This window comes from Orcinus orca, chromosome 4, assembly GCF_937001465.1.
Source record: "Orcinus orca chromosome 4, mOrcOrc1.1, whole genome shotgun sequence".
Taxonomy (NCBI): Eukaryota; Metazoa; Chordata; class Mammalia; order Artiodactyla; family Delphinidae; genus Orcinus; species Orcinus orca.
The window spans coordinates 91,566,536-91,710,714 of record NC_064562.1 but is presented as its reverse complement, the minus strand read 5'-3'; the positions used below and the strand labels follow the sequence as shown (position 1 = coordinate 91,710,714).

Here is a 144,179-nt window from a genome sequence, read left to right as displayed (position 1 = left end):
TCCTTCATTGTAGGGCTTAAGATCTGAAGTCCTCTCAATCTCATCCCCTTTGCAGGAAATTACCTGAGGAGTCAGGCTGATGTAGCGCCCGGTGTGCCAGGTGGCCACACATTATGCTTGTCCATCACATATTCACGGTGAGACTCTAAGGGTATTCATGTGGATGACATACTTAGTGCTGATATAATTTCCAGTGATTTGGTGAGCATGTTTTAAAAGGCACTGTAAAGCTTTTCAGACATAAATATAGCGAGTTTCTTATAGCACCTAAACTGCTAAATATTACCTTGATGATGGTAAAACAGAAGACTCAGAGGTTCCCAAATTAAAACATCCAAGTGAACACTTAATTGGTGTTAAAGGAAAAACAACCAGTTAACACCCTTGAGGCTGATAGTTGGAAATTTTGGTGATGTAGCTTCCCTGTCCTCGGGCACCCAGGTTGCTATCTACAGAAGATAAGTGACTCGGAGCCTGCGCAGTCAAGCCCTGATTCATGACTTCCCCTCAACCTCACCCCACTGCCCCCAAAAGAAAAAACTCAGAATTTCCTGGAGCAGCGGAACCCTAGCTACTCCATACCCCACTCAATCACTTAACCTTCCGGTGCATCTCCTCCATCTCTGGATGTCGTTCTACCAACTTGGGTCACTTCTGTTGTATACATTTAAAGTCAGACATACCATCCTGTGGCCCTTCTGGACTTACATCCTTATTCACGGTGTTTTGCTTAAAGACCCTTTCTGAGTTGGCACTGAAAACTTTGGGAGGGGCTGAAGTTCCATGAGACCAAGCCCCATTTTCCTACTTCTCTCCCTTGTCAACCTAGAATGATGTCTCTTTTTGCTCATTTTCAGCAATGACCTGTTTATGGGAGCTGAATGACTGTGTTACGTAATCAAGAGTCAGAGCAGGCTGACTCCATCCAGAAAGAAAAGGCACAAAGAAACCCTGTTCTGAGACCAACCTCCCTGCATGTGAGGATACTTCCCTCCCCACTCCCCTCTCTCCCCTCCCCTCCCCCAGGGATTGGCACACATCTGTTTGCTGACATCTCCATCTGATTGCCCTGATTTCCTATTTGCCCCAGGAAATCTGGCTACATGAAAATAAGGTTTACATTTTCCAAGAGACAGGTGATAAAATGATGCACTGTTTCATTTTGGGCATTTGTTTAGCAGGGGATCCCCGCCCCACCCCCGCCCCCCCCACCCCCGCCAAAACCTTGTTTTTCCACAAACACCTCATAGAATTGCTAGTTTATTATCCCACTGAGGCGAGAACAGTATGAAGAAGAGGTACTTAGATCCAGCAGATAATCAACGGCCAGATTAGATTTAATTCTGCTTAGAACTCTTTTCCTAGAGCACTTAAGAATCTAATTCTGGCTTCAGAGCAAGCCATAAAACAGGTCATTTAAACAAAGGAAAAAAAGAATAAAAACCTTAGATATATTACACACCATGTGTGTGACATGATGTGAGTAGTAAAATGTTGATCAAGCACTGGGCAGGCGAGGGTCACAATCTTCAGCAAAATCTAACATGCAGCACTTGCTCTGCCATGAAGAGCTGCCTCCGCTGCTCCCTGCTGTTCTAACAGTGAGCCAGTTAGGCCTGTAAAATGGTAACCATGACCCTAAGGCCCACCCTGAAAATGGCAGCTCATTAGCAGGTGCCGTGTTTGTGGTTCCCAAACTGCTTCACTTGGCTTCAAGTCGAGTCACCTAGTTAGAGTAATTGCGTGGACTGTAGCCAAGCCAATGAAAGCCAGGCACTTAAGGGACTGCCACCACCCAGGCCCAGCCCCAGCCCCACCTAATCAAGCTACTGATTTGTCTTCGGGGAGGGACCCACTCTGCCAAGGTGACCTTGTTAGGACTTGTCACTCCCTGGGACTCAGCTGGCCACCAGGGCTGGGGCTTGTCTCTTGAGGCTGTAAGAGTGCCATTAAATACAGCACCTATGGCTTAATGTGTCCATAAGCACCTGGTTGATCTTGATGGTAGTGACAACAATGAAAAAAATAATAACAATATATTTGAAAGGCTCAAGGATGTTTCCCCAAAGTTCAGCCAGGTGTGGTTTTTACCTGATCTTGCCAGGATCACATGAAAACCTTGCTGCTGACTGGTGTTTAAATGTTCACAATGACAGTTGATGGGTATATAATGATTGTTTCTCAGAACGATTGTGTTTCTGAGCAGTTATTTATTTAATCTTTTAAAAATCAAGCTTACAATTTCCACAACTTATAATGTCAAATACAAGTTACCTGCTTTGAACTTAATATAGTACATTAAGGTGTTTCTAAGAGTTGGGCGCATGTCTGAGGTTTTATTTAATTAATCAAATAATGTAGTGTATTTTGGACGTCCACTTACCACAGGGTTTAAGTTTTAAGATGCATAAAATAGCTGATCCATATGTAAAAACTCTAGGAAACACACACAAAAAAATTTCCTAAAGCACTGGAGAAAAGATCAAATGGATTTTGACTGACATGCAAGTCCAAAATACAGAAGGCAGAGAACTTTGAAGAAAGAAGGGAATAGCTGGAAATAGCAAAAGCAAAATTGGGAGGACCTTGAATAATTAAAAGGATGAAATACGAAAAATGACCAAGCTGTAATCAGTAAGGAAGAATACAACATAAGAAAAGTCTCTTATAAATGGGAACAAGATATTGGAGAGAAACCATAAATGTAACAAATAAAAACATTACATTTTAACATGATGGAAGTGTTTCACTCAATCCATTGTATGTCAGAGACTAGCCAGGTACCCACCAAACCCATTTTCTTCTTCTTCCTGGTGCACAGCTAGACTACATTTCCCAGACTTCCTTGCAGTTCACTGTGACCATGTGACTGAGTCCCAGTCAATAGAATATGGGTCAGCAGTGATGTTCACCATGCCAAGGCTTGGCCTGTAAGTCCTCCCATGCAATCCTTTATGATCTTTCTCTCTTTTCTCATATCCTAGCTAAATGCTGAGGATCCAGGGGCAGACTTCGGGGCTCAAGGGCTTAGTGGAGCTGCTAGATAGAAGGAACCCATCCCTACCAACCCAAGTTGGACTACAGTGTAAACAAGAAATAAACCTCTGTTGGATTAAACCACTGAGCTATGGGGCTTGTTAGATTAGCCCAACTAACACACACTGAGGAGTAATCTCTTCAGATCAATGAGTACAGGAGACATCCAAGGCAAAGTCGGTAGGCTACATGTACCAGGGAACAACTCAGCTACGATCTCTGGTGCAAGATTGCTTCACCCCTTGTATTTAGCCAGGGACAATTTTAGGTTACTCTTGTGAAGGTTTGATTATTGGGCCCTTCAACATCTTGGATTGGTGAAGAACAAGATTATTCAAGATGTTTATTTTTGTTTGCTTGTTTGTTTTTTAAATATTTATTTATTTAATTAGACTGCGCCAGGTCTTAGTTGTGGAATGCAAACTCTTTAGTTGAGGCATGTATGTGGGATCTAGTTCCCCAACCAGGGATCGAACTCTGGCCCCCTGCATTGGGTGCGTGGAGTCTTACTCACTGGACCGCCAAGGAAGTCCCATTCATGATGTTTAGAATAAAGTAAATAAACTAATAAACAAATTAAATGAATGAAGGTGTAGCTATTTTATTAATAGCAATTAGGTATACTAGATGCAGTTATAGTTTTTATTTTTTTAATCATACTACTTTTTAATCTAATACCGTAGAAGAGGGAAACACTAAATCTTATCAAATACTAAATCTTACAAACACTGAATCTTATCTTATTAGACCATCTTCTCTCAAACCTCTACACTCTCTTCTGTAGGAATTCTCTCCATCACGGTGACTAAAAACAATTATAATCTATGTGTTGGCAATACTCAGATCTCTATCTCTAGCTTAGGTTCTTCTCCTCAAGGTTCAAATCATACATACTTCCTGGAAATTTTCACTTGTTTGCCCAACATAACAGGCATTCAAATGAATGAGTCATTGAGCTACAAAGGACAAATAGAAATTACCTTTACTGGAGACTGTTGGTTATTTTCTTGGCATCAGCCCCCTCCACTCTCTTTTCCTTCCAAAGAGAGCCCAAATTTGGTTCATGTGTCTACACTTTCCCACACAGCAATGTCCTTGGGGGCAGCTGACCCCACTCTCAACTCCAGAAGTGGTCTGTTTGGGCTGAGGATAATCTAATTGGTTCAGGAGTGGGCATCTGCCAATGAGATGTAAAGAATTGTCTGCTGGGAAGTTTCTGGGAAAAGTCTCCTTACTTCTTAGACAAAACTACAAGAAAAGACAAGAAAGGAAAAAAATAAGTCACAGGGAAAAGCATATAGAGTAGAGCACAGAGATTAAGCGCACATATTCTTGTGCCAGACTGACTGGATTTCAATCTACCACTTACTAATTACGTAACATTTAACGAATTTCAATGCCTCTGCTTTCTCATCTGCAAAAAGAGTTATGGGAACCAAAAATGGATTAATGTATGTAAAATGCTGGCGTATAGTAAGCACTGTATAACTTGCTTATTATTATTTTTTTCTGGGTATTGTTTGCTTGAAACTGCTGGCACCATCTTGCTTTGAGCCTGATTAAACATACTCCAAGGATGCAAAGAGAATTTGAAGTAAATTTCTTCAGAATTCATTGAAGCAAATAAATAGAAAGAACCTGGGTCCTCAATGATGTGGTTGAACTTTGTACTCATTCAACCCTCAACTCTTCTGAACGTCCTGTTACATGAAATAATATAAACTGGCCTACTCTTCAAGCTTTATTGTTCAGATCAGATTTTGTGGTATTTGTATCCAACAGCATCCAACTTGACACATCAGCTAGTACAGGGCTTTCAGAATTTTCTGAAATCATGGAATCATTTTTTTAAAATTTAATAACATGAGTGATAATAAAATGAATTTTCCTTATTAAAAAAATGGAAGCATTTGAGATAAAATTTAAAGTCTTCTGATTAAGCACCCCCGACCCCAGTCTACTTCTTTCCCCCTCCCCAGAGGTAATCACAGTTATGTCTTTTGCATGTGTTCTTTCCTGGTTTTTTTTCTTATTTATTTATATAAAGACTTCTGTATCCAAAGTAAATACATAGCAACATTGTGTGTGTGTTAACATAGTGGTTTTTATATTGTTGTACACATGCTCCTGCAAAGTTGCTTTTTCACTCAACAATACATTTTAGAGAGCTAGCTATGTTAGTATATAGATTGACCTCATTCTTTGTAACTGTTACAATATTTCGGAGTGTTTAGCCAATCAGTTGATGGGCTTTTAGGTTCTTTTCAATTTTGTTTTAATTTATGTTTTATAACCATAGACAGTGCTACAACCTATGCTGCTACAACCTCGGCCTGTCTGCTTGTCAAAGCTACATCAACAGTTGCATAAAAGCTCATAATGCCATATATTTTAGTGAAGAGTTATTTTCCTCAACACGAAATACCTTCCTTAATCCTTGAATTTTTGGTCTGATATTGTCCTTTTCACCTTGAATTCTAGTTTGTCTGATATTCATATTGCTACAGACTCTTTTTGTCAGCATTTGCTTAGTAAGCTTTTTTCATTCCTGTGTTTTTCTTAGCTTTACGATTACCTCTTTTTCCTACAGTTTTATTGAGATATAACTGACGTACAGCACTGTACAAGTTTAAGGTATACAGCATAATGATTTGACTTACATATCATGAAGTGATTATCACAATAAGTTTAGTGAACATCTGTGATCTCAAGCAGATACAAAATTAAAGAAATAGAAAAAAAAATGTTTTCCTTGTGATGAGAACTCAGTATTTACTCACTTAACAACTTTTGTATGTCATGTACAGCCATGTTAATTAAATTTATCATGTTGTGCTTTCCATCCCTAGTAGTTATTTATCTTACAACCAGAAGTTTGTACCTTTTGCCCACCTTCATCCAATTCCCTCTACCCCTACCCACCCCCACCTCTGGTAACCACAAATCTAATCTCTTTTTCTGTGAATTTGTTTGTTTGTTTGTTTTTGAAATATAATTGACCAACAACACTATGTTAGTTCCTGTTACACAGCATAGCGATCTGATATTTCTGTACATTTCAAACTGATCACCACAGTAAGTCATTACAATCTGTCACCATACAAAGATACTACATAGTTATTGACTATATTCCCCACACTGGACATTTCATACCTGTGACTCATTTATTTTGCTACCGGAAGTTTGTACCTCTTACTCTCCCTCACTTTTTCTTCCCTCCCCCTAACCCCCTCCCCTCTGGCAACCACCTGTTTGTTCTCTGTATCTATAACTCTATTTATATTTTATGTTTCTTCATTTGTTTCTTTTATTCCACATATAAGTAAAATAATACATTATTTGTCTTTATCTGACTTATTTCACTTAGCATAATACCCTCTAGGCCCATCCATGTTGTCGCAAATGGCAAGGTTTCATTCTTTTTCATGGCAAGTAATATTCCATTGTATATATATACCACATTTTCTTTATCCATTCATCTAATGATGGGCACTTAGGTTGCTTACATACCTTGACTATTGTAAATAATGCTGCAATGAACTTAAGGGTGCTTATATCTTTTCTATAGCTTTTTGTTTTGTTCAGATAATACGTCCAGGAATGGAACTGCTGGATCATATGGTAGTTTTTTTTAATTTTTTGAAAACTCTCCATGCTCTTTTCCATAGTAGCTGCTTCATTCCTGTATTTTCAACCTTCCTCTTATTTTTCTTTATGATATTTCTTGTAAAAAACATAGCTGGGGGCTTCCCTGGTGGCACAATGGTTGAGAGTCCGCCTGCCGATCCAGGGGATGCGGGTTCGTGCCCCGGTCCAGGAAGATCCCACATGCCGCGGAGCGGCTGGGCCCGTGAGCCATGGCCGCTGAGCCTGCGCGTCCGGAGCCTGTGCTCCACAACGGGAGAGGCCACAACAGTGAGAGGCCCGCGTACCATAAAAAAAAAACATAGCTAGATTTTCAAAAAATCTAATCTGACTATACAGATCTTCCTTAATTTACGATGGGGTTACATCCCAATAAACCCATCGTAAGTCGAAAATACTGTTAAACTGAAATGCACCTAACCTACAGAACATCCTAGCTTAGCCTAATCATGCTCAGAACACTTCTTTGAGCCTACAGTTGGGCAAAATTCATCTAACACAAAACCTATTTTATAGTGAAGTGTTAAATATCTCATGTAATTTATTGAACACCATACTGAAAGTGAAAAACAGAATGGTGGTCTGGGTACAGAATATTTGTAAGTGTATCAGGTGTTTACCCTCGTGATCGCCTGGCTGACTGGGAGCTGCGGCTCTCTGTCCTGCCTGGCATCACGAGACAGGATCGTACTGCCTATCACCCAGAAAAAGATCAAAATTCAAAGTACAATTTCTACTGAACACTTTATCACTTTAACACCATAGTAAAGTCAAAAAATCATAAGTTGAATCATCGTAAATTGAGGACTGTCTGTACAATACTTGATTTTCAATGCAGTTGTGTGTCTTTTGCAATATTTTCTACCAATTACATGGCCTTGGTATGAATGGCAGGTTCTCAGTTCACCATCATGAAACTAGAAGTTGTGTCAACCATGAAGTCTTTATATATTTTTAAAATTTTATGTAAACTTTATTAATTATTAAGTCACAATAATACATGTGTATTAAAGTGGTACCAGAATGCATTTTGTCCTTTTCGTGTAGGAAGAATTCCAAAGTAAATGGATTATTCATGAAACTACTAGGATAGTAACATTAGGATGACAGTCTTGGTGGTTATAAGATGTTCTCTTTTTTGCAAAGATTTTATTTAAGACTTAATAAAGTAAACCCTTAATTTCATTGACCATTAATGAAGTAAAACTGTTGATTTCATTTGTTGGAACTTTATTTAAGCAAATGAAATAAATTTACCAAAAGATGGAAAATTTCAACCCTTGTTTTCCTTATACTTTGGTACACTTAGGACCAAATGTGCTACTAAAGAGTGTATACAAGAGTGTCATTGGACAATATACAGAAGAACAGGACTTGAGTTCAAAAATAACATCGTCTCACAAATTTGAACCAGGAAAAGAATTTGGCAATCTCACAAAACTCTCAAGGCCGAACTGCCATTTGAAATAAATCTCCAAGCACCCACAGCCTTCTGTAGAAAGTCAGGAAACCCTTCATTGGTTTTAGTTATTTTCAAACTAATTTTAACGGGGTCCTTGTGTCTCATATGGTGACCTTTGGGGCTGTCTGGGGTGTTAAGAGTTGGGAGGAGAGTAAGTGTCACTATGACCATGCCGTCACTTCAACACAAACAATGTCACTTTTCATTCATTTGTTGCATGTAAGGTTTCGCTTGAAAAAATGATTCTTCTACAAAAAAAAAGAAAAAGAGATGGTCTGGTCTAACGTTTCTATCTTCAGCATAACTAATCCTAAAGTTTTACAGGCTTATAAAATGTGTTCTCTTTATACAGCTCCAGAAAAGCGATTTTCTTTCAGGTCCCAAAGATGCCCATTTCTCAGTGGGGAATTCTTTAGTGTTTCCAGCCCAGTCCCTTTATGCTCAGCTTTTGATGGCCACACATCTTTTTCGTAATAAGCCTCATGTATTTGAAGATGATTATCCAGCTACTCCTCGGCCTTCCCTGCTTCAGGTCGTATCAATCCTATGTCATTTAATCCCTTTATACAGATCTCACTTCCCAACATTTAAATCATCCCCGTGGGGTCCTCTTCTCTCTAAAACATCTCCAAATTTCTTATCTCCCTCTCCTGTCATTGAAGTCACAACTACATACCCTAAAGCTCAGTAGGTGGAAGGGAACAGCCGTCCTTCTACTTAGCTCCTTCAGGCTCTAATTTGGTTCTTCTTTCACCCTTCAAGATCATCTTGATGACAGTGGTGGATTAAAGATGGTAACAAATTCTCTGGGGACAGCAATGCCCCATCGTCCCAGCTTTTCCAGCCATGTCAACCCAAGGCATCATGAGAGATAATAATGAATTGTTGTGCTATGCCACTAACTTTTTATGTGGCTTATTATGCAACAAGATGACCAAAATGATGGGTTTCTTTTCACCTTTGCGATTTGTTCTCCTTTCCCCTTCCCAGGTATCTTCCTGGATGCTGACACTAGGGTCCCCATATCCAAAGGGGATCATCCTAAGGGTTCCAACATGAATTAGCCCTACCTTATCTATCAACAAGAAGTGATGATTTCCCCTGCTTGTCCTCCAGTTTTCTTGCCTTATGTCTTTTAAAAATCTGTTTTTCAAGAGCACCCCAATAGACAGTCCCTAACAGTAAGAATATCTCTGTGACTATATATTCTACTGTCATAGTTCCTTAAAACAGTGTTTCTGACATCCAGTTCATAGCTTATTTTCCAAAGCTGTTTAAGTTCTATGGTATTGTGGATGAAGTTACAAGGTCCAGCACATTCCACAGTAAAACAATAGGCTTCTATTGTTGGATGTTAACAAGTATTTTTAATTCTATGAAGTAGATGTATAAGTTAGGGGGTTGTCTGGGTCACAAAGGAAATCATAGCTGGGAAATGGTGTTGTTAGTTTAAAACCCAGGCATTTTAATTAATTCTCACAGGATAGAAGATAGGACCAACAAAAGCAGGGAATTTGGGAGCTTTCTCTGAACTGAGCTCATTTAAGCCATGTACTTATATAGAAGCATTCATTTTTGTATGGAGGTATCATAATCCTTCCAATCCTACATGACTTGGAGCCAGGGGCACACGGGAGATGAAGTCATCATTCCCCACTGGGCAGTGTTGTTTTGTTTTTGTACCCCAAGAAGACCAAATAATAGAAAACAAATTTATGCTTTCAAAGTTCCCCTCAATATACATTATCTGAGAGTCCCATTTGGAGATAACATATCATAGAAATGACAATAAAAAGTTCAAAAGTGAAATATTTAACTTCCCCCACAGTCTAAGAACCAGATTGATTTGGGAGATTAGTTGTTCGGATGGAGTAGAACATAAGACCCACAGGCTAATAGATAATCTGTCACCTCACTGAGGAAGTTGTCTGTATCTGCCAGCCTGAGGAAGTTGACAAACTGCAGAAGGAAAGAGAAATGGCATGTATCATTAATGCTCAGTTGTAGTTGGCAGCGTCAAAAATGTCTATTGTAGGGCTTCCCTGGTGGCGCAGTGGTTGAGAGTCCGCCTGCCGATGCAGGGGACGCAGGTTCGTGCCCCAGTCCGGGAAGATCCCACGTGCCGCGGAGCGGCTGGGCCCGTGAGCCATGGCCGCTGAGCCTGCGCGTCCGGAGCCTGTGCTCCGCAACGGGAGGGGCCACAACGGTGAGAGGCCCGCGTACCGCAAAAAAAAAAAAAAAAAAAAAAATACCATAAACCGAATAACTTATAAACAACAGAAATGTATTTCTCACAGTTCTGGAGACTGGGAAGTCCAAGAAAAGCAAGATGCTGGCAGCTCCGGTGTGTGGTAGGATCCACTTCCTGGTTCATGGACGACGCTTTCTCACTGTGTCATCATATGGTGGAAGGGTTGAAGGAACTCTCTGAGGTCTCTTTTACAAGGGACTAATCCCAATCATGAGGACTCTACCCTCATGACCTAATCACCTTCCAAAGCCCAATCTCCTAATAGCATCACCTTGGGGGTTAGAATTTCAACTTCTGAATTTGAGGAGGATGAAAACATTTGGCCCATGACATCCTCCACAGTGGCCACTTCTCGGAGAAAGTCCATCTATAGGGTGAGTGGATGAGGCCCAGGCTTCTGAGCTGATGTTATCTGGGGCAGTAAACCCCCAGCAAGGGCCATGCTAAAAACTCCTTTATTTACAATATACATAAGTCAAATCGTTATGCTGTATGCCTTAAACTTACACAGTGCTAGTATGCCAAATATATCTCAACAGACCTGGGGGAAAAGGCCTCATTTACTTTATTAGCCAAGACAGGTGTCAATTCTGCTTTAACTTGATTGCCTTTGGCAGACATGTCTTCTCATTGGTCACAGGCCCTCCTCAGCCCCATTTTTTGGCATCTGAACATTTCTCGCTGAAGTTATCTGTCTGGCCCCTGCAGGCATCTGCTTGTGAAGCCAGTGTCCATAGAGCCTCCTTCGCAGAGAAGAAAGAGAACTTAATTAGGAAAAGCTGAGGAAGACCTCTGACATGGCTTGGGTAGCTATGGCCAGAAGGTCGGGGTCTGTTTCCAGAAGGGGGCACAGGAAAAGAAGCTGGGCAGACAAAAGCTACAGCCCCTTCAGCGACTCAGCTAACCTCTGACTTGGTCTCTACTGCTTCTGCTAACGGACCCTGCAAGTAAGTCATGAGTCCAGCTCACTCAGAGCTCTGATTGAGAAAGAGAGCCGCCAATATTCCAGATGGGCAGAGATGCGGAGAGCTTCATAAGCTATTAACCAGCCTATAGAAGGACTGTCCTCGGGTCCAGTGGTCTCCTCTGGTCCAATCTGCAGCAGACAAGGGGACATGGCTTGGAGTGCAGACGTGGCTGCACTGTCACCTGTTTCAGCTTTAACAATAGAATGTTACTTGACAATATTTGCCCATTCTGGTGTAACTTAGGTGACTCTAATGCTTAACAGCTGCCATTGGAGCTAGCATTCTTATTCAGTTCTGTGGTGTTAAGACACCTTTTGTTGTTAAAGATGTGAGCGAAGTGTGCATGTACCTTGACTGAATTCACTTTTATGCCATTTTTGTAAATACAATGGTTTTGCACAACCTCTCACAAACCTCTGTATTAATTTCACATATTAAAAAGTAGGCGATGTGCCAACCAGAAGCACAAAAGTTCCTACACAAAACTCTGTATGTCGTTAGACCTTCTGTATAGTGAGAATAGTTTACAATCTTGGCTTACAGAATACCAAACTGAAATCTTTGCTCCGTCTGCTGTAGACAAGCTTTTTAATTATTACTAATATCCATGTCATTCAGTGGCCTTGTGCAAACGTGATCTGTTGCTTAGGCATATTTTTGTCCTATGCAGAACGTTTCATTCTGACTTTTCTGAAAATTGCAATTCATGTAATTTATATAAACTTTATAAATGTAGAAACTTGTACTTCCACAGTCAACTTGGGGAACGCTAAAATAAAAGTTTTTAATACTTGGGAAAAAAATTTGCTTAAAAGCAAATGTAAGTTAATTCGCTTAACTAAGAATACATTAATACATTATAAAAAGCATGTTTGGAAGAACCACAGCCTTGCTCCAACGATCTTCTCAATCTGTCCTGGGGAAATGCAGCAGAACGCCAAAGGCAGAATTCCCACCAACCCAGGGTATCAGGTCGCATGTTTCAAAGAAGAAACAGGAAAGGCATTTTAAGTTTCTATTTCAGAATTTCCCTTTTATGACAGTACCCAACGTTGTATCCTACATACCCAAATGTTTATATTTCTTCCTGATAAGCTTTTGGACCATCATCCCTCAAAAACAAAACCAAAAAAGCCAAACCAAAACAAAACCAAAAAACCCCGTTACAGTCTCCATTCTGCATAAGGAACTTACTTAACTTCCTGAGTACTTCATAGCACTTGACAAAGAAGTGCTCAGGGGGGTCTGTGAGTACTGTAAGCATCCTCTGGCTTCCTCCAGGTAAGAACTGTAACACACACACCTGATTGATGTGTCCAGTACAGAATTTATCTGCTCAACACTGTACTAATCACTTCACACATGTTTCATTTAATTCTCTGAATAACTGAAGGCATAATTGTCCTCCTTTTTTAGGTGGTAGTGTATAGAACTGTGAAATAATTATACATTAGCACAAATACGAATGTTAAGGTATTAGGACAAGATTTGAAAATCTGGATGATATAAGATTGCACTAAGTAATGCAATCAACTCAACTCCATTAGACAGGCAGATCGTAACTCTCCAGCAACGTGCCCACTCCACCCTAAAGAAGGTCGTGGCCAACAGCAGCATAAACATCTGGCAGATTCAATGCCAAAAGCAACACTGTAAGAATGAGTATTCAAAGGGTTCCTCAGGATTTTCTGTTTTAACACCCAAACATTTGTAGAAGGAAATATGGATTCTATTTTTAGGTGGCAGATCCCCTTCATTAATTAAAAAGCTTAATGCAACAAAGAATTTGCTACCAACTCTCCCACATTTGTCTCATTAGTAAGAGTGAGGAATAATCAGTCATCTCCTCCTAGATATCCACTGTAAAACCCACAGTCCCATGACTTAGTGAAATAAGGAGTCCATTTAATTTGATAGTGTTATTTTCAAAACTAGTTTGAAAACTAGATAACTTGGGAAAGAAAGATAATTAGGAGGAGGTTCCAGGAAGCTACTATATATGGTAGAAATTGGTTATATCCTAAGGAGAACATGTAGCCACAAAGCTGCTGCCTCTGAAAACATCTCTTCAATTCTCAGAGAAGCAAGGCCAGGGAGATTCACATACAGTCTGAATTTGACAGAGGAAGTGTTCTCATCCAGAAGAGGGCTGCTGGGACCTCGAACAGCTTGGGCAGTAAAATCTAGCCTGCCTGGACGCGGTACCCATCCACGTTAGTTAGAAAGTTAGCATTGGAGTTGTTTCTCCACAGTCTATTCTGGGGAAGAATTCTGCCCAGCCAAATTCTTTTTTTAGTACACTCCCTTTTTTCATTAGGAAAATAATCCAAGTTAATATAAAATTTAGAAAATAATAGCAGAGAGAAGAATGAAAGCAATCACCTGCAGTCCCACTACTTAGATAACTACTGTTAATATTCTGGTGTATTTCTTTCCAGGCTTTCTTCTGTGTATATAAAGTTGTGTTTGGGATTAGTTTTGTTTGTTTTGTCCATTGCTGTGGTTGTCTAAAATGCTCGCTTTGCATGCTTCTTTATTTTCTCACTTAAAATCGCATCACAAGCGTTTCCCTGCATGATTATGCAGGCTTCTAAGTGTTGTTTTTAATGGCTGCCTGGATTCTTAATCCCAGGGTAGCTCCTCCTACAACCCCCGCCCCCCACCCCACCCCGGCTCCTCCCAGGGTCAGCTGCTCTGTGCTTGGAAAGGCAAGCTCATTTGATCATAAAACAGCCTTGGCTGGTAAAGGAAATCTGCTGTACCCACAACTCATGATGCATTTCATTACCTCTGGATTATTACCTCTGGTGTGGAATTATTCACATCACCGCCCTTGATTATCCACCTCCCTGCCTTCTTCATTAGCGTGGAGGGTGGAGCCCAGGCTGGGCTGTATTCTCTTCAGAGCCTCAGTCACTTCTGATTAGTGAGTGGCTTAGAAAACGGCCTCGGCTCAAGCAGGCCACTGCCAGCTAGTGCTCTGTACCGGCAAAGCACATCATTGCTAGTCCCTCTCTGGGTCAGCAGAAAGGCGATGGGATCGGGGCGGGGCGGGGGGGGCGGTCAGGGACTGGAGTAGGGAGGGACAGGCAGGTCTCAGTGGCTACACCGGCCCCTCTCACCTCTCCTCCCTTCTCTCCAGGCCCCGGAGCCCCTCTCCCACTTCATCCAGCTTCTCCTCAACAGAAGAAAGGAGTTTAGTTGTATGAGCTTGCTTGTGAGACAATAGCAACCTGCAGTCCTGTAATACTTGTCATTCCTCCACCTCCCTGGCCCTCCCCCCACCCCCCGACTCAGGATGGCCCCTAACAAAAGGCCCCAGTTTGACCCCCAAGGCAGGCAAAAGCTGATTCAAAGCAGGGATTTGAATGTATTTACGCTGCGCAGACCAAAGACCACAAACCCGCCACATTCAATTTACTAACCTCTAAGTCAGGCAGAAACACAAGTTATCTTCTTTTTTTTTAAAATAGGAGCCAAGTAAACTAGTACAATCTCAAACATATCTACGGTATTTTTAAAGGCTTGAAGCAGGATATAAACACAACCTCCAAAGTAAAACAGAACAATGACAATACTCCACCGTTTTTCAGCACGAGCTCCTGTCAGAAGCTCTTTTTTTCAGAAATGACACACCTTTGCAAACTCTCTACCACTGAAAAGGAATGCCTGGTAGATAGGCATTTTTGCTGTACTAAAAGCTAGCCTGTGAACGCTATTGCTAAGTGCTGCTTTTGAAAAGGCTGGCAACCTCATAACCTATTGGTTTGCTTCCCATCCACGGCTCAAAAATATGTATGTAAGGTCTGCTGTCCCAGGGCTGGGGCTCCTCACTCACCAGCTGGGACAGTCAGAGGCTGTTTCCTCCCCAGTCCCAAGGCGAACAGAGGCTCCTTGTCTGGAAGGAGCCAGCCAGGAAGTGCCTGCTATTCCAGGGTAAACGTGGACATTCACTTAAGAAGTCAGGCTGTCTCGAGAATGAACTCTGATCAGACAGGATGGAGCAATTAGGGCCGGGAGCTGTGACAGTGACAAATAGGAGACTGTAGGTAATATCTGAGCTGTGGGCTGGGGCTATCCTTTGCCTAAAGCTTCAGCAAGATTGTTTTGGGGGATTGAAAGAAGCGACTGATTTAGATGACAGAATGTGTGCTCTTCAGGAAAAATTCTCTTAACTTTTCTGCCTCAAACTTTTCTGATAGGAACCACTGGAAGGCTCCTCTATGTCATTTCATAGGCTACGCTTTCTTCGATCTCACGGGTAAATGCATTTTCCAATAGTCTCACTTATATATTTACATACTTGCTTATTCTATTTGTAAATTAAACTGTATTTTAGAGCAGTTTAAGGTTCACAGCAAAATTGAGGGGGAAAGCTTTCTCATATTCCCCCTGCATTCCCCCATGCACAGCGTCACCCATTATCAACACGCGCCACCAGAATGGTGCATTTGTCCCAGCTGATGAACCTACATTAACACATCACAATCACTTCAAGTCCATAGTTTACATTAGGGTTCACTCTTGGTGTTGTACATTATATGGGTTTGGACAAATGCATAATGACGTGCATCCATCATTATAGTATCATGCAGCGTATTTTTATTGCCCTAAAATTCCTCTGTGCTCTGCCCATTCATCTTTCCCCCTCTCACCCCTGGCAACCACTGATCTTGTACTGTCTCCATAGCTTTGCCTTTTCCAGAATGGAAATCATACAGTCTGTAGCCTTTTCGGATGGGCTTCTTCTACTCTGTAATATGCATTGAAGTTTCCAAGCCATGTCTTTCCATGGCTTGATAGCTCATTTCTTTTTAGCGCTGAATCATATTGCATTGTCTGAATGTACCAAGTTTATCCATTTGCCTACTGAAGGACATGTTGGTTGCTTCCAAGTTTTGGCAAGTATAAAGAAAGCGGCTACAAACATCCATGTGTAGGTGTTTGTGAGGACATAGGTTTTCAATTCCTATGAGTAAATACCAAGTAGTGCGATCAGATCATAGAGTAAAAGTATGGTTAATTTTGTAAGAAACTCATCCTGTTTTTAGCAAACATTTATTAAGTGTAAACTATGTGTTAGGCATCATGTTGAGCTGGAAATGCCTTAGAGAATACGATAAACATGAGCTCTGGTCGTGGCAGCGTGCTCTCCCTCGCTATATATCTATCTTATAGCTCTCTATATAATATCACTTATATATCTATCTTATAGCTCTCTATATAATATCTCTTATCACTTTGTCTAGCACTTACTAGGTGGCAGGCATGCTGCCCAGTACTCTACATGCATTATCTTTTTTAATCCTCATGCTAACCATATGGGATAGAAGTTGTTTTCTCCATTTTCCAGACAAGGAAATTCAGGTTCAGAGAGGTTGCATCATTTGCCCAAACCATGCAGATGACAAATCTAGAATGCAAAACAAAGTGTGACTGCTTCCCAAGTCTGTGCTTTTAACCACTGCATGATGCAGCCTCTCTGGTGCTTACTAACCATCTGGATGACCCCGTTGGTCCAAGATTAGGCTTCTGGAGATCTCACACACACCCACAAGGTACCACCGGAAAAAGTGGACACCTGAGAACAATGGGAAAAGCCAAAGATGTCGCTACAAAACTTCTTCAGAAAAATTGTATTTTTATGTCCAATTCTGGAAGGTTCAACCTGGTGAGCACCTTAGAATTTCTCTGTTCTGAACAACTTAAGATCCATCATCAGAAGGATGGCTAAATCAATGGTGTATTCATCTAACAGGACATTATACAGAATAAACCAGAGCCACTTGCATCAACATGGATTAACCTCCAAACATGGAATTAAATTTTAGAAAAGCAAACCGAAAAATGATGAGAATAGCCATCCCCTTCATTTCAAGTGTAAAAACAAGCAAAACGATGTGAGACGTTGTTTGCCATCAGGCGTAGGGTGTCAAAAATACACATGAGAAGGATAAACCCCATTAAATGGATAATGATTGTTTCTCGGGATGAAGAGAGGAGAATGGGATGAGGCCAGGGTTCAGAAGAGGCTTCAAAGGTATCTTAAGAACATATATAAAGAAGCAAATATGGCTAAGTAATAGGAGTTATTAGAGTGCGTGACAAGCACGTAAATGTTATGTTATTCTATACGAACTTCTGTTTAAAATATCTCATACAAACTTCTGTTTGAAATATCTCATAGCTTTTTTTTTTTCTCATAGCTTTTTAGACCCTCTAGTCCATCTCCCTTATTTCGTAAAGAAACCAAGGTCCAGGGAAATAAAATAACTGGCCCCAGATCACATAGCTGATGAGAGAGACAGTATTAAAACACAGGTCTCAGTGATCTGGGTTGTTTCTGTTCTGTCTTTCCATATCGAGGAGATTCCCTTGGGCTTTTGCTCAAACTCCACAGTTTAAGAATTGTGAGGCTGCCGTGTACCAAATGGACTGGCCTACCCTCTTGTCCATGTTTTATGTTTCTGGGTTCCCAGTTCTCAATCCTCATGACCTGAGAACTACAGACATTTTAATATTTGGAGACCTTGAAACTGGAAGTTCAGAGGACTTGCAAATGGATAGAATGATCGTGAACCGCAATTCTAACATGTTTGCTTAGCAGCTTCCCAGTTAATCAGAACATCACTGGAAGATTCCATTGAGAACACAGTAGAGGAGGAGGGAGGACAGATGGCTCCTAGAGGTGGAATGGTGGACAGCAACAGCAGAGAAAGAAGCCATCTAAATGGCAAATTAAAGCATTATGGATCCTGACTCTTTAGTGTAAGTGGCAATCAGTTCATAAAAAATAAGTTAAATTTAAAATGTTTGGGGGCGGTGGTTGTCAAATCTAGATGCGTGAGAGGACCATCGGAGAAGCTTTTTCGAAAACATCCACATCTGGGATCCACCCCCACCAAATTCCATTCAGTTGTGTGGGTTTGGACCCAGGTATTGGCATTTCTATAAAGATCCTCAAATGATTCTCAGATGATTGCCAAAGCTGAGAACCATCATTTTAAGGTGTTAAGTCCTAAAATTCAGCTATTGCAAAACAAATATATTTGAGGGACTCTTTACCCCAGTAGAATGTGGTATAAAGGTTGTACTGCGTGTGAGTGTGTGTGTGTGTGTGTGCGTGTGCGTGTGTGTGTGTGTTTGACTCAGCTCGGCGCTCTAGACAGCTCCCCTGCCCCGAATCTCTGACCCTGACCCTCCCATGTACAACTATCCTGCAGCGACTTTCTAAGATCTTGGGGAGTTTTCTCAGGCCTCTCTTCTCTCTCCATCCCAAACCTCCTACTTTGTCCAAAGGTTTTCCATTTATTCTATTTTCATGCATCCACAGCTCTGTTCAGCCTCATTAGAGTAATGCTTCAGGTGGGCTGTCTGCTTGTCTTGCAATCTGGCTTTACCTTTCAACTCTGACTTTTGGATTTCCTCTGCTCTCTCGCCCCTGCTCCCTGCCCCTTCAGCTCAGATCCCCAGAACTCTTGTCCAGGACTCACTTTCTGGGACCCCTCCTGCCTGGAACTAAAGTTCAGACATTGTATACTCTTTCTTTCTTTTTTTTTTTTTGTGGTACACGGGCCTCTCACTGTTGTGGCCTCTCCCGTTGCGGAGCACAGGCTCCGGACGCGCAGGCTCAGCGGCCACGGCCCACGGGCCCAGCCGCTCCGCGGCACGCGGGATCCCCCCGGACCGGGGCACGAACCCGCGCCCCCCGCATCGGCAGGCGGACCCCCAACCACTGCGCCACCCGGGAAGGCCCTGTATACTCTTTCTTATTCATTCACTCTGGCAAACGAGTACAGTATAACTTTAGCAGCTCTAAGTTTTCTTGAGCAGCAGCCTAGTTAGACATTAAGAACGACCTATTTAAGATCTGTGATGTGGGATGTGCAGAGTGGGTTGGCCAACCCTCATGTCCGTGACCCATGGGTCTGGGCGCCCCATTTCAAATCCTATGACATAAGATCTATACACATTTCAAAATCTGGAATCCCGAAGCTGAAGTTAACAGGTATGAAGATTCACTAGTCATATGGGTAAAGTAATCAAAATCTATAGAACTTCTAAAACTAGGGAAGTGGACCATGAGTTCCATACAATTTTTTCTGAGCTTTCATTATACGTAATAATGAATGTTGTCATTCATTGAGCACCTCCTATGTGTTAGCACTAAGCAGTTAAGGTTATACACATTTTGCAGATTAAAAAACTGAGGTCATCTAATTCGTCCCAAATCACTTAGGTAATAAATGCTGGAGTTAGGATTTTAACCTGTGCCTGTCTGATTCAAAAATTATGTATTTTGGGCTTCCCTGGTGGTGCAGTGGTTGAGAGTCCGCCTGCCGATGCAGGGGACACGGGTTTGTGCCCCAGTCCGGGAAGATCCCACATGCCGCGGAGCGGCTAGGCCTGTGAGCCATGGCCGCTGAGCCTGCGCGTCCGGAGCCTGTGCTCCGCAATGGGAGAGGCCACAACAGTGAGAGGCCCGCGTAACGCAAAAAAAAAAAAAAAAAAAAAATTATGTGTTTTACTTAAATTCTTTATATAGCAGCAACTCTCATTCATTCATACATGCACACACACACTCCTGTCTTTCTTTTTGACCGCCTCTTCCAGTTCACTTTTGTTTAATTTTTTTTTTTTTTTTCGTTACGCGGGCCTCTCACTGCTGTGGCCTCTCCCATTGCGGAGCACAGGCTCCGGACGCACAGGCTCAGCGGCCATGGCTCACGGGCCCAGCCGCTCCGCGGCATGTGGGATCTTCCTGGACCTAAGCACGAACCCATGTCCCCTGCATCAGCAGGCGGACTCTCAACCACTGCGCACCAAGGAAGCCCCATTTTTGTTTAATTTTAAAAAATCCCAGAAAGCATGAGATTCACTAAGATGGGAATAATATAGCAGTACCTTATATTAAAAGAAAACAAAATGTCCCTCAAAAAAAGTTAATTTCTGCAAAACAAGTCAAATTTTCCCATTTGTGATTCCAGAGCTATGTACTTACAGAATGTTTTGACCTCGAGAAAAAATATATAGGTCAAAGTTGAAATGCCCTTCATCCCTGAGCAGTGCTGTTCTACGTCAACCAGCAAGAGACTGAGCCCAGCCTACAAGAGGACTACGTGTGAGGCAACTTTAGCCTCTTTGTGCCACCTCCACGCCACACCTTTGCCCAAACCCTGCAGGGGCCTGAGCACCTAAATCTATTTCTTCCCCTAAAGTGACCACCTATGGCTCTTGCTAGTTTAATATGGAATGAAAGGGCAGATCTGTCAAGGAGGGAGGACATCTCTGATGCTTCTGGTTCTCCAGGGCATTGGGGTCACACTCTAGGCCTGATCTCCTGCGAGGGTGGTGTCTGGTTGTCCTTTGGGGACACTCAGAAGGTGGTGACGACTGTCAGGAGATCATCAGCAGAGAACCTCTCGTATGACTCACTGTTAGGGCCTTGGGAGTTCCAAAGTCAGGAACTCCTCCCACAGTGAATGAATCAGACTCATCTGTTTTTCTGTTCAAATCCTTATAAGGTGTGCCTTTGTACAGTGGGAACCTTCTCTACCAAATAGGAAACCTGTAGATATGCTTTTTGTTTTTTAACGTGGACTATTAAGAAACATATCCTTACACAAACAAAGGATATTAATTAGTTCTACAGTGTCTTCTAAACTAAGGTCCGTTACGATAAGCAGAATTTTGATTTTACAGTAAGTTGCAAAGTTGTATTTTTAAAAAACGTTCCCTGTACTTTTCCACTGACCTCACGTCAGCCCTGGAAGCATATGGTGTCTGTCTGATCATGAGTATAGAATAGCAAGTAGAATGTGCCAGGGCCATAGAAAGCTAGAACACAGTAGGTATTTAACTAGTTCTTTGCCGTAGATTTGTTGATTGATGATAGGAAGCATGTGCCCTGCCTTCCTTGATCCATCTTCTCTGTTGGGTTTATGGCATTGACAGTCTCCCACAACTGTGCCCCTCCCCAAGGCCCACTGTCTCTCTCTTTCTCAGTTACCTGGACCTTGCCAAGATAACTCTATTCTCTACTGAATGAGGTAATGAAGCAGTTAAAAAAAAAACGTTTTGGGCTTCCCTGGTGGCGCAGTGGTTGAGAGTCTGCCTGCCAATACAGGGTACACGGGTTCATGCCCCAGTCCGGGAAGATCCCACATGCCGCGGAGCAGCTGGGCCCGTGAGCCATGGCCGCTGAGCCTGCGCGTCCGGAGCCTGTGCTCCGCAATGGGAAAGGGCACAACAGTGAGAGGCCCGCGTACTGCAAAAAAAAAAAGGTCTTATTTTTGAAAAACAACAAAAGCAGCAATAACAAAAGACTCCAGGAATGCACAAGCTTTCAAAACAGTCCGTCAAGACTTGAAAAAAAAAAAAAACAGTTAGGGTCTGACTGTACTCTCTCCCACCCCCAAATCACCGCAGCTTAAGACAACAGTCACTTAGAAGGACCACAGAATTACTGACATTGAACCGCGCTGGCCTCTAGTTTTACATACCCCCTCTCCGATAAACAACATCCTCTTTGAACCAGTGAGATACCAGTGTGGGGTTACTCCTGACTCATTCTAGTGGGGAAAGTACTCCTGGTTCAGCCCTTGTGGTGACCACGAGAGAATGATTGTTTCCTCCACGCTGAGGTCCTGATGCAGCCTCAGGAAATGTCACTGACACCATCACCAGATACCTTGAGAGGAACGGTTTCTGAGGCTTAGCCATGGCCAGATTTGTTGGGAAAGACCTTCTTCCCTTTCATCAGCACGGTGAAGCCACACACCAGCCACTTGAATTCTAACCTTGACTGACCAGACCTAGGATTTCAGTTGGAGCAGCGGAACTCAACTTGGTTTCTACCCACAGGAATAAACTTTTGTACTATGAGTGACCTGAGTATATGCACTCATGTAAAAATTTAAAAAAAAAATTTTTTATTGAGGTATAGTTGATTTACAATGTCATGTTAGTTTCAGGTATACAGCACACTGATATCTATCTATATATCTATATCTATCTATCTATCTATATATATATCTTCTTTTTCAGATTCTTTTTCCCTATATGTTATTACAAAATATTGCATATAGTTCCCTGTGCTGTACAGTAGGTCCTTGTTGGTTATCTATTTTATATATAGTAGTGTGTATATGCTAATCCCAACCTCCTAATTTATCCCTGCCCCCTCCTTTCCCCTTTGGTAACCATAAGTTTGTTTTCTATATCTGTGGGTTAAATGTTTTGATGTCATTAAAATTATTAAAGTAAGAAAACTGGTAAAAAATTAATGCATCTCTATTTACATTTTGGGGGAAAACATGGAAGAATAGAATAGAGCAATGGCTGGCAAAGGATGGCCTGAAGGCTAAATCTGGCCTTTCATGTTTTGTTTGTTTGTTTGTTTTTGCAGTACGTGGGCCTCTCACTGTAGTGGCCTCTCCTGTTGCGTAGCACAGGCTCCGGATGCACAGGCTCAGCGGCCATGGCTCTCGGGCCCAGCCGCTCCGCGGCATGTGGGATCTTCCCGGACCGGGGCACGAACCCATGTCCCCTGCATCGGCAGGCAGACTCTCAAGCACTGCACCACCAGGGAAGCCCTGTCATATGTTTTTATATGAGCCACAAGCTGTGAATGGTTTTTATATTTTTAAATAGTAAGGGTAAATCAAAAGAAAAATAATATTTCATAATCTATAAAATTATATGAAATTCAAATTTCAGTGTCAATAAATAAAGTTTTATTGGAACCCAGCTATGCCCATTCATTTATGTATTGTCCACGTTGGCTTTCACACTGTAATGGCAAGGTAGAGTTGCTACAACAGAGACTGGTGGCCCACAAAGCATAAAATATTCACTACTGACCCTTTATGGAAAAGTTTGTCAACCCCTGGAACAAAAAAAAGAAAAAGAAAAAAAAAACCTAATGTTTCACTTTCCCAAAGATATGTTTTTTTATATTTTTTTTTCTGTTTTATTTCTATTGGTAAAGGAGGTCTTTCATTATTTTGTGTTTTCTTAAAATCATATTTTTCTCTTAAAAGAATATAACTTAACCACTATAGAAATGGAAAGTTGCACAAAAGAATAAAGAAGGTAAACATTCCCAGTAAATAATCTCAATATCCACAGATAACAAATGCTAACATTTCAGTACATATTCTTTCGATCTTTTCAATGTGTATTTTCCCAGTTTTTACAAAATTGAGCTCATGATATCTGGCATTTTGCTTTCTTTCACTTAAATTTAAATTATGAACATTTCCTGAAAACTTTTCAATATTAAAGTCGACTAAAATGAAATTTTTCGCCTCATTCCTTGAATAATGTCTTATGGGCTATTTTATCGCATGATAGAAAAATGGTCTTTTCCCATATATATGCTGTCTACAAGAGACCCACTTCAGACCTAGGGACACATACATACTGAAAGTGAGGGGATGGAAAAAGATATTCCATGCAAATGGAAATCAAAAGAAAGCTGGAGTAGCAATACTCATATCAGAAAAAATAGACTTTAAGATAAAGAATGTTACAGGAAACAAGGAAGGATACTACATAATGATCAAGGGATCAATTCAAGAAGAAGGTATAACAATTATAAATATATATGCACCCAACATAGGACCACCTCAATACATAATGCAACTGCTAACAGCTATAAAAGAGGAAATCGACAGTAACATAATAAACCTGGGGGACTTTAACACCTCATTTACACCAATGGACAGATCATCCAAAATGAAAATAAATAAGGAACAGAAGCTTTAAATGACACAATAGACCAAATAGATTTAATTGATATTTATAGGACATTCCATCCCAAAACAGCAGATTACACTTTCTCCTCAAGTGCGCACAGAACATTCTCCAGGATCGATCACATCTTGGGTCACAAATCAAGCCTCAGTAAATTTAAGAAAATTAAAATCATATCAAGCATCTTTTCTGACACAATGCTATGAGATTAGAAATGAATTACACGGAAAAAAACGTAAAAAACACAAACACATGGAGGCTAAACAATACATGACTAAATAACCAAGAGATCACTGAAGAAATTAAAGAGGAAATCAAAAAATACCTAGAGGGGCTTCCCTGGTGGCGCAGTGGTTGAGAGTCCGCCTGCCGATGCAGGGGACACGGGTTCGTGCCCCGGTCCGGGAAGATCCCACATGCCGCAGAGCGGCTGGGCCCGTGAGCCATGGCCGCTGAGCCTGCGCATCCGGAGCCTGTGCTCCACAACGGGAGAGACCACAACAGTGAGAGGCCCGCGTACCGCAAAAAAAAAAAAAAAAAATACCTAGAGACAAATGACAATGAAAACATGACGATCCAAAACCTATGGGATGCAGCAAAAGCAGTTCTAAGAGGGAAGTTTATAGCTATACAAGCCTACCTCAAGAAACAAGAAAAATCTCAAATAAACAATCTAAGCTTACACCTAAAGGAACTAGAGAAAGAAGAACAAACAAAACCCAAAGTTAGCAGAAGGAAAGAAATCATAAAGATCAAAGCAGAAATAAATGAAATAGAAACAAAGAAAACAATAGCAAAGATCAATAAAACTAAAAGCTGGTTCTTTGAGAAGATAAACAAAACTGATAAACCATTAGCCAGACTCATCAAGAAAAAGAGGGAGAGGATTCAAATCAATAAAATTAGAAATGAAAAAGGAGAAGTTACAACAGACACCGCAGAAATACAAAGCATCCTAAGAGACTACTACAAGCAAATCTATGCCAATGAAATGGACAACCTGGAAGAAATGGACAAATTCTTAGAAGGTATAACCTTCCAAGACTGAACCAGGAAGATATAGAAAATATGAACAGACCAATCACAACGAATGAAATTGAAACTGTGATTAAAAATCTTCCAACAAACAAAAGTCCAGGACCAGATGGCTTCAGAGGTGAATTCTATCAAACATTTAGAGAAGAGGTAACACCCATCCTTCTCAAACTCTTTCAAAAAATTGCAGAGGAAGGAACACTCCCAAACTCATTCTATGAGGCCACCATCACGCTGATACCAAAATCAGACAAAGATACTACAAAAAAACAAAATTACAGAACAATATCACTGATGAATATAGATGCAAAAATCCTCAACAAAATACTAGCAAACAGAATCCAACAGCACATTAAAAGGATCATACACAATGATCAAGTGGGATTTATCCCAGGGATGCAAGGATTCTTCAATATATGCAAATCAATCAATGTGATAAACTGTCTTAACAAATTGAAGAATAAAAACTATATGATCATCTCAATAGATGCAGAAAAAGCTTTTGACAAAATTCAACACCCATTTATGATAAAAACTCTCCAGAAAGTGGGCATAGAGGGAACTTACCTCAACATAATAAAGACCATAAATGACAAACTCACAGCAAACATCATTCTCAATGGTGAAAAACTGAAAGCATTTCCTCTAAGATCAGGAATGAGACAAGGATGTCCACTCTTACCACTATTATTCAGCATAGTTTTGGAAGTCCTAGCCACAGCAATCAGAGAAGAAAAAGAAATAAAAGGAATACAAATTGGAAAAGAAGAAGTAAAACGGTCACTGTTTGCAGATGACATGATACTATACATAGAGAATCCTGAAGATGCCACCAGAAAACTACTAGAGCTAATCAATGAATTTGGTAAAGTTGCAGGATACAAAAGTAATGCACAGAAATCTCTTGCATTCCTATACACCAATGATGAAAAATCTGAAAGAGAAATTAAGGAAATACTCCCATTTACCATTACAACAAAAAGAATAAAATACTTAGGAATAAACCTACCTAGGGAGACAAAAGACCTGTATGCAGAAAATTATAAGACACTGATGAAAGAAATTTAAGATGATACCAACAGATGGAGAAATATACCATGTTCTTGGATTGGAAGAATCAATATTGTGAAAATGACTATACTACCCAAAGCAATATACAGAGTCAATGCAACTCCTATCAAATTACCAATGGCATTTTTTACGGAACTAGAACAAAAAATCTAAAATTTGTATGGAGACACAAAAGACCCCAAATAGCCAAAGCAGTCTTGAGGGAAAAAAACGGAGCTGAAGGAATCAGACTCCCTGACTTCAGACTATACTACAAAGCTACAGTAATCAAGACAATATAGTACTGGCACAAAAACAGAAGCATAGATCAATGGAACAAGATAGAAAGCCCAGAGATAAACCCAAGCACTTATGGTCAACTAATCTATGACAAGGGAGGCAAGGATATACAATGGAGAAAAGACAGTCTCTTCAATAAGTGGTGCTGGGAAAACTGGACAGCTACATGTAAAAGAATGAAATTAGAACACTCCCTAACACCATACACAAAAATAAACTCAAAATGGATTCGAGACCTAAATGTAAGACCGGACATTATAAAACTCTTAGAGGAAAACATAGGAAGAACACTCTTTGACAAAAATCACAGCAAGATATTTTTTGATCCACCTCCTAGAGTAATGGAAATAAAAACAAAAATAAACAAATGGGACCTAATGAAACTTCAAAGCTTTTGCACAGCAAAGGAAACCATAAACAAGACAAAAAGACAACCCTCAGAATGGGAGAAAATATTTGCTAATGAATCAAAGGACAAAGGATTAATCTCCAAAATATATAAACAGCTCATGCAGCTCAATATTAAAGAAACAAACAGCCCAATCCAAAAATGGGCAGAAGACCTAAATAGACATTTCTCCAAAGAAGACATACAGATGGCCAAGAAGCACATGAAAAGCTGCTCAACATCACTAATTATTAGAGAAATGCAAATCAAAACTACAATGAGGTATCACCTCACACCAGTTAGAATGGGCATCATCAGAAAATCTACAAAGAACAAATGCTGGAGAGGGTGTGGAGAAAAGGGAACCCTCTTGCACTGTTCATGGGAATGTAAATTGATACAGCCACTATGGAGAACAGTATGGAGGTTCCTTAAAGAACTAAAAATAGAACTACCATATGACCCAGTAATCCCACTACTGGGCATATACCCAGAGAAAACCATAATTCAAAAAGAAACACGCACCCCAATGTTCATTGCAGCACTATTTACAATAGCCAGGTCATGGAAGCAACCTAAATGCCCATCGACAGACAAATGGATAAAGAAGTTGTGGTACATATATACAATGGAATATTACTCAGCCCTAAAAAGGAAAGAAATTGAGGCATTTGTTGAGACGTGGATGGATCTAGAGACTGTCATACAGAGTGAAGTAAGTCAGAAAGAGAAAAACAAATATCGTATATTAACGCATGTATGTGGAACCTAGAAAAATGGTACAGATGAACCAGTTTGCAGGGCAGAAGTTGAGACACAGATGTAGAGAACAAACGTATGGACAACAAGGGGGGAAAGCCGTGGGGGCGTGGGCATGGTGGGGTGCTGAATTGGGTGATTGGGATTGACATGTATACACTGATGTGTATAAAATTGATTACTAATAAGAACCTGCTGTATAAAATAAATAAATAAAATAAAATTCAAAAAGAAAAAAAGAAAGAAAAAGAAAATGGTCTTTTGGTCTAGAATAAAGAAGAAAGTAGTTGAACCCAATTTCTGTGACTAAAGTTACCCAGAATATTTATGCTCTGTTTTATATTTCTTTGAAGAAATAAGACCTTTTTCTTTAATAAGCAAACAATTAAAAATACAGAATGCCTTTTTCTAGGCTTTTGTTTTTGACTCTAACAGGAGAATGAGAATCTTTCCAAATGGGGTTTTATTGGTTTCTATGTTGTTAAGGGTGTATTTCTGCATGTCTATAAGATCCTCCCTGTATCTATGTACAAATACTAATATGAAACATAACTATACTTGCAGAATTATGCCAATTCCTTTGTGAGAGTGATTGTTGAAAAGCATTACTAATTACTAGAAGGGTCATGTTACTTTATTATCAAGGGACATATATTGAAAAATAAAAGTTGTCTTGAAACCACACCTAGCAACAGGTTATGGTGATGCATACCTATTATCTTTAAGCCAAGTTATTTCCTTAGGTCTAAGTGGCAAAGAATCAACATAAAAAGATTAAAGGATTGGATTGGGGGCGGGGTATGCAGGGAATCTTTGCTGCCTTTTGCAAGCTTTCCTCGCTATCACAAATGGGGATTGCCCAAACTGTTGGAAAATAATCTACTTTGAAAAGGAGTGGTTTCAATTCCACACATGGCCCTTATTCTATGCAGAAAAAAGAGTTGCTTTTGTTTTACATTACAACTTCTATTATCCAGATGGAATTGAGGGACATTGAATCAATTTGAAAAACCAAAGTTTTTATTGTAAGTGATGCATATCAAGGGATTGGTCCTCGTTGTGGATAACCAGACTGCGGAGTTGGATATATTTTGGTTCCCTTAACTGTGCAGAGGGCATCAAGTAAGTTTACTGTAGTGAGGACAAACTAGTGATTAGCTATGATGCATAAACCTTAGTTCACTGAAACCCCAATCTAGACTGTTTATTGCAATCGCAGTGATTTATATGCACCCCAAAAAAGGAGAGCAAAGAAAAAGTGGGGAAATGGGAGGAAGGAAAGAAGGAAGGGAGGGAGGGAAGGAAGGAATAAAAGAAGGGTGAGAAGGAGGGAGGGAAGGGAGGGAGGGAAGGATGGAAATAAGAAAAGCTATTGACTTATAACATCTTTCACAAGCATCTCTGTGTGTTAACAATGGAACCATTGCAGCTGAGGAATTCTTTGATGATTTACAGACAAGAAGAACTTCAACCCTGTGGACTGAAAATACAGGCATGTTTTCAAATGCCCTAGGCTCTCAGTCTTTGCTGCCAGATGTAGTGATGAAGTTAAGGAGATAATTCTTTTCATGGGGAGGAATGGGGCAAGGCAACAACGTCCTGAAATGCAGTAAGAATGACCACAGAAGTCTGAGGTTGAACTGTCCTAAGTGGTCAGATTGCTCATCAACAAAGCAGGCTGACAGTACCCCTGCCACCCCAGAAGGCGGAAGCCCCAAGGGCTATGGAAGAGCTTGGCACAGAGTAGTCTGCAACAAATGATTGCAGACCTTGAACTGAGGATGTTCAGCGAAACTGTGGCTACCTGAAAACAGGAGTGCCTTTTGGGTTACGTGTAAGGAAGAGCTGGTATTTTATAAGCCACAGCACCAATTATCCCTCAGAGAGGTTTGCGTAGCTTTTCTTAACTCGGGATATTTGACAGGGTCTTTTCAAATGGATTAGCCATGTCTTGGCGCGAGTGTATTCTCCAACAAGGTTCTAGGTGATACTTCTTCTGGAAGGAAGAAGCTTCTCCCTCCCATCTGATTTAGCACCCGCATCATTAGCCAGCCTCTGGAAACAAAGCCAGCAAAAGGCAATCTGGTAAAAATTATTTTCTAATAATAATTCATTGTCAACTTCAGCTAAATGTGGCTGGCTCTGGGGTGGGTTGGCCGGGGGCCAGGCCGTGAGAATGGAAGCAAGAGGACTGAGTGGGGAGTCGGCATACTTCCGCTTGAAACTGGATTGCTGGGTTTGGGAGATGAAAGGTAAGCTTTGGGCATGGCCGGGCAGCAGAAGATGTAGCCAGACTCTGCTCCACACCTCCACCCCCCACCCCTAGCCCATGGTCCTCTGTGAGCTAGTAAACAGGTCAAAGAGATCATAGCCACTGCCAATCCCTTTTCTCCTAGGAATCATGTGGAATGTCCCTTTGTTTATCATTGTTGGAAGGTAATTGTTTTGGTCACTGAACCCTAACCAGAAAGGTCTTTAGAAGATTCAAACAAGAGTTTCCACTGCAAAGAAGTGGCAAGGTCAGGATCCTGGCAAGCTGGGTGGATGGTGCTGTAACTGTTCCCAGCCTCAGGAAGCCAGTAATAATCATAGCTAGCTTTATTAAGTGCTGAAACACATTCCTCTTTAATCAACTCTGCGAGGTAAGCTTTTATTATTCCCATTGTACAGATACAGAAATGGAGACACAGAAGTTAATTAGCCCAACGTCACACAGCTGGTCCCATAGTGATCCTACCTCTGATTTTCTGAACACGTAACCTTTTAGAACAAAGACTTCATTTCCCAGCCTCCCTTGCAGCTGGTTACAGACACAGACAGATCTGGCCAATGGGCTATGAGGGGAAATGGTACAGTACAGTATGGGTAACTTCTTGGACTTACCGTTAAAGGGAAGGGGCTTCCCCGTTCTCTCCTCTTCCACCATCCTGCTGCTTGAAATGTTGAAGTAGTGAGACATCTTGGGGCTTACGGTTGTAGGCATCATCCTATAGATGGTGAAATAAGGTTGAAGGAGCCTGGCTCCTGACAGCCTCATTGCACAGACCAGCTATACCATTCCTGGGCCACCTACCTCATACTATTAAGTAATGGAAAAAATAGACTTCTCTCTTGTTGAAACCTCTGTTATTTGGATTTCTTTTATATAGCCAACCAACTTATTTCAAAGCTGAGCTGGAATTTGAACCCAGTTCTGCCTGATGCTAAAGCCACGTTCTTATCCAACATGCAGTTGTCATTCTAGGTGCTATTATCAGATGAACAGTAATTCTTTTTTTTTTTTTTTTTTTGCGGTATGCGGGCCTCTCACTGTTGTGGCCTCTCCCATTGCGGAGCACAGGCTCCAGACACACAGGCTCAGCGGCCATGGCTCACGGGCCCAGCCACTCCGCAGCATGTGGGACCTTCCCGGACCGGGGCACAAACCCGTGTCCCCTGCATCGGCAGGCGGACTCTCAACCACTGCGCCACCAGGGAAGCCCGAACAGTAATTCTTAATGGGAGAAGTATTTGTAATTTCTTCTTTAAAACAGAGGACCACTTTTTGATTCTAAAGAATAACGGTGTCCAATTAAAAGACCCTCTCAGTATGAAGCTTCTATAAAATAAAGTTTGTGGCATTCCTAGGTAGTAATAGGGCCAACAGTCTCTGTGAGCTATTCACATTCATGGTTTCCATTAAACGAAAGAACCCGAAGACGTTCCCTCTTATTTCTGATATGGTTAAAAGTAAGCAGGGTGCGCTTAGAGGAGACTTTACATCGATGTACTTGAGGGTGGCTTTTGGTGCAACTTTTCACCCTTCCCAGAGGTGATTCCTCTCTTAGTTCTGGTACCTGGGCCACCTCCTTATGGTTCACCCTCTGCCAAAGTAGGAAAGGCTCTGATATCTGGAATCCATCGCTGTGACGTCCCAGCCTCCCTTTTCCTATACCCTTTACTCCTAGTCCAACAGTGCCAGGAAGGGGCAACCTATTCCTAGGAGGTGCCTGGGACAAAAGCACCAATTTTCCTCCCCTCTTGAGGCCTATGGTCAAGAGGGGTTAAGTAGCAGGGGTTACTATGTAACCACAGCCAAGTCCCTAATCTCTAATAGGAATAATAACAGATCTCACAGGGCTGTTGGTTGAATTAAGCAAGATGATAAATGTGAATGAACCTGGCTCACAACAGATGCTCAGGGAATGACCATTCTCTGAACTTAATTGTTTCTCTGCTTCTTCCTTCCCTTTTTCTCCTGAGCCAATAAGGTTCACTCCACGTTCCAAGCCGTAATTCCTCTTATTCCACCATTTCAACAACCTAGGTAGTTTTCAGATGATGCCTTATGTCCTGTCATTGTATCTTATATTTTAAGTATCCCAGCACATTAGTAATTCATAGGCCTGAAAGGCTAGGGGAAGGGTGGTGGTTACAGGAACCCAGACAGGACTATAACTGCAGCTCTAGGAAAGGCTGTCTGACCAGAGCTGTGGCCTTTCATAGAGGACCTGGGCCACTGCCACCTCTTGGCCCAGCAGCAGGGCAGCCAGGGGAATAGATACCCCATCTCCCTCTCCTCCTGCTCTCTGATCTCAGCTGGTGCCTCCCATTGGCTGATCCTGACCGGGAAGCTGGAGGGCAGGAAGTGTCCACTGAAGTACCCACATGGCTTACCTCCCAGGGGCCAGAGCAAAGTGGAGAAGGAAGGAGAGTGGATCTGGGTAAACAAAAAGCATCCAGTGCAGGAACCCGGCGTGCACATCATACATTTTCACACCTGGGGGGATTGGGTGAAGGCCACATAATCAAACACATTAACATCTCTGTAGCAAAACATACAAAAATTTACACTGCGTGGAATAAATAGAGAGGAAACAGCCCCTTATCAGTCAGGTAGTGTTGCCAAATAAAGATGAGTCCCCTTGCTCCCAACCCCATCAGAGGTATAGGTAAGGAATTAAGGCCTGCACTAGGAAAGGAGAGGTATAATGGTAAGTGCTTCCCAAGTCACTCCCCTGGGCGGGTCCCCTCAGCTTTGTGTGTTCCTGCTGCCTCTCCCAGTCCTGCCAGGGACCACCACAAACTGTGCTGGCAGCCATGTCTAGCACACCTGAGGATGTTCCCTGGAACACAGTCCCAGCACAGAGGAGGCAGAAGGGTGGGCCACCCCTGAGTTGCTGGCACTCACTGAGACGGCCACAGAAGTCCAGAGTCTGCAGACCCTGACTGTGTCCCCCCAGGGGAACGCTACAGCGCCTTCTGCTTTGGGTGACTATCTGCTACAGATAGCACAGTAGACACGCAATAGATACTTGTTGAATAAGAAGACAGATTAAGTAATAAGTTGTATCTTCTTCCTACATTGATCACCCCCATGACCACAGCTTAAAAATAAGTAGCATAGTTAGAATTTGGACTGTAATAATATATGTAATGCAGATACCCTTCACCCCTCCAGTCTTTAATGCCACCCCATAATAGTCTGAATCACCATCTTCCTTAAACATGGGGAGTTCCTGATTCTCTTCTCCATGTTCCACCCTTGCCCACTTGTTTCTAGGAATCCTTGGGAGTCCATATTCCGCGAGCCTGTCCTGGTTGACGAGTGTCCCTTTGATTGGCCATAACCCTATCTGCCCTGACATCATTATCTCAAGAGGAATATCTTTCACATTATTAGAAAGGTAGACTTTGGCATCAGAAAGCCTGGCTTTGGCAATCAATGTATTTAATATCCCTGTGCCTCAGTCTACTCATCAAAGGGCCATTTGAGGATTAAATGAATTAACGTATGTAAGGCACTTAGAAGGGTACCTGGCACATGGAGATGCTCGTTGTCATTATTGTTAGTATCTGGGCCTGACACATAGTCCCACAAAGTAGCCCTCCCCAAACCAATCTGTGCCACTGACAGATGGCAGGTGCCATCTAACAGACATCAGATGCTTTCAATCTTCCCAATGGCAGTTTTCTAGGTGGCAAGAAGTCAAGATCTAGTCCCCATCAGCACCCCACTATATCATAAGAACAAGAAAATAGTTCAAGAGGTTTACTGATTTTAGCTAATAATTAACATTTAGAGAATTTTAAAAGGAGAAATTGACCATCTAGTAACATTACTCTTCTCAATGTATCTATCAAAGGTATGGTCCTTGACCCAGCTAAAGTCTAGCAATGATTAGCAAGTGATAGATTCAGTCTGTGTAGATATTTGGGTTTCATCCTATAGCTTATTTATTTAACCGATGACTGCCCTCCTTCTGAGCAACTGGAAGAACATAAAAAGAACATTTGTTGATTGTGACAAAGTTTACCAACATTTGTCCTTTTCAAGTCTAATACGTATCAGGTTTACTTTTTTATTAATAACTTTCAGAAGACAGTACTCTTCTCGACAGGCAAATTGTTATTGCAAACGGACCTGTCAATAAGGGTATGATAATCCCTTATTATACCGATAATCAATTCAAATTAGGCAATTTACAGATGTACACTGTTATATCTCTACCCACCTGCAACCAGCAGGACACTGTACCATTAATATGGCATACTGCACAAAAATAAGAACTTATGCTGAGTTGAAAGAAAAGACAAATGTTACAGACTAGGACTAATATATACAAATATATATGTATATGTACATATGTATATATATATATAAATTGTAAATATATATGTATATTTACAATTGCCTTGGATATTTTATATGGAAAGAGAACAGGCTTGGATGAATCATCTGTTAAAATGTATCTGCTCTCATCTTGTTTAATTCAGAGGAGATAATATGAAATTAAATTAACCATATGTTCCAAAAGCTAATGTTTTATCCTCTCAAGCAGCAAGTCACTGTTAGCAGTATTTATGCCTCCTGAATCTTCAAACTTCATTGTGACTTTCTCTATTGATAGAACAACTTTCTAACTCCGTAGCAGTCAGCTGTGTGACACGCTTTCCAGCGGGAAGCCAGGCCTGAAAATAAAATCTAAGGTGAAGGTATCACACAGAGACACTTAAATCAGGCCTGATTCCTCGGTCCATTGTGAGTTGTGAGAATCTCGGTACTTTGTGTCCCCAAAAACCGTCCGTAGCATGAAGTTCCCCATGGAGGTTCCCAGGTTAATATAGTCACTAAAGATTTCACATTTAGTCAATTTCCCTTTGCTCTCAAAACCATATCTCCTTTTTGTACTTTTTTCTGATTTGAGTCAAATCAGGAAGTATTCACTTTACACCAAAACTTCCCCATCATTTCATTAATGAGGAGGGCAGGATAGGAAGGAGAAACTGAAAGTGGGGAGGGTAGATGGAGCAGTGTGGTCAGGGCACCTCCCCTGTCCCCGCTGTCCCAATTGTTCACTTACAGTTTTACCTCTAGGAAGTCTACCTCTATAAATATTTCTTCTCTAACCCACCAAATTCCAGGATCTCTGAACAGTTTCTTGTCACTCTCTTTTTTGCTTTTAATGAATTTGTTACTTGTAAAACAAAATTATTCAAAGACAGTTTCTACAATTACCTCAAATATATATATATATATATATCAGCAGCTGTCAGCAGGCTTGATTTTCCCAGCAGACTGAGATAAAAGGGTAGTTCCGTTTCTCTTACTAAGATTAGGAACCGAGGTGTCAAGGGTGGCAGTGGTGACGTTCCCTCTGAAAGCATTTTGGCTTTTCTGTAGATCACCTTGCCTTCAAATGCAAATTTAAACGGTCTTCATTAGGAAGTATTAGTTCCCTTTTTAACCTCAAGCATCAATGCCATTTGTGATAGGCAATTACTATAATTGGACCCTAGGCTGACAATACACCAATAAAGCAGGCTGCTGGTTCATGGGTGTGGTTGTTAGGGTATCCACCCCATGAAATTCCCACCAGTTAAGGTACTTTCCTTGAAGGAAGACATAGTTTTTCTTTTAATCTGCAAATATATAGTGAGCTCATGATCCGGCTCCCCTTCAGTCCCTTTAATTATTATTAATTATCACGAAAATGAAGACACTTGAAGATTCTAGTTCCGCTTTCCACTGCCCCAGTCAGGCCTCGACATCCCTGACTATTGCCCTAAACACCTAACTCATCTCCCAGTGTTCAGGTCTCATTTTCTAAAGTTTGAGTTATTGGTCAAAGATGTGATCACATCACTGCAGGATAAGGGCCAGGTTCCATTTGTCTGCAGTCAAAGCCTTCATAAACTACCTCTCACTTTTGCAGCCTTTTCCCCACCATGGGTACCTTACACTGAGATTATAGAAAACCAGGTAACCTGAATCACTTTGCTCCCGTTGTTCATGTAGTTTCTTTGACCTAGAATTTCCTTCCCTGCATTCTAACACTCAAGCCAATCAAAATCCAACTGATCGTCAAGACCCTGTCAAATGCATTTAGTAAGCCTTCCAAAACCCCTGTTCTTCCCTCTCACCATCATCCACTCATAAATCTATTTTTCTAGACATACAATAAAAACTATGGATTAAACCAATTGTTAACTGGACAATCTTTCACCTCCTCCCCCTGCCCCCCATAAGGGACATTTAGCAAGGCTGGAGACATTTTTGGTTATCACAATGGGGGGTGGGGGTGGGGTGGGAGGCGCTGGCATCCAGGGATGCTGCTAAACCTCTTCAATGCACAGGGAAGCCCTTTCCCTCCGACAAAGAACCATCTGGCCCCCAATATCAACAGTGCTGAGGCTGAGAAACCCTGGATTAAACAAATGTATTTATTACTGCCCTACCGCCAAGCCCCATTAAATTGACAGTAAAGGTATTTAGAAAGATCAAAAATGGAAGGAGACCAAAGTTTAGGAGAAGAGACAAAAGTGGGCCAGAGCTGTCCAAATTTTGCACATGGAAAGCAGATGGTGAAGTTGATGACTGCCTAAGTCATCTTTGCCTTAGTAAAGAAATCATTTAACCTAAATCACTTTGCTCCTGACTTGTTCATGTAATTTCTTCGACTTAGAATTTTCTTCTAGAATTTTCTCCCCTACATTCTAATACTCCAGCCAGTCTTACAATAGTCAAAATCCACTGATTCTTCAAGACCCAATCAAAATGCCATTTCCTTTGTAAACCTTTCAAAGCCCCCTTTTCTCTTCTCTCTCTACCATCCATTGATGAATTTATTTGCTAGACATCCAATTTTTTAAAAAATGAAGGAAGTGAAAAAGTGAAGAAAGCAGAAACCTAACTCTCTTGGGGTCAGGGGATGGTGCCAATAAAAGCAAGCCCATTCAAATCACAGCACCCTGGAAAGACTCAGTAACTGGAAGCCCAGTTTGCAACCATGCAGGGACAGGTAGGTCAGGAAATATCAGGACTGGTTCAAAATCTTAATGAAGGATAATCAGATACCTAGATTCCTACCTTCACCCAGAAGAGTGAGGCAGCTGTCCTTCTCCCACTGGGTTTATTCTCAGAGAAGCCAAACTGGAATTTTCTGTGGACAGAGGAGGGCAAGTGGGGAGCTCCTTGTTGAAGTCAAGGGGGTTATGTGCTCCCTGAATAGTGAGATTTCTATGCCTTCCCCCTCTTGACCCCAGAGAATTCTTCTCCAGAGAAATACAACTTGGAATAAAAAAGACTCAGAAATACAGGCATTTATGAGTCCCCCCATTTGAGTCCCATTTAATCACCTTATAACCCACAGATCAACAAATCCTGTGCACAGAGCTTTCATCACCTTGTTAGTGCCTCACTCTTAACTATAAATGGACATCCAAGGATCATCAGACATTTGAGGAAAATTAACATGAAAGACAGAGACCAAACCCAAACAACCAAATAAACAAATGGAAGAGGAACTCAGAAGAAACAGAGATAACAGTGTGGGTAGAGGGAGCAAAAGATAACTTGAAAATGACTCTGGTAAGACTACAGAAGATTTGAACAGCACTACCAGCAATTTGACCTCACTGGCATTTATGGGACACTCCATCAAACAACTGCATAATATAAATGTGAAAAAGGGGTTCAGGGGCTTCCCTGGTGGTGCAGTGGTTGAGAGTCTGCCTGCCAATGCAGGAGACGCGGGTTCGAGCCCTGGTCCGGGAAGATCCCACATGCCGTGGAACAACTAAGCCCATGCGCCACAACTACTGAGCCTGAGCTCTAGAGCCCGCAAGCCACAACTACTGAAGCCTGCGCGCCTAGAGCCCGTGCTCTCCAACAAAGAGAAACCACTGCAAAGAGAAGCCTGCGCATCACAACGAAGAGTAGCCCCCGCTCGCCACAACTAGAGAAAGCCTGCGTGCAGCAACAAAGACCCAATGCAGCCAAAAAAAATAAAATTTTTAAAAAAGGGGTTCAGAGAGATGACTGAGGCGTTGGGGGCTGGGAGACCAAGCAGCTGTTGGTTGAGGAGGAAGTCTGGAAAACCAAAGTGGTCTACAGAGAGTTTTGTTATTTGCTACACTGTGTGTCATGTAAGCCCTTTTCATCTCCTCCTCGTTAAATTCTCCGTGTAATCTACATTACTCTATAGCCTTACACATTACTCTGTATTTCATTTTGGAGATATGAAAACATATTGACAAAATTTGTGGTTGGCTTGGGGTGAAACCGGGTTTCGTGTGAGAAACCTGAGCTATGGTTCTCCGTCCCACCCAGGATCTTCAGGGCAGAGGAGCCAGCCTTAGTCACATTAAACCATCCTCCGAGAAGAGACTGACGTGGGCACCCTCAACCTGACCGCTGGAGACAGAGGACGTCAGGCTGGCACCATAAATCCCAGGCGAATGGGTAGTGTGGAAGCTGGCCTTGCTGGAAGCCCCTTCGTCCTTGAGAACTGGGATTCTGTCCCAGAAGGTGACAGGAGAGCCAGTGCAGAGATGACCTGCACTCCTGAGCCCAGCCTCACCTGCTGCTGCGGGTTTACCTGGGGCCTGGAGGCATTTTGAGGGACTGACCATCCAGCAAGCACTGCCCGAGGCTATGGACACCTGGGGAGAGCGCCAGCCAAGGATTGCAGAGGAGACCTCGAGCTGTAGGCTGACTACGCAGCAGACACACTGCAGACCCAGCTGGCAAGCCCAGGGTGGAGAAGCAACAGATTAGTGGAAAGTTTGCAAGGTTCTGGTATTAGGGATTACGCGAGGCCTCAAAGCAGAAGCCTCTCTGTGGTGGAACGCCCGCTGGCCCTCAAACAAGCACACGCTGGTGCAGGGAGAGGCTGGCTTCCATATGGCAGGTCTCTGACCTCGCAGCAACAGAAAGGCCAGAGACCCCTCTGGGACAGAACCGAAAGACTTCGCAGCTACTCCTCGCTGTGTAAACACAGTTTTGAAAATCAGGCCTAAAGGAGTGTTTATAACAAAATAAAGAAAATAAATAAATACACACCTCACCAGGGAACAGGGAGGCTCCCAGATTCACTGGGGAAGAGGAAGCGAAGGCTGGTGGAAAGGGCTGTCGCCGGGGGCACAAGGGAGCGATATGGGGCCCAGGCACCTCTTTGGGTTTAGGGATGGGAGGCGAGGAGTGCGCCTCAGACCTCTGAGGCTCGGAGGCTCAGAGTGAAGCTGCCTGTGGCCCTCCCCGGCCCGCCCTGCCAGCTCACCACTGTCCCTCCCCCCAGCCCCGCCCTGTCCTTGGCACAGGCCCTCACCCCGCCCCACCCTGTCCTCGCAACACCAGCTTTTGCTCGCGCTGCAGGGTCTGTGTGTGTGTGTGTGTGTGTGTGTCTTATATCTTTATTTTAAAAGGATTTAATACCTAAATCCAAAATTTAGGAATTGCAAACAGTGCAACAAATGGTACATAAAATGGTTTATTTGATGATTTTACAATTTAAAACATTGTTGTATCCCAGAGATTCCCATTCTCACTAAGGCCTTGAAAAATGTACTCTAAATCTGCCTTTACCTTTTTTCCACTTATTTGGGTCTCATTTACTGTGTCTAGCTTCTGTAAATGCACAGAAATTATTTTTTCTGAGTCACCAATGACCTTCTAACTGTCCCAAAGTTGCCTCTACTCAGCTTTCATTCTGTTGCAGCTGAAGGCTACCTCTTCCTTTTTAAACTCTTAGCTTCTAGAACCCTGTGCTGAACGTTTTCTTACCTTGGATGCTCTTTCACCAGTTCTTTCACTGGCTCTTGTTCTTCTACCCTTTATTCCTCTCAGCATTATTTTTTTCTCATATTTTTAAAATACCATTTATCTAATTGTAAACAATACCAAAATATACAAAATCAAACATTATGGAAATAGATAATGTAGTAGAAAGTGATAATTTCTCCAAACCCTGCTATCAGAGATTGGGCAGGATATATATAAAATATGCGATTTGTAAAAAGTAAGGGTAAGATAGATAATATAACAAAACGATGCTAATTCTAGTCATGAATAACCTAGTCTTTCCGAGTGTCCAGATCATTCTGTATGACCGGCACCCCTCCCTAACCTTTGCCTCACCCCTCCTCTGCTGCCCCTGTGCTAACTCTCCTCCTCGCACGTTGACTGCAGCCGCATCCGTCGCAGGGTCTTTACACTTGCTCTTCCCTCCTCAGATCCAAGGCCAACCTCCCCTCTCCTTTCCCTGGCTGGACCCCTCTTGATACGCTGCTTCCTTATTCAGTCCAGTTGTTCAGCTTCCAGAAGGGTCGCCGTGCTTCCTGTCTGAGGGCCTCCCACCCCAGCCTGGCCAGCCAGGCACCCCTTCATGTCCAGGTGGAGCTGGGTCTTGTGTCTCGTTTTCTCTTCCCGCACTTCTTACAGAGGAAAGTCTGATCGGTGAGTCAAAGGTGGCAAACATTAGCCCAGCGGGAGAGGCACATACAGAAAAGAACGATGGTTTCCTCGGCAGCAGAAGGAGCTCCTAGGAAAGACCCACTTTTGTCAAGTCAAGGCTGCGGTAAGCAAGTGGAGAGGCGGAGCCCTTGGATGGGCACAGCTAGGCAGAGCTGAATCACGCTGCATAAACACAGGGGAGGTCCAGGGACGGCTTGAGGAAGGAGTTGAGAGGAAGACCCAGGGGAGGAGGCCTAAAGGGTCAGAAACCTTAAAGGGTTATTGGCTAAGTGGTTTACTGTTGGCTGTGTGATAGACCCACCCTCTGCCCGCTCCCCTCACGGTCCTCCGTGAAATCTCCGTGGTTCGCTTTGGGGCACCTGCTTCAAGGCCGCCCCTGGAGGAGCCACATCCAGGTACGCAGGTCTCTGGGATCCATTGGGTGGAGGGAATTCATTTTCTTCATTTGTACCTTTGACAGCATCCTGAAAGATAAACATCTAAATCCTTGAAGTGTGTGGCCTTTTAGGAGCACATTATAGCAAAATGAGAAAGAATCGACAAATAGACAAATGCTATCGGAACAGAGCCAATAGTACTCACTGGCCCTCTGTATTCATTTGCTGGGGCGCTGTGACGGACCACAGACTGGGTGGCTTAAATGACAGAAATTTATTTTCTTAAAGTTCTGGAGAATAGAAGACCAAAGGGTCATGAGAGTTGTTTTTTTTCTGAGGCCTCTCTCTCCTTGACTTGTAGATGGCCTTCTCTCCCTTCACCTTTACATAGTTTTCCTCTCTGTGCCTGTGTCCTAATATGAATCAGGGCCCACTCGGATGACCTCATTTAACTTTTTTTTAATATATAAATTTATCTATTTATGTGGCTGTGTTGGGTCTTTGTTACTGTGCGCAGGCTTTCTCTAGTTGCAGTGAGCAGGGGCTACTCTTCGTTGAAGTGCATGGGCCTGTCATTGTCATGGCTTCTCTTGTTGTGGAGCACGGGCTGCAGGCGCGCGGGCTTCAGTAGTTTTGGCACTCGGGCTCAGTAGTTGTGGCTCGTGGGCTCTAGAGCGCAGGCTCAGTAGTTGTGGTGCACAAGCTTAGTTGCTCCACGGCATGTGGGATCCTCCCCGACCAGGGCTCGAACCTGTGTCCCTTGCATTGGCAGGCGGATTCTTAACCACGGCACCACCAGGGAAGCCCGACCTCATTTAACTTTAATTCCCTCTTTAAAGACCCTGTCTCCAAATACAGGGTCACATTTTCAGCATATGAATCTCGGGGGGGAACACAGTCCAGCCCATAACACCCTCCATGCAGAACAAGTTCCTGCTGCCTACATTATTGGAAAAGGCAGTTATTATTCTCCAGGTCATAACACTGCATTTGTTCCTTTTCTTCTATCCTTTCCAGAGATTTCCCTCCATGTAATCTTCTCTTTCTAGAAATACAAGCTCATCCTTCTAAATTTCCTCTGAGGGCTCAGGACCGTCTTTCCAGAAATAAACCTTCTGAGAAATACACGCCTCCAATACATGCCACAGGCTGCTGTATTGTGTTTTGTTTTGATTTGATCTAATCCTCTAGAAAAAGCCAAGAAACCTGAAACTTGTTCATCTTGGAAACAAGAGCTGTCTTTCCTGTCTTTGTCCAGACGGGCTAGTCCACTGTGACTCTCTTTCAGCCTCTGCCCCTCCCCCAGTCCCAGGCAGCCGGCAAGGAGTTGGGACCTTATCTGAGAACACCCTGGAGGAGGTAGAATGCAACACCACAGTTCCAGCACCCGCAGGAGAGGCATGAAGACAGATAGCAAGATAGTGATGTGCAGGGTCAAGGGGAGGAGCCCCAGGCAGGAGTGAGCACAGGTGAAGCAATTCTTGATCTCAGCCCATTTGACAGACCAGCTTTGAGAAGACAGTGGAAGCAGCCTATGAAGGAAAGTTTCACGGAACGCTTCCTAGAACATCACCTGACTTGTGAGGCGTTCACTCTTTCTGCCTTTTCTCCACCAGGTTCCTTACAAGACACCTACATTCCAACCATCAGTAGTTATCATTCCCCAAACTCATTGTGCTTTCCTGATTCTTTGCCTCAGCTAAAATCCTTCCCTCTGCCTGGAATATTCCCCTGCCTGCCCCAAGCTCAACTTATTAAAAGTCTATCCAGGGCTTCCCTGGTGGCGCAGTGGTTGAGAGTCCGCCTGCCAATGCAGGGGACACGGGTTCGTGCCTCGGTCCGGGAGGATCCCACGTGCCGCGGAGCGGCTGGGCCAGTGAGTCATGGCCGCTGAGTCTGCGCGTCCGGAGCCTGTGCTCCGCAACGGGAGAGGCCGCAGCAGTGAGAGGCCCGCGTACCGCAAAAAAAAAAAAAGAAAAAGTCTATCTCTTCTTGAAGATCAAGTTCCAGCATTGCAAGAGGCCTTTATTGATCATCACAGATTGAAATAGTCATCCTCACCTCTGAACTCTTGAAGCAGTTCATTTATTTCTCCTTCCTCTAAGGATTTGCCAAGACATGGAAGAGGCCACTTTGCTATGGGGGAAATACACAGGCTTTGGTTTAATGGTGATAATGATAAATATTTTTTGAACATTTACTATATGTCAAGCACATGCTAAGTGCATCTCTCATTTAATCTTCACAGCTCACATAAGTGGATATTATTATTAGTCCCATTTTGCAGAGGAGGAAACAGCAGCTCATGGGCATTTGTCATGTAGCAAGCCAGTGGAAATCAGGATTCAAACACAGACTTGCAGACTCCATAGCCCATGCTCTCAGCCTGAGTCCTGAGATCAATTACAGCACCTGCTAGCTTTATGACTTCGCACAACTCAATCTCTCTGAACCTCAGTTTTCTCATCTGTAAAATGGAATCATAATACTACCTTTTGGGAGTTATCATGAGGACTAAATGAGATCACATGTCTAAAGTCCCTTGCACAGAGTCAGTTCTCTGTAAAGGGTGGTTTCTTGGTAATTCATGGTGCATATAACTGGTGGTCTCTTTTTCTAGAATGTGAGCTTCTATAAAGTCGGAAATGAGTCTCATTTACCTAGTATTTCCCTCAGCCTCTGGCAGAGTGATTGCTGCATGACATTTATCAATTGAATACGTCATTTATTTTCTCCCCTTGTAAGCTTTCAAAAACAGAGTCTGCATGGGAGGAATTACAGTCCCTGCTGTGTGGTGTTGAAGCATGGCCCCCAACATCTTTTCTACCCCTAAAGTTCTAATCTAGAAACCATGCATGGGGAATTTTCTCTCTTCTAATTACTTCCTAAATCCCAAGAAAATTTCTTGCAACAGTTTCAGTATTTTGTCTGGCCCAGATCTAGAGAGTCAAATAGGGTAAGCAACCATCTTCGTTTGCCTGGGTCTGTCCCAGTTTCAGCACTGAAAATCCTGTACCCAGGAAACCCCCTGGTTCCTGGACAAACTGGGACAGTCAGTCAGCATAAAGTCAAACAACAAGATTCTTGACAATCATAATAATTTATTGAACACATACTACATGTCAGGCACAATGCAAGTGCTTTATGCTTGTACTCTCACCAAATCCTGCCTGCAACTCTAGAAGCTGATGGTTCTACAGAAGCAGATGTAATAGTTCACAGTACAGACCTTAAAGAAATTCTTAGGAAAAGACTAAGTCTCTGAAAAAATCTAACTAGTTTTCCATGGGCTTCTCTCACATGTGGCTTTCAGAGGGGCACAGATGTTCATATTTGCTTTCCCCGGAAGTAGCAGAGGGAGGAGCCAAGCTTCCTGTTGATTGCATTTAATCTCACTCACTCAACTACAAGTTCTCTTTCATACAGCTTGGAAATGCAGGCTTTGCATGGCAGCGTGAGACCATAAAAATGACCGTACAAGATGAAACTGTGCTGAGCAATCTTAATAATCAAGGAGAAATGATGCTGGTTTTGTGATATTTAAATTTTTGGTCAAAACATTAAAAACACTGTCAACCATAAATGTATAGGGAAATAAAAAAATAGTAAAACTAATGTTTGTTTATTAGTTAACATAGTTTATTAGTTAAAACTAATGTTTGTTTATGAGTTAAAATTTGTTTATTAATGTTAAAATATTAGAGACATTGAAAATTGAAGTGTTCTAGTTCTTTGTCAAAAACTTATCAAGGGCTTCCCTGGTGATGCAGTGGTTGAGAGTCCGCCTGCCAATGCAGGGAACGCGGGTTCGTGCCCCGGTCTGGGAGAACCCCACATGCTGCAGAGCGGCTGGGCCCATGAGCCATGGCCGCTGAGCCTGCGCGTCCAGAGCCTGTGCTCTGCAACGGGAGAGGCCACAACAGTGAGAGGCCCACGTACCGCAACAAAAAAACAAAAAAAAAAGAACTTATCAAGAGCAGTGTGAATGGTGCTTGTCTTCTCATCATGTAACTTAGGATAGAGAAAAATCCTTTTTTCCTATGCCAAATTTCCAAACTGTCATACTCCTAAGTTTGGATGAGCTTCCAACACCTCTTCCTTTGCATTTTCAAGGTTCTAAAAGATATCTGAGAATTCCTTTAGTTTTTGCTAGCATCATTTCTCGGAAATCTTCATCTTTTTTATCACAGCCACTTTCCTCATTTATGTTGCTAAGTTCCCCTTCACTAAGTTTCTCTGGCTGCATGTCTAAAACTTCTCAGATGCAGCCATTTCTTCTATTTACGTACAATTCGAATTCACTTCCAGCATTGTTTTGTTGCTGCTGTTGTTTTCTTGCTTCCCTTTCATTTCTGTGGCCAATTCCTTCTTCCGACTACCCATGTTTGTAAAATGTCATATGGGTTTATCACTGGGAGACAAGGAAGCAACACAACTGCAGGCTCTGCTGTCTGTGTATGAACTTAATAACAGACGCCCAGTGACCAATCACAGCAGACTTTGAAAGAAGTGAGGCGATTGCTCACGATCATACCGCACATGTTATTTATATAGGGATTTGTGGACGAAAGATTTAGCAGCAAAGCTTGTAATTTCTTATACTTACACAATTGCTCACAGTGACTGAAATTTAAACTATGGTGCTGAGATCTGGTGCTGTTTAACTAAACTGTGGTAACTGAAATTTGTGCATGTTAGAACCAAGCAAAATGAGCACTGGTGATACTTAAATATTTCATCTCTGGTTCAGTCCCCCCTGCTTCAAAAAGAATCTGTTTCCTGTTCCTGTGGACCATCTCACCACTCTTTAAATTGTGGAATGCCAATATGGGGGAGGGGGAATCAATATTCAAATTCTGTTTAAACCAACAAACAACTGGATAATGGATTATTTTCAGTCTTTGAAATGGAAATATCAGATAGTGTTTGTTGACTGCCTCTGTGTGCCAATAACTATTTGGTACTTTAGCAAATTTTTCAACAATCATCAGTGCAAATATATGGGGAAGACAATAGTATGCTCATTTTACAGATGAGAGAACAACCTCAAAAATGCTGATAATGGTGTAATTTGACCAAGATTACAGATCAAGTGGCAGCACCAATATTTAAACATGAGTCTGTCTAAATTTAAGTCCTTGCTTTTGCTCTTCACTATTCTACTTTCCATAACATTTTACATCATTAACCCTTCATTGCTTATATAGCTGGGGATCTGTAATTCCATGCTTGTGCTATTTGTGACCCATGGCATTGTCACCAAAGCAACATTTAAATGAGGAGTTCTGTGGACTTATCCCAGAGTTCTGGAAAACAAATCTCTTTTGATATGTAAATTTTAAAGGGGAAAAAAACCTCCATAGATATCCCAGATTATTCCCTAAACTTTTACTGATGGCTCAGAAGAAACCTGTTACGATATTTCCAAATTATCAGAGAAGAAATGACAATAAAAGGCTATTTCTCAACTTTTCTTTTTGTTGGTGGCCACGAGAGAATAGTTTCACCTGATCTGCCTGGGGAGGCCAAGTTTCATCCCTGGGAGCCTGGATGAATGACTAATTCAGAGCCTCTCTAGGACTTACCGGGTGGCGCAGTGGTTAAGAATCTGCCTGCCAATGCAGGGAACACGGGTTCGAGCCCTGGTCCAGGAAGATCCCACATGCTGTGGATCAACTAAGCCCGTGCGCCACAACTACTGAGCCTGCGCTCTAGAGCACACGAGGCATGAATACTGAAGCCCACATGCCTAGAGCCCATGCTCCGCAACAAGAGAAGCCACTGCAATGAGAAGCTAACACACCACAAGGAAGGGTAGCCCCTGCTTGCTGCAACTAGAGAAAGCCGGCACGCAGCAACAAAGGCCCAATGCAGCCATAAATTAATTAATTAATTAAAAAAAAAAAAAAAAGAACATTTCTAAACATGGATTTGAAGGAGAGACGAGTTCTCCAAGAATCAGGCTTGAGGAGGCAGAATCCAGACATCTCCTAAGCCTCTGGCCCTCAAACTTGGCTGCACAGTGGAATTACCTGGTCATCTTTTAAACTACTGATGCCTCTGCCCACCCTCAGAAATTCTGATTTCATTGGCCCTGGGTGAAGCCTGGGTATTAAGATTTTTTTTAAGTTTTCCAATAAGTCTAATATGTAACAAAGTTTGAGAATTATTGACCTACGCAATCTAATAAGAAAAGGTTGTCACAGATATTAATGATATTAATTATTAGTAATTGGAGTACATTTTCACTGGATGAAGTTATAGCTGTAAATGATAACAGCTAACACATGAATCACTGAAATCATTCTGACTTTTTTTTTTTTAAAATATGTTTATTTATTTATTTTTTGGGCTGCGTTGGCTCTTCCTTGCTATGCGCGGGCTTTCTCTAGTTGCGGTGAGCAGGGCCACTCTTTGTTACGGTGCGCGGGCTTCTCATTGTGGTGGCTTCTCTTTGTTGCTGAGCGCAGGGTCTAGGTGTGTGAGCTTCAGTAGTTGTGGTTCACGGGCTTTAGAGTGCAGGCTTAGTAGTTGTGGCGCATGGTCTTAATTGCTCCGTGGCATGTGGGATCTTCCCGGACCAGGGCTCAAACACGTGTCCCCCGCACTGGCAGGCACATTCTTAACCACTGCACCACCAGGGAAGCCCTGAAAGATGTTTTTTAATCAAAGGCTATAGGCTGAAAAATAAAATGGTATGCACTTTACTTAAAAACAAACACAAGATAATGCCGTGTGTGTGTGTGTGTGTGTGTGTGTGTGTGTGTGTGCGCAAACTAAGTGTCCTGAGATTGAGTCGATAGTCAATGGAGACTTCAGGCTTATCTGTAAGAGAATATATTGATGTGTCACTTTGTAATTAAGAATAAGAATTAAGAATTTTTCTAATTTATGTTTTGGGAGGTCTGGGGGGTTTTCAGGGGGTGGGTTGTTTGTTTTTTGTTTGTTTTTTTCTAAGAGAGGTGTTTTATCCCTTTGATCTACAACCTCTGGGTGGAGAGAGGATGCTTCACTCAGAGTGGGCAGAGTTGCCAGACAGTTGGAGATAACATAGGAAAAAAGAAATAAACAAGCAGTAACTTAACTTTATCCCAGACTTTGGCATAGGCACAAAAAAATAAGTCATTCTTTCTCCCAAAAGAAAGGACACTATTTGTAACTCTAGAAACAGTCTTGTTCTGAATCATTTCCCATCTGTTTTGTGGGAGAGACACAAGCTAATTTTTTTCCCCTCAACCATCATGGAGATTTTGTTTAAATTGAAGCACAACTCAAGTGACTAAGTAAAGTGCAGGAAAACCTCCTGAGGTTGCAGAAGTGAGCAAAAATATGGCAAAGAGGCTTTACATGTGAGATCATAAATTATAGGAAAATTATCTAAAATGTTTGCACAGGATGGCTGGCCCTGGGGTGATAGTTATTGCCAAGAAAGAGCACCTTGAAGACATTGCAGACTGCAGAACTGGAGGTGGCCCAACAGAACATAAGAAAAATAATACTAACTAATGTCTCTTATTGAATGGATATAATATTCTAGTTACTATTCTGAGCACCTTGCTTCAATGATCTCATTGTGTCCTTATAAAGCAATATATTATGATCAGCCTGATTTCACAGATGAAGAAGAGATTAACTCACCCAAGGTGATTCTAGTAAGAGGCAGCGTGGTCCCCTAGCAAGGTACTCAGCTGTTGTACCACACTGCCCATCAGCAGGAAGGGCAATGTTTCCCAAAGCCAGTGCTGTGGAACACCAGGCACCATGCAAGCCACAATGTCAAAAACAACTCTCAGTCAGATTTACAGAGAAAAACCACTTTCTTTACTAACAACATGTCTGTAATATGCTAATAAGAATCTGATAAAGAAGACGTGGCACATATATACAATGGAATATTACTCAGTCATAAAAAGGAATGAAATTGAGTTATTTGTAATGAGGTGGATGGACCTACAGTCTGTCATACAGAGTGAAGTAAGTCAGAAAGAGAAAAACAAATACTGTATGCTAACACATATATATGGAATTTAAGCAGTACTGACGAACCTAGTGGCAGGGCAGGAATAAAGACACAGACGTAGAGAATGGACTGGAGGACACGAGGAGGGAGAAGGGTAAGCTGGGACGAAGTGAGGGATTGGCACTAACGTATATACACTCCCAAATGTAAAATAGATAGCTAGTGGGAAGCAGCCGCATAGCACAGGGAGATCAGCTCGGAGCTTTGTGACCACCTAGAGGGGTGGGATAGGGAGAGTGGGAGGGAGACGCAAGAGGGAGGGGATATGGGGATATATGTATATGTATAGCTGATTCTCTTTGTTATACAGCAGAAACTAACACACCATTGTAAAGAATTTATATTCCAATAAAGCTGTAGGGAAAAAAAAATCTGAAAGTGATAGAGATTGCATAATTTGACTTTAGAGCTCTATTTTCACAGATTGTATGGTGGAGTGCACTATGGAAAATGATGTGTAAGGAGACTGAAGAGTTTCTTTATGGAGAAAATGAAACGAGGTAAACCTTCTGCGGAAGGGTAATGCATAAAGGGATCTGGCGATTGTAGACCTATATATTTGTTCCTAAAGAGACTCAGCTACAGGGAGGTCCAAGGCCGGATGCAGGGAGTGCAAGGGGCTGGAAAGGAAGAAACGGCCCAGAAATGGAGAATAGGGAGGAAGCAAAACTAGCAGGATCAAAGCAACAGCTGTGGTCAACATCAAGGAAGAATAGCAGCCATCAGCGATCAGGGATACAACTCGACTCGAGGAATGCCATAAGGACTCAGGCAAGAATTGAGTTTCCAGAACAAGAACCAAAGATGGGCCGTGAGAGTCAGGAACAAGTGAGAAGAACTGGATCAGGGGCTGCTGCTTTAGGCTGCCTCCAGGGCTTGGGTCCCACCAGCCAGAAAACAGATCATTTCTCACATCTTCCCTTTTATCTGCACCAGAGTTCACTCCTCTCTTGCAGAGAAAATGCAGAGAAACTACCAGGAGCCCCCTGAGGCCACGTGACCCAATCTGGCTTCCGCTGAGCCTGTCCCTGAAGAGCACTGTGTCAGCCTTGATTCCAGGCTCCCCTCATCCCAGACTCCGGCGGCGCACCCCGTCTTCTGAAAGGGCACGTGCGCGGCACCCGCGCCTCATCCTTTTGCTCTCTGTCAGCACTTACTTGTTCTCGCCACTGGAAGTCAAGGCTGAAAAATCTGAATCGGTTACACCTGGCTTACTGGCACTATTTACTGGTGTGCACAGCAGATTTGATTTACGATAAGTATGTCGAACACGTCAATTTGTTGCTTTGCGGTGTGGTAGGGGTAAGGGGGTGGGTGCTGCACTGTGTTTTGGAGAAGACGGTGGAACTTTTGTCTATGTTTTTCACCGGAGGAATAATTCAATTCCCAGTTTGATTCCAGAGGAACCATAAAATCAAACCAGAGAAAAATCATACAAACAAGCATTTAGAAGAACCCAAGCCTTCTTCTTTTCCAGGAGAATCTCAAGTTACAGTTTGGAAATGAACACAGTATTTCCAAGGAAGGAAAAGTGAGCCTTCCTTGCTGGCCCTTCCTCTTCCCCATCTTCTCTCTCCTCTTCCTTCCCCTTTTCTTTTTTCATCAGCCCTTCAGCTGCCAACTACCATAGGAAAGGAGGAAAGACCTGTGCTAAATCAGCACTCTACTCTGCCCCTTATAAAATACAACAAAATCCTTTTAAAAATGGTTTCGAAAGCATGTTACCACACCCAGCCCTCTGCTTCAGCAAGGGCTCTTGTTTCTGATAAAGGCAGAGTGTCAAGAGATCGTGGGATAACCCGAGTCAGGAGATTTAAAAACCCTGACAACCACCAGTCTTGTTTCATGTCATGATTGCACCACTGGTTACCCTGATGTTGAATCAGCATTCTGCAGACCACATAAAGTTCAGCTCTGTCTTCGCAAAGTGAAAGTGCTGAATTATATTGAAACTGTAGAAAAAAACAAACCAACCTTGACTCAAGTGTCTAAGTATCAGCTCTGAAAGTTTTATTTTTATCTGGAAATACAGTAAACTCATTTCAGAATGGTTGAGGAATGTGGTCTTCTGAGTAATTTACTCTTCCACTTGATGGCAAGTTACCACATTTACCACCAGGCCCTTCCTCCTTTCCCTGGCCTTTGCCTGCCCTGGGCTAGTTCTCCTATTGGTTCCATCTACTTGCAGGCCCAGACATGCCTCTGTTTCTGACTGGGGCAAGAAGTCAGTGGCCTCAGAAATACCGGGGACCTAATAACTCAGTCACAGAGTCAAGCAGAGTTGCACCCTGGGTGTCCTGGAGCTCCTCGGAGCACTGCTGTCTACCCTGTGCTGGGGAGGAGGGTCAGACGGGTCTGTTTTCAGATTTGGTCTTGACCTCGGCCGTCACACTCTGGCTCCTATGCTCTGGGCCATAGTCTGGCTGACTCCCAATTGCTGGACTACACTCGCCGATGCCAGTTGGTGCCAACACTAGTCTAGCCTTGGCTGGAGCATGCACTGCCCTTTGACCCCATTATGCCTGGGCCATCTGGCCTCCTTTCCCAGCCTGGCCTCCTCTCCCAGCCTGGCCTCTGCAGCCAGCGTAGCACCCAAGTCACTCCCTATACCCCGAGGAGCCCTACAGCTTGTCTCACCTCCCTCCCAACCAGTCCCCCACCCTAGGCTGGAGCTTCCCACCCTTATACCCAGACCTGCTCTTATTTATGTCATGTGCCCTCTATGGGTTTCAGATTTTCAAGAAAATACAATACATACTTATGACTTAAATATATTGAATCTAATAACTTCTTGATCATTTCAAAAGCACCTCGGGTACTTAGCAGTGCCTTAGGCACTTCTTCCTGAGCACCAGGGCTTTTGGAGGGTGGAAAATCCAGGAGTAGAATTAGGAGAACGATCTAAATGGTACTGATCCCAAGACACCCCTAAACACTAGGTAACTTCAAGCAAATTGCTTAACTTCTCTAAGCCTCAGTTTTCTTACCTGAAAAGAGGACAATTATACTTAACTCATGAGGTTTCTGTGAGGGCTAAAGATCATGTATATAGAAGGGCTTGATTAATTAAAACATTCTGAATATTGGCTTGACATTTCCATTTCCACAAAAGCAGGGATTTGGGAATTTTAGCTGTTTATATCCTAAGGAGGAAAAAAAAAAGGCTACCTAATAGCCCTTCCACTGTAGTGGAATGTTCCCTGTCTGGCTCCCCCAGTAGACTATTAGTTTCTCAAGGCCAGGTGTTATGTCTGGTTCTCACGTACCTGTGCCAGCACCAGCACAGTGCCTGCCCCATGAGTGTTTGTTGAATACATGACTTCCATCAGCTATATCGCTCTCCTCGCCAAGCCTGAGGATCATGTCTCTAACGTACATTCCTAGGTACCTCTGAGGAAGGAATTGTGCCAACCTGGCAGAAGCTACAATGAGTGAGGATAATTGCTCCCATTCCTTCCTTCCTACTGCCAATACCATTAAGACAGGGTGAGAACGTCCAGTAAATGTGGGCGAGGAGCTTCCTGATGCCTCCTGTTGCTACTCCCCACAATTGTGCTACGAGCTGGACCAGCTGGGTCTAGGCCAAGCAGAAGGGCCAGCTGAGTGGCAGAGAGACCTCTTTGCCCCACCAGCCCAAACCTCCACCACTTGGCCCTCCGTCATCAAGACAGTGTGTTTCCAGGAGGCCCAGGTAAGTGCAATACTGCTTTCTAAAAGACAAATGGGTGATAATGAGGTCTCATTCCTTCCTTCATTGTTCCATTCATTCATTCATTCTACAAACATTGATTGAACTGTGTGTGCCACTGTGACCCACTGACTGTTCCAGATGTTAAAGAGGCACGGTCTGGTCCCTCAAAGAACTCTGGGACTACGGAAGGAAACTAACAAGGAAATAGACAACAATGATACAGTGTGATGAGAGCTGGAACGGTGGAAAGCACTGGCTGTGAGAACACATGGGAGTCAGTGCAGGACTAGGTAGAATGTGGAGTAGAGGTTGAAGCTGAAAAGAGCTCTGGGCAGGGTGGAATTTAACTTCTTGAAGGAAGAGTAGGCATTAGGCAGTTACATCAAGAAAGTGTGGAGAGGAGGGGAGAGTATTCAGTAGGACACAGGGACAGAGACAACAGCACGTCCAAGAAAGAATGGAGGGTCAAGAAGTGGTAAATGGGGATCTGATGAGGAAGAACCCAGAGGATGAGATCAGGATGTGAGTTCCAAACTCCAGGGCCAGGGAAGGGAATGTCTTTTGGTGGAGACCTGGGGTACTAGAAAGATAGGTGGGAGGGGATGTGAAACCTTTATCCACCTCTGGCTTTACACATAAGGAAGCTGAGGTCTGGAGGCAAGAAATCATTAAGGTCACACAGCGACTGATCAGCATAACCAGACCTGGAGCTGGGCCTCTGGACCAATAGGAGTGATAAGAAATTAGCTTCTTAAAACGGTCAAGAGCTCCAGACCCCTCTCTGCTGGAATCCACATTCCCACCCTCCTTCCTCCAAAGAGCTGCCTTCTCCACAGTTGGTCAAAGGTAGTGAAGGCAGCCACTGGCTACTAGAGGTGGTGGTGAAGGTTCAGAGAGACCCGGAATGATGGGCTGGGCCCTGGAATGCAGTGGTGAGCCAGACACGTGGTCTGTACCCTCCCTCTGGAGTGCACGGAAGAAAGGAGTGTAAAGAGTAATCATCCCTCATCGAGGGTCAACGAAGAGCTTTCTAAGGAGGTGACATGTAAGCTCAGGATGGATGAATGACTAGGCTTCAGCCAGTCCAGGAGTAGAAGGGAAAATCTTGAGGCCAAAGGAAGAGTACAGGTAAGAGATTGGAGGAAAGACTGGAAAGTGTGGAGTGCTGGAGGAACCGTGGGGAGTGCAGCACAGCTGTAGTAAAGAGAACATGATGGGGTGTGGCTGGGGGAAGATGGAGAGGTAGAAGAAGACCAGCCCTGAAGCAAGGTTGGATTTTATCCTAAAGGTAGTGAGAAGCTCTTATGGGTTTCTTAGGCTACTCTTCGCTGCACAGTGGGCCAGGAAAGGAAAGAAATCAACGGTGCTGTCAGTGGAAGAAAACCAGGGGTCCCTCCTGGTTCCTGATGAAACAGGAAATTAGCCTGCACAGTGGCACTGGCAGGAAGTCCTGGTTTGATAGGTGCTTCGACCTTTGCTGTGGGCTGGGATCCTACTACCTTGGAGCTCACGCTTCTCCACAGCCTCATCAGCAGACCGGAAGAGTAGGAAAGGCACATCCTCCCTCTTCTACCATCAGGGTTCTCACAGTAGAAAATGTGTTCAAAGCCTCCTGTTTTGTACCTAAGCAATGGTGTCCATGAACTTGGTAGGCTGGCAATCAGTGCACTCCATGAAGTTTCCCGGACCTACTTAACACCATTGTGTCTATTGGAGCTTATGTGCTCACTGGTTTGCTTTCCCTACCAAAATATCAGCTGCTTGAGAGCAAGAAATATGTCTTACTCATCTTTGTATTCTAGCTCCTCACAAGGTAGGCAATAAACATATTGGTAAATTGAATTACACCAAATATAGTTATACTCACTCAGGGTACAGTATGCATTCAGTCATTTGGGGAAGACAAATTGAAAACTATTAAACGTGTATAATTTTTTTTTTTTTTTCAGTACGCAGGCCTCTCACTGTTGTGGCCTCTCCCGTTGCAGAGCACAGGCTCCGGACGCGCAGGCCCAGCAGCGACTGCTCACGGGCCCAGCCGCTCCGCGGCACGTGGGATCTTCCCGGACCGGGGCACGAACCCGTGCCCCCTGCATCGGCAGGCGGACTCTCACCACTGCGCCACCAGGGAAGCCCAAACGTGTATAATTTTGATAAGGAAAAAGCCTTTTGGGTTCTGAAACATCAGCTTTAAAAAAAATGGGGGGACCCAATTTTTTTTTTTAATTTGGGGGCTGTTCAGAAATGATCAAAGCAAAATTAATAAATGCAAAACACTTTTTAATTTAAATTTTAAAAAAATTTAAAAAAGAAATGATCGAAGCATATGTCTGTTTGATTATCAGCTCCTTGGCAGACACGACTATTTTCAACTTCGATCTCCCACAGAGCATGGCATATAGTAAGTGGCTCATTATTCAATGAATGTGTAGATCACACACATATATATACACCAACTCACGTGTACTTTTTGCACCATTAAAGGGTTTTAAAGGTACAGATTCAGTTTGCTTTGTTTAAATGTACAATAAAAGTATAAACAGTAAAGCACACTATAGTATAAATGATGCATCTCAAAGGCATGTGAATGTGTAGTTATTATACATCAAAACTCATAAAGGTGGATGATAACATCACTTACTTAGTAGCAGCATTTCTCCATGTGATGTTTAATAGGAAAATACACAAGGAGGGAAATGCGATGACACACTACATACTTTCAAACTTTAAAAATAAGTGTAAAAGGATTTAGATAAAATGTTATAACTGTAAAATCAATTCAGGGAGGAAATATCAAGAATAAGTGATTTTCAAGAAGTATGATTTTATGATCTGACATCAGAGAAATACTTGAACAAATGAAAGAACTGCCCTACCCTGGAGTGTTATTAATGAGCCAATGGAAGGGTTTTGGTGAACCACTTGTAACTAGAGAGCTGGCCGGAAAAAGAGGGGGTAGAGTTTCTGGAACCAGACAGAACTGGGATTTTCTCAGCTGAGTTTGCAGTTTCACTTAGGTTCTGATCAAAGTAATCTCTAACATTTAATAAAAACAGATGCAATTTTTCTTATAGGTCTTTAGTGCCTGGAATACAAATCCCCCATCTTCTCACTGACCAACTTCTCCATCCTTAGGAATCCCTTCGACTTCTCCCCCTTTGTCCCTGGGATCCATGGTTATCCCCAGACTCTGGCGAACTCCCTCACTTCCTGATAACTTGCTGCCATCTCTCCATTCCTACAGCCTCCCAGGGAGGAACATAATGGGTCCCTTGAACACCCGCCCTCCGTGAAGACAAACACAACCATTCCTTTAAGCGGGAAGACACCTTAGACACCAACCGACAAAAGAGGCCAGGAGACTTGCAGTGACTTCCATGACGTCACAGAGCTGTTTCAGTTGCAGAGCCAGCATCAGAATCTTACTCTCCCATGCCCTGGTGCCTCCACAACTTCTCAATGTCTAGCCCAGGAGCAGCAGGTACAATTGGCTTCCCGAATTATTATAACACATAATAATTTCATGTATTAGTAGTTGAACTCTAGACCACTCTAAAAGGTAACGTTTAAATCCACCTGGTGTATTTATTTCCCTTGTCTTGATTAATCCATATTCAGGCATGTATATGATTTTTATATTAATGTAATCTGTGGCTGCGCTTCTCATGCTACTTTTGTTTCATTTGAACAGTCACGTGTAAACATCTTTCCAGCTTTCTAGAACATCACTGTCCAGCAGAACTTCTGCGATAATGAGAATGTCCCATACCTGCACTTTGACGGTAGCCACTAGCCACCTGTGACTCTTAAGCACTTGAAGTGGAGCTAGTGTAACCGAGGAAATGAATTCTTACCTTATTTAATTTTAATTCATTAAATGCAAATTTAGACAGCCACCTGTGGGTAAATGACTCCAGTACTGGCCACACATTTCTAAAGATTCATGGTATGTGTTTCTTACAACGGATATGTAATATTTCACAGTACTGGTATCTTGGTTTATTTTATAGTTTCTCTGTCCTTGGATATTCAAAACACTTTTCATTTTTTTGCTATTCCAGCAAATACAGTTATACAGACGCTGCCATAAAAATTGTTGTTTTTGGAGCTTCCCTGGTGGCGCAGTGGTTGAGAGTCTGCCTGCCGATGCAGGGGACGCACGTTCGTGTCCCGGTCCGGGAGGATCCCACGTGCCGCGGAGCGGCTGGGCCCGTGAGCCATGGCCGCTGGGCCTGCGCGCCCGGAGCCTGTGCTCTGCAATGAGAGAGGCCACAACGGTGAGAGGCCCACGTACCACAAAAAAAAAAAAAAAAAAAAAAAAAATGTTGTTTTTATGGCATCTTTTTCTTTTGATTTATTTGTTTAGTTCAATCTTCTGCAAATGAAATTACAACTGGGTAGTGTTTTGACTGAGATATTCCTCAAAATCCCCAAAGAACTCCCAGCTGTCTCCCTTATCCTCCCATTACATACCCGCAGGAGCAAGAACTCTGTCAAGAACCCAGGTCTTCCGCTCCCAGATCCTTTGGTGGGGCCTCACTCGCATCCCTTTCTCCAAGCCCCCCATCATACCTCACTCATGCTTTAGGGCTCCTCTCCCCCAAGCCAGCTTTATCCTTTTTCATTATCCTTAGGAACAAAGACACAGGTCATTTTGATTTAAGAGACTAGCTGCTAATCCAGACAAAATAGAAAGCGTAGGGATGTCCCAAAAGTTGAGTCTGGGGCACATCCCACAGCCCTAATCCCACGTCCCCACTCCTGGCTGGGGAAGTGGGGCAGTGTGGCTGCAAACACAGTGTTTGAAGCTAGAGAGATCTGGGCACATGAGTTCTCCTGAACAACCTCAGCTCACTGTGGTGCTTGCCATATTTCTCCCAGCCTCACAATGCCACAGTCCTCTCCAAAGAGAAGATACTCATGAAATGCTGTGCAGGGAATAGAAACTCAACCCCATCCGTTAGGAAAGATGAACAGACCACTCTCCAGATCACTTTAATGGAGAAGCTGCAAACGCTGAGCAATTCCATCCTGATTTTCAGGTCGGACAATGTCAAACATGAAGCCGGCACTAAAGGGACACAATATGGGACTCTAACTCACGAGACACTAGGGAAAAAAAACACCTCAGGTAATGCTTTAGCAGAAAAGGAGGAATGGAAAAAAATAAGGAGATTTATCACTAGATCATAGAAGATAACTGAATTAAAGAGGTACTTTTAAACTGTGAATAAGCACAAGCATGATCAAGAGAACCCTGGGTGCCAGATACCCACAATGCAAGGTAACTGTCAGCTTGCTATGGTTACTGGTTCATAGATGGGCCAGTCAGAGCAAAGGCCGGGATTACTTCATGATTTCAGGATTCTCATGCTTGTCCCCTCAGACAACTATCACATGGGGAGTCAGGCTGAATTTAACCCGTGGAAGAGAGCAGAGCTTACAGGATGAGAGCCCTGATCAAACGGAACCTAAAGTCCATCTACCTCTGGGATCTTCAGTTGCATTAAGTCCTTCCCCTCTGTGACAAGGGTTTACAACCCTAAGGCTTTCCTCGTGTGAGGTTCCTGCACGTTTAGCTGTTCCAAAGAAATCCAACCTTGCAGGGATTAACGTTTTTGGAGGAAACTCCCCCTTTCATAATCTGTGGAAACTGAGCATTAATTCAGGGATAACAATATACTGGTAACCGGAAGGGAGGGTATTGGGGAACTCAGTTGTAGTCTGCCACTTGATCAAGTCATTTGAACTTTGCTGGGTGTCAGCTTCCTTATTTATAAAATAAGGATGTTGGGGAAAATAAGTGGTTTTTAAACTTAATTTTGACTATACGAGTAATTTTAAACTGGGTTTGACAATATAAACCTTCTCCACCTTTTTCTCCTGAATTAATTTTACAAGGAATCCCAGTGGAGAGCACAGATGAAAGTGGAGATGTTCTGGTTAACTGAGGGTCAGGGCTGGAGCCCATCTACTCAGCTTCCTCTCATCCCCCCAAGGCAGCCCCAGAAGCACCACCGGGGAAGTCCAAGGACCCTGGTAAAACAGTCTGAGACCCTATAGACCAAAAGTTCCCCAAGTTCCCCTCTAGCTTGGACATTAGGAATATTGAGGTGCTGGATGTAGAGGTCCTTTCTTCATTGTTCTCAGTCTTCCAGCCTATGCATCCGCAACCCAATTTGACATTTAAGCTGTATAAATACATACTTCAAAAAATAAAGTTAGATAGGGAGGGTGGGAGGAAGACGCAAGAGGGAGGAGATATGGGGATATACGTGTACGTATAGCTGATTCACTTTGTTATAAAGCAGAAACTAACACACCATTGTAAAGCAATTATACTCCAATAAAGATGTTAAAAAAATAAAAAATATATAGTTAAAGAATATTTAACTCCAAAAGCATTGATTTGCTTTAAATGTCAGGACATGTCCAGTTAAATACGTGTCTCCAAAAGAATATTTTAAAAATTAAGTATAGCTCCTTATAACCAAAATTCAGGATTCCTAAGTTTCTGATACACAGTGTCTTAGTTCATTTGGGCTGCTATGACAGAATACCTAGACTGAGTGGCTTATAAACAACAGAAACTTATTTCTCACAGTTCTGGAGGCTGGAAACCCCAAGATTTAGAGGCTGGTGAGAGAAAGCTTCCTGGTTCATAGATGGCTGTCTTTTTGCTATGTCCACGTAGTGGAAGGGGCAAGAGAGCTCTCTAGGCATCTTTTTTTTTTTTTTTTTTTTTTAAACATCTTTACATAGCGTTGTGGTCAGAACAGATACTTGATAAGATTTCAATTTTCTTAAATTTACCAAGGCTTGATTTGTGACCCAAGATATGATCTATCCTGGAGAATGTTCCATGAGCACTTGAGAAGAAAGTATTCTGTTGTTTTTGGATGGAATGTCCTATAAATATCAATTAAGTCCATCTTGTTTAATGTATCATTTAAAGCTTGTGTTTCCTTATTTATTTTCATTATGGATGATCTGTCCATTGGTGAATGTGGGGTGTTAAAGTCCCCTAATATGATTGTGTTACTGTCGATTTCCCCTTTTATGGCTGTTAACATTTGCCTTATGTATTGAGGTGCTCCTATGTTGGGTTCATAAATCTTTACAATTGTTATATCTTCTTCTTGGATTGATCCCTTCATCATTATGTAGTGTCCTTCTTTGTCTCTTGTAATAGTCTTTATTTTAAAGTCTATTTTGTCTGATATGAGAATTGCTACTCCAGCTTTCTTTTGATTTCCATTTGCATGGAACATCTTTTTCCATCCCCTCACTTTCAGTCTGTATGTGTCCCTAGGTCTGAAGTGGGTCTCTTGTAGACAGCATATATATGGGTCTTGTTTTTGTATCCATTCAGCCAGTCTATGTCTTTTGGTTGGAGCATTTAATCCATTTACATTTAAGGTAATTATCGATATGTATGTTCCTATTACCATTTTCCTAATTGTTTTGGGTTTGTTATTGTAGGTCTTTTCCTTCTCTTGTGTTTCCTGCCTAGAGAAGTTCATTTAGCATTTGTTGTAAATCTGGCTTGGTGGTGCTGAATTCTCTTAGTTTTGCTTGTCTGCAAAGGTTTTAATTTCTTTGTCAAATCTGAATGAGATCCTTTTTGGGTAGAGTAATCTTGGTTGTAGGTTTTTCCCTTTCATCACTTTAAATATGTCCTGCCACTCCCTTCTGGCTTTCTGAGTTTCTGCTGAAAGATCATCTGTTAACCTTATGGGGATTCCCTTGTATGTTATTTGTTGTTTTTCCCTTGCTGCTTTTAATATTTTTTCTCTGTATTTAATTTTTGATAGTTTGATTCATATGTGTCTTGGTGTGTTTCTCCTTGGATTTATCTTGTATGGGACTCTCTGTGCTTCCTGGACTTGATTAACTATTTCCTTTCCCATATTAGGGAAGTTTTCAACTCTGATCACTTCAGATATTTTCTCAGTCCCTTTCTTTTTCTCTTCTTCTTTTGGGACCCCTATAATTCAAATGTTGGTGAGTTTAATCTTGTCCCAGAGGTCTCTGAGACTGTTCTCAATTCTTTTCATTCTTTTTTCTTTATTCTGCTGTGCAGTAGTTATTTCCATTATTTTATCTTCCAGGTCACTTATCCGTTCTTCTGCCTCAGTTATTTTGCTATTGATTCCTTCTAGAGAATTTTTAATTTCATTTATTGTGTTGTTCATCATTGTTTGTTTGCTCTTTAGTTCTTCTAGATCCTTGTTAAATGTTTCTTGTATTTTCTCCATTCTATTTCCAAGATTTTGGATCATTTTGACTATCATTACTCTGAATTCTTTTTCAGGTAGACTGCCTATTTCCTCTTCATTTGTTTGGTCTGATGAGCTTTTACGTTTCTACTTCATCTGCTGTGTGTTTCTCTGTCTTCTCATTTTGCTTAACTTACTGTGTTTGGGGTCTCCTTTTCGCAGGCTGCAGGTTCATAGTTCCCATTGTTTTTGGTGTCTGCCCCCAGTGGCTAAGGTTGGTTCAGTGTGTTGTGTAGGCTTCCTGGTGGAGGGAACTCGTGCCTGTGTTCTGGTGGATGAGGCTGGATCTTGTCTTTCCGGTGGCCTGGACTGCATCTAGTGGTGTGTTTTGGGGTGTCTGTGACCTTATTATGATTTTAGTCAGCCTCTCTGCTAATGGGTGGGGTTGTGTTCCTGTCTTGCTAGTTGTTTGGCATAGGGTGTCCAGCACTGGAGCTTGCTGGTGGTTGAGTGGAGGTGGGCCTTAGCATTGAGATGGAGATCTCTGGGAGAGCTTTTGCTGTTTGATATTACATGGAGCCAGGTGGTCTCTGGTGGACTAATGTTCTGAACTTGGCTCTCCCACCTTAGAGGCACAGGCCTGACAACCGACTGGAGCACCAAGACCCTGTCAGCCACATGGCTCACAAGGAAAGGGAGAGAAAAAGAAAGAAAGAAAGAAAATATTAAATAAAATAAATTGGTTAAAATAAAAAATAATTATTGAAAATAAGAAATATTTTTAAAGTAATTTAAAAAAGAAAGAAAGGGGATTCCCTGGTGGTGCAGTGGTTGGGAGTCCACCTGCCAATGCAGGGGATGTGGGTTCGTGCCCCGGTCTGGGGGGATCCCACATGCCATGGAGCGGCTGGGCCCATGGGCCGTGGCCGCTGGACCTGCGCATCTGGAGCCTGTGCTCCGCAGCGGGAGAGGCCACAGCAGTGAGAGGCCTGCGTACCCCTAAAAAAAAAAAAGAAAGAAAGAAAGTAGAGAACAGCCAAACCAAAAATCAAATCCACCAATGATAACAAGCACTAAAAACTATACTAAAAAAAAAACGAAAAGACAGAATCCTAGGACAAATCATAAAAGCAAAGCTATACAGACAAAATCACACACAGAAGCATACACATACACACTCACAAAAAGAGAAAAAGGAAAAAATATATATATCATTGCTCCCAAAGTCTACCTCCTCAATTTGGGATGATTCATTGTCTATTCATGTATTCCACAGATGCAGGGAACATCAAGTTGACTGTGGAGCTTTAATCTGCTGCTCCTGAGGCTGCTGGGAGAGATTTCCCTTTCTCTTCTTTGTTCGCACAGCTCCCGGGGTTCAGCTTTGGATTTGGACCTGCCTCTGCGTGTAGGTCGCCTGAGGGCGTCTGTTCTTCGCTCAGACAGGACGGGGTTAAAGGAGCAGCTGATTCGGGGGCTCTGGCTCACTCAGGCTGGGGGGAGGGAGGGGTACGGATGCGGGGCGAGCCTGTGGCGGCAGAGGCCGGCGTGATGTTGCCCCAGCCTGAGGCGCGCCGTGCGTTCTCCCGGGGAAGTTGTCCCTGGATCCCGGGACCCTGGCAGTGGCGGGCTGCACAGCCTCCTGGGACGGGGTTGTGGATAGTGACCTGTGCTTTCTCACAGGCTTCTTGGTGGCTGCAGCAGCCTTAGCGTCTCATGCCCGTCTCTGGGGTCCACGCTGATAGCCGCGGCTCGCGCCCGTCTCTGGAGCTCGTTTAGGCAGTGCTGTGAATCCCCTCTCCTCTCGCACCCCGAAACAATGGTCTCTTGCCTCTTCAGCAGGTCCAGATGTTTTCCCGGATTCCCTCCCAGCTAGCTGTGTTGCACTAGCCCCCTTCAGGCTGTGTTCACGCCGCCAAACCCAGTCCTCTCCCTGCGCTCCGACCGAAGCCCGAGCCTCAACTCCCAGCCCCTCCCGCCCCGGCGGTGAGCAGACAAGCCTCTCTGTCTGGTGAGTGCTGGTCGGCACCAATCCTCTGTGCAGGAATCTCTCCACTTTGCCCTCCGAACCCCTGTTGCTGCGCTGTCCTCCGTGGCTCCGAAGCTTCCCCCCTCCGCCACCCGCAGTCTCCACCAGTGAAGGAGCTTCCTAGTGTGTGGAAACCTTTCCTCCTTCACGGCTCCCTCCCACTGGTGCAGGTCCCGTCCCTATTCTTTTGTCTCTGTTTTTTATTTTTTCTTTTGCCCTACCCAGGTATGTGGGGAGTTTCTTGCCTTTTGGGAGGTCTGAGGTCTTCTGCCAGCATTCAGTAGGTGTTCTGTAGGAGTTGTTCAACGTGTAGATGTATTTCTGATGTATTTGTGGGGAGGAAGGTGATCTCCAAGTCTTACTCTTCCGCCATCTTTAAGGTTTGTCTAGGCCTCTTTTATAAGGGCACTAATCCCATTCATGAGGGTTCTGCCCTTATGACTCAATCACCTCCCAAAGTCCACACCTCTTAATACCATCACCTTGAGGGACTAGGATTCAACATATGAATTTTGGGGGGACATAAACATTCAGACCATAGCACACAGTGTGGGTCACACATCATTTGGGGATCTTTGAGATAACTGGTCCAGATCCTATGAAGGCATTCCACGGTGTCGTCAGGGATCCAAGTGCTTTCCAGCTCTGCTCCACGTTCTTAGCAGGGGGCCTTTTTTCATCCTTTTATGAGATGTTTTCTCATTGTTCCTCTGGACCCCATCTTCACATTCTAGGCAGGAAGATGAAGGAAGAATGAAAGGCCAAAAAATGTTTCTCCTTTAGAACGGCCCTGCCTTGTAGATTAGGAACAGCAGCTTCCCCAAGAACTTCCACTTGCATCTCAGTATCCCAAACCAAAAATGTCCTGTGGACACCTTTCAATGAAAGATGACCAGGGAGAAAGATGGTAGAAGGGGATTGGTCAGCTGACCAACAGAGACAGCCACGGAGCTGATGTACCTGGAGGCGAAAGAGGGGACTTCAGCCTCTAGGAAGCCTCTGCCTCCATCAGAGGATATGGAGGATGGTGAAGGGAAAAGCTGGAGAGACAGAAAGCAGTTCCTCTGTAGATCCTGGGGCACTTCCTGGTGGTTCTGAGTTGATCGCTATGGGGCAGAGACAGATGGCGGAAGCTTATTCTTCACTCTTGACGTCTCCTTCAGGAGGAGGTACACCCCATGGTATAACCTCAGCCTTCCTCTAGGAGGTAGAGCAAGTCTCAGTCCAATCTATTGTTCCTTAGTCCCACAGGTTTTACAAGGTCCTGTGTTGACCGCCTATGGCCATTAGCATTGCCTGAGACTGGGTGTAAAGCCCACTGAGCTCGAGGGTCCAATATTAGGAAGCCCAGCAGTGTCACACTAACGTAGGCTTTATCAGTCATAAAGATGACATTTTCATCCTCATCTGCCCTACTCCCTTACTTTGTCTCTGAATTAGTTCTGAACTCGGGCATTGTGAAGAGGTGTCATTTACTGGATCTCCTCTCTGCACGTCTAAGCACTGTTGAGAATAGTGAGAGCTTAATAAGTACTTTGTCAAGTGAAAAATAGTTTGATCATTGCTCCAGGACTTCTGTGATTATGTACGTTTATATTCCCAGATACGTGGATCAAAGCAGATGGCAGGCATGTAAAATCTTTGACAAGTAAACAAGAGCACAAAATTAAACTAGTATTAGTGCTGCTAATGAGACGCCCAGCACAGTACCTGGAATTTTTTATTGAATGAATGAATGTTCACAGAAATACACATTCCAGCTCAGATTTTGGCACATTATAAAGGAAAGAGTGAGCAACTAGGAACAGTTTTTTTCTCGTGGCTTCTAATCAATGGTTAAGCAGGAAAAAATAATAATAATAACAGAGGAAGCCTGAAAGCATGGCTGTTAAAATATTCTTCAACAGAAAAGGGAGGGACTTTCCTGTCAATACAGTGGTTAAGACTCTGTGCTCCCAATGCAGGGGCACAGGTTCAATCCCTGGTCAGAGAAAATCCCGTGTGCCGTGTGGCGCAGCCAAAAAAATATAAAAGGGAACCCTCCTACTCTGTTGGTGGGAATGTAAACTGATGCAGCCACCATGGAGAACAGTATGGAGGGTCCTTAAAAAACTCAAAATAGTGTTGCCATACAATTCACATCCCACTCCTGGGCATAGATCCAGAAAAAACTCTAATTCGAAAAAATACATGGAAGCAATCTAAATGTCCATTGACAGATGAATGGGTAAAGATGTGGTATATATATACAATGGAATACTACTCAACCATAAAGAAAGAATGAAATAATGCCATTTGCAGCAACATGGATGGACCTAGAGATGATCATACTAAGTGAAGTAAGTCAGAAAGAGAAAGACAAATATCATATGATACCACTTATCTATGGAATCTAAAATATGATACAAATGAACTTATTTACAAAACAGAAATAGACTCACAGACATAGAAAACAAACTTATGGTTACCAAAGGGGAGAGGGGGTGGGGAAGGGATAAATTAGGAGTTTGGGATTAGCAGATACAAACTACTGTATATAAAATAGATAAGTAACAAGGTTCTACTGTATAGCACAGGAACTATATTCAATATCCTGTAATAAAACATTATAGAAAGAATATGAATCACTTTACTACACACCAGAAACTAACACAACTTTGTAAATCAACTATACTTCAATAGAATTTTAAAAAATGTATATATTCCTCAATAGCAGAACCCCTTCTCATGTTAGTATTAAAGGCAGGACTGACCCCTCCCTGTGTAGTAGACAAATGATAATGTCAAACTTTTGCTTTATGTCATGTTAGATTTGGAGCACTAATTTGTTTTGTGAAATGTCTGAATGTATAATAATAAGCAACATTTTAATGAAGTTTTCTGAGTTGATATTTTTAATAATCTGAATATTTTTGGATGCAAAAATATAAAATTCTTGCATTCACACGAATTATGGGGAAGCAGCTGAAAATATGACATTAGCAAAAACTGTTATTTAAGCTACTCCCCATATTTATTCTTTCTTCTTCCTGAGTTTTAGCTAGACACATGGCTGCCCAGAATGGAGACTACATTTTCTAGATTTCCTTGAAGCTAAGTGTGACCTTATGACTAACTTCAAAGCAAAAGCATGAAATACAACTGGTGTGTGAATTCCTACTTTCTAGAATGTAGATGTGATGACTGGTGCTCCAGCAGCCATTTTGATCCATAAGGTGATTTCAGGAATGGAAGCCACACATTGGCAGAGCAACAAGATAAGCCTGAGTCCCTAACACCATGGAATGCTTTACCAGCTCTGGACTGACTCTCTCCAGGCCCGTTAAACACAAGGAAAATGGATAAACTAACCTGCTGCCATTTTGAGTTTTTCTGTTACTTGTGTCTGATCCTAATGAATATATATGCAAGTCTTTATAGTCACATTTCATTCACAGACTCCAGACTCATACAAATTTAGGTTTGAATGCAGAGCTACATTAATTTATTAATAGTTGTAACACTGGGTAAGTTACCTAATCTCTCCATATCTCAGGCACCCCATTTGTAAAATAGGGAGAGCAAAAGTACATACTTCTTGGGGCTTCCCTGGTGGCGCAGTGGTTGGGAGTCCGCCTGCCGATGCAGGGGACACGGGTTTGTGCCCCGGTCCGGGAGGATCCCACATGCCGCGGAGCGGCTGGGCCCGTGAGCCATAGCCGCTGAGCCTGTGCGTCCGGAGCCTGTGCTACGCAATGGGAGAGGCCACAACAGTGAGAAGCCCGCGTGCTGCAAAAAAAAAAAAAAAAGTACATACTTCTTATGTGAGGATTAAATGTAATAATGCAAATAAAGCCCTGGTACAGTGTCTGGCACGAGTAAATGCTAAATAAATGTTAGCTATTAAAACTGAGGTTGATGATAATGAGTCATAATTAGCCAAAGTGAATGCACTTTCAACTCTATCACTGGACATTTTATGGTGATCTTTCTGATATACCATCATTTTTTAAAGCATTGGATGAATTTTATATTTGTCCTAAGACATCTTAAATTTAATCTGTGGGTCAGTTAGAATCCTGAGACAAAACAGGTACTATTTCTACAACAATAACACAATTGACATTTCTTCTGTAAGATGTAATAGATTTTAAGAAGGGTTAGAAATAGGTAGAGGTTTGAATGATATTTGGCTGTCCTGACTTGTTGCTAAAGCCCATGGAACTCTGATACAAATGTTCTTAGCAATTGCAATTGAATCTGCTGAGTAGGACATCTGCTTGCTTGGTTATTGGGAAATGGTTGAACTTAAACATAAAAGATTAAATGAAAATCCACATAATAGACAATTATCATTGATTTTCAGATTGATAAGGGCAAGAAATTAAGGTGGTTAGCAAAAGGAAGCATTGTGCAACTGCAGAAGGAGGATCTGTAACTGCCAAATGATATACCATTGTGTCAGCTTCAAGATCTCATGGACTTTCTCTGTAAATGACAGAGACAATTCCAAAAAGCAGTGCTTGACAACACTCAAAACCAACCGAAAATATCATTACTCTGGAACAACTAAAAGAAACAAAGATACCAGTGGAAAGACATGGATTCAGGAACCAGATTTACAGTTACATGTAGAATATTTTAAGAATATAAAAAGAGGGCTTCCCTGGTGGCGCAGTGGTTGGGGGTCCGCCTGCTGATACAGGGGACGCAGGTTCGTGCCCCGGTCCGGGAAGATCCCATATGCCGCGGAGCGGCTGGGTCCGTGAGCCATGGCTGCTGAGCCTGCGCGTCCGGAGCCTGTGCTCCGCAATGGGAGAGGCCACAACAGTGGGAGGCCCGCGTACCAAAACAAAAACAAAAACAAAAAAATTAAAAAAATAAAAAGAAAGCTCAATAATTTATCATTATTCATATTCATAATATTTTTAATAATGATAATTGACCAGGCATACTCTGAAAGCGTCCACAAGGAAGAAATCCCAAGTTCAAGCCCAGTTCTTGTACAAATGCATCTCAGTCTCCAGGCATTAAATCCAGGATCGGAAGTACACACAAATTCAAATAATAGTGGTTGCCTGGCACTCAGTGTTAAAAGTAAGATTGCAATTACTTGTCCTGACTTGGTAGGAAAGAATGCTGTGATTGATTAGTGATGTCTTTTATGAGTACAAGGCAGAGATGGTGGGTCTATGCAGTGACTGTATTTTGTATCTTTCCAGTTCAATATTGTGCTTCTGGTCATATCAGGCCAGATGTCCCAGGTATCCCAGCTAAATATCTCCTTCTTCTCCTGGACCCAAGTTCTTGTCTTGGCAACCTGCCTAGTCACAACAGTCTTTCTAGAATGGAGAGACAGAGCATTCACTGTTGCCAGTGATACAAACCCAACTCAAACTAGCTGAAGCAGAAAAAAATGGGATGTACTGTCTCACTTAACTGTGGAGTCCAAGGATGCAACTGGTGTCCAGCACAAGATTCCTAAGTTTCATTGTATTGTCAGAAATCTATTTCTCTCTCTTCCTTTCTTCTTCTCTTAAACAGGTTTTCTTTAGAGAAGGCAAGATGGTCACCAGCAATGCCAGACTCAGGTCCTCCCACCTCAGTAACCACAGTGGAAGGTACACATCTTTTCTGATGGCTCTTGAAAAAAAAATCCCAGGTAGGATTCTGATTGTCCTTAATTCAGTTACATGGACATATTAAAACTACTAAAGCCAGAAAGGCTGTGAACTCTGATTGGTTTCAGTGTCCACCCAGGTAGCTGTTAGTAGGAAAAGGTCTCTGTGAAAGAGAGTATCTAAGCACAGGTGGTTTCTGAGAAAAAAGTACCTATGGACCCTGGGGATCTGGAAATTACCTTAAAATCATTTGTGGTCACAGATCCTGGGAAAGTCTTCACTCACCGAAGTACACACATCCCAGGGTTGGACCATTTTAAAAGCTCTTCAAGTGCTTTTCTTAATCAGCCAGTTTGGAAACCCTTGCTTAAGATGCAGGGGGAGTTCTCATTTCATACAGAGGTTTCATAGAGATATTTTATTCTCCTTTGGTAAAGAAGAGCTTCTTTCAGTTTACCAGAGAGAGAGAGAGAGAGAGAGACTTCTACTTTAAGGAACAAGATCTGGGAAAAGAAATGAAGCCAGGGAAGTGAGTCTGGCACTCACACTGCCTTTATGGAGGGGACACTCGCCAATCTGGAAGAAAAGGCTTAGAGGATGTGTCCACTATCGACAGCCTCTCTGGGATGAGGAGTAAAAAACAATCAAAGAACAAGGTCAGCCCAGTTCTCTGATAAAATATATCCTCTCCCCTTACTTTGAAGTGGGACCCTGAAGACCTGCACCCTAAGTATCAAGGTAAACTGGAAGCAAATAAGCCCTCACACAGACTGCAGCCCATAACATTTGGAGGCTAAAAAATGTCAGTCAATGCATACTTGGATTAAGGTGATCCCAGACGGCTAATACACTCATGGGATGTGGAAACCATGAAAACATGTCTCATGATAAAGATAATATCATCTCAGGCCTCAAATTATTTCTACCAGTTTTAAAAATAAGATGTTTAGGATACAATTGAGAATAACTAGACACACAAAAAGGATGAAACTCCTTGATCAAGAACCAACAGAAATAACAGACAACAGAAACAGACCCAGAGATACTCCAGATTCTAATAGATATGGCATAGACTCTAACACAACAATGCTTACTATGTTCAAGGAGATAAAAAAATAAGCTTTAAAATGTTGGCAAGGTCTGTAAACTATAAAAGTGACACTGAAGATTTGAAAAGCAATCAAATAGAAATTCTAGAACTGAAAATACAATGGTCAAAATTAAGAACTCAGGTTCTTAACTCAGGACAGGTTTAACAGCAGATTAGACAAAGCAGTAAAGAATTAGTGAACCAAAAGATATTTAAGAATAAAATGTCCAGAGTGTAGCATGGAGAAGCAAAAGGTTGAAGATGGAAAAGAGAAGGTGAGATACAGAGCGTAGAGTGAAAAATCCTAATAGATATTCCACTGTAGTCACAAAAGGACAGCCAACAAAGTCCTAAACAGAATAAATAAAGGCATATGATAGCAAAACTGGAAATTTTTTGAAAAAGAGTTGAAAATTCCCAGAGCTGAAGACAGTCACAAGTCTTCAAATTAAAAGGCCCATCAGGGGGGCTTCCCCGGTGGCACAGCGGTTGAGAGTCCGCCTGCCGATGCAGGGGACACGGGTTCATGCCCCGGTCCGGGAGGATCCCACATGCCGTGGAGCGGCTGGGCCCGTGAGCCATGGCTGCTGAGCCTGCGCGTCCGGAGCCTGTGCTCCGCAACGGGAGAGGCCACAACAGTGAGAGGCCCGCGTACCGCAAAAAAACAAAACAAAACAAACAAACAAAAAAAAAAACTTGGAGGTATGGAATCAAAATGGCCAACTGATTGCTTATGAATAGTTTTCCATTCCAATCAACATCTCTAAAAATGACAGAAAAGTGAGATATTTGTTGCTGGGGGAGGGTTGGCATTGGGAGGAGGTAATGTCAGATCCATAATAACACTACAAAAAAACATGCTATCATCAGATCAGAAATTTTAAGTAATCCTTGAAATAGAGAAAGCAGAGAAGACCAAATTGACAAAGCAAATTACACCAAAAGTCATGTTCCTGGGAGACTGGTGCACGTGTAGAAGTGGCCCCTGGTGCACTCCAAACACAGAGGGAACAGATAGGAGGAAAAGGAGGGAGAAGTGGGGCAGTCATGGGGGATTATAATAACCTAATCCTGGTCGTCAATCTGGGAGGTCCCTCTCCTCCACCAAATAGTGCCAAGAAGTAGATGGTAATGTGTTTGCCTCAGGCTAGAACAGCGAGCATAAGCCCTTAGCAGGAAGAGGGAGGGAAATGCCTCACGGCATCGGTAACACCCAGAAAGAACAGGGAGCCCCTAAAGTTGGCAGATGAGTGACCAATGCTCCCCCCCTGAGCACCGAGGCTCTGACTCACCCACAACTGCTGGAGGTGGAAAGAGCATTCATAAACAGGCAACAAGACTTTTTCTTTTCTTTTTTGTTTTTAATATAAGAACTTTTCAAACACATACAAATTAAAGAGAACATTACAAACAACCAGTATACACTACCCAGCTTCAACAACAACTAGCATTCTGTCATTCTCGTTTTCTCTATGCCACTACCACTGCTACCTTTATTATTTTTTTCCTGGAGTATTTTAAAGCAAATACCAAATATCATATCATTTCACTCATAAATACTCAGTGTGACTCTCTAACACATAAAGGACTTTTTAAAAAACAAATCCATGAAAACACTACAAGGAAACAATGACAATAATTTTTTATTAACATCATCTAATAGCCGGTTGTGGCAAATTGCATTTTCCAAAAATGCTTTCAGGTGACTTTGCCAACAAGAGGAGACGTCTCCATCCCCTCCTCTTGACTCGGCACTGGCCTTCGCCATTCACTGGAAGGATAGGCGTGAGAAGCCGCCTGACTCTGAAGGCAAGGTTAGAAAGGGCAGTCTCCTCGCTTCCGCCTGGTCCTCTTACAGCGCTTACTCTCCAGAGCTCCATCTCAAGATGGTCCCTCTCAGAATCCAGCCACCTGAGGGGCCACAGGTAGGTGTCCAATCAACATTCCCAGCTGAGCCTGGCCTTTCAAGTCTTCCCAGCTGAGACTCCAGACATCTCCACTATGCCCTGACCCACAGACCCTGTGACCATGAAAACACTGTGGTGGTTTCATGCCACCAAGTGGTAGGGTGATTTGTCTCGCATCAGTAAAATTCAGAAACACTGGATCATATTTGATTTTCTCCCATTGTTTCAAAATTTTACTTTATAAAAAAGTAAAATTTAAATTCGGATCCTGTTTAAATTAGGAGCCAAGCAAGGGTTACACATTGCTTTTGGTTGATATTTCTGTTAAATATCTTTTAATCCACATGAATTTCTTCTTTTTTTTTTTCATTTTTACGCCACTTATCTGTGAAAAAACTGTCTTTTGTCTTATAGAATAACTCACATTCTGCTTTAGTTGATGGATCAATCAACCAACCATTGCTTACTATGTTTCTCTCTGAGCTGTAGTTCCTATAAAGTGATGGCCAGATCCAGCAGAGTTTTTCTGTAAGGGGTCTGATAATCAATATTCTAGTCTTTGAGGGCTACTCAATGCTGCCATCGTGGCACAAAAGAAGCCATTGATTATTCATAAATGAATGAGTGTGTCTATGTTCCAAAAGAACTGTATTTTCAAAATAGGCAGCAGGCAAATTTGGCCCATGGGCCATGGTGTGTGGGCCCTGACCTAGAAAAAACAAAGATTATCAAATACGGAGATGAGTGCACAATCCAGAATCACCAAATATGTAAGGAAAATCAACATCATGAAAGGAAAAGCAAACTAAACAAATCTAAGAACCAACATCCAAAGAAACAGAGTAAATAAAATAAACAGAAAAAAACTTTGAAAGAAGTACTGTACATGGAATAGTCTAGAGAATTAAGGATGCTATGACATTTCCTAAGCAAGAAAAGGCTGTTGTGCCAATAAGCATTTATAGATCTTAGAAATGAATAATACAATAATCAAAATAAAAATGAAAATCTCAATAGATGTGCTGAATAACAGAAAGAACACATCAGAGTACAGCACTTAGGCAGCAAAGTATGCTGGGAAATTGTTCCAGAACACCATACTAAAGGAAAAATAAATGAAAATACGAAAAAGTTGGAGACATCAGAAATTAGACCCAGAAATTCCAATATCCACCTAATAGAAGTGACAGACAGAGACCAGAGAGACGGAGGTGAAGAGATAAGCAAAGAAATGATAGTAGAAGATATTTTTTCTAAGCTGAAAAAATGTTATTCTTTAAATAGAAATATCCCACTGGGTAACAACCAGGGTGAATAAGGGGGGGAGGAAATCTCATGCATGGATCCATGATGATAAAATTTCATAACTTTTGGTATAAAGAGCTCTGAAATCCCCTCCACACATCCAAAGTCTCATTCGGTGACTCTGGGGTGTAATTTGGAAATCTGACTTTCTTTCTTTGTTTGCTTTCAGTTGGAGACAGATGTGAAAAGACGTGGACTACAATGTGATAAGTGTTATCATACAGTGTTTCTCCAGAGACAGTCTGAGGACCACCTGCACCTGACTTTGCCAAGGTTCTTGTGAAATTTCAGATTCCCAGATGCGGCCCTTTGGATCATAATCTTGTGAGGATGCAGCTCAGGAAGTTGTATTTTAAACAAACCCAAGTAATTTTTATGACGGTCAAACTGTGATAACCACTGGCCTTGAAGAGCTATGTCCCAGGACTCTGATTTGATTTGGAAGGAACTTGAGGAGCGGGGTGGGGGAAAGGGAGGTGGGAGAGAAACTGGATTGGTTGTTAAGAGAAGTCAGATCCCACAAGGTCTTGCCATGCTAAGGGCTTTGGGCTTTATAGGATCAGCCATAGGGAGCCAGTGAAAAGTTTTAAGGGAGGAAGGGGGCGGGGCAGCATAGTGTAATTTTAAAAGATGATTCCTATAGCAGGGTGGAGGATGAATAGAGATGGGTTGAGGCTGGGAGCAGAGAGACTAGCCCAGGAGACATGTAATGAGGACCTGACCCAACTCAGTGGCAAGGCAGACAGAGAAGGGGGAGATGGGAAGTCTGGTTGGGAGGTAGAATCAACAGTGCTTGGTGAGAAAAATCAGGGCTGAACTTGCAGGTCTTGTCCTCTGGGCTTGTCCCAGCCCCATGGGAGGGTCAAGTTCTTAGTCCCAGTCATTCTTTGTCTGCCCTGACCCACCATAGTCAGCAAGGTCATCCCAGGTCCTGTCCTAAGATATGCCAATTATTGGAAGAAAAACATAAAGCATACTTCTTGTGTACTTTTATTTTCATTGCCCTAAATGTTAGACACCTTATCTAATTAGGTTTGATAAATTAATTACCCTTAATATTTTGTTATTACAAAAACCTAAACACTATGTGTTGTTCCCCTGGGCGCTCCTGGTTTTGCAGCCCTTTCAAAGATTCCTGTGTAAACCGCTCTCTCAGGTTACCAAACAGCCTCAGGGCAGCAACTCCAAGAAAATGCAAGGGCAGAGCTGACCAGCTGGACCTTTTTGGATGTGCCCAAACTTTCACACTGTGAGAGGAATGCTGCACACCCACTTTTCACGGGTTGCTCCAGATGGCAATGAAAACCACACGTTTTACAAGTGAGTGATGCGTGGTCACGCAGAGGAGTTAACTCAACTCATGTCCACTTGGCTGAGAGTTTTGAGGTAAATCCTTTCAAGATTACATAGATCAACCGGGATTTCAAAAGTAAATTATTTAGGGCTACACAGAGTGAAATATGGCTATTACCGATTAATTCTGATGAACGCTCACAATACAGCAATGAAGTAATTATTACAGAAATTATGCTTGATAAAATTAATTATTTATATGTAGGAGAGATCTAAAACTGCACTAACAATTGAAGTAAATTATACGTGTGATAAGAAGATTCAAATAACTGCTTACAATTTACAAAGCACCTTCTCATTTATTACCTCATTTGATCCTCACAAAAATTCCTTAAGATAAATCATCTTATAGTTCCATTTTATAGATGAGGAAACTGAAGGTCAGAAAGATTCAGTGACTGGCCCAAGGCCACACAGTCAATAAGACAATATTTCTATGTCTCATCTAGCATGTTTTTGGTTGCAAGTAACATAAAATCCAAATCAAAATGTACTAAACAGTAAATAGAATAGAGAAACTCTAGAACAGAAAAAGTTCAGTAGTGCGGTGGGCTTCAGGCACAGTTTGATCAGAAATCCAGCTGTTTTATTTTGATTGTGTTGGATTTACCCTTCTTTTTGTGTCAGCTCTATTCTGAGTCTCTTTTTCCATTTAGCAGCAAAATGCTGGAGCAGTTTCAGGGCCCACCACACTATCTAGAAGGAGAAAGAACTTTTCTTTCTCCAATCATCAAACATGAGACCCCGGCTTCATTTTGTTGCACCAGTGGCCAGGGGAATACCAGGTACTGATTGGCTGAGGCCTGGGGTACATGATCCAGTGACCATGTCAACCAAGACCACAACCCAGAAGCTAGAGGTTGGATCAGTCCCCTCCAAACCCCACAGCTGCTATGCCATGTGGGAGGGGTGGAATGGAGGCTGCAGAGTCAACCACAGTATCCACCACAAGCCAGGAATTGAATTCTATGGGACTTGAACGACGTAGGACTCCAAATCTTATGGGGGTTGAGAGGGGGGTTGTTTGTTTTTTCTCTGTAACTGACATATTGTTATCCTTCACTTCTGGAGCTGACAACTCTAAGTAAAATTGTAATTCGTGTGCGTAAATGTGCCTAAAAAGGCCCGTACGTGACCGGAAGTCCTTTCCAGCTGGTGTGCACCAAGCCCAGACTTTGCTTTGTGTGTGCTGCCATGATCTATCGGCTTTTGCTTCTTCAGTTACTTCTCCAGCTCAAGTTCCTCTAAATTCTTTTGCCCCGTTCATTTTTGTTTCAAATACATTTTTGTTTCTTTGTGTCAGGGCCCAACCAGGAAGACAGAAACCACTCTGAATATTTAGAACAGAGGAAGTTTAGTGCAATGAGATGAAAGAAACTTAAAAGCCAAACAAGGGATGGTGAGGCAATCCAGAGTCTAGCCACAGCAGGAAGTCGCCACCACTCCCAGGCTGGAGGGACAAAGGGAGGAGGTGATGCTACCCGAGCCCTGGGCCTGGGATTACCCAGAGGAAGCAGGAACTATGGCAGGTTTCCTGTGAGAGATGGAACCAAGGAAGAGAGGCAGCAGCTGCCAGAGATACCACCTAGGACTGAGAGAGAGGGAGAAATACCCTAACTTCAACCTCCCTCCTGTTCTCCAAACTCCCACTAGAGCCTCCATGGGCCAAACCCAGTTGGGAGCCGGCTGACATGGGGTCTGAGAACATTGGCCTGGAGGGGTCAGGCCCCCTGAATACACAGCCAGGGAAGGAAGAGTGAGGAATGGACCTCAGGTCAAGCAGACCCAGAACCAGCACATTTATATGACAGTGTCATGCACGTTTATGGTGGAAATTTTATTTTATTTGTTTCTGTTTTTTTAATTTTTGGCTGCGTTGCATCTTTGTTGCGGTGCACAGGCTTCTCACTGCAGTGGCTTCTCTTGTTGGGGAGCATGGGCTCTAGGCATGTGGGCTTCAGTAGTTGTGGCACATGGTCTCAGTAGTTGTGGCTCGTGGGCTCTAGAGCGCAGGCTCAGTAGTTGTGGCTCGCAGGCTTAGTTGCTCCACGGCATGTGGGATCTTCCCGGACCAGGGCTCGGACCCGTGTCCCCTGCATCGGCAGGCAGATTCTCAACCACTGTGCCACCAGGGAAGTCCCAGATGGTGGAAATTTTAGAAAATACAGATATGCAAAGAGAAAAAGGTAAACATCACAATCCTATTAGGGAACTGCTGAGTGCTACCTATTTCTCATTAGTCACTGGGGAATCCATGCTCTCGTCCTTTCCCTGTAAATAGGCCAAGCAGTCTAGCAGTTTGACAGTTTCTAATATACACCCTGAGAAATTCAATTTCTCCTCTTTATCAAGTTAAACGTGAAAAAGTAAGAAAAAACTTTATCTCTTCTAAGAAACTGACTTGCTTCTTTTCCCAGATAATGTGAGCTATATGATTTATCAGGTTTCCTCTTTTTGTCCAGGCTACCGTGAGACTCAAGGGCACATCTCATGCTCAAGACCAGCAACTTTTAAACTTTATGGTGGGTACGTGCTTCTTCCTTCTTCTCCATGTTCTAAAGTGTATTGCATCATGTCAGCTCTATGACATATGTGTATGCATGAAGCCAGCAGGGACAAATATAGGCACCTAAGGGAGAGGTCCTGGAGTTATTTCCCCAGAGGGTCGCTGGGGCATCACTTACCCTGCCCAACTTCGTCCACTCTGAGCCAGCTGGCCAGCACTGGGGAGTCATCTGCCGCTGTGGAACAGATTCTATCACCCTCCTCAACAGCAGATGGCTGCTCTGCACTAATCCATGTCATACATCATTGCTGATGTATGACACCACCATCGCTGTACAAATCACTAGCATCTTCGCTCCAATTCACTAGGCTGGGGATTACGCGTGTGTGCTCAAATAGTCTCTGGTTTAATAATTTTTCAGCTAAGCGACCCTATTAGCATCTTAACAATGGAAAGGGGTGGAGTGAAGGGCCACCGGGGAGATTATGGTTAGATTTTTAATTAGATTGGGCATTTTAATTAGGTTGGGCACAGCTTTTCCAAGGAGGTGAAAGCATTGTCTCCTCAAGCGAGCACCTCTCTGGCCTGTTTTAGCTTCCTTGATTCACAAGTTAGCTCCTCTTGAAATGCTTCTCTTATAGTTTGTTTATCTGAGGCTGATAGTCTGGGCATCGGGCCCAGTTTAATATAATTTTTACTGTTGCTACCGCATCCCCAGTTCTATCGAGAGAGTTATTATCATGTTGTCTAAGACACCTTACCATGGCAATTACCAGGTCGGGTGCACACCCATGCTTCTTTCTACCTCAGCCCTCCCCAGCGCTTTCTACTTCAAATTTTAGAAGTGAAGGTGATTCTCACTTCCATTCCACCGAGACAATGAGAGTTTGGGACTTGATAGCATAGCAAAGTAGATATTTGGCAATTATCTAGATCATTTGATTGAGATAGGCAAATAGTTGACATAACTGAGGTCCTGGAATATATCTGTGTGTCTAAAGAACATTGAAAATCCCCCAGTTGCTTCTAATTGATTGTAAGTTATATAAACACATAGGCTGCTTTTACAACAAATTTGCTTTCCTAATTACGTTTTACATAATCTAATGCATTCATATTAGTTTGAATTCTCTAAGCATATACCAGCCCAAAGGTATGTTGCCTCATAGGCAGGAGAGGAAAACTGACCACAGGTGACCATCTGTGTAGACTTGGAAGCTGGCAATAATAATAAAGCGGCAGCACTGACAAAAGAAGATAAACATTGCAGCATTTGATTTGGAAAATGGTGTGTGTGTGTGTGTGTGTGTGTGTGTGTGTGTGAAGTTGCATTCTTGGTTTCAGTGCAGAGTTGGGTCAGACCCTTAGGATGACTTTAGAACACAGGCATTGAAGGTGAGCGATTGTAATAATAACCCACTTCACAGGCGTGGACATTAGCCAATAGACATGCACATCTCTGGCTTCACACCAAGGCCTAAGGTAGAGCCTGAGCCTGGGCTTGTCCAGGAGGTTCACACCTCCCGCAGACAGAGTCCTGCTGCAGAATTGTATCGCATTAACAATGCGACTTCCTGGAAAAACAAATAAAATGTTTTAAATGTTTAAATGCATTTTCAAGTATTCATCCTCCAAATATTTAGACTCTGAGCCGACTGGGCCAAGAGCCCAAGCTTCCCGTGCATGCTCGATTGTTCCAACCCTCTCCCCAGGATCAGCAAACATATAGCAACTTAAAATATTATCCTCTTGGAGCCGAAAAATAATTCCCCAGCTATTGTTCCAGGAAATCAGCTAGGTATCTCTGTCCAAAGTCCTCCTTCGTAATGTCTGCAAGAGTTTATTACTTTTTAGTAAGTTTAAGAAATTCTTAAAAAAGCCTCCCTGACGCTGTGGTCTGTGTCCACAGTGAAGCTGCAGCATAAGAAAGAATGGGAATGGAGAATTGGGAGTGGAGATGGGTAGGAAGAAAGGGAAGAAAGAGGGAGAGAGATGCAGGAAAAGCAACAAACAGCCTATTGAGGATAGAAGGCTTGGATGTCTGAATCAAGTCTTAAAAGAGGGACTCTGAGTAAACCAGGGATTTTGTTTTTGTTTTTTCAGAGACGGGAAAAGAGGGCAAGAGTGTCAGAGGCTGATTGCCTTTTGCATTTAAATTTCTCTAAATTCAGTCATCACATAATATATTCTCCTTTTCCCAGGCATATCTATACCAAAACTTCCTCTTTTTTAAGCCTCCACAGCAAAATAATAATAATTCATATCACTGCCAATAAAATTATCTAATTATAGAGTTTAGACCTCTCATCTTTATCTAAGAAGTTCCACAAGATAAAATAAATACCTTTAATGTAGATTTTGATTCTAGATACTGGGTCAGTATTTAGTTCAGCTTTCCCAATGTACTAGGTAGAACAGTGGAGTGAAATCTAACATACATTAAACTTTTGTAAGTTGGATTATATACGAGAGAGAGAGAGAGAGAGAGAGAGAGGGAATGGGTATTGGTCTTAAAAAGCAGGTGCCCCAGAGTGAACATGAGACAGGACCAACAAATCTGTTCTGCCCTAGGTTTGTCTCCATGCCTACGGACCTTCCCTGTGTAGTCTTCTGCTTAAAATACACATTTTTCATATACATGACCTCAAAATGTAAGCTAACTGCTTCACTGGTACTCAAACAAGAAAACAGCTGTCTGCTCCAATGATGGAGGGAAAACTGGCTGAGAAATAGTCCACCAGGCTTTGGCATGGTACCTCCCTAAGAAAACTTCAAGGGAAGTTTTGATTATCTGTGATTTTCTTCTCGTGGCTGACTTCAGAACCTGGCCCTCCCAGCAGACACATCTCTGCTGAATGATTCCCCCCTTGGCAAAGAGAAAATTTAAAAAGAAGTGGGGTCATTCTTCTGATGTCTCTGTTCCAGAACTAGAAACTTTGCTTTCTCCATCTCTGTGCCCAACTGCAAAGCACACGACGATCTCTTTTGACTTTATCTGGGGGTACAAAAATGGTCCACGATCGAAAGGTATGGGAGACAGAGTCATTCAGGAATTCATTCTTTCCTTCATCAAATATTTGCAGAGTACCAGCAATGTATCAGGCTCAAGATCCCACAATGAGCTACTGCTGAATCAGAAAGGGAATCAAAAGACCCAATCGCGACTTGGTTACACTCAACTTGTGAAGTTGGAGGAACTGCTGACCCTTCTGGGTCTCAACTGTCTACCTGACTAAAAAAAAGTGAAAAAAGTTGTGGCAAATAAGTTCTAAAATCCCTCTCAGTAATAAAATTCTGTGAAATCAAAGTAGAAATATTTTCTAAAACCTTAAAAGGACTAGAACAAACTTCCTCATAGCAACTCTATCTACTCCTGACATGCGCCGTGCCCTAAGCAGCTCTTTTCCTTCATCTCTGCTCTTCCAGGTTACGGTCAGTTTCCTCTCCTTGCCCCCTCCACTGTTGTACAATGTAACACTGTACGAAACAATATAGCCATCAACTCCTCCTTCTTCTCCTCTCCGACTCCCACAGCTTCGAAGTAGACATGTGGACAAAATGAAGGGATTTCTTCCGAAATGTTCTCTGTCATAGATGCTGTTGTTCAGGCCCTGTCAGGGTGATTCAGGCTTCAGTGTTTTGATTAAAAGTAAAGATAGCTACACTGTGGACGAAAGGTATGGAAATAGATCTCTTGAAATCACACTTTCGGATTGAGCAAATGCTTCATTTCAAAGACTGCATCATTTGTAACGTGGCTTTTGTGTCGTATCATCACACATACAGACCTGTTCACGCTTGGTTGTTGAATCTCCATAGTAATGGCTTGAGCATCCGTTGTCTTTATTCAATCTTATCTATAAAAAATAATAATAATAAAACACTTGGTTACACGAAGGGAAAAAAATTCCTATAAAATGCTTGAATGTCTGTGCTATTATATCAGAGAATGTTTACCAATATTGCTTTAGGCAATACCTCCTTGTTAGTTGTTCTATTCAGTTAGTAAGTATATATCTGAAGAAGACATATTCAATCAGTAGTTGTGCTTAATTCACTCCCGAGCATTAAGGAGAAGACGAAAAGTGTAAAATTTCCAGAAGTTAAGGGCAATAGAGTGGAAAGTCAGAACGCTTGAATCTGAATCCCACTTTTATAGCTTACTAAATATTTGATCCCAGGGAAGGTACTCAGTTATTCTGGACTTTATATTCCCCACAAGGACATTAATAACTCCTACGCTGTCTTCCTCGCAAAAATTTTGTGAAGATAAACTGGTCTGTAAGAAGAGGAAGAAAGTATTACACTTATATAATGCTTACTTGCCAAGCACTTCACATATTCACTCATTTAATCCTTACAAGAATCCCATTTTACAAGAAATCACATCACTGAGAGGTTAAAGGATTTGCTTATAAAGGGTGGAGCTGGCACTCAAACCGAGGCAGAATCCATGCATTTACCTCCATATGAGAATCAGTCATACAAAGGGCGCTACTAAAATGTTTCAATGCATTCAACGGGGGGAAGAACTTTTGTTCACCTTCTCCCACTTTTAATGGAAATGTGGTGAGGGGAAGACCAATGTCTGCAATATTTTTAGTGCACGTAATTAAAATGATTTTCCTAGGTTAATAGCATTAAAATTTCACATTGTGTGGTTTTCTCACAAAGTTATAATGCTTTGGACTTATTAGACTTAAAAATATCATGTATTTATGCAACAATTCCACATTTTCCTCTTGAATTTGCATTCCAACAAATTAAAATGATTTTTCAATATCCCGGCAATACAGAGCGCTGAACTCAAGGGAATCTAGCATCTCATGCTTTCTGCCTGCCTCTATAAAGCAGGCAAAAACTTGAAAACCAGAGGCACCAGCAAACTTCCAGCCAACAAAGGCAGTCATTATGTTTTCTGCACTTAGGAGCTTTTGCTCTGCCAGGCAGATACAGAGAGTACTGATCTCCTTCCAAGTCCCAAACCTCTTCACTTCCTCTTTCTCCTTCTCTCTGTCTAGGGCCTTTTGAGCGAGATGGCCAATAAGCCCCTTGTTTCCCATCTCTGCAGGAACAAGTGGGTGCTACTCTCAGTGTCCACCAAACCATAAGTCCTTTGAGGATACAGGAAGACATCCACCAATCTCAAGATCAAAATGCAACAAAAGGAAATCTGCAAGCAAAGGAGAGGCTGCCCACCACCCTGTTCTCTTATAAAAATGGCAGAATCTCTGGGGAGAGCAAGCAGTTTACTTCTGTGTGGTATATATATTTACCAAAGGTTCAAGAATACTTAATTTTACTTTTAAAAATGCTCTAATTGTATAATAAATGACACTATTAGGAACTGGGTATTTTCATACATATTCTCTCTCTGAAGTTCATAGTAATCTTTCTATTCACATTAATAGGAGCCAGTGATAGGATTTGAACTCATGTCCAGCAGACTCCAAGGCTCCTGCCCTTCCCTTAGCAACAGACTGTCTCTGACTGGGTTCCAGGGATCACGGAGTAGTCATTTATGATCATAGTTTCTTAATTAGTTTATTCTACATTCTAAAATATGTGTAATTCTACATTTCCAGGCAAACAACACAAAAAAGATCTAGAGAACGGGAGGGAAATTTTTTTCTTAATTTTTCAGGCTTTAATCATGGAAAGCAACACATCCACTCCAAACACACTCTCCCCCTTTGATTTTGTGACTCCTGTAATGTTTCCCTGGTCCCAACTGGTAGGAAGGGGCAATTGGGTAAACCCAGAGAGGGCTGTCAACAGATTAAAAAATCAACAGAAAAGATCAATTTGAAAATAAAAGGGTTGAAGATGGCACTGACTACTGGAAAATCAGAGTAGCATCTCAGCATGCTGTCCTGCAGCTTATAATTTGCCCGCATTGTCCAACAAAGTAGGAACACCCAAGGGAACAGGACCTTATCACCTCTCTTGCCAACCTCTCTTGCCTTGTCCCTACTCCCAAGGACAAGCCAGCGGAATTCAATCCCAAAGATAAGAGTTTAGTCCTGCTACCTCTGAACTGGCCCTGGGCCAACACAACAACCCTGGCATCTGTCGCTCTCCTCCACATGGCTGTTTCCATGAAGAAAACATTCCTCATCATGCAGTAGGAACTGGGTCATCACAATTAATAACCCACCAGTTAAAAGAATGGGCTCTGCATTCTCTTCCAAGTGTGAGGGTATCCTGTGATACAGGGTAAAGTGTCCACAGCAATATTCTTCCTCGACAGGGAGGTGGTGGGGTGAGGTGCTCGATCCCCAAGAAAGTCCATCAGGAAAAGAAGGCCAGCTTAAGAACATTTCATGTTGCCCAACAAGTCTAACTTAAATCAGGAGTGGTTAATACTTGTAGGTATAATATCTATCATTAGTTATTCAGGAAAGCAACATGGGAAGTCACTACCAGGTCAGATGGCCTAAAGCATGCAAGTCAATTAAGCAGCAGAATGAAGGTGACAGGAGGCAAGAGTGTTGCCCAAAGAAGTTGACATGCCCAGCATGTCTGGATACGAAACAAGCCTCCTGATAGCTGAACGTGTTTTGAAATACTTGTAAACGACTTGGTTAAACATCTCCCATTCTTGTGATAAACGGAAATTACCAAGGAAAAATATACTAAACCACTCAGCCAAAATAAAACTTGATGAAGAATGGTAGCATCCCCAACACTGAATGCCCTTGGAGCTCTTTGATCTGTGCTTTTCTAACTTTGGCTCAAGGCCCCGTTAAAACCAAGGAGTTCATGTTTGGGCCAATAAATAGAGCCAATAAAAGTCACTCTTGGACCAGGAATGGGTGGAACCTAGGTCATTAATGGTGTTTGGTGATTGTGAATGCTGACAGTAGTACTGCTAAGTATATACAGCTCCCTTTACACCCTAGATGAGAAGGGCCAGTCGCACCTAAGAGAGAAAACAAGAGCAAAACCTACCCCGAGGCCCAGCATTGAAATTTTATTTGACAAATATGCATTGAGCATCTACTAGGTGCCAGACAGAGCTTAAGCAGGACGCATCCACAGATGAATAGGAAGTAGACCCAGCCCATGAGACTCCAGACTAGAAGGAAGTCAGTTATGTGCCCCCAGCCATGATACAGGTCAGACTGTGATGAGGGCTAAGCAGAAGAAAGAGTAATTAACTCTACGTGGAAAGATTCTAGAAGACTTTACAGAGGAAGTGCTATTTAGCGGAACCATAAGGAATGAGTGAAAAAACCAACAGCCAGAAAAGGGTGGTATTCTGAGCAGAGGAGACAAGCTAAGTAAGTCGCGGAAGAGCTGAGGGGCAGAGGCAGCTGGGGAGAGAGTGCTAGAATTCTGACATGGAAGGAATTCAAGGCCTGAGGCTGGAAAGGTAACTCAGGACAGACTGCAAATGGTCTGTGATGACTTGTGACACATGCACTTGACCTTATTTTGTAGGCAGGGAATTGTAAGCATTTTATATATTTATATTTAATTTTTAATTTTTATATTTGAAATATTTATATTGTCAGGTGATTCTTAGGAGGAACTTGAATGCATAGAACAAAGAGACGTGATGTTTTATTAGTGAATTTTTTTTTTTTCCACACCGTGAGGCTTGTGGGATCTTAGTTCCCTGACCAGGATTTCAACCCGCGCCTTCGGCAGTGAAGGCACAGAGTCCTACCCACTGGACCGCCAGGGAATTTCCTACATTTGCTTATTCTTAGATCAACTAATGAGAAAAAATATAAGCGTTTGCACATCAATCAAGATTTTTTTTTCTAGTGCAAGTGACAGATAACCCCATCCAAACTAACTCAGGGAAGAAAAAAAAAGTGAGGGAGGAGAAAGATTTATTGACTAAATCCAGAAGTGCTTCTGGGATTCCAGAATCAGTTGACTGAGGGGCTGAAGGAATACCATCAAAGCTGTCTGTCCATTTCTCATCTCCGTGTCCCTCTCCGTGGAGGGGCACGGAGAAGGGTGGCTGCTCCATTCTCAAGATGAGCTTCCTCCCTGTGGCAGTCCCTGGCAGATCCAGGCTTATAACCATATTCACAAGTTCCAATCTCCTTCCTAACAGGACCCAACACAATCTCAGAACTAAGCCTCAGTGGCCTGGCCTGACTCACATGCCCATCCCTGGCCCTGTCACTGCACCCTGGACCATGGTACACACTGAATGGTCACAGTGGGTCCTGTGTCCCCCCAGAGTCTCCATGGACTCAGAGGGGAGACAGACGGTCTCAGAGGAAAACTGAGGTGCCATTACCTGGAGAAGAAGGAAAGATGCTGGGCAGGTTAAAATAACACAGTCTACTCTAATTTGCAAATAATATGCAAACATTTTAAAGTTGGGTTAAGGAATGACAATTGCAGGCTTATATCAGCCTTAACATCTAGTTTGCTTCTGTATTTTATTTTATTTGCATGGTATTGAGAAAATCCTGATTCACATAGGTGAGCAGTTCCAAATAGTAACTTTTTCAAACAGTGTACCTGGAACACTTAGGATACTCTTTAATTAAATTTTTGCCGAAGTTTAAAAGCAGGCTGTAAGTTTGAGTAATACGCAATTCCATTTCAAAGTTTACTTACCTAAACTGTGAAGAGCCTCCTCTGCTAATTTAAGTGTTCACTGGGAAGAGGTTTTTCAGATATATCTGCAGCATGTGATGAGAAATTCAACAGTATCATTTTCATTTATTTTTTATTTATTTTTATTGAAGTATAGTTGTAAATATTATACAAGTTACAGGTGTACAACATAGTGATTCATAACTTTTAAAGGTTATACTCCATTTATAGTTATTATAAAATATTGGCTATATTCCCTGTGTGGTTCATTATATCCATGTAGATTATTTTATACCCAATAATTTGTACCTTAATCCCCTACCCCTATATTGCCCCTTCCCTCCCCCTCCTGGTAACCACAAGTTTATTCTCTATATCTGTGAGTCTGCTTCTTTTTTGTTATATTCACTAGTTTGTTACATTTTTTAGATTCTACATGTCAGTGATATCATACAGTATTCGTCTTTCTCTGTCTGACTTATTTCATTTATAAGTCAGACAGAGAAAGACAAATGCCCTCCAAGTCCATCCGTGATACTGCAAATGGCATTATTTCGTTCTTTTTTATGGCTGATTAGTATTCCATTGTGTGTGTGTGTGTATGTATGTGTGTGTGTGTGTGTGTGTGTGTGTGTGTGTGTATATATATATATATATACCGCATCTTCTTTATCCCTTCATCTGTTGATGAACACTTAGACTGCTTCCATATCTTGGCAATTGTAAATAATGCTGCCATGAACATTAGGGTGTGTGTATCTTTTCAAATTAGTGTTTTCATTTTTTTCAGATATGTACCCAGCAGTGGAATTCCTGGATCATATTAGAGTTCTATTTTTAGTTTCTTGAGAAACCTCCGTACTGTTTTCTATAGTGGCTGCACCAATTTACATTCCCACCAACAGCGCAGGAGGGTTCCCTTTTCTCCACATCCTTGCCAACATTTATTTGTGTTCCTTTGGGTGATAGTCATTCAATATCACTTTTTTTAAACTCAGATATCTCAGTAACCGTGGTTCAAAGTTTGAACACAGTAAAATAAACGTTTTGCAATTTGAGTCACAATTTTAAGTGTCATCTTCACTGCTGACAGGTTATCAACAATGGTGGCGTGGTGATACTGCAGCCCCACATGGCCAAACTGAACTCATTCAGCTTGTTAAAAAGCAGCAGGAAGCTGATGCAACTCTGTTGTATCAAAGCACTGTTTTGCTAAGTTTCTTTTCAGAAAAATTAATTAGTGATTTCTTGTCTCATTTGAAATAGGAAAAATAACTCCTTGCCCTAAGACAGTGGATAAATGTTACCAGGAAAAAAATTCTGGCACTCACAACCTATTGTGTTCCAAATAGCTTTGGAAATCTGAAATTTAGAGATCATGTCCTATTAAGCTGACAATGTAGAGAGTACTATTAACCACTGTTTAGAAGATGCTATCTCCTTAAGAGCTAAGCCTTCTCTACTCAACCTGCCAGTGCCTATTCTAAAATCACATTTCAGCAAAGTAGTTCCTCAGCACTTTGTAGCAGCACTGTGGCCATTCTACACTGTTTTATTTCTCTTGGTGTGGATGGCATGCTTCCTTTCCTAGACTGAGAGCCCCAAAGTGCTGGGGCTTTGTCTTATTGTGTGCCTTCTCCCCATACAGCTTAGTATAACATATACTATGAGCTTAGTGTCATGTCTGATATGAGGCAGACTAGATAAATGTTATATATTTTTTTAAATGTGTTTTTAAGTTACAACAAAATTAAAGGAGAATATTTGTCTAGCCATTGTTTCGAATAAAATTTGTGAGATTAAAAGGTTTGATACCTTTATTAATAGCAGACAAAACAATAAACCAGAAATGTACTTCCTTTAGAGAAATGTTCTCTAATTGAGCTCCCTGTGTTTTGAAGGCTGTTTTGGGCACATGCACACTCATACTCCTCACCAGTCATTCATTCATGAAACAATTAGTATGTACACACTACGTGATAAGGTATGTCCTAGTTGCTGAGGATGTTTTAAAAAGGCGTAGAACACGGTCCTTGACCTCAGGAGTTTAGTCAGGGAGCATCCTAAAAACGAATCATCATAATGCCACCTGATACGTGCCATAATAGAGATATGAATATTACGTGCTGTTGACGAGGCTCTTTCAGGTTGCCAGGAAAAGAGGCGTGCTCTGGTGACTTGGGTGAATGTGGTGCGTTGTAAGGATACATGAGGAAGTGGGGAAGAGCAGGAAGCAGTTTTAGCAGCTGCCTGACGGAGCTGGGAATGTCACTCAGGACACAGTATACCTCCAGCCACCTGTTTTTCTTGACATTGCTTCAGCAGTGGGCATCTGTTGCTCCCTCTCTATTGCTCTGCCAATATGGTGACTCAGCTACACTCTGCCTCTGCTTCCTCTGCTTGTACCGCCAACTACTTTCTGTATCTCTTTTCTCTACTCCATTGCTCCTGTTTTGTTGTGGCTCCCACTGCCGTGTAGACAGGACTTCCAGACTCCTCTCTGGATGTCTGCCCATTTCTGCCCAACCTTTTGGCTTAGTCCCCCCAATAGGTCTCAAATTCAAATTGTGTGAAAGAGGCTTTGTTTGATTGGCCAGTCATCATCCAGGATACAGTGACCACCTTGGGTGGAGTTCTTGCATCAGCCAGTCTCATTGGCTACTGGACATCCCAGGTACAACTGCCTTTGGCTCAAGCATCAATTCTCTGTTCAGTCCACTGTAGCCAGGGAAGCAGGGCTCTGGTTTACATCACGTCAACCCATGCATAGAGCACTGTCTGCAGCAGCTTGCGTCACAAGAGGGTGTGGTTCATCCTGGCGATCACATCAACTGACTTCTCTGCAGAACAATGTCCTAGTGCATTGTTTGCCATCTTGAGTTTGACTATTTCAACTGTTCAACTTTTTACAAATAATGTCAGACAAAATGCTATAACAATTATAACTTGTTAGTACATTTTGAAAAGTTATATTAAATACATAAGAATTAAGACTATTTGAATACTCCACAAGAAAAAAAATAGTTGAAAAAATTATATTTATAAGAAGGAATATTATACAGCCTTCCAAAGGATCATGATTTGGAGAATATATGATGACAAAGAAAAATGCTGACTGATGTAATGTTAAATGAAAATTAGTACATATAAGTTATATAGTATTATTAGTGAATTAATTATACACTCAGCTCTGAAATTGAGAGAGAATAAACTGGAGAGATGAGTTAACAGGAACTCTGGATGGTGGGGTGATGTGTGCGTTGAAAAGTTCTTTCATACGCATTTTTGTATTTCTCAACATTTCAAAGGAAAAAAAACAAACAAAAAATCACACAACTATAAGATACATAAAGCAGTATAAAAGACCACCCTTACTTAGTAGGTAAAGCCCATAAATTGGTTTGACAAAATATACAAGATCTTTTGGATCCTGCTTCCAGTAAAAAGTGAGATTTCCTTTCTTATTCATGACCCATAACAGCTAAGAAAACAAAGATGACAATGAAATCAAAAGCATGACAGAATAATGGGATACATGGTGGCTAATTATGCATTCTGTGCTGTAGTATTCTTAGGAGGATGTCTGGGTTGTCAAAATATAGTTCCTGCTTGCCCCAATCATTTGTTCATAGACCACAATGGAATGGGTTTCGGGGGATGCAAAATGGGAGACAGCGAGTCTGTGAACAACTGTAATCCCAAGCGAAAAAGTACTCACGGGAGATAGCGCGAAGGAGGGCAAAGGCCCTGAAAAGATGGCTAATTCTGCCTGTGAGAGTGAGGGAAGAATTTAGAAAGTTGCTGACATTTGATGTGAGCCTTAAGAAATATTAATTGAATTTTCAACGGAGCTGAATAAAGGGCACCTTACTTCTATTCCTGAATTCTAAACTGGAATAGAATAGAAGCATGAAATAGAAGAATAGGGTAGGTGGGAGACCAAGCTATCACCTTTACTTGATGAAGTTGATAGTGAAGAATAAGACTGTCTGACTTCAGGTAAGTGGATTTCCAGTTCTAAACCTGGAATTAGACAGATTTATCCATGCAGTCACCAGAATTGCATTACCACACAGGTTTTCTGATGGAGGGCAAGACTCCTATAAAACCTACAACAGGAGAATCAGAGCAGAACACATATTCTCAGCAGGCAGGTTCACCACCACCACCACCCCCCACAAAACAAGGAGAGGAGGAGGCTGAAATGTACATGCTCTGCGCGGCAGGTTGAATGGTGACCCCTTCTTACCCACTCACCCCCCCACCTCAAATGACGTGTCCACTCAGAATCTGTGACTGTGACCTTACTTGGAAAAAAGCTTCTTCACGTATGTAATTAAAGATCTTGAAATGAGATCATCCTGGGGTAGGCTGGTCCCTAAATCAAATGGCAAGTGGCCTTAGAAGAAAAGGGCGGAAGACAGAGAGAAGATGGTCAGAGATTGTAGCGATGCATCTACAAGCAAGGACCACCAAGGATTTGGGCGACCACCAGAGCGGGGAGAGGGGCATTGCACAGGCTGTTCCTCAGTCTCCAGAAGGAGCCAAACCTGTCCACACCTCGGTTTTAGACTGCTGGCCTCTAAAACTGCAAAAGAATAAACTTCTATTGTTTTAAGCTACTCGATTTGTGCTAATGTGTTACAATTCTGAGAGACTAATACACTCTGTTTCTTCTTCTGAACTCAGCCATCTGTGAGTAGAGAGAGGAGGGAGAGGCCAGATTATTTCCCTAGTGGAGCTTTCTCCACATCAAAGGAAATATTATGAATGGGAAAGACACATCTTCCCCTAAAATAATAATAAAAGTTGCTAACATTTTTCGAGTGCTTGTCATACCAGCTATTGTTTTGAGTAGTTTCATAAAGAATACAGTAGAGGACTGTGGACAGGAAGGGACTTCCAAGCCAAGGGGAAAACTCTGTGGGGTTTTCCCAACCCATACACTTCCTCCTCTGTTCCTATATGACTTCCACCCATTTCATGGGCATTGGGTCCAGGGCTGCTGGGATTTACAACCTTGGGTCCCACATCCTCTATTCACAGAGATAGGAGAGCGTTTGTTTAATTATAAAATTTCTGTAAATACCATATAATGCTTATGAAAAAATTGATGTATTAGTCTCCAGAGAAACAGAACCAAAGGCTGCTAATTTAAATGTTAATCTGATCTTAAAAATATCTTCACAGCAACATCTAGACCAACGTCACACAAAACAACTTGTGTGCCATAGCCTAGCCAAGTTAACACGTAAAATTAACCCTCACAATGGGCTTTTTTTCTTTTTTTTTTAAATTTATGTTTTCTTTTAAATTGTAGTAAAATATATACAACATAAAATTTATCATTTTTAAGTGTACAATTCAGTGACACTGAGTACATTCACATTGCTGTGCAGAACTTTTTTCATCTTGCCAAACTGAAACCCTGTGTCTATCAAACAGTAACTGCCCATTTCCCCTCCCCCAGCCCCAGGCAACAACCATTCTACTTTCTGTCTCTATCAATTTGACTATCTAAGTACCTCACAGAAGTGGAATCATACAGGCTTTATCCTCTTGTGACTGGCTTATTTCACTTCAAGGTATCTTCAAGGTTCACCCGTGTTTTAGTGTGTGTCAGAATTCCCTTCTTTTTTATGGCTGAGTAATATCCCACTGTGTGTACATACCACGTTGTGTTTCTCTATTCACTGTTCATCTATCAGTGGACACTTGGGTTGCTTCTACCTTTTGGTTATTGTGCATAATGTTGCTATGAACATGAGTGTGCAAATTTCTGTTTGAGACCCTGCATTCAATTCTTTTGAATACCTAGAAGTAGAATTACTTGGTCATACGGTGATTCTGTTTAATTTTTTGAGGAACTGCCATACCATTTTCCACAGTGGCTACACCATTTTACTATGATCTAGTCAGCATTTTCAAACTGGTTTCAGGAGACAGGATTAACAGTTGCTTAAGGTAACACATACACATTAACACTCAGACTGTAGCCACACACCCACCCGAAAGTGAACAAAGCATTCAACAAGCAACCAAAATCAATTATGGATACTGCAAGTTGACTATCCAGCCTTCTTCCAATCTTTCTTCTTCCCTAAGAGAATTCTAATTTTATTCAGTCACTTTTCTTTCCTCTACAATGTCATGTGCCTCAGGGGAAACTAATCTCAATTCCAGGAATGGGTCTGATTGGTCTCAGGTGAATATTGCCCTGTCAGGAGTTAGGCCGTCCTTAGGCATGTGGTTCAATTTGGACCAATAAAATGAGAGTGAAATTGGTAGTGGGGCTTCTGGAAAATTGTGCCTCATTCCTGGGAAAGTACCATAAGAAGAGACCCTTTCGCTTCTTCCTCTAGATCTTGTCATTTCTGCATGTAATTCTTGGAATTGCTATAGCCAGGCCGTCACTAACATGAAGGTAAAGCCAATATCAACCATGGAACAGTGGAAGAGGATGTAGGTCCTTCATATTAACATCACTGAAATGCTGAATTAACTCACTCTGGAGCCCATCCTACACACTTTGGTCTACTCGATGACAGAACACGCTGGTAAAAATATCTGGCCTTCCATGAAAAAGTAACGTGGTAATAAATATGTGAATCACGAAAACACAGAAAAGGATAAAGGAGGACAAAATATAAATTGCTCACTATCCCATTGTATTAGTCAGGGTTCTCGGCTGCGAGCATCAGAAACCAGCGCTGCTTCATTTAAGTAGAAAAGTAGTGTGTCGGAAGGATTATTAAGGAGCTGACAAATCCAAAGGCAGGAGAACCAGTATTCCTTCCCATGGGATCCAGTACCAATCTCATCCCAAGGTACAAGATGACACCAATGGAGTCAGAAGCACCACAGCCACTGCCGCCATCATCGTTTCTGCTGTCACTAGCACCACCCCCATCATTGTTCCACTATCATCATCTCCACTCCCACTGTGATGATCTGCTTGCTGACTGTCCAAATGTCAAACCATGGCTGGGACTTGAGGATGCAAGTCAAGAGCCTAGGGAACCAAATTTAAGGAGGCACATACTCTCAGGGTCAGACAAATGCAAATCAGCACTTCCAGGAATTTGAAAATGCATGCCTCCTTAAATTTTACACTCTAGCACCCTATATGCCTCACTTGCCTCACCTTACCCCAGGCCCTGTGTCACACACCCAAGTTTTGAAGTTTCAGGTGGAAGCTTCAAGGTACAAGCCCAGTTCATATGACCACACCCTGGTTGCTAGGCAGGGAGCAAGGAAGGGTTTCCCCTTTCAGCTTCCACAGACGACTAGGGCAAGGTACTCTACCAAAACTCAACACAATGGGGAATTGCCCCCAACCAGGAATCACCTCCAAGGTAATCAGAGTTAACACAGTTTGGAGGCAGTGCTTTCAGGCTTTCTTCCATGCATATACACTGGGGGTGAGTGCAAAAAATGATTTTATATTTCTTAGATTTTTGTTCTTAGAAAAGAATATTCTAAGGTGGAATTTACCCAAGATTTTCTCCTAACCAGCATCATACCCTGGTGTCTGAACTATATCACCCCTGCAATACGTGACTCTGAAATAAAAAATTTAAGTCAATCATATGTTAGATTTACACTCTTATTACTAATATTTGATCATTGACCAATTACCCAAGTTGTTAATTCCTTTCTAAAATCATTGTGGTTTGCTTTTGAAAGTCCTGTCATAGATATTTAAGTTGTTGTAGGCAAGAGGATTGACAACCCCAAACACCCTATACCCACAAGCATGCTCTTGACAAAATCCTATCAAAGGATCAAAATACTATAAAAGAAACCCAGAGTGTGGGATTCACTAAACGTACTGGCTGATTTCACTTTAAAAGTGTTACTTATAGAAAGAGGAAAAGCTTTTGAAGTGTAAGCAGTTTAACATAGAGAGAAAATAGATAGTCAAACAAATCATAAATGGAAGGAAACTGTAGAACAATGCAATTTTCAAACTTGCTTTTCGGGGTAACTTCTTTTTTAAAAAGTGTTTACTTTAAAAGTACTTAGTTTAATCTTTCTTGAAGTATGGTCAGAAGTCACTTTTTTAAAAAAATTCACTTTCTTTAATGGTAAAAAAAAAATTACCCAGGCCTTATCTGCAGGCTTACTTGTAGTTTTACTTTGTCTTCATAAAGCTGATCCAGCTGACAGTTGCTAAGGTGATGGCCTTTTTACAAGACATTTTATTTACGGAGCATAGTTAAAGGAGAGGCATATTTTACTTGAGACTTTCTAGAAAAACGATACTTGCATTTGCCATATATGTCACTCCCGGTCAAGTTTGAAACACAGGAGAACTAATAGATATTGTTGTGATTTAATTAAATTAAGGACAAATGTACTCTGTAAACAAAATCTTTAAAGTTTCCTAGCTGGTGGCTGTTTTTTTCATCCCTTTACTCTTTGACTGCTTAAGACTGTGAAACTCAGGCTTCATCAGTGGCCTCTAAGATTTAAAGAAATATATTTTGTATTACATGTGTCAAGAAGCAGACATAAGTAGTCAAAATAAGAATCACTTTTTTAAAAAATCACTTAACAAGAGTTTTTTTTTAATTTTTGTTTTAATTTACTTGAAATTTTCTTGAGCCAAAAACTTCCTACTAATTGAATTAGTTTTATGTTTGCACAGATGTTTACCATATATTGCTGTTGTTGTTGTTATTAAAGGAATCACCGAAAATGGTAAGAAGGTCCAGAACGATAAACCCAAAGCCACTTTCTGGGTAGAACTACTTGTCCTACATTCAGTGTTGCTAAGCCTCTGTATTTCTTGAGGGAAATATATGCATAGCTCACCACCTTTAATTCCCATCTTCCTACCCAAAAGCTACTAATATGACGTTGATAGGCAGAGCTTTTCAATCTACTTATCCTCAGGCACAGGCATATGATGTAATGGGACAAAACAGGAAGGCTGCAAGGGCTTCTGGGTAGGTTTTCCTCACTTCTAAAGGAGACACAAGACAGAGCCATTCCATTTTTCTCCTCTGGACTTTGTCATCTATAAGTAAAGGCTGAAACTGTCGTGGACAACTTGTTAAAATGTACACAAAAACCGAACATGCTGGGAACACACAGTGGAAAGCTGAATACAATAAAAACCTAGGTCCATGATGGCATTGCTAAGCAGATGAAATAACCCTGTAATCACTTTTCCTCCAAACTTCTTATTCTGTGAGATAATGTATCCTTATTGTTTAAGCAACTTGGAGTTGAATTTTCTGTTACTTAAGCCAAAAGCACCCTAACTGATGGTGACAGATTGCAAAAATGGCCATAGTTCTTCACCCCTCCCAGTTATCTACAGCCTATGCAAAATGCAGCTTGGCCTCTCCTTCTGTCAGGAGGCAATTTCTCCACTCCTTGAATCTGAGCTGGGCTTGTGACTTGCTTTGGACAATGTTGAAAAGTTCAGAGCCTGGGCCTAGAGAGGCTTTGCATAATTGCCTTCTCACTTATGGAATCCTGCTGCCAACACATAAAGAAGCCCAGGCCAGCCTATGGAGGAGGAGAAACACTGTGGAGAGTAACTCAGTTTTCCCAGCCACCTCTACTAAGCCATCAAACTGTCCAGCCCTCACCAACCCACGAGCTGATCACAGATACATAAATGACCTCAGCCAAGATCAGCCAAGCCAGCCCAGACCAGCCTTTCAGCTCTCCCAGCCCAAACTGCCAGCGACAAAACCAAGCATTAAATTAGTGGTTGTTATTTTAAGCCACTATGTTGTGGGATTATTTGTCCTCTAGCAAAAGCTAACTGATACATGGATAAAAGTAAAATTACAGATTGTTGCTGAGAACAACAACTTCCCTTAACCATATGTTTCATTAAGCAATCTTTGAATATATATCTGTCTTGGTATTAGAAAGGATACATATGTGTGCTGTCAAAATTAAGTCATTAAATATATAGTTCATGTGAGACTCTTGCACAGTCGTGGAAATGGAATAACTGAAGAAATACTGGCATCCCACCTTCACTTCCTATTTTTGACCTGTTGTAAGGTTATCCCTATTAACTGCAGAGGAAGGGAGTATCAAGAAAGGGTGCATGGGGCTTCCCTGGTGGCGCAGTGGTTGAGGGTCCGCCTGCCGATGCAGGGGACACAGGTTCGTGCCCCGGTCTGGGAGGATCCCACATGCCATGGAGCGGCTGGGCCCGTGAGCCATGGCCGCTGGGCCTGCGCGTCCAGAGCCTGTGCTCCGCAATGGGAGAGGTCACAACAGTGAGAGGCCCGCATACCGAAAAAAAAATGCATGGCCAGGGTTTAGTAGCAGTATGTTTACAGGGAAAAAAATTATATAAATTCCATACTTCTGTTTGTTAACCATAAAGTATGTATGTGTTCATCAGTGCAATAACTGATGCTGAAGGGGTTGGTCGTATATAATATTAAAAACTATATTTGGTTTTGCAGTATAAAAAAAAAAAAAGAAAGAAAGGGTGCACAGAATCTGAAACCATTTATATATGGCAGCAGAAAACCATCTTTGCATATATCTACAAACCCAATATTTCCTTCCTAATCCCTTGGGAGGGCATTGAAGGTAGACTGCATTCTTCATGGACTCCCTAATCAAATGCAGAACTAGGCAACTTAGAAAACTTCTGAGTAGTGGGGACAGCCAACATGCAATCAAATGAATCATGAAATCTTAGAGCAGAAACTAGCCTCAGAGAATACCTAGTTCAACTCCCCTACACAACACAGTCTTCTCCATAACATCCAATTCCATTCAGTGATCATTTACTGGGCCCCTCCTGTGTGCAAGTCACTAAGCAGCAGAGAATACAAGAAAAGGAATGCACATCCCTGCCTTCTAGGAGATTACTACCCAGTAGGAAAGATAAGGTACTTACAGATGAGGTCCAAAAGCAAACTGTTACAGAGACTTAAATACTAGCCTTGGTGAAGTCAAAAGGAAGAGCAATCTCTCCTATAGCAGAAGTAGGAAAGAGGTGACATTGGATATGGGCCTTGATATGAATTGAACCCTTGACAATGGAGTGGAGGAGGAAGCCTCAGATGGAGGAAACATGATGAGCATAGATATGGATGGGAAAAAACAATAGACCAGTGTATCAGGGGCATCAGATACTGAAAATAATCTTTAAGCATTGATTTGGTGAACATTCTGGACTTTTACCTTCCAAACGTGTCCTTCTCTTGTTTTCTTCGTGTAAGTAAATGGCATGTCCATCCACCCAGATGCTCCAGCCCAAAGCTAGAAGGTGTCCTTGATTTGTTTCCTTCCCTCAAACCTCATATCCAAACCAACATAAAGTCCAGTCAGTTCTAACCACCAAGATACGTCTAGAATCCAGCTCCTCACCACTTCTATCACCACCAGCCGAGACTAGTCCATAGTTTTCCATAGCATCCTCCTCATTTAGCTTCTTCTTCTTCTTTTTTTTTTTTTTTTGCGGTAGGCAGGCCTCTCACTGTTGTGGCCTCTCGCGTTGCAGAGCACAGGCTCCGGACTCGCAGGCTCAGAGGCCATGGCTCACGGGCCCAGCCGCTCCACGGCATGTGGGATCCTCCCGGACCGGGGCACGAACCCGCGTCCCCGGCATGGGCAGGTGGACTCTCAACAACTGCGCCACCAGGGAAGCCCCTCATTTAGCTTCTTACCTCCATTCTTTAACTCCTTCCAGTTTATTCCCCACACAGCAGCCTGAGTGAGCTTTGTAAAATGTAAATTATTTCATATCACCCCCTCCAGTAATTCCTCTCCAGTAGTTTCCTGTCACACGGGGGATAAAATCCGAACTTCTTACCATAAAATCAAAACTCCAAGGGCTTGTAGGATCTGACTTCTGCCTTGTCTGATATCTCCTATTGCTTTCCCACTTGCCCCTATGCCTCAGCCACACTGATCCTTCTTCAACAATTCGAGATCCTTCTCTCCTTAAGGCCTTTGTAGGCTCTATTCCCGCTACCTGGAGTGCAGATCCATGGCTTGTCCTCTCATTTCATTCAAGCCTCTTCTCAAATTTTCTCTCTCCAAAGATGCCTTCCCTGACCATCTAAAAGAGGCCCCACCTCCATCACCCTCTATCCCTTTAACCTGTTTAATTTTCTTATCATCACCTGCAATTATATTATATATTCACTTGTTGATGTATTTCTTGTCTGTATTACTATTAGTTTCCTATTGCTGTTGTAACAAATTACCACAAACGTGGTGCCTTGAACAAGGCAAATTTATTATCTTAGAGTTCCGGAGGTCGAAAATCTGAAATGGGCCTCAATGGGCTACAATCAAGATATCAGCAGGGCTGTGCTCCTACTGGAGAATTCGTTTCCTTGCTTTTGTCGTCTTACAGCAGCCATTGCATTCCTTGGCATTTGTCTCCCTTCCATCTCCAAAGTCAGCAATGGCGGGTCAGGTCCTGCTCACATGGCATCACTCTGACACTCATTCTTCTGCCTTCTTCCAACTTTTAAGGACTTTTGTTATTACATTGGGCCCACCTGGATAATCCATAATATTTTAAAGCCATTTTATTAGCAACCTCAATTCCATCTGCAGCCTTAATTCCCCCTTGCCACATAACCTAATATATTCACCGGTTCCAGGGATTCAAACGTGGACATATTTGGGGGGACATTATTCGGGCTACCACCCTCCATACATACTGGAATATCAATTTCACTGGGGGCCAGAACCAGGTCTTTGTCACCATTCTCCTGCACCTGGCACATAGCAATGTATACTGGTCCACATATGTTTGTTAAATGAATTCTTGAATGCAACGTACTGTTATAAGAGCTTTATATGTATCATCCCAATGTCATCTTCACAACTATTCTATGAAGTAAGAGCAGTTATCATCCCTTTTACATTTGAGAAAATGGAGGCCCAGAGAAGTTAAGTAATTCGACTAAGGTCACATAGTAAGGGCCAGAGCCCAAGGCACAAACTAAAGCAAACTCTAAGGCCTTTGCTCTAACCACTGTACTGCAACTCCCTCATAAGGGAGTCATGGAAAAGGAAAGGTGGGCCCTCCTAGTATCTGCCTTGAATAAACCAACTGGCTAGTCTAAGTGGAAAGCTCAGGGAGAATACCATCCTCCTTCACACAAGACTATGGAGTCTCTGTCTTGCTACAACTCATGAAGACAAACTCAGTAATTTGAGGGGAAGCTTATTTCAATCTTTCCCCCAGGTCTGGTTTTGCTCCAACTAATTACAGCTACCCACAGGTTCCTGAGGATACGTTCAAGCTGAATGCAAACTCTTTTGTTTTTCCTGAGTGGGCCTCCCCCGTACAATCACTGTCTGCTTTCTTACTGTGGTGAACTGGATTGGGCATTGAAGAAACTAAAGGACCAACACCACCTTTGCTTCAAGGCTAGATCAAAGCCAGCCTCAGCAACCAACTTCTGTAGCCTTTCCTCTGAATCTCACCCTAGTCTTGCCCAAAGACCAAAGACTCCTCCACACAGACGATACCCCTTGACCCCAAACTCAGGACCCAGAATGCTTCAGAGGAGGGAGAGTGAGAGACTCTTATAATCATTTCCCTCCATTTCTCCCCAAATTTCCATCTCCCAGGCCAAGAGAGGGGGTGGGTGAGGCATTGTCTGTTTGATGAATACCAGGGCCCCTCCCTCAGGAGTCTGGGAAGGAGAATGGAGAGTGGGTTGCCAACAGTCAGTACTTTTCTTTTTCTGGCAAATAATCCAGAAAATGGATAATTCCCACAAACACAATCAAGTTAGCAATCCATGTACAATTTGGCAATATGCTTGTAAGTCACATAATAACTTAAATTGCTTGTGGGATTTTTAAAGGAAAAATTACTAATTTTGATGTTTCTTGGAGACAAATTTTTCAAAGAATTTTGAGGCAAAATAAGACTAAGGTCAAAGTATTATCTCTAGGTCTGTATCATAACAGCTGCTCTGAGTACATTATCTCCCCTTTAACGATCCAACTACCATACCCACACATCCTCTACCTATCTATCTACCTATCTCTCTATATATCTCTATTTATCTCTCACAACCTTCTCAACCATGTACACATATCCATTTATATAGACACGTACATACTTCCTCCTAGTTTTTCGCTATTATCCAGGAATTCTCCCAGCCCTCCTCCTTCATGCTGTCCTGCTCTCTACTCCACAGATAATTCCACTCACACAATGACAGCACTGGAATTATCCAGTTTGATTATAATTATTCAATTATTCATTGAATGCTGTCTATGTAGATTGTTATCAGTTCCTACATACAAGTTGGTATCCCAGCTCCAACACTTACTATCTATGTGGCTTCAGGCAAATTATTTAACTTCTCTGAACCTCTGTTTCTGCATCTGAAACTGGCATAATGATGGTACCTACCCCATGCTCAGTACTGAGCATCAACTATGCACCTGACCTTATTGTAGGTGCTAAGGATACAGCAATAAAAAAAGATGAGGGACTAACCCGTGCACCACAACTACTTGAGCCTGCACTCTAGAGCCTGCGAACCACAACTACTGAGCTCGCACCCCACAGCTACTGAAGCCTGTGCACCTAGAGCCCGTGCTCCGCAACAAGAAAAGCCACCACAATGAGAAGCCCGAGCACCATATCGAAGAGTAGGCCCCACTCACAGCAACTAGGGAAAGCCCGCGTGCAGAAACGAAGACCCAACGCAGCCATTAATTAATTAATTTTTAAAAGATGAAATCCCTGCTCTCAGGACAGTTACATTCCAGCAGGGAGGAAACGAGTCTCAAGTAAACAAAAAGAGATAATTTCAGAGAAGTGCTATTAAAGGTAATACACAGTAATATGATATAAATTTAGTGGGAAGGTGACAGCCAGCTTCAAAGATGGCCCCTGATGACCATCACCTCCCAGTGGTCCCGTCTTTGTATACATACATACACAGGTCATTAAAGACATTGCAGGTTCTACCGTGCTCTCTCTTGGATCACTTACTCTTGGGGAAGCCAGCTGCTGTGTTGTGAGAACATTCGAATGGTCTCATGGATAGCACTATGGCAAGGTGGTGATGAAAGGAGCCTCTTGCCAATAGCCAGTGCTGACCTTGCCAATAGCCAATGTCTACCTGCCATGTTGAAAGTGATGACTGCAGCCCTAGCAAACTCATTAAAGACTCCAAGCCGTATCCAGTCAGCCAAGCTGCTCTGGAATTCTGACCCACAAAAACTATGTGACTATAATTGTTTTGTGTGGTTTTTTAAGCTACTAAGATTTGAAGTCATTTGTAACACAGCAATAGATGATTAATACAGGGAGTTTTAGATAGGATGATCAGGAAAGGCTTCAGTGAGCTTCACTGAGCTCGGGTTATGGTGAGGATTAAATAAATAAGGTGCACAAAATGCTTAGCATGGGGTCAGGCTTTTAGTACCTGCTCCATAAACATCAGCTATGGTTATTTTTATTATTTGTGATGAGATTAGTCTTCAACCAACACCCTCATATTACAGACGAGGACCTTGGGACCTAGAGACTTTCAGACATTTGTCCATATCACACAAAGCTATTGTCAGCCAACCCACGTCTGAGGGCTGGATCTCCTAACTTCTGCTAGGACCTAAGCCAGACTTCTTTCTTCTTATACACTCCGTCTCTTCCTTCCTTGCACGAAATCTAAGGAGGACGTGACGAGTCTGCATACAGATTAAGACTCTACTGAGTCGGCCCTACCATCCACAGTCGACAGAGCAGGGGACAGAGAGAAAGTGAGTGTGGTGTGTGCAGGAGAAGCTATTCAATGGCTCCCGGGGGCAGTGGAGGTGGGGTTCCTTCAGAAAGCAATGGCCATGGCCAGATGAGCATTTCTGAATTGATGTGAAATGCTCTCTTCTTTACTAATCACCACTGGAAATCTAACAGCTGTTTTTAATATTTTGATGCTAATCACCTGAAAGGCCATGGGGAGGAGGAAAGAGAGGAAGGCAGATTGTCTGCACAGCCCATGAGCCTATCAGTGCCTCAGCCTAAAAGGTCTTAGAACAGGCTGGCTCCCATATGCTGCTGTTCTTATCCTGCCGTGAGGTCAAGGATATGGCCCACTTTTCTCTCTTGGCGGCCGCCACACCCATTCTCTCCCTGGGCGTTCTGTCCTCCTCTCCATCCCCATGACCAGCTGTGGACTAGCACGTGTCCCCCACTCCTCCCTCCTTCCTTGTAGCCTTCAAAGATAAGCTCACAGGCCCTGCTTATTTTAAAGAGTTCACTGCTAGTCACTGTAGAGAAATAGGTAACAGGCAAAGAAAATAACGAAAGACAGGGAAATTACAAAGACTACAGAATCTTTCAACATGACCATGTCACTCCCTTACTTAAAACCTTTGGGTCACTTCACATCACCTACGGAACAAATCCCAAGCTCTTTAAGGAGGCACACAAAGTTCTCCAAGACCTTTGTCTGCGTTCACATCTCTACTCTGTACTTGCCAGCCATGTGCCCTTGAGCAAGTTACTTATTTCCTTGTCCCTCGTTTTCTTCTGATGTAAAAAGGGAATAATAATACAGGGTTGTTGTGAGAATTAAATGAGTTAATATATATAAAACCATAGGTTAGTATCTGGCACATAGTAAGTGTTCAAGAAATGTAATCTATTGCTATTACTATGATGATGATGAAGAACATCTCTGCAACCTGTCCATTACTCCTTATCTTACAGTTGCTTGAAGTCCCCTCACATATGTTACCATGCTGTTAATCACCTCTGTGCTAATTTGCTCAATTCCCCTGTATCTAGACAAACTTTACCCTCCCCCAAGCCTGGCTCACATCTGAGTCTTTAGAGAAGATTCTACTCAAGCAAGCCTCTTTGGGAAGCATTCTATAACCATCTTCTCATCACCACACACTGGCTCAGGTACCTTCCTCTTTTTTTTTTTTTTCAAAAGATTAAGTATCAATACTTTAATTTATTATATAATGTTAATTTTTATGTTAATGTAATTTACATAATATTCTTGAAATAACAGAATATAAAACTGACCAGTGCCAAGGGTTAAGGGTTGGGTGGAGGTGGAAGGGAAATAGGTGTGGGTATAAAAGGGCAATGCAAGGAATCCTTGTGGTGATGGAAAAGTTCTATACCATGATTACCTCAGTGCTAATATTCTGGTTGTGATATTGTACTACAGTTTTGCAAGATTTAACCACTGAAGGAATTGGGTGGAGTGTGCACAGGATCTCTCACTATTTCTCACAAGTGTATATTTTAAAAAATTTTTATTTTATATTGGAGTATAGTTGATTAACAATGATGTGTTAGTTACAGGTGTACAGCAAAGTGATTCAGTTATACCCATACAAGTATCAAGTCTTTTTCAAATTCTTTTCCCATTTAGGTTACTACAGAATATTGAGCTGAGTTCCCTGTGCTGTACAGTAGGTCCTTGTTGGTTATCTATTTTAAATATAGTAGTGTGTACATGTTAATCCCAAACTCCCAGTCTATCCCTCCCTGCCCAACCCTTTCCCCCTGGTAACCATAAGTTCTCTCTCTAAGTCTGTGACAGGTATCTTCTTCTATATTCCTATAACGTCCTAATCATACCTCCATCAAGAATATATGTGTATGCTTTAATTATCTCGAGCTGCATAATAACATATCCCAAAACTTAATGACTTCAAACAACAGCCATTTTATTTGCTCACAATTTTATGGGTCAAGAATTTAGGTTAAGCTTGGTTGGGTGGGTCTTCTGCTCCATATGGCATCAGCTGAGGTCATTCACTCAGCTGCATTCATTTAGCCACTGGACTGAATGGAAGGCCCATGAAGGGTCCACTCACATGTGTAGTGCCTCAGCATTCCTCTCACACTCTTGCTCCATGTGGCTAGCTTGGGCTTCCTCACAGCATGGTGGTCTTAGGGTAGATTGGCTCCTTACATGGTGGCTGTCTTCCAAGAAGAAGCATTTTAAGTGGCAAAAGCCGAAGCTGTAGATCCCTTAAGGCCCAAGCTTGGAAGTTACTTCCACCACATTCTACTGGTCAAAGCTAGTGATAGGACAAGCTCAAATTCAAGAGAAGGAATAAAAAGAATGGATAGCCATCTGGAAGTCACCATGACAGGTCCCTCTCCCAATAAGATTCTGAGGTCCTTGAAGGCAAAGAAAGAATTCTATCAGTCTTGGTACCCCCAGCACCTAACTGGAAGGGGTGCCTGGTATAGAGTAAGTACTTAACAAGTTGATGTGTGAACTCCCACATAAACACGGAAAGCTCTAGAAGCAGATGAGCTGGCTTAACAAAACCCCCAAGGCAGCTCCTCTGAGACCTGCCAAAGCCTCCCACCCACGACCTCTGCTTCTCGTCACAGCCATCTTCAGTTCGTTCCCAGCACGACAAGATGTGCAAGCAATGCCAAAGTCACTAATCAAGTACCAGCGTCTTTAACTGGCTTTCACACAGATAAAGGGCAGAAGGGAAAGAAGTTAGTGTAGTTGGAATCTGCTACGTGCCTATCTAAAGGGGAGAAAATATGAAATGCATCTGCGTAAACATTTTCAACCCTAGTGCTATGGGGATAGAGAACATCCCCAACCGAAAGGACTCTCAATTCTCCCTGTTTGGGAAAAACCCTCCCCCAAACCTCATGCAAACAGCAATAAAAATCAGTGGCGAGCCCATGAGGCTCACTCCTGAATTCCCTAAAGAAAGCCCTATTGCTTTCGCCTATGGCTCAGGGCAGCAGCCTGAGATTATAACAAGAATGCCAACCTTCCAAGACCAGGCGCCAGGGGCAGAGCCATGGGGAAGGGAGGGTATGGGGGTGAGTCAGCTCAGTTCACCAGCAATTGTCCGTAGAGAGAATGTGCAGGTCTTGTCTGCAGCCAGCATGGGTACAGGCACTCAATTTTTAATGAGCAAACCACTGAAAGGAAAACAAATACAGCTTTAAATATCTGAGTAAGCAGGTCGGTTTCTCTGTTCATCTTAGTGGCCCACATCTTCTCCAACGGGATCGATCAGGTCCATTCCTAACCTGGGATTCCAAGCAGCTGGAGGTACCTGAGGGGAGCACCCACAGACAGAGCCCACCTGGCACTCAATAGAGGTAGAGAAGCAGCTCTCCTTCCCTCACTGTAGTTGGAGACAACTTGACAGAGGCCAGCCATCCTACAGAGAATCACTTATACAAGCTAGGAGTGTTCCGGATGTATGAAAAAGTGACCCATTTAGCAACTCTCTGGAATCCCTGAGAGTGAAAAGTGTTGCCCAAGTCACCATCTTGTCTTCTTATAAGGCAACCTAGGGTGTAGAAGACAGTGTGGAGGCAGAGAAAATACAGACCCCTTTTCCTTCGCATCATAAACCAGGAAGAATCCTGGCAGCTTTAACATGTAGTAAGGCAGGTGAGGGAGGGGCCATGTTTCATATTCCTCAGGTTGCCATGTTCCTTTTTCAGTGCCCTTCATTTCCCCTCAGAAACAAGGTATAAAGTAAGAGCCCCATGCCAAACATCGGTGTTTCCAACCAACAGATATCTAGTGAGCACCTACAACATATCAGGCCCCATTCCAGGCTGGAGATAGCAAAAAGAACCTAAGAGACAAGATGTCTGCTTTATTGGAATTTTCCAACAAGAACATAAAATGTCAATTTCAGCTCATGATAAGTGACACGAAGAGAATAAACTAGGAGAGTGGGAAGTGTAATAGAGAATGGCTTCTTTAAGTAGAGAACACCTCTCTGAAAAGGTAACATTTGGAGCTAGGCCTTCAGTGATGACACAGGGAGAGCCATAATCTGGGAGAGAAGAGCCCCACCAAGAGGGAACAGCAAGTGCAGCCTTGAGACGGAAATGAGCTTGGTGTCTTTAAGGCCCAGAATGAAGGCCAATGAAAAAATAAGAAACACAATGTGAGATAGACTACATTGTGCAGGGGCTACATCATGCAGGGCCTTGAATATCATAGTAAAGCATTTGGATTTTATTTTACTCCATACTCTGCCTAAATATTACTACTCCTGGTTCTTTAGCACTACAATGCTTTATTTATCAGAGACGTGGATGCTCCAAAACAGAGGTCCTCAAAGTGTGGTGCCCAGACCAATAACATTGGTATCACTCTGGGAATCTATTAAAAATGCAAACCGCTGAATCAAAAATTCTGAAGGTGGGGTCCATCAATCTGTGTTTAGTAAGCCCTCCAGGTGATTCTGATGCATGGTAGTTTGAGAACCACTGCTCCAGAGAAAATACCTTTCTAGACTGCCAAAACTTCCTTAAGAACAACACATTGTTAAAGAAGACAAGAAAATGTGCATTATATGTTTTATCTTTTAAAAAAAGGAAATAAAAACAGTATATGATCTTTTCTGGATAATTCATGATCCTCATTGTGTGGACTCTGCCATGTTCTTAGGGTCTACGAAAGCTGTTAAAGCTGCTTGTTCCTATACTTATTGGCCTGAGATGACTATTCTTTGTGAGTTTTTGTGCTTGCTTTTTATAGCTGCTCTATAGCTTTCTTTGTTCTTAAGTATTGGCTTTACTTAATAATAGTAGAACAGTGAAATAAGAAATAGACATACCCAAATATAAGTGCTAATTTTTATTAGATTCATAAGGCATAAAATTACTTTGTCAGTTGCTATAAAGTCTTCAAAATGCTTACTCTCAAATTCTGTACTTCACTTTTCTCAGACCATGGCATTGACATAAAAAACCAATGAAAAGTTTTATGTATGCTTAATTGAAGTCCTGCAGGGTGAAGACAGAGATAATGGAACAGAAATATGACTTGAAGAGGTAATAGCTGAGGCTTTTCCAAAACTAATTACATGTATCAATTGACAGATTCAAGAAATCCAAAACTGAAAATAAAGTCAAACCTAGTTACTTTAAAGTAAAAGTGCTAAAGACCATAAACAAAGAAAATATCTTAAAAGCAGCCAGAGGGAGAATACAGACTGCCATCACAGGAGCAATAATTAAACTGACAGCTAATTTCTCAACAGCAACACTGGAAGCCAAAAGACAATGGAATAACAGCTTCAAAGTGCTGGAAGAAAATAACCTTCAACTTTCACACCTTTGTAAAGTCGAAGAATCCTAAGTTGAGCCATCATAAGTCAGGAACCATCTATATACTTATTACATTATACTTATTAAATGCTCAACCTCATTAATGATCAGATAAATGCAATTAATACCTCAATGAGATTCTACTACAAACTCACCAGAATGGCTAAAATTCAAATGACTGACAACACCAAATGTTGATGAGGATAATTAGCACGTACACCGTTGGTGGAAACGTAAGCTGGCGTGATCACTTTGATCAACTATTTGGTGATATTTACTAAGCAGGGATATATATGTGCATTCTGTATAACCCAGGAATTCCACCTCTAGGCTTATATTCACTAGAAATGCATATACTTCCTGGAGGAAGGATGTAAGTGCTTTATGAGTCTGAGGGTATGTAGTGGGGACAAGATGTTTGAAGAGATTATAAAAGTACAAGAGAGTCTTTTAGTGCTTTTTCTCTGCTCCTGTGAGACTTTGAATAGAAAAGCTTTGCGACTGAATGTTTTAGAAATGCTTGGTCATCTGGGAGCCTTTAAGGTATGGGTCAGTACTCTGAATATCGGACCTGAATTCAAAATCTTGCCTTTTTACTTTTCTAGCTGTGTGAATTGGGCAAATTCCTTAACTTCCTTGGGCCTCATTTATAAAATGGAAATAGTTATAAGGCTGAAATTAAAGTGCTAACTAGTGCACCTGTTAAGATACTTGTCCCTTCTCCCAAGACAGGTAGAGAGAAAAGGAACTAGGATTTGCCCAAAAGTCTAGGCTTTAGGCAAGAAGGAGTCAGGGGATCTGTGAGAGTACAACAGGTATAAGAGTAGGAAAGATATTTAAGACAATGGAATTGGGGGACAAGAGGAGATGGGTCACAAAAACAGATTAAGAAACTACATGCAGATGCTGAGAACAGAAAGGAAGGTTGGCTTCATAGTCCTCTGAGCTACCAAACCAAGATTCTTTAAATTAACCCTGACCAGCAATGGTCAAGTGGCTCTAGGAACGAGGAATGGAAGTGTGGTGGGACAAGAAACTAGACAAGGCATTATATAACTCCTCCTTTGTGTGCACACACAACAGGCAAGAGTGTTTTTGTAATTTCGTCTGGACTCCCATAGCATCCTTTACGTTCCTCTGTTCTAGCACATGTAAGGTGACCAATAATAAGTCACATATCTGTCCGCTTGCCACTACACTCTGAATTTCTGAAAAATAAAGACAGGGTAGTACTTGTCTTTGAACCCAAGCACCTAACAGAGTGACTAGCGTAAGAGGCTTCCAATAAATACTGAATGAATGAATAGACAAATGAAAGAGTCTATGGTGTCATTTTGCTTGCAAGCATCAGAGATCTGGAACTGCACGCCACCTATGAAAACTCTCCAAACGGAGTGCACTGAATCTCCTTCCCAGTCCCCTTCGGCCTCATCCACACTTCGCTACCACCAACTTCTTCCCAATCCTGCAGGGAGAAGCCTGGAGCCTGAGGGTACATTTCCTGGCTTCTTTTATTTCACCAAAAATATTCCATTAGTTGACTGATATTTACCTGAACGTTGCTTCTATTCTATTCTCCAGATCTGGGTGAGACTAGATTCTTGACAGTGACTATGACAAAACGATGTTGCCTTCCTCATGATCCGCCCCTGCCTCCATTCTTTACTTTTGGTTGAATAACTGGGGTTAGGTCTCAAGGTAGTCCAAGTGAAGAAATACAGTGCCTGGTCCGGAAGAAGATGTCCTATCCTCAGAAAGAGCTGCAGGACTTGGCTAAGATGTACCGGCATGAACTAGGGGGGACACATGTGGGAGTGAGTTCAAGGATGATAAACAGGAGAGGAAGGAGGGGAGCAGAATACAAAGGCGAGGGAGGGGTTGTTGACTTGGGAACCCCCTTAAAGTTAGGATGACTGTATTTCTGAATGGCTCCTTGAAGCTTGGACATGATGCCTTACAGTAAGTTACAGGGAGAGGCTGCAGTACAATGGCAGAAAATTGAAGAAGGGGTCGGAATGCTCAGGGAGACAGAAATGTTCGAACAACATTTATGTGAGATCTATGCTTCCTGGGAGGGTTCAGAGGACATTTCCCTGCTTTAGGCAATAAGGAGTATGTCAGTCAGGGGCAACTACATCTCTGAGAAGCTTAGAGATGACTGTCCACTGTAGGCCAGGGTGAGAAGAGGTGACTCTGCCATACAATTGGGCTCCATAGTCTCCGTGGGAATGATGGGATTCCAGAATAATAAAGGCCAGAGGTCAGTGCTTAACCATCAGAGTCAAGGTGAACATAAACCACAACAAGCCCAGAGGGACAACCAGAGTGCCTCTACCCACAAGGGTTTTGATGATGGCTAATAGACCATGGTGTTCCTGGGACTGGGTTAGACGATCAGCCAATAAAGGTATTACACGATTTTATAACAAGAAAAAAAAAAGTCAAGAGCTATCAAGGAGAATGTTGATGTGCCCATAATCTCCAGATCTGAGTCAGTTCTCAGACCCCAAACCTGGGTTCCCTTGAGAAAGGATCCTGCAATGTCTCCCACACTCGTGAAGTTTTTAGGGATTCAATGATCTAATGCATGTCAGGATATCCCCTCCCAGATAAAGAACAAGTTATTACACTTTGGGCTTACTCCTACAAAGAAAGAAATCCAATGCTTGGTAAGCCCCTTTGGGTTTTGGATAAACATAACCTATAGTAGGGAATACTGCTCCAACATATGTACTGGGTGATTTAAGACATTCATGGTTTTGAATGGGGCCCAGAACAAGAGAGGGCTCTGCAGTAGATCCAGGCTGCCATGCAAGGTGCCCTTGGTTCATATGATCCAGTGGATCCAACAGTGCCAGAGGTATCTGTGATGGACAGGGATGCTGTGTAGAGTCCTTGGCAAGCCCTAATAGGAGAGCCATAGGATAGACTCCTACGGTCCCTCTGGAGCCACCTTCTTGAGAAGAGAATGAACTTCTGTTTGAAAAACAGCTCCTAACAAGTTACGGGGCCATGTTAGAGACTGACATGTTTTTTTGCTTCTCTTTATACCTAATTTCTTGAAAAAATTATCTACATCTCCACTATCTCCGCTTACTCTTTTTCCACGCTGTTTTGAAACTACTCCAAATTAGGTTTTCATCCCCACAATTCCACTAAAACTGCTTTTGTGAAACTCATCAATGACGTCCATGTTCCAAAGTCAATGACTAATTTTAAGTCCTCTTTGTACTTCATTTCTCAGCAGCATCTGACCCAATTGGATAGGCCCTTCTTGAAATAGCTTCTCCCCTTGTTCTCTGGGACTTTCCTCTTTCTTCCTGTCTCACTGGTTCCTCATCACCTTGGCTGGTTCTTCTCATATCCCCAACCACTAATGCTGGGGTTCCCAAGGCTCAGCCCCAGGTTGCTTTCTGTTCCACCTATACTCTCTCTTCCTAGGTGACCTTATTCCATCCATAGTTTCAATTTTTTTTATGTGCTTCCCACTCCCCAATTTATACTTCTAACCCTATCCTCCCCCCTGAACTCCAGGCTCATGTACCCAACAGTCTATTAGACTTCTCTACTAGGCATCTGATAGACTTAATTCCAAAGCCAAATTCTGGCTCCCCTATCTCCAGACCTGTACCTCCAACAGGCTTCCCCATCTTAGTAAACAACAGGTCTATTCCTCCAGCTGCTCCGACCCAAGACCTTGACTCATCTTTGCTTCTTTCTTTCCAGGCTCACATTCCCTTCATCAGAAAATCTTGCCAGTTATTCCTTCAAAAAATTTAGAATCTGGTAAATCCTTAGTCTAAGTTACCATCATCTCTTGCTTAGATTATCGAATCCTGTTTTCATACTTCCATTTTTGCCCTATTCAATTTATTTTAAAAGCAGCAGCCAGAAGGATCCTGTCCCACTTCTACTGAAAACCCTCCACAAGCTTCCCACCTCCTTCAGGGTAAAATCCAAAGTCCTTGTGGTGACCCACAAATCCCCACAAGGTCTGCACCGCCTCTGCTTCCGGATTCCCTCTGACCTCACTGCCTACCATTTTCCCTGAGCTCTCTCTGGACGCCCCGTTTCTTTCTTTCTTTTTTTTTAAATTTATTTATTTAGTTTTGGCTGTGTTGGGTCTTCGTTTCTGTGCGAGGGCTTTCTCTAGATGTGGCGAGCTGGAGACACTCTTCATCGCGGTGCGCGGGCCTCTCACTATCGCGTCCTCTCTTGTTGCAGAGCACAGGCTCCAGACGCGCAGGCTCAGTAGTTGTGGCTCACGGGCCTAGTTGCTCCGCAGCATGTGGGATCTTCCCAGACCAGGGCTCGAACCCGTGTCCCCTGCATTAGCAGGCAGATTCTCAACCACTGCTCCACCAGGGAAGCCCCGCCCCTTTTGTCTTGGACTTGCTTCCTTCAGTCAGCCTCAGGGCTCACTCCCTCACTTCTGCTCCAACTCCACTTCCTCAGAGATACTACTCCTTTCCTAGAGCCCTCTATATTTCTCTTCCTAGCAGGTCTCACTAGTTGGTAGATTATACAACACATTAATTTTATTGTCTGGCCCACCCCAGTAGATTGTAGGTTCTGGGAGAGCAATAGCTTGTTTGATTTCTTTGTCCTCAGCCCCTAGAACAGTGGCTGCAATAAGATAAATCCTCAATAGATTTTTGTTGAGTGCATGAATAAATAGCAAGTCTTTTGTAAATCCTAGGGTATAGGAGGGGAAATGTAGATAAAAAATGCTTAAGACCTATGTACACAATGGGATATTACTGAGCCATAAAAAAGAATGAAATCTTGCTGTTTGCAACAACATGGATGGACCTAGAGGGTATTGTGCTAAGTGAAATAAATCAGACAGAGAAAGACAAATATTGCATGATTTCACTTGTATGTGGAATCTAAAAAACAAAACAAGCAAAACAGATACAGACTCGTAGATACAGAGAAACTGGTGGTCGCTAGAGGGAAAGGTACATAGAAATAGGTGAAAGAGATCCAGAGGTACAAACTTCCAGTTATAAAATAAACAAGTCATGGGGATGTAATATATAGCCCAGAGAATATAGTCAATAATATTGTAATAATATTGTATGGTGACTGATGGTTACTAGACTCATCCTGGTGATCAATTTCTAATGTATATAAATGTCAAATCACTATGTTGCACACCTGAAACTAATATATTATACGTCAACTATACTTCCATTTAAAAATTTAAAATAAAAAATAGAAGTCAAAAAATTGTTTAAAAACAAATGACTAAGACTTTTGGAAGCTCCCAGTTTGGTACCCTTCCCCACAGCATAGGGTTTATACCTTTGTAGGTCACAACAAATAGTTTTACCCATAAAAGTGTAATCAAGCACACCAAAAACTGGTTTTATTGCTTTTGCTGGTCTGAACGTAGGATAGTAACTTGTTTTGGAGATTTGACACAGATCCATTTGCTATAGCAAATTCAGACGTAAACACCCTAATCCACATATATTTTCTTCTCCCCTGTGAAGTCCCACGTGGCCAGGTCTGGACTCACAGACAGACACCAAGAGTTTCCTAGATGCCTGAGTGCCACCATCCACCCCCCTCAAAAGTCCCCCCTACCCTCGTTCAGCAGAACCTGAAATTACACAATTTACAATTCATTGACCTCTGATAAAAGCAAGTCACGCCCCAAGGAGAGCTGCAAACAAAAGCGTTCCTGAGCCAGATTCCTTGTTGACACTGGTCTCTGGTTACACTCCAGGCATAAAAACGGAGGAAATTCGGTCTTCAAAGCTAGTGCATCCCCACTTTTGTCTGTCCCCAGCGGAATCCCTTCCCCCACTCCATCCTCCCCATGAGGCACACTCTGGGAGTTCAAAAACACAAATGCTGCCGGGGATTTTCAGGTTACACAGGATAGATGATAGATAGATAGACAGATGATAGATAGATCGATCCAAAGTAACTTATAGGTCCCGGCTCATGTTACTTGCCTTGGCAAGGGTTTAAAGCCTTAAACAATTCCTCTCAAGTATGCCCTGCTGTGAATCCCCTTTCCTGTTCATAAACCTTTCTTGGCCCAGACCCCAGGAGTCACCTTTCAGAAGAATCTGGCCACTCCCAGCACGCCCTCTTTCAGTCTCCTCACAAAGCAGAGACTTTTCCCAAGGAGCCAGGTCCACCCCATAGGGGCAAGGCCACAAGGCTGACATCTCACCGGTAATTACCTTGTCCCCAGAATTCCAGAGAGGGCTCTCCTCGGACCCTTCTCAGTGTCCTGGACTGTGAGTCTCCTGTTTGCTTGGGGCTGGGTCAGGGGCCTGGATGAAGCACCACCCTCATTACACACCATCAGCAGATTTCACTCATCAACCCTGACTTCTGTTCTCTTGGCCTCACCCACCTTCTCAACACAGTGTCACAGAGCCAGGGACCAGGGGTAAGATACAGTGGTACTCGTTACTCACAATTTGGGCTGGTTTGGTCCATCTATGCTAACCAAACGAATCATTTTTACAGAAGCCCAGAAAGTGGAGGCCAACGTGCTAAAGGGCAAAGAGCCTGTTAGGGTCAGAGATGCAGCAGGAATCCCCACCTTACAGACCCAGACCAGGTTCCTCCTGTGGCACCAGCCTCTTCACTTACATTCTTCAGAGTTTCTCTCTTCCTGTTCCTCTCTCTCTTCCTACTATTGAACCTTCCTTAGGGAGTTTTTTCTTCCAGAGTTTCCATCCAAACCCAGCCCACAGGCACATCTCAGTAACTTCCCCTTGTCCTACTTAAAAGTGCACAGCTCTGCTCCCCCAGCATCCTCAGCCCACTTGTTGGGCTCAGAGCCTCCACTGCTCCCTTCTTGCCTTCATACACGTTCTGTCGTAAAGAATTTTGGAGTTCTTAAATCATGTTTATGTACCGCACCTCACTGATGATGGGGAAGTGGGTTCTTTTCTTCATTTTCACAGGTGCTGGGGTTGAGATGCCAAGTAAGGGTCTTGTCCACAACCACCCAGTGGGTGAGTCACAGAGCCCAGGGGTAGGGTCTTCATTCCCCATCTCCTCTTCTAAAGGTTTTTCATGTTCCATCTTGTCTCCCTCCATGGAGTGGTTCCCAGGACACCATCCTCACTCAACATTTTCCTGTACACACATTCACTCCCCCGGACTCTGTCACCTGTCAGCTTCCAAGTTTCCAAATGTGTATATTTCTATTATTTCCTAGACATCTCCACACTTGGATGACACTTCAGGAGCCCTACGCTTCCCTAAGTACGCCTACCTCACTTACCATAGCATGCTGTCAGCTTAAGGGTTAAGATTCTGAAATCAGACAGACCCTTATCCATGTTCCGGCTCTGCTTCTTACCTTCAGTGTGACGTTAGTCAAGTTATTTAACCTCTGAGAGCCTCAGTCCCTTCATTTGTACATTGAGAGTATGACTATTTATCTCATGGGGCAACTGTGAAGATTAAATAAGGATATGGTGGCACATGGTAAGGACGCAGTTAAACAGTAACTATCATCTTCATCATCATCATCAGTATCTCTTACCTGAGATGGCAGGAGTCTCCTCATTATTCTCTTGCCCCCAAGTGTGCTACACCCCAGCTCCCCTCTACACCTCTACCATCACCTCCAGCACCCCACCCCATGTCCAGGCTGTCTACAGGTTACCTTTCACAAATACATATGCCTAGAAGAAAAATTAAGGAAATTTTAAGGAAATGTTTGCTTCCATACAAATACAAGCAAAAGAATAAAAATTAATTAATTTTAAAAACTGAAATTTCACTACACACTCCCACTCCTCACCTCCCATCTCCCACCCCCCCCCAAAAAAAAACCATCTGCAAATTCTGACCAGATTTTTCATTAGGAAACATATCACTCCCCAGATAAAAATGAAACAATCTCCCACCACACCTTCAAGAAACAGACTGGGCTCTAGCTCTATCAAGCCGCTCAATAGTCCCCAAACAGCAGGCCCTTGCTAAAGAGGTTAAGAACCTGGGCTCTGGGGTTCAGATCCCGGCTCTCCCACTCTCTAGCGTGCTGCTGTGGGCAAGCAGCATAACCTTGCTCTGCTTCAATTTTCTCTTGATTAAAATAGGGATAAAATCTGCCCCAAAACTTTCATGTGAGAATTCAATGAGATAATCCATGAAAAATAGTTGGCAGGGGGCTGCACACAATAAACTCTCAACAAGTACTAGGCACTCTTACTATTATTAGTGTTCATATGTCTTTTCCCTTTGTCTGTGCTAGTTCCACAGGATCCCATCGCCACCACTAGCTCCTCACTTCCTGTTTGTCTAGGCATCTGCAAGACACCTCCTCCGTGAAGCCCTTCTGGATTGATGCTTCTGAATTCCCTTTGTGGCAGGTACATATCCTTTTCTCTATAGCCCTTTTCACTCTGGCCTATCTGCATTTTTTTGCCTAGAGGTCTCCTTTACTACGTCACAAACATCTTGAAGAAGACAAGTTTCTTGCCCATTGCAAGAGAGAAGCTGAGAAGAGAGGAAGAAGATGGTGGGGGGAAGAGGGAAGGTGGGAAGTAATGCTGATGCCTGAGCTGTAAACTCTCCAAATTTTAATGGTTTACCTTAACCAAAACTTATAATGTTAAATAGCATTATATTGACCCATAGATTCTCAGTATTATCCTCCCAATAAATATTTTTAAATATTTAAGAACCCCAATTTACATCATATCACATCTGCCTCCAACTCCACCCCTCAGACTAGAATCCATTTGAGGGAGGGTGCCATTTTGGTGCCACTCTTTCCTAACATTCTCTTTTTAAATGGTTCTTGTAAAAGAAATCGTTAATTGTTATGAATTTATCATATCTGTTCTTCTTTATCCAAAGATCCTGGTCTAACAGCAAGCTGCTTTGCCTTGGAAGAATATGCTGTGTAGGGGGAAGAACCACAGAAGCCAAGGCTGTGAGAGCCGTAAATGCACAAACCTGCACCGAGCCTCTGCGAGACTCATAACACACACTCACAACAGATATTCTGGCCCCAAAGACCAAGACGTTTTATTTGCCATTATATATGTTTTTTCCAGGAATTAAATGCCTCATGGCAAATGAGAAAGAAATAGTTTTCCCACATCACCATCTTCTCCTCTCAACATCTCCACCAAATTCATACTTTCCACGTATCTAGTAAAAATTGGGGCTATGGGGACTTCCCTGGTGGTCCAGTGGTTGAGAATCTGCCTTTCAGTGCAGGGGACACGGGTTCAATCCCTGGTCAGAGCACTAAGATCCCACATGCAACTAAGCCTGTGTGCTGCAACTACTGAGCCCCACACTCTGGAGCCCATGCGCCACAACTAGAAAGAAGCCCACACGTTGTAACCAAGAGTCCGCTTGCCGCAATGAAAGCCCCCGCATGCCACAACGAAGATCCTGCGTGCCACAACTAAGAGCCAACACAGCCAAATTAATTAATTAATTAATTTTTTAAAATGTTCATTTAAAAAAGCATGGGGCTATAGTTTATACAAATAGCCCAAAGCAAATGAGGAAAGCTCAACATCTCCTGGAAATGATACTTCTGCATTTTACAAAAAAATAAACACATCTCATATCCTCCTTTGTTTGTCATGGCACCAAAGAAAGAGAGAGAGAGAAAGTCTAGATTCTGTTCATTTCAATCTGGAATGCAAATGACAGACACCAGCCTTCCCATCTCACAATGAATGCCTTGGAGAATGGTGATGTGCCAGGGGTGGGGGAAGAGCTGTTTTTAAAGAACCAAAGCAAAACTGCAGAAACTGGAACGCCCAAATGTTTGCAGTGTCTAAACTGGCCGAGAAACTGGTGTGAAAGCCCACAGCCCAAGCTTGCAGGTACCTGAGTGGCCCGGAAGTACAGAGCTCTCTGGGCTGAATACTGTGAACTGTAGGTGCAGGTTACAGATGGGAGGTTTGGCTCTGGGAACATGCCAAGTACATAACAAAACTCAATTGAAGGGAGCCAAGTATAAGATCATAACCCGAACTTGAATATATATAAAAGGAGAATTGTCATATTTTTCTTTAAGAGTTAATTTAAATACTGAGTAGGAGAAGGTAGCACCATATTTACTGTTCACTGAGTACATTTTCATGATAGGGTCAGCCCTACAGAAACAAAATTCTCCTGCATGTCATTTAGTTCTCCAAGCATTATATCAGACTCAGTCCTAGCTTCATCAAAATAAAAACAGTTTAACTTTGTTTAAAGAATGTTTATAGAAACTTGTATATTTAAAGTCCAAGTGTAAAATGAAGCAGCCAGGAATATCCTAACACTAAAACAACACAGTTCTAACTTAGATCACAGTTTTGCCTATTTTAATCTCCAGATTGACTTATACTGGTGGAATGGATTGGGAAAGATGAGAAAGGAATGAATATTGATGAATGAATGATGAATATATATGTTTTTTAATATTATCTCATTTAAAAATGAATATTTTTTTAAGCCTTTACAAAATGTTAGGCTCTGTTGAGATTCCTTACAAACATCTCTGATCCTTACAACAGTCCCCTGAGATAGGTATTATTATTCCTATCTTACTGATGAGGATACTGAAGCTCAGAGAAGCTAAGTAACTTACCCAAGATCACACAGCCACTGAATGGCAGAGACAAAATTCAAATTTTTATACTTAGGATTTTTCCTATTAATAAGAGCCTTTATATATATCACTGGGTATTACAGAGAGTATGATGCAGACATTGGTATTAATGAAACTTCTTAAAGTGAAGTGATTTGAGATCAGATTTTACTACTCATTAGAGAAGAATTTCTGGGAAGGTGTTTATGTATTGTATTTTTTAACATGTCAAAATTTGAACTTGGGATTTATACTCCAATTTGCAATACTTTAAAAATATTATCTCCTCTAATTTAGAGATATTTTCACGTTTTCCTTTTTTATTTTATTTTTTTGATGTAGTTCTGGAATTATAAGTGAAAAAAGAAATCCTAATTTAGCATGTTCTCTGCACTTCCAATTTTTTTAGCCATTACTAGTAGCTCCTATATACACAAACACGTGAGAAATCTCTAAAGTAAATTTTCAGTTTTGAAAAAAACAGCTAATCACATCAAAGAAAAGTAGGCACTGGAAGACACTTTCTAGAAAACAGTATTAATATATAATTATTTTAGGAGAAACAATGACTCTGTTAACACCCCCCCCCAAATTAAATGACCTAATCAGATCACTTAGAGAAATAAGTGCTTTTCCCTGCCCTACCCTAAACTTATATTGCTATTTAACTTGCTTTTAAACAAACAAGAATTTTTAAACACTTTCTATCCTTTAAACAAATGTTCTTTGCTTGGCTAAATGACAATGTTCCAGAAATGCTACCACAGAAGCATAAAAAACCCTTGGCAACATTCCAGAAGAAATTCACCCTGCATAATGTGTTCCAGCAAATGCTCAATAGCTTTTCTGGTGAACCTGCTAGTTCTGTGTGCACTTGAACAGGATCTGAAAAGAACAAAAGAAAAAACTGATAGACATTTTCCTTTTTGTTAGTCTGGTGAAGTAGCCCTCAGCTCGAACGAGCAAACTTTCCAAACTTGGAAAAATGAAGGCATGTATGGCTAACCTAAACCCGGCCCTGGGCTCTGATGTAAACTTTGTTTTACTACATTTGATTCCCTTAAATTCAAGTACGATTATATTGTCTGCCTTTTTATCTAATAAAATGTGCATTAGCATTTGATTCTCTTTGGAGTATAGTATTTGTTTATATGAATGTATTCATTCAAATGATTAGTAGTGCTGTCATAATGAGAATGCTTTAGATTAGACATAAACTCTCGATATAATATTAAAAAGAGGGAGACTAGAGGGACAAACCTCTTCAGAACGTTTCAGAAGTGTGTTCATAATTGGCTAAGGCTATCAACTTCTCCAGATACTTATGAGAATTTCACCAAGTGCAAAAATTAAAGATGAAATCCATTTCCCTTTTATAAAGTGAAATAGATGCAAGTTTTAATATTTTATGCCCCTTTGCAACTTTTTCTTGGGGTGAACATTTCCTACTTAAAAAATCAAATGGTTGGACATTTTACAGTCTATGAAACTGTATCGACGATACATTTAACCCCAATTCTCTTTGAACATGGGGGGAGGCAGTGTTGGGCTGGGCTGACACAGTGTGTACTGAAAGCCCGTTTGACCTTAAATGCCCTGACGGGGCCAGGGGAGGATGATTGGAAAGGTGAAATTTTCTCCATTTGATGTTCTAGGACACATGCATAGAGCTGAAACTCAACCCATTTTGCAGGTGAGACCTATAGATACAAATGCCAGGCCTGGGGGAAAACTCGAGCCCTGGGGAAGGACTGAAGGTACTAGAGCTTGCCTTCACACGCCTCCCACTATCATTCCATCAGCCTGCTTCACGCAGAGCCTTTCTCTGGTTCCCTGGAGCCACTTGGAGGAGTGCAGCAGGAGGACCATTGGCCCAGGATTTAAAATATAGACTTTTGATGTTATCACAGAGATACCCTGATAGGATTGAAGAGAAAGGACTCATTGAACGACTTTAATGGCTAAATATAAACATTTTAAATGTACTGTGCTGATTGTAACATTCTTCTGGCATTTCTTCATTTATTACTGTGCTGGAAGCCTCAAAATAATGGAAGAGACCCAGCTCTCGGGACCTCTGAGAGGCCCTGGCTACCAGGAAGACATGTGGTGTATTAAGAGAAGGCAAGATATTTACAAAACCCTCAACTGCTTTCTGCAGAAGAAAGCTGGGCCTCTAGACTCCCAGTCAGCAGAGTAAATTACGAAATGCAAAATCAGCACAAAACACATGGAAACTAAAGAGATTTTCGACTGACATCCTTATCCTGATCTCCTCTCCATCCTCAAAAAGTAACCATGATTATGAGTCAAGGTGTTTCCTTCCAAATCTTTAAAAAGAAATACACACACACACACACACACACAGAATAAATGATGTTATTTTATGTGTTTTTCTTAAATATTTGGTATAATGCTATACATATCCTAAAAATTGCTTTATTTATTTAACAGTATTTTGAAACTTATCCATGTGGCTTCATATAGATTTATTTCAATACTTTTGGCTGCTGAATAGTACTCCATGGTTCGAAACCACCACTTTTATTTACCCATTTCCCTATTGAAGTACTTTCAGTATTTGTCTGTTGCTGATCTAACGCATTCTTCCAGCCTACTTAAGCCTTCCCTTCTCAGAAGTCTGACTGTACTTTATTCTCCTTAGTTTGTTCCACGTATGTGAGGTCTGTCTCCCAGACTAGAAAGTAAACTTCTAGAGAGCAACTTCTATGGCCAGTATCTAATAGAATCATTGTATCTATGTAATAATTTGACAAATGATAAACTTTGGCCTTTTGACTCTCTCAGAAAGCTTAATAGGAGTTTTGGACTCACAGAGGCTCAAAAAATTCTATTTATTTATTTCCGCTTGTTCTTAAAACAGAAATTCTGTATTTTAAAAACAGGTTCAGCTAAAATTCACTTCCTTTCCTAATCTATATTTGTGGTGGTCAACATCTCCTTAAGATGTTCCAAATCCTAACACTGGTGATAAAGTTTGCTTCTTTTAAAGATGAGAGTGTGTGTGTGTGTGTGTACGCACATGTGAGAGAGTAGAGAAGAAGGAGTGGGAGGGGAAGGGGGAGGGGGGAGGAGGGGGAGGAGGAGGGGGAGGAGGAGAAGGGGAGGAGGAGGAAGGGGAGGAGGAGGGGGAGGAGGAGGAGGAGGGGGAGGAGGAGGGGGAGAAGGGGGAGGAGGAGAAGGGGAGGAGGAGGAAGGGGAGGAGGAGGGCAAGGAAGAAAAGGAGGAAGAGACTGAAAGGATCCCAAACCAACCTTGGGGCGTGGCCCTGTGGCCCCTGCTGGCCCAGAGGCAAAGCCAGGCACAAAGGACTGATTCTCTTTGCAAATGAAATCTGGATAACAAGTACTTTTCCTTCTTTTCCTTTAAAAATCTTACCCTGCCACTTCTACTTTACACTTCTAAGTTGCTGTTGTCAAAATCAGTTTTCATTTCTTTCTCTGGAAACGCTATTCTCTGACTCTTTAGTATTCCTAAAGAAATTTTTTAAAATTGTTTTTAATTGTTAATGCTCTTTCTAGGGACAATGAAGAAAGTGCAAAGTCTTCACATCCACTTACCAGAAACCCTCCAGACCGTTCAACCAGACTCCGGATCATGTCATGAAGAGCTGCTTGGAAACTGTGAAGATCTTGCCAAAGAGACTCACCCATTGCGCTGTTCGTTAGAGGAAAGGAGAAGGTGCGGACCTATTAGAGCTATGGAAGCAAACAGGTATTCGGGGATATCTCTGTGTTTGTGTTAGACCATGTTTTCATCCTGTGAAGTCATTTTAATTCCTTCCTAGTCTAAGACACACTCGGCAGCAGTTCTTGGCTTTTTTGAGTCTGGTCCCTTTGCTCTGGCCAGGGTCCCCACCCCGCCCCCGCCTCCCAAAATGCACATACGCTTATATACATGCAATTCTGCAAAGAATTTCAAGGACTTCAAAAATCCCCCGAGACTAGAGGAGTCCAGGTTAAAAAGATCTAAAGTAAGGAGAAGTTGCCAAGAATCCAGATGTTGGCAGAAACAATAAAAGCGACACGCACTCTATGCAAGATAGTAGCTACAAAACAAAAGCAATGTCCATATTTGGGTTTTGGAGCGTATTTGGGGTTGATCCTGAGTTGGTCTTTTCAGACACGCCCATATCCACTATGGCTAGCAAGAGGAACAATATGTCATCAACATGCCACCATCTTTGAATACAGAGAATGACTGCATCTGGCAGCTAACATGCTGGACAAGGCACAAGACAATACTGACCATGAGGAGATTGTCTCATTGAAAGTATCTTGACAGTATCTACACCTGTAGCAAGTGCTAGAAAAAAAGTGAATAAATGATCTTGCCCATCAGTGCCCTTCACCTCAGTTTCTTATCACACCCTTGGCATCATTTCTTTCAGTAGCTACCCTATCCTCAAAATCATTCTTAGTCCTGTTTCAACTTCAAAGACTTCTTCACATGCCATCTTCCTTAGATCGAATCTATTCCAAACCCTTAGCTATTCCCCAAACCATACACTCATAAGATCACTGTCATCAGAGTAACTTTAACCATTTACAGAGTGGTTCCTCTGCGTCAGCTATGCATGTAGCATTACAAATACGCTATGTGTGTGTCTTAAATCCACACAATAACTCTGCTAGGTAGACTGTAGTATTTTCATTTAAACATGAGAGACTTAAGGCTCAAAGAGAAGTGACTTGCTAAAGGTTGCAGAGCAAGGAACTGGCAGAACTGGGTTTATCCTTAATTCCATTTGACTGCAAACTTTATCTCAGTCTTGTTGGCTGGTGCCACCATCCCATTCTTCCAGAAATTTCTTAAAATTACAGGATTCTCAGTTTAGATGGGTTCTCAGCCTTCTTTGGCTCGTAGAAAATTTGAGCAGAAAAAGATGTTAGAGGCAATCTTGTCTGACCTTCACGCTTTACAAATAAGGAAACTGACAGTCACCTAGGATGGGTTACTGCTCCAACCATGACCTTCCCTTTTCTAGTTCTCAAGGAGGCAGGAACCACATCCTTTGGGAAGTAATTTCATGCTTCTCCTAGCATAGCTCTAAGTACAGCAAAAGTCTGTATGTGGACATCTGATGACTATTCCACAAGGAGCAGAAACTCAAGCCCAGAACACCTAAAAGAACAGAAAAAAGGAGGGCCAGGGTCAGATGGCATCTACCTCAAAGAGAATAGAACAATCCAAGTGTGCCCCTTGCCACTCCCCCCAGAGGAAGCCAAGGATATTGCCTGGTCCTTGAAGCCAGTGTAGCAATGAAAACAAGACATATAAAACCACAGCAAAGGGGGCCCCCAAAACCAACACTTGCATCCCAAAGCCACTTCCACAAATAGCAGTGACCTGCAGCCCAATTAAGGAGATAATTTCAAAGCCCTTCTCTTTAAGTCTGTAGTAGCTGGAATGAGCAGGGAGAAGACAAGTCAGTGCTTGAAAGCTTCCTTTAAGTTTGTTATCAAGAATAACAAGTGATTGCCATATATCAAATGTGTTTAAAAGTCCTGAATCACATAACTACCCTGCCTTGCATTGTCCTTGAAAAGGCAAAAATAGAAATGGAAGAAATTATCTAAGGGCAATAAAGCAGGGCAACAGAGATTAGGCAGGGGTGTGGGCTGCAATTCACTATTACCGATGCTTATAAACACTTACTGTATGACGGTAGTTGACAAGACCTGTTAAGAACAGAGTAATAAACATGGTTCCAATCTCTCTCCTGGAGAGAGAAATAAAAATAGGCCAAGAGAATAAAGAGCGTAACTGTTTAATAGGCATTTTTATTTTCTAAAGAAGGCAGTTTAGGTGACCCAAATGCTTTTAACATTCATTTTTGTCACTTCATTATATCGTTGGGTTACACCAAAAACACAAAATGCTTTATTTAATATATCACATGAAACAAGAGAGGACACACTGGGTGGGTCAATGACCAAGGCTTGCCTGAATTAGCTTTATTGATTCATTTAACATCTCCAAGCTTCCCTGGGCTATTTTGTAAATAAGTATGATTAAATACAAGGGGCTACATAAATACTCAATGTACACATACACACACACATTCACACATATATATGTTGCATATACGGTGACCATTTGCTACATCCAGGTACTAAGCCCGCTGACCAGCTAAATTAATCAGTTTGCTGGGCTCTCAAAGTATAAATCCTGAGCCCTCGCAGGGCACAGGCACTGTTTGCTCAACCCGTAAACACATCATTATTGAACTTGCCTTCTAAAGTAACACCACACCCTGGATATGATGCAAAACCCAACATTACAAGATAAGCTCTGTCTCAAGTTTCTGCTCGCTGTAGTGTCTGAAGTGTTTGCTCATACGCTCAGGGACCGAAGCAGAAGCAAACAGTCAGGCCAGTATTATAGGGACACCTGTGTTACAAAATTGACTTTATTGTGAAAGCAATGAATAAGTTCAGCAGGACTCCTGTAAGAACGCAGATTCATCCTACATCACGTTGGTCCAACAGGACTTCAACCTTATCGCCGGCCTCCCTCAGCTACCCAGGGCAGTACCCTTCCCTGGGGTATCAGATCCAAGCTCCAAGTCCCGGCTGCCACACCTCACCTCCTGCTTGTCTTCCGTCTGCACCCTCACGCAGCTCAGTTAGCCAGGCCTCCAATGAGGAGGCTCAGATGCCCCAATGCTCAGATCTCCAATGAGGTCTCTGCACGGTGCTCTGAACCTGCCTGGACTCATGAGTCTCTTTACCTTTAAAACTCTACAAAAATCACTTCTTTTGTGAATCTTTCTCTAATTAGACAGAACACAGTGTCCTGCACGAGAGGCTCTGGCTCAACCTTGCACGGCACTTAGGTATGATTTTTGATACCCTTCCCTCCCCACCAAGATGTGATATAGCTGAGCGACTAAGAGCCAGAACCTGCGAGCCAGACTCCTGGGGTTGAATCCTGATCCACCACACACTAACTGTGCCTCAATTTCCCTACCTGTAATTCATGGGTAGATATCTAGATGGTTAGGTAACCAAAGAGCTTAGAATAGTGCCTGGTATGCAGTAAATGCTACCACCTAAATGCAAGCATAATAAATGTGATCGTAAATGGTAGCTCCTATCTGCCTTGGTGTTCAGGAGACAACGGGGGGTGACAGGGCTGCCTCTGGACTGGCCTGTCGAGGATATGCCTGAAATGGCTGCAGCTGTATAGCCAGCTGTCCCTGTGGAGGGACCGGCCTGGTATGACCAGCTGTTCACAATTTCAAGAGAAAGCAAAATCCACATCTCTGGATTTTAAGTTATTTGTTTACATTGAAACAATTAATGTTTGAGCCAAAGAAAGCACATCTAAAGGCAGCTTTAGCCCTTAAGCCACCATTCTGTGACCTCTGACATTTACAAATCTGTAACAGTGTGTGTGTGCATTTTCATTTTTCTGTGTTTATCCTCCATACTTTTTCCTCAATTAAATATCCTAGGGGTAGTAGAAAGCACGTGGAAGGTACTCAATTAAGATCAGCTGACCAATGAAGGCTTATTAATGAACAGACACCAGTGGAACTTTTCTGAAAGGAAACAATGAATCAATTAGTGTCCCCCACGTTCAGTGCCCTCTGTGGCTTCAGTTCTGGTAAACAGGACGAGCCCTAGGGACACAAATATGAACAAGATGTAGTCCCTGATCTTAAGGAATATACAGACTTGTGGAGACACAGCTGTGTAAACAACTGCAATGTTTACAAAACACATGGACACTTCTCATCTCATTTACATCTCAAGAACCCAAGGTAGTTGGTAGAGCAAGTGATTGTATACCCACTGTATAGAAGAGAAACCGAGGTTAAGTGACTTGTCCAAGATCACTCCAGTAGTACATGGAGTTGTAATAAGAGCCCAGTTCTGCTGACTCCAAACCCGGGGCTCTTTCTGCTGTACGCTTACATTCTAGCAATAACATGCCTATTTCCCAGTGCCTGTGACACTGGAAAAATCGGGCTCATGAAGAGGGTTGATATCCAGTGAGCTAGAGGGAGGCATTGATACCATCAGGGAAGGCAGGCTTTGAAAAGCACCTTCTTCTCATTAATTACAATTTACCATCTACCAAAAAAGAATTTGAGGCTACTTTCAACAAAGCATAATGCCATATATATATTTTTTTTTTAATTTAAAATAACAAAATACTGAAGGGAAACAGAGATGAAATCCCTGTTTCAGAAAATTGAGGGTAAGAATAGGTAGCACGAGTGGGCATAACTCTGAACTTCCTGAGAGAAAAGGCAAACTGGGAAGTGACAAGTTTCTTGTTTATAAAAGGAGGTGGACTAATTTTAATTTTAGCATATATTATCACCATTTGTTCTCTGATTTCTGAATCACACAGCAAAGATCAGTATTCTTAAGGAAAACATTGATTTGAAAGTATAGCATTTTACCAAAAAAAAAAAGTGAATTTATTATACTTGTAAAGTCTGTGGGTTGATCAGAAGATTTGGAAATTTTGTAACAACATACTCACTAGCACATGATTGCCAACATTTATGGTTTGGCCTGTTCTCTAAAGGAAAATGGGAGAACTGGCATCCAGTTTAGAAGAACTGTGCAGCAGAGTATCAGAACTGTGATGGGGGATTGGGGGTGGGAAGGATGAGCAAAAGGTTGCCCTCTTCATAAACAGCACACATTTCAAGTTCTTAACTGGGTGAAATACAGGCAAAATGGCGCATCAAACACAAGACGACATTTACCGGCTATGAGGCTATTTCATCATTCATTCACTCATTCAGCAAATAGTTACTGAGGGCCCACAGAGTGGGCATTCAAGCCCTGTCCTTAGGGATGGAGACAGCAGTGAAGAGCACAGACAAAAATGCCTGCCTGCACCAAGCTTCCCCGAGGCAAAGCCTAGCATGTTGCACAAATTAAAGATGGATGTGTACTTTGTCTATGAGAGAGCTGGGGTTCCCACAGTCACACTGGCATCCAAATCAGCCTCCCTAAAAAGGCGACAGCCCTATATTTCTGCAGACGGTGAAATAGATGCTTGGCTTTTGTCACGGAACTATCTAGAGCATAGGAGCAGCTAAGAAGGGATGTGCAAACACCGATCCTAACGTCCATAAAACAGGGCTGACGCATAGCACAGGGAGATCAACTCGGTGCTTTGTGACCACCTGGAGGGGTGGGATAGGGAGGGTGGGAGGGAGGGAGACGCAAGAGGGAAGAGATATGGGAACATATGTATAACTGATTCACTTTGTTATAAAGCAGAAACTAACACGTCATTGTAAAACAATTATACTCCAATAAAGATGTAAAAAAATAATAATAAAATAAAATAAAATTTTTAAGCAGGAAAAAAAAAAAAAAAACAGGGCTGAAGCCTAGGTCTCACCTTTCGAAGCTCTCAATGGATGGAGGGTGGGTCAACCCTCCTGCTGCAGAAGTAACTGACAAGCACCTCCTTCAGTCTGAGGAAATGGTCCTCTCCTGTCCTAAAAATGGCTTTAAGAAGCAGCTGGAAGAAGGGTGAGGGGGAAGCTACAGCAGCCACAGACGCTGTTAGACAAGGTAAAAAAAAAAAGAAGGTTTTTTTAAGATCTATGCATGCATTTATTCAACTAATATTTATTAAATCCTCACTACATATGCAAAAAGCACTGTGCTAGGAACTAAGGAAACAGAGATGGGGGTGGAGACATGGCTCCTGTCCTCATGTCTCTTACCTTCTAGAAAGGGACTCAGACATTGAACAATTAATTAATTAATTAATTAAAAGTAGGACAACTACTAGGAAGAACTGTCAGAGTCTATAAGAACTTTAAAAGGACAAATTAACCTAGTGCCGAAGATAACAGAAACCCTTTACACAATCCCACTCAGTTTCTCTCTCTTTCTGTCTCTGCCTCTCCCCCATCCCCTTGCCTCCTCTCCCCTTCTCCCTCCTCTCTCAGACACACACATACATGCACACACACTCGTGTGCACACAGGGGCACACACAGGCATACATAGCTGTGATGGAATCAGGCACCTCCTGTCTTCCTCTTTCAGAGAGAGAACTTTTGAGCTGCAAATACTAAAGATACTATTCATTCTGGCTTTCAGGCTGCAACCCTGGCAAAAGCCATGGCCAAAATTCTTACTCCGAGCTAAGATGCAGCCAGGTCTAGAGAAAAAAAGGAATATTTCAACTGATTACATCTTCAAATGTTTTCTAGATCTTTGAGTTTATGGTTGTGCGTGTCCTTCTTGATACTTAATTAGAATGTACAGGCCTCAGATGTGAACTTGCAGGAGAACACAGTGTTCAAAATGAAAATGACAGCTTTCCATTGGATTGTGTGCTGTTCTATAGCAGCTCAGTGTCAGGTGCTGAAGTTAAGCTAAACTACATAAAAACAGAAGATGTAAAAGCTAAAGTTAAAAAATTGTAACAGAGTTTCATATACTGAACTTTGATTAGCTATTACATTATAATGTCAGATTTTTCAGTTATATAAGTACAAAATGTTTGTGGTAGATAAAAATTAGAAAATACAGTATCTAGAAGAAGATAAAAATACAGCCATATTTAATAACCAAAGCACTTTCTGTAAAATGACTAGATCGAAATATTTAACCAATTCTTTATAACTGGACATTTATTTTTTTTCTAATCTTCATTAACACAAATGTTTTAATGAATACCTTTATACATGCATTTCTGCATGCATCTCTCATTATTTTATTATGATAAACTTTTAGAAGTGGAATTTTTTTGCTGGACAGTATTCAGATGTTTAAGATCAGAATTACATCAATAGCCGAATCCAAAGTCTCTTTAAATTCTTTCTTTAAGGTGCTTAGAACACCTTCAAACTTAAGAAGCATCCAAAATTTGAAAGAAAACAGTCTTTATTTCCATATCAAACTCAATATTAATATTACATAGATATAATTTCAAGACTCTGACATTTCTTAAAACCTCACCAGATACTGACAGACAGCAATGTCATATGGTTATAGATACTTCTCAGAGAGCAAGCCTGTTTCTGATTATAACACAACAAATATGTTAACCGATTATTTCATTCCTTAATTTAAAATGCTGAACGGAAAACCAATCACAACAAACATAGCTATAAAATTTTTGAATGTACACAATTGCATTACACACAACAGCAGAAAGATACCAGACTGAAATGTTTATTTCTTGGTTTGGCTGTGAGCAGGGCCACAATCTCTCTGGGTCTTAGTTCTGAGGGGAAAGACACAAGGGCTGGAGTTTCCAGAATTTTTGATTTAATAGAACAATTAAAACTACAAGCATATAATTCATAACTAACCTTAAAATGAGAGGGAGAGATAATCTCAGAATAGGAAATATTATTTAAACTGAATGCATTTAACCTGAATTTTTTTTAATCTGCTCCATTGCTCATATTTTTCTCATTTTTCCTTGGAGTGTGGAAACTTGCACTAGTCTACAGACTCTTAATTGAAAACAACTCCTCTAGATAACTTCTAAGTCCTTTCCGTTTAGAAAGTGCTGTGGTTTTGTGATTCTAAATTTCAATTTAGGCTCCATGTGAAAAAGTAATTCGCAAGAAATTTTAAAATTCAGTGTCTCATACTTCTCTGAGGATCCCGGAAAGGGGGTGCGGGCATTTTACCCTCCGACTTAGTGGGGGCCTCCTGTAGCCAGGCACCGGGAACACAGTGACACAAAGCACAGCTTCTGTCCTCAGGGTGTTCTCACCTAGAAGAAACAGATACTAAAGTGGCAGTAGGGCACAAAAAGTGGTATAATATGGGAGGTATGCCTCAAGACACGGAGCACTTAGCAGCACCCTAACCACTGGGCTGGAGGTGGCTAGGGGGCCAGATCTTCTGGAGAAGGTGATGCTGAAACTGAGTCTTGAAGGACAGGACGCGTGTAGGCAGCTGAGGATGTCATTACAGGCAAACGATCAGCCTGTGAAAGTGAACGTGTATCAGAAACCATGGAGAATCCCAGGAACTCCACGCCCTGGTGAGTTCCAGTGAGGGCAGAGTCTACGTGTTGGCAGATGGCTGAAGACACTGGGGAGGCTGGCAAGGGGCCAAATCCAGGACAACCTGCAGTGCTAAGTTAAGGAGTTTGGACTCAATCCCCAACACAATGGGATGTCACAAAAATATCATAATCAGAGGAAGAGACTGAGCTACATCTATGGCTTGTCTCTTCTTCCATCTCAAAGTTTAAAGGAGAGCTGTACAGTTGAAAAGAAGCTCAAGGTGAGAAATTCCTATGTTACCTTTATTTTTTAAGAATTAAGATCATGTAATACAGGCTCGTTAAAATAAATTCAAACAGTAGAGAAGTACATAAAATAAAAGAGGAAAATTTCATTTCAAGCCTGACTTCTCCCCATCCCCTCAACCGAATCTTACTCCCCAGGGTTAATCACTATGAAGAGTTTCATGTAAATCCATGTATAGATGTTCTAAATATATACAAAAGCATTTACATATAACACAGATCTTTTTGTGAGTTCTCTAATAGAGAATGCACTGTGCTACATATCTTGGTCTGCAACTTGACTTTTTCGCTTAATATATCGTCAGTCCAGATTGATCTCATTCTTTTGGACTGCATAGTGCTCCACTATACGGTAAGGGTATGTTTCAAATGTATGTATCCATTTCGCTGTCGGTGGTCGTCTAGGCAGTTCCTAATTTTCTGTCATTGCTGCAGTGTACGCCCTTGACTATTGCACACCTATGTTTGTTTTCTTAAAGGATGTTTTCTTAGGATTGGAATTACTGGGTTAAAGGACCTAAGAAGTTGTTTCATTTTGTTTTCATCCAGAGTATACAAGAGTGTTCGTTTCCCCCAACTATGGCCAAGCTTGGTATTATCAAGTTTTGAACCTTTACCAATCTGATAGATGAGAGATGTTATCTCATGGTTGGCTCAACTGATTGTTAGTAAGCTTGATCATCTTTCATATATTTATTGGATAAATATATTTATTTTTGTCTATGAATTGACTTTTTACAAACTCTACAGGTCAGAGATTCTTAAATCTGGGGTTCCAGAGTCCCCGATATATGGAATGAAATTTTCTGTGTGTATTGGATGTGCCTTATTCTCAGGATAAGGTCCAAGAAATATTGAGAACCACTGATCTTAAACTCTGTAAGCTGAGAGGAACATGTGAAAAGAAAGAAGCAGGGATAGAAGGGAGGATGTGAAAAGGGTGAGGGCAGGGTTCCATGATTGGTTACATGCATGTACACACACACACACACATACACCTTTTCTTATCTTACCCTCATCAATATCAACTTTCCCAATAACACTCCCTCGTTTCCCTCCCCAGAAGGACCCCCAGCCACATAGGGGCTACTAGATCATTGTAGATGGGGCTCACTTCTTACTAATATTTGGACACATATCACAGAGAATGCTGACAAACCACTCAAGACGCTTCTTTATTTACATTTTGGTTCATCAAAACATCCGAAAACCTTACACATACAAGCCGTAATTTATTTATTTGAGACCACGGAAAAGCCACTGACTTCAATTTTATCTCATAAATATTTCTCTACCCTATGCATGTCTCTTCATTTCCACTCCAACCATCACATCTTGCTTTGACCACTGCAGCACCCTCCCAACTTGCCTCCCCACATCCTATCTGCCCTCCTCCCTTATTCCCTGTCTGCACTTTAACCTGAGCTATCTTTTCATTTCAACATCTGCCAGCTTACAACCCACTCAAGGCTCCCCTTTGCTCTTGAACTAAAAAGCCAGCCACTTGACATGTGCAGCTACCTGGAGCTACCTGGTCTGCTCATCTACCTCTTCTCTTACACTAAGTCCCTCCTCCCTCCCTCTGGCTATAGCCATACCTGGAAGACTAGAGGCACTCTCTCTCCCACTCTGCAATCTTTGTTATTCTGTTTCTTCTGCTCCAATGCTTTCTCTCCCCCTCTTTCCTTGAGTGAACTTCTACTCAGCTTAAAAATAACTTCCTGGATCATCCAGGCCAAGTCATGTGCTGCTGTCTCATGCTTTCATAGCACCCTCTACTTTTTTTCTAAGCACTTATCCCAAATTTGCAATTACATAGTTCATTAACATCTGCTTCCCTCTGGCAGGTGAGCGCCATAAAGATAGAAATAGGATCTGTTCTGTTCAGCTCTGAAATCCCAGTGCTCAGAGTAGGGTTGACACAGAGCAGGTGATCAATAAATACTGTTGAAGGGAGGGAGAAAAATGATGCTATTGTCAATGGTCCCTTGTAGGCTTTTATTTTCCTATACATTTTCCTTCAAATATGAGCAGATAATAATTATGTCCTCGATACAGAAATTGGCTATTTCAGGTCATTCCCATTACTTATCAGGGACCCACTGTGTGTGTACTAGGCACTTTTCCAGGAGCAGGGGGACACCACAGTGAACAAAATAGACCAATCTTCTCCTTTCTGAGCTTACATTCTAGGAAGAGGAAACAGAGAGTAAACATAATAGATAAGTAAATTATAAGGATACTTAGAAGGTGAAAAGTGTCTTGGAGAAATATAAAGCCGGGTGAGTTGGATAGGAAAAGAGAAAGAGAAGGGGGAGCTAGCACCCGTTCACTGTGTGTTAAAAAAAAAATAGGGAGACCGAAATAGAAAGGGTGTGAGTACTCTCATGAAGTCTAAAATAAAATTGAGAAACACAAGGGAAGTAGATACAGCCACACATCAACCCCGGTATCGTGTATGCCTGTGCGTGAGCTGCATTGAGGGCATGGCCGCCAGATTGCAGTAGCTCCTCCCACCTTCTGTGCTTCACCGTCCTTCTCAAGAACGTCATAGTACTTCTAAATGTTACTCTTTTCCTCTGAACCCTCTGTTCCTCCCCCGCAAAGTTGGTGGAGCTTTCTTCCACGTTCCTACAACCTTTAGATCATCTCTGTACAACATCACTCATCTCCTTGTCCTGTAACGATCTGTCCACGCATGTGCCAGCCCTACTGAACTACAGAAACTCCTTAAGAGAGGGGACCAAGTCCCAGCACCCAGTATCTGATTGGTTCCAGCACTTGGTGATATATTGGGTTGGCCAAAAGATTCATTCGGTTTTTCCTGTAAGATGGCTCTAGTAGCACTCAGTTGTCTTTAACTTCATTCGAAACAATTTTGTTAGATTGTATTGTGACAGCTGTCATATCAGCATGCATTAAAAAACAATCTTATCAAAATTAGTGAATTTTTGTGTAGCCATTTTCATACTGAAGATGGAAGAAAAAGACAACATTTTCCATGTATTATGCTTTATTATTTCAAGAAAGGTAAAAACACAACTGAAACGCACCAAAAGATTTGTGCAGTGTATGGAGAAGGTTCTGTGACTGATCGAATGTGTCAAAAGTGGTTTGCAAAGTTCCGTGTTGGAGCTTTCTCACTGGATGATGCTCCATGGTAGGGTAGACCAATTGAAGTTGATAGCAATCAAACTGAGACATTAATTGAGAACAATCAATGTTCTACCACGCGGGAGATAGCCAACATACTCAAAATATCCAAATCAAGCACTGAAAATCATTTGCACCAGCTTGGTTATGTTCATCACTTTGATGTTTGGGTTCCACATAAGTTAAGCGAATAAACCTTCCTGACCATATTTCTGCATACTATTCTCTACTGAAACGTAATGAAAACGTTCTGTTTTTAAAACAAATTGTGACCGGCAATGAAAAGTGGATACTGTACAATAATGTGGAACAGAAGAGATTGTGGGGCAAGTGAAATGAACCATCACCAACCACACCAAAGGCTGGTCTTCATCCAAAGAAGGTGATGTTGTGTATATGGTGGGATTGGAAGGGAGTCCTCTATTATGAGCTCCTTCCGGAAAACCAAATGATTAATTCCAAAAAGTACTGGTCCCAATTAGACCAATTGAAAGCAGCACTCGTCGAAAAGCGTCTGGAATTAGTCAACAGAAAACACATAATCTTCCATAAGGATAATGCAAGACCGCATGTTTCTTTGATGACTAGGCAAAAACTGTTACAGTTCGGCTGAGAAGTTCTGATTCATCCTCCATATTCCCCAGACATTGCACCTTTGGATTTCCATTTATTTCGGTCTTTACAAAATTCTCTTAATGGAAAAAAATTTCAATTCCCTGGAAGATTATAAAAGGCACCTGGAACAGTTCTTTGCTCAAAAAGATAAAAAGTTTTGGGAAGATGGAGTTATGAAGTTGCCAGAAAAATGGCAGAAGGTAGTGGAAGAAAATGGTGAATACATTGTTCAATAAAGTTCTTGGTGAAAATGAAAAATGTGTCTTTTATTTTTACCTAAAAACCAAAGGAAACTTTTGGCCAACCCAATAGAAAGTGCTCAAAGGGGCTTCCCTGGTGGCGCAGTGGTTGAGAGTCCGCCTGCCGATGCACAGGACACAGGTTCATGCCCCGGTCCGGGAGGATCCCACATGCCGCGGAGCGGCTGGGCCCGTGAGCCACGGCCGCTGAGCCTGCGCGTCCGGAGCCTGTGCTCCGCAACGGGAGAGGCCACAACAGTGAGAGGCCCGCGTACCGCAAAAAAAAAAAAAAAAAAAAAAAGTGCTCAAAGTATTTGATAAATGAGGGGATGAAAGAATGGATAATAAATGAATGAATGAACAGAAACAGAGTTGGAATGAGTGTGGTTATGACAATCAGAACGCATCTTGTCCTGCATCTGAGTTCTCTAGAGATTCTCCATATTTGTGTATGCTATTCTTCAACACTTCTGAATTCCAGGAATATTGGAATGGTCAGATAAGTTATTCTCTAAAGCGAATAAAAATGCTTGGGTAGGGGCTCATTTGTCAGTTACAAAATCTATTTAGTAGGTCTGAAAAGCATTTTTAAAATTAACTATATCAACTATATTTCAACTTAAATATTTTTAATTAACTAGAATACATGATAAAATAAGAGTGCATCAAAATGAATAAGGGTAAATGGTTTTGTGACATGTGGCCCAATTTTCCCATAACATCCCCAGTTTATTCCTGTTGGCTCAGCATAGTTACTTTAAAAAAATAATAACTTTCCTAGTTTGTACAATAAACTAAGAGATCATTTTCATTATATATACGTATGTGTATAATGTGTCTACTGGTTTGTGAAGTAAAGTTATTTCTTACTGGGGACAATGGTCCAGAAAAGTCTGAAAACGGCTTTTCTGGAGAAGGTCAAACTTTTGAAACTCTGAAGAAGCATCATGGAGGAGAAAAGCTAGGGAGAAGCAGAGAGAAGAAAAGAATACCTGGATGCCTTCCTCATCCTCACACTATCCCTTTCGGGAGGCAGAACCATTCCATCTTACAAATCTGAGAACTAAAGCCCAGAGAGCTTAAAGACCTCGCCCAAGTCATAGTGCCAGCATTGAAATCTAGGTCTACACATGGGAACAAGTAAAAGCATTTTGTCCTACACATAAAGAAGGGAAAGTATTCTTTCCACTTCTTGGAGATGGCAACATTTGTAGCCACATAAAAACTTAGGAGGGTATAATGCAGCACATCTCCCACTCTAGTATTATGAGTTTTATAGTTTAATAAACATATTTTTATTTAGAAGTATTTTGCATTTGGAACTGCTTAATATTTTGACTCAGATGGCAGTTCTTAATTATGGACTGAAAAAGTGGATAAATGTTTAGAAGTGATGAAATAAGTCTTGCTAGGCAAAAGCACAGAAAATGAGCTGTTCTGTGTAGAGAGTACATTAGTAAAGAGTACAGGATCTGGAGACAGACAACAAAGGTCCAAATCTTAATAGCTATGGGACTGTGGACAGGCTTTTAAGTTTTTCTGTGCTTTAGTTTACTTATTTATAAATGGTGCCTACCTCACAGGGTTCTTGCAGAGGCTAAATGAGATAATTCACATACCACTCTGAACATGCTTCCTGGAATGTGGTAAATGCTCAGAAATGTCAGCTGCTCTAAACAAGAATGGAAATCAAGACTATTGTTCCCTCTTTATCTTTACTTCTCGTTGGCATACACCCCTACCTTCAATGGTCTTCCTCTAGATTTTCTTACATTCCTGAAATAACCCTTACCCCTTTGGTCATGATGCATTATTTCTTTAAGAGATTGCTAGGCTCAATTTGCTAGTATTTTGCTAAGGGTTTTTGTGACTATGTTCATGAGGCATACTGATCTATAGTTGTTTTTCTTTTTTTCTCTCTTGTAATGTTACTGTCAGATTTTCATATCAAGGTGATGCTGGCCTCTTGAAATGAGTTTGGAAGTATTTCATCCTCCTATTTTCTGAAAGAGTTTGTGAAACATTGGTATGCTTCTTTCTTAAATATTTGATAGAATTCACAAGTGAATCCATGTTTTCTTTGTGGGAAATTTTTTAATTTATACATTTAATTTCTTTACTAGATTTAAGGATATTCAGGTTTTCTACTTCTTCTTCAGTCATATTTGGTAAGTTGTATCTTCTATAGAATTTGCCCATTCATTTAAGTTGTTAAATTTATCTATGTAAAATTATTCATATGTTCATTTATCATCCTTGTGATGTCTATAGCATCTGTAGCACATCCCACTTTCATTCCTGATATTGACAGTTTGTGTCTTTGACCTTTTTTTTTCTTAATGAATCTAGCTAGAGGTTTATACATTTTGTTGAAATTTACCAACCAGTTTTCAGTTTCGTTGACTCTGTTATTTTTTTTATATGTCATTAATTTCTGCTTTCGTCTTTATCTTCTCCCTTCTATTTTCTTCAGGTTTAATTTGTTCTTTCTTTCTTTTTAAGGTATAGTCTTAGATTATTGATTTTAGAACTTTTTTCTTTTCTGATATAAACATTTAACTATACATCTCCCTTGGGATTCTGCTTTAACAACTCATAAATTTGATACATGTTTTTATTTTCATTTTCGTTCAAAATGTTTTCTAAATTTCCTTGTGATTTCTTCTTTGACCACCCATGTGTTGTTTTTTTTTTTCCCTTGGCCACGCCAGACAGCATGCAGGAACTTAGTTCCCCAACCAGGGGTCGAACCCATGCCCCCTGCAATGGAAGCACAGAGTCCTAACCACTGGACTGCCAGGGAATTCCCAATCCATATGTTGCTTAGAAGTGTGTTGTTTAATTCCTAAATATATGGAGATTTCCCAAATAGCTCTTATTCAATTCTAATTTTATTTCACTATGGTCAAAGGACAAATTCTATGATTTCAATACTTTTAAATTTGTTAGCACTTGTTTTATGACTAACATATGGTCTCTTTTGGTTAATTAAATGATTTCCCCAATGCCACACAACTTATTAATTTCAAAGAATTTAAGTGATTCCCAGACTTCTGACTCATTCTGTCAGGTTTTGTTTCATGTATTTTGAAGCTCTATTACATTTAAGATTGTCATATCTTCCTGATGAATTGACTCCTTTATCATTATGAAAGCTCCTTTCTTGTTCCTAGTTGTCTGCTTTGTCTAATATTAATATAGCTACTCCAGCTTTCTTGTAATTAGAGTTTGCATAGTATATCTTTTTCCATCCTCTTTAACGTACCTGGTCTATATATTTAAAGTGGTTTTCTTTTTTTTTTTTTTGCAGTACGTGGGCTTCTCACTGTTGTGACCTCTCCCATTGTGGAGCACAAGTTCAGCGGCCATGGCTCATGGGTCCAGCCGCTCTGCGGCATGTGGGATCTTCCCAGACCGGGGCACGAACCCGTGTCCCCTGCATCGGCAGGCGGACTCTCAACCATTGCGCCACCAGGGAAGCCCTAAAGTGGTTTTCTTACACAAAGCATGTAATATAATCTTACCTTTTAAATCTAGATTGACAATCTCTGACTTTTAATTGGAGTTTTTAGATCATTTATATTTAGTATAATTATCAATATGGTTAAGTTTAAATCTGCCATTTACTATTTGTGTTCTATTTGTCTCATCTTTTCTTGTTACTTTTTTCTTCCTTTCCTGCTTCTTTTGAATTAATTGATACTTCTTAGTATTCCATTTATACATAGCACTGTCGGTGATACATATTTTTTCTTAACTTATTAAACTTTTAGTGATTGCGTTACCCTTTATGATATGTATTTTTAACTCATAATATATATTCAAATAATATTATATCACTTTGTATACAACATAAAACCCTTACAACTATGAACTGCTATTTTCCTCACCCTGTCCTTCAAGTTATTGTCATACATTTTACTTCTAATATTTGATAATTCTCAAAAATACATTATAATATTTTTTATACAGTGAAATTAACTTTTTAAAGAAACAAAATCTTGTATATTTGTCCACATATTTAGCACTTCTGGCACACTATACTCCAAGTTTTCATCTGGTATCATTTTGTTTTAGCCTGAATAATTTTCTTTAACACTCTTGTAGTATGTATCTGCTGGCAAAATAATTCCCTCAAGTTTTGTTTGTCTGATAAAGTTTTTATTTCACTTTTGTTTTCGAAGGACATTTTCAATGGATACAGAATTCTAAGGTGACTTTATTTCTTCAGCACTCTAAAGATGTTATTTCATTGTTTTCTGGCTAGAAAAGTTTCTGAGGTGAAATGTATTGTCTCTCTTATGTTTGTTCCTCTTTGTCAAATCTGTATTTTTCTCTAACTGCTTTTAAGGTTCTCTTCAATGCTGGTTTTCGGCAATTTGACTATTATGTGCCTTAATTTCTTTATGAGCTTTTAAGGTTTTGGATTTATAAAATATAGTTTTCATCAAATCTTAAAGTATTTCAGCCATTATTTCTTCAAATATTTTTTCTGCCCCCTCTTCCTTTTCCCATTTACAGTAGATAATTTTATATTATCCCACAGATCACTGAACCTCTTCTCCTTTATTTTTTTCAGTCTTTTTTTTCTCTCTGTGGTTCATCTTGGATCAATTCAATTGCTAGGTTTACTAATCTTTTCTTCTGCAGTGCCTAATCTGCTGTTAATCCTATCCAGCAAAATCTTCAGTTCAGATATTGTAGTTTTCATCTCTAGAAGTTTCATTTGGTTCTTTTTATACCTTTCACTTTTCTTCTGATTCTTTTATTGTTTTCCTTTAAATACTTATACATAATAATAAAGTCTGTTTTTACACCCTTGTCCACTAATTCTATTACCTTGTCATTTCTAGGTCTGTTTCTCTTAACTAATTCTTCTCCTTGTTGTAGGTTTTTTTTTTTTTTTTGGTCCATTTTTTAGCATGTCTAGTTATTTTTTATTTGATATTGACAAGTGTCTGCATTGTGTTGTCTTCTTTGGATCTTCAGTCTAATGCTCTCCCAACTCACCTATTTTGGCTACCCTGTGTTGTCTTCTTTTAAAGAACATTGGACTTTATTTTGGTGGGTGGTGAAGTTAATTGCTCATCAGTTTGAGTCCATCAAGGCCTGTTTTTAAGAGGTTGGAGTTGTGCTATCCAATGGTAATCACTATGTGGCTATTGAAATATTACTAATCTGAATTAATATGTGATATAGGTATAAAATACACAACAGATTTTGAAGATTTAGTATGAAAAAAAGAATGCAAACATTTTCATTAATAATTTTATATTGATTACATGTTGAATTGATAATATTTTAGATATACTGGGTTAAATAAAATATATTATTAAAATTAATTTTACCTATTTATTTTTACTTTTTTTAATTGTGGTTACCAGACATTTAAAATTACATATATGGTTTGCATTATATTTCTATTGGTCAGTGCTAGTCTAGAGCAGCGGTCAAACTACAGCCCATAGGCTGGCCACCTGTTTTTGTTAATAAAGTTTTATTGGAACACAGCCACACCCATTCACTTATGTATTGTCTGTGGCTGCCTTCACACAATAGTGACAGAACTGACTAGCTGTGATGGAGACCATATGACCCACAAGCCAAAAATATTTGCTATCTGTAAATTTAAGAAAATATTTCCAACACTGTTCTAGAGGATCTTTCCCTCCAAGGATAGTTCAGACTCACTACTAATGTATGATTACTTTAGAGTCTCCACTGGATGTTCCAAGGATGAACAAGGACTCACCCCTTTGGCTAGTCAAACTCCGAACATTTTCTCACTTCATGAGTGCCCTGGGATTTATTCAGTTTAAAATTCATCAGTCTTTTCTGCCCAGCCTTGTGGAGTGTCATTCTATACATTTGTGTCTTGGTATTCAACAAAAACACAAGACATCCCTACACTACATGTTCCTGGAGCTCTTTTTCTGCATAGCTCCCTCCTTCCCAAAATTCTGCCTTACTACAGACTCCCAAAACTCCAACCTCCATCTCATCAACTCAGCAAGGCTGCCAGGATCTGTTTGGATCTACAGTCTAGAAATTGCTTCCAGGCAGAAAGCCAGGGCAATTATCAAGCTCACTATGGTTCTCTTCTCTCAAGGATCACAGTCTTATGCAGACTGTTGTCCAATGTCTGAAAGTCAGTGTTTCATATTTTATCTAACTTTCTAATTATTTACGGTGGGCAGTTAAGTCTGGTCATTGTTATTCCACCATGCCTTGAAGGGGAAATCCCCTCTACTTATCTTTTGATAGGTGGAATTTTCTAGATAGTGTACCCTAGCCCTTCAGACTTTCCAAAGGACATTTGTTGGATTTAACTGACTTGTGTGGAAACAGAGGGGTAAGGTAGATCCTTTCCTGGTGGATTTGCCTAAGTAGTTGATGATACACTATATTTTTGCTGACCTGGATTTCGCATGTCCAGGTTGTGACAGAAAGGACACAGATAATTTTATAGGAGAATCTGAAAGCAGGTTAATCTTGGGCTGTACATTTCTGAATTCATTTCTCCATTTATATCAGAGGTACAACAGACACATTAGTAGACCCCCAAAGATGTGACTCTTAAAAGTTTAAGAAGTAATTACCATAAGTTCCAGATGCTGTATTAAATTAAACAGATATAACTATCTCCGGGAGTTTATAATTAAAAAGAAAGAAATGATCCAAAATATAAATAGGTGATAGATATAGATAGATATATAGATAGATGAAAAAAGGGGGTTGTTTTATATTAGCAGCATCTCTTTATTAAGGGATGAAATTCTAATTAGCTGGCCACAAACACACAAAAAGAATGTATGATTAATTTTTTTGTACCTGATTAGAAAATTAGGTACAATTTTTTTGTACCTGATTAGAAAATTTTCAGAAAAATGTGGGGAAACAATCTATTTGTTGAAAATAAGATGAGAAGTGATAGTTTAGCCAAAGGGGAGAGGAGTGACAGAAAGGACTGGGAAGGGTGTAACACTGAAGATGTGGGTCAAAAATAGGCTATCCAAGAATCAAATAAAGGGGCAGAAGGTTAAAGCGGTCAAAGGAGAGAAAAGGAGAGGAGAGAGAAGATGGAAAAGTAAAGGATTGGGGGCACAATAGTGCCGGGGACATTGTAGATGTTCAATGAAGATTGGGTGGATGGATGGATGGGTGGGTGGATGGATGGATGGATGATGGATGGATGGATGGACAGTCAGAAGAATATAATAGAAAAGGATTAATTGATGGCTGAGGGTGAGAATTCAGTCTTATTACAGACAAAGAAGGAATAATGAAGATAGAGGGAATTATAGTGTTGGATTTTGTAGGATGTCAATTTGTAACTATTTAAAGTGCAGATAAGTTTTCCTCTAGCTAACTCATGTGTAAGACCACAAGTTAAAGGTGACTTTCTTAAAGAGGGCTTTTCTGACTATTAATCTAAATTAAATCATCCATTTTTTCCTCTCTTGGCACTCTATATTTTTCCTTTATAACACTTACCACAGTTTGTAAACAATATTTTTGGCAATTATTTGTTTAATATCTGTTCCCCACTAGACTATAGGCTCCCTGAGGGAAAGAACTATGCCTTTTTTTGCTAACTACTCTGTCTTTAGGGCCCAGCATAAAGGTTGGCACATGTGAAGCTCCCAATAAATATTTGTTGACTAAATGCACAAATAAGTGCATGAATCCATGAGCGAATGAGGTTGGGACATGGGGAAATGCAAAGCTGTGAGGCTTATCCAGCCTCATGAGGATTGAGGCCTATTAATTCAAGGAATGGCTGTAGTGCAATATAAAATGCCCTGGAAATAGCCAAGACACAGAAGCAACCTACATGTACATCGACAGATGAATGGATAAAGATGTGATACATACATACAATGGAATATTACTTAGCCATAAAGAGAATGAAATAATGCCATTTGCAGCAACATGGATAGACCTAGAGATTACCATACTAAGTGAAATCAGACAGAGAAGGATAAATACCATATGATATCACTTATACATGGAATCTAAAAAAACTGATACAAGTGAATTTATTTACAAAACAGAAACAAACTCACAGACATAGAAGACAAACTTATGGTTACCAAATGGGAAGAGGGGAGGATAAATTAGGAGTTTGGGATTAACAGATACACACTACTATATATAAAATAGATAACTAACAAGGACCTACTGTATAGCACAGGGAACTATATTTAATATCTTGTAATAACCTATAATGGAAAAGAATCTGAAAAATAATATATATATATATATTACTGTACACCTGAAACTAACACAGCATTGTAAATCAATTATACTTTAAATTGAAAAATAAAATAAAAATTTTAAAAATGCCTTGGAATTGGAATCATAAAGTCTGAGTTTAACACCTGCCTCTGTTGTTTACTTGTTGTCTTAATTAGGGCAAGATAACTTATCCAAGCTTCTGATCTCTCAAATGAGGATAATACACCTCACATGGTTGTTATGAAGCTTCAGTGAAGAAATTATTCAGAACTTCTCAAAGGTTTTCTCCCAAGAACCCCTCAGGAAAGTGGGGTGGGGGTTGTAGTTCACACCTCTGTTGAACTGAAGGCACACTCAAAACAAAAGCAACTTTTTTGAAATAGGTTTCATCTTGAAAGTTTATGAAAAGTTTGTATTTTATACTATAATATATACTATATTGTTTCAGTATTTAAATTATGTTTTAAATTGTTCACTGCTAATTTACTTAAATTTTTTCCCATAAAATAATTGAACAAAATGGATGCTCATAAAAAATGCCCTGTATTATCCTTCGGTTTTCCATATTTATGAGAAGCATGGATTTATGTGAAGTGGCCTCCCACATGATGGTTGGTCCTCCATAATTTTGCTGAACCTGAATCTGTCCACCAGAGGAGCAGCAAGGTTAGTTCAACAGGCAAAACAGATAATATGAGGAGGATTCCCTCCATAGAGGCAGTGCCAAGGCAGGTTTGCTAGTCTGGACATAAATCAAGGGTAAAGGTTAGAAAGGATCTATAACTTCATTTAAACCTATATAATCAAAAGGAAAATGATCATTGCTATGTAAACTGTAGAATTTATATACTAGATAATTATATATTCATTATAAATAATTACATTTATTTATAATAAATATATTATTTATATTTTAGTTATAATAAATATATTATTATATATAATGTTATCACATAATACAACATATTGAACTATCTTCAGAGAGAAAATTATCAAAGATTACTCCTATCTTTTGTTTTATTCTTAGAACCAAATGTAAAAAAAAAAAACCCTCCACCCTCTATACTAACAACTAGAAATTGTCAGTTCTAAATCTGAACTAGCCCTAAATATATGCTCTATACATTTAGCTGTGGCTCACTTTCCATTGCCAAGGTTTCAATCCAGTGAAAACATTAAACACAGTATCACTAAAGCAAACCCCCATACGAACTAAATGTGGTCTGCCCTCAGTTTCCTCATTATAAAGTGGGGTCAGCAATACTTACTTCACAGGCTGGTTATAGCACTAAATGCAATGATGCCTATGAGTGTGCCAGGTACAGTGCCTGGCACACTGTAACCAGGACCACCTGAGTTCTAGGCTTCATTCACTGCTCTGTCATCGATGCCCACCTATTATGGGCTGAATTGTGTCCCATGCCCACCCCCTTGGCCAAATCCATATGTTGAAGTCCTAACATCCAATACCTCAGAATATGACCATATTTGGAGATAGGGTCTTTAATGGAGTAATTAAGTTAAAATGAGGATTAGGGTAGGCCCTAATCCAATATGTCTGGTGTCCTTATAAGAAGAGGAAATCTGGACACAGACAAGTACAGAGGGAAGACAATGTGAAGATATAGGGAGAGACCATCTTACAAGCCAAGGATCCAGGTCTGGAACAGATCCTGCCGTCACGGCCCTAACAAGGAACCAATTCTGCGGACCACTTCATCTCAGATTTCTAGCCTCCAGATATGTGAAAAAATAAACTTCTGTTGTTTAAGACACTTAGTCTGTGGCATTCCTAGCAAACTAATATACTACTGGAATGAAAGCTCCATGAAAGCAGAGGTTTTTCTTTTCTTTTTGTTCAGTGATGTACCCTGAGTGCTTAGAACAGAGCCTGACACAGAGCAAGCACCTAGTAATTGTTGAACTATTACATAAATGTCCAGTCCTGTACTTGGCACAAGATATTTAGCAAATATTTGAAGACTGAATAAATGATGCTATTTCCCAAATACCAAATCAGGACATAGGTTGAAAAAAAACTTCTGTAAGTATATTTATGTAAGCAGTGTAAAACTTTCAATATTAAATCACACTTGACAATCACCTCAATTGAAGAGGGCAAATGTCATGAAATTCAAGCTGGTCTGGGAAAATCCAGCTTTGGTAGAATAAGTTGCCAACTGTTTGATGTCCCTACCCCTTGACCTAAATTGAAGCACCGTACATACAGCTCTCACTTGCTTTTCCAACCTCTTTTCTCCAAGTCTTCCACACTTTGCTGGAACAACTGTGGTCTCTGCATCTGTTCCAGATACACCAGGCTCAACTCAAATCCCTCCTCCCACATGAAGCCTTTGCTGACCCTCTGAAGCCAAGGCTTATTTGGCTTCAGATATTTATTTATTTATTTGGACTACTTTTTAAAAAAACATATCATCTACTTCCTCATACCATCGGTTATTTTTGGATGAAGATATCTTTCTGGTTTCCATTTTAGATTGAAAGGTCTCTGAGGACAGGGATGTTGTAAATTACTTAATTCTACCCCTATCTAAGTAGAGGTCCAGCAAATATTGTAGATTATAAAATTATGTCATTGGAAAACGGCATAGTCAGCAGTTACGCCGAACCCCAGCCCTGAGTCCAAAGAGTCAGGAAAGGCACTGGCAAATCCAAATCTCTTTAACAACTTGGGCACAAGTCCTACTAAAAGTGGGAAATGGAGAATTGCAATTACAGAGCCGTGGTGCTGTTAATGTCGCCATTAACATCACTCTAATAAACATACATCAGGCCCTATTTTTGAATAATGTCTATTTGACTAATGCTGGGAGTTTCCTTTCCAAGGATTCTTACTATTCTTTCCTTTGGCTGGTTTTTTGTTTTTTGTTTTATTTTTTTGATTGACTAGACACCGCAGATAACCAAATCAGCAGCAGGGTGCGGAAATACGTTTGATCTCTGC

The 144,179-nt window shown here is 41.6% G+C and overlaps 1 long non-coding RNA gene across 2 annotated transcripts; it reads right to left on the bottom strand.

Moving 5' to 3' along the window:
• Positions 1-69,596: 69,596 nt before the first annotated feature.
• Positions 69,597-126,122, bottom strand: LOC125964349 (uncharacterized). 2 transcript variants are annotated; one of them, XR_007477310.1, is made up of 6 exons: positions 126,082-126,122; positions 120,267-120,363; positions 117,494-117,570; positions 85,067-85,131; positions 80,269-80,337; positions 69,597-80,091 (listed from the first exon to the last, which is right to left on the bottom strand). It is a non-coding gene; the product is annotated as an uncharacterized LOC125964349 (long non-coding RNA). The 2 variants fall into 2 exon arrangements; XR_007477309.1 differs by lacking the exon at positions 117,494-117,570 and having other exon boundaries at positions 126,082-126,121.
• Positions 126,123-144,179: the final 18,057 nt, after the last annotated feature.